The sequence below is a fragment of the Nuphar pumila genome, chromosome 15 (assembly GCF_984573655.1).
Source record: "Nuphar pumila chromosome 15, dmNupPumi1.hap1.1, whole genome shotgun sequence".
NCBI classification, from domain to species: domain Eukaryota; kingdom Viridiplantae; phylum Streptophyta; class Magnoliopsida; order Nymphaeales; family Nymphaeaceae; genus Nuphar; species Nuphar pumila.
In genome coordinates this window covers 81,494,228-81,638,406 of record NC_143263.1, presented here as the reverse complement: position 1 = coordinate 81,638,406, position 144,179 = coordinate 81,494,228, and the positions used below count along the sequence as shown (strand labels likewise).

General features: G+C 37.0%; 5 protein-coding genes, 1 long non-coding RNA gene and 4 other non-coding genes across 11 annotated transcripts; 8 read left to right on the top strand and 2 right to left on the bottom strand.

The window, feature by feature from the left end:
• The first annotated feature begins 4,708 nt into the window (after positions 1-4,708).
• On the top strand, positions 4,709-4,780 carry TRNAP-CGG (transfer RNA proline (anticodon CGG)). Its single transcript has one exon. It is a non-coding gene; the product is annotated as a tRNA-Pro (tRNA).
• Positions 4,781-8,651: 3,871 nt separating this feature from the next.
• Positions 8,652-14,616, bottom strand: LOC149815768 (DNA replication licensing factor MCM3 homolog 3-like). The gene is made up of 16 exons (XM_089990627.1): positions 14,551-14,616; positions 14,366-14,478; positions 14,075-14,283; positions 13,415-13,545; positions 12,858-13,096; positions 12,536-12,772; positions 12,299-12,453; positions 12,004-12,212; positions 11,411-11,579; positions 11,127-11,329; positions 10,875-10,934; positions 10,690-10,782; positions 10,288-10,478; positions 9,200-9,268; positions 8,888-9,029; positions 8,652-8,708 (listed from the first exon to the last, which is right to left on the bottom strand). Exons 1-16 carry the CDS (start codon positions 14,614-14,616, stop codon positions 8,652-8,654), a joined length of 2,343 nt encoding a protein of 780 aa, XP_089846753.1.
• A 12,570-nt stretch (positions 14,617-27,186) lies between these two features.
• On the top strand, positions 27,187-30,841 carry LOC149815764 (small ribosomal subunit protein RACK1-like). The gene is made up of 2 exons (XM_089988887.1): positions 27,187-28,160; positions 30,337-30,841. Exons 1-2 carry the CDS (start codon positions 27,315-27,317, stop codon positions 30,436-30,438), a joined length of 948 nt encoding a protein of 315 aa, XP_089845013.1. The 5' UTR covers positions 27,187-27,314; the 3' UTR covers positions 30,439-30,841.
• Positions 28,813-28,895, top strand: LOC149815767 (small nucleolar RNA SNORD24). Its single transcript, XR_016428174.1, has one exon. It is a non-coding gene; the product is annotated as a small nucleolar RNA SNORD24 (small nucleolar RNA).
• Positions 29,116-29,197, top strand: LOC149815766 (small nucleolar RNA SNORD24). Its single transcript, XR_016428173.1, has one exon. It is a non-coding gene; the product is annotated as a small nucleolar RNA SNORD24 (small nucleolar RNA).
• On the top strand, positions 29,311-29,394 carry LOC149815765 (small nucleolar RNA SNORD24). Its single transcript, XR_016428175.1, has one exon. It is a non-coding gene; the product is annotated as a small nucleolar RNA SNORD24 (small nucleolar RNA).
• Positions 30,842-33,421: 2,580 nt separating the features above from the next.
• On the top strand, positions 33,422-39,755 carry LOC149815763 (uncharacterized). The gene is made up of 2 exons (XR_016427889.1): positions 33,422-33,688; positions 38,984-39,755. It is a non-coding gene; the product is annotated as an uncharacterized LOC149815763 (long non-coding RNA).
• A 1,616-nt stretch (positions 39,756-41,371) lies between these two features.
• Positions 41,372-41,845, top strand: LOC149815762 (uncharacterized). The gene has a single exon (XM_089990626.1). It carries the CDS (start codon positions 41,372-41,374, stop codon positions 41,843-41,845), a length of 474 nt encoding a protein of 157 aa, XP_089846752.1.
• Positions 41,846-46,871: 5,026 nt separating this feature from the next.
• Positions 46,872-93,829, top strand: LOC149815761 (uncharacterized). The gene is made up of 5 exons (XM_089989465.1): positions 46,872-47,093; positions 52,084-52,240; positions 92,316-92,366; positions 93,199-93,291; positions 93,661-93,829. The coding sequence occupies exons 1-5, from the start codon at positions 46,924-46,926 to the stop codon at positions 93,730-93,732; spliced, it is 543 nt and encodes a 180-aa protein (XP_089845591.1). The 5' UTR covers positions 46,872-46,923; the 3' UTR covers positions 93,733-93,829.
• A 3,041-nt stretch (positions 93,830-96,870) lies between these two features.
• On the bottom strand, positions 96,871-130,218 carry LOC149815760 (glycosyltransferase BC10-like). 2 transcript variants are annotated; one of them, XM_089989463.1, is made up of 10 exons: positions 129,899-130,218; positions 129,711-129,827; positions 129,510-129,610; positions 129,047-129,118; positions 128,714-128,795; positions 128,499-128,579; positions 123,857-123,895; positions 115,263-115,328; positions 114,916-115,062; positions 96,871-97,280 (listed from the first exon to the last, which is right to left on the bottom strand). In XM_089989463.1, the coding sequence occupies exons 1-10, from the start codon at positions 130,133-130,135 to the stop codon at positions 97,107-97,109; spliced, it is 1,116 nt and encodes a 371-aa protein (XP_089845589.1). In that variant the 5' UTR covers positions 130,136-130,218; the 3' UTR covers positions 96,871-97,106. The 2 variants fall into 2 exon arrangements, with proteins under 2 accessions (XP_089845589.1, XP_089845590.1); XM_089989464.1 differs by lacking the exon at positions 115,263-115,328.
• Positions 130,219-144,179: the final 13,961 nt, after the last annotated feature.

Below are 144,179 nucleotides of genomic sequence, written 5' to 3'. Positions count from 1 at the left end.
ATCGGAAAAGAACAGATCGGCTGCTGGAAGAAGAAGAAGAAGAAGAAATAAAGAAGAAGAAGAAAAGGAGGACTCAGCACTCACCGCACTGTGAACCTGAGGGAAGAAGCTGTTGGCGACCTCCACCACCGGTGCCGTCGCCGGAAGGAAGCTCCACCACCGCCGGTTGGATTTGAACAGAGCAAGAGGGAGAAGGGGAAGAAAGAGGTCAGAAATGGCCCGGTGTTGGTGGAGGAGGGTGAGAAAAGAGGGAAAGAGAGGGAAAGAGGGAAAAGAGGGGAAAGAGGAGAGGTTTCAGGCGTAAATGGAGGACGCGCCCGATTGTTTTCTGTTTTTGGGGTTTTAAAAACAATATATCGGTTTGAACCGGTTTGTAACATATGCAAACCGGTTCAAGCCGGTTTACTATTATTATTATATATTTTTTTTCAGTTTTAAGTCAAAAACCGTGTAAACCGGTTTAGAAAAATTTTCAAAAAAACTTTATTTCATTTATAAGGAAAATAAAAACTATTCTAAAAAATTTTTTTCTTTTCTAAAAACAAATACTTAAAATGAATATAAAACTATTTACTCTATATATATTTTTTATTTTTATTAAAAAAACTAAAACTAACTACTATGATTATAACAAAAACTAAAATATGTATAAAATTGTAAAATAAAACTATTTTTCATGCATTTTCTATTTTTAAATCATTTTAACACATTTACTCGAAAACTAACATAAAGTTGGGTTTTTAAAACATTATTTCATAAAATCATGCATATTTAAATGTTAATGAACCCTGAATTATATGCATGATCACCTACCTTCTTACGTATCTTCTTGTTTCGAAACTTATCTTTTATTGTATTTTCATACATCCATCTAAGCATACACATCTCGGCTACACTCATTTTTTGAATACGATGTCTCTTGGAAGCCCAACAATTCGTACCATATAGTAAAGCGGGCTTAATTGTCGTCCTATAAAACTTTCCCTTCAACCGCAATGGCATTCTACGATCGCACAACACTCCAGTTGCACTTTTCCATTTCATCCACCCAACATTTATCCTATAATTTACATCTCCATCAATTTCTTAATACTTTTGAATGATAGATCCCAAATATTTGAAACAGTCATCCACCGGTATTTCTTGCTCACCAAGCTTCACTACACTTCCATCACTATTTCGTTGCTTACTAAATTGACATTTCATATATTATGTTTTACTCTTACTCAACTTAAAACCTCTTGCTTCCAATGTCTGTCTCCATAATTCTAACTTAACATTAACCCCAGCTCTAGACTCATCAATCAAAACAATATCATCAGCAAACAACATACACCACTTGATATTTTTTTGAATTGATCTCGTAAGCTCATTCGTCGCTATAGCAAATAGGAAAGGGCTTAATGCAGATCCTTGATGTAACCCAACCGTTATAGGAAAATTGGTTGTCACCCCTCCACAAGTGCAAACATTGGTTACTACTCCTTCGTACATATATTTAATTATACTAATGTACTTTAGAGAAACACCTTTCCTCATCATTGTCCACCAGAGAACATCTTTCATCTTTTGTGCAATTTCAAAGTACAAGGCACTTGTTTCATCTTTTGTTTGACCTCGCTCAGTAAAGACTTCTTGCTCATAATCATCTATTTCTAAGAAAACCTTCGTATGAAACAAGGTACTAGCTTAGTTTGCAGTCCAACCTCATCTAGACAAACCTCTTTACCTATATAGATAGTCATCACAGAGAAACCATCATGTTGAACTATGTACGCACCTTTAGTTGTCATCTTGCATTGTTATGTCGACTATGTCTTTGTCTTTTTCAATATTTTTTAAAAAAAATACTTTTTGAGAGCCAATTTTTCATTCTTTTCAAATTCAAGGTGTCTACTTCTTCGTTATCAATCGAGTTTTGCATACTCAACAACAAATAGGGACATCTGTATTTTTTACCAAAATATTTGTCATATCAAAAATCCATTTCTTTCAATCTACTCTAAAATAAGGTTAAATTTGTTTCAATTTGTGTCTTTTAAAGTCACCTCATTTAGGTTTTTACCAAACTAAGAATTAAAGAAAAGGTTTCTATCTTTCTAACAAGCCAAAAATCAGGTCAATTTGATATCAAAATCAAAAGTTACAAACAAAACAAGTTTTCAGCTATTAACGACAAACAAATTATCGTCGGCACTTGTTGTGGATGCTTCAGGCACACTCATATCTCCTTAATGACCTTATTTGTGTTATCGAGAAGGTCAGCTTGAGTTTGTATACTATCCTTCAACTTGTTGATTTCGTCTAGTGTAAACATCTTGTTAATCCCAAATCTCAAAACATCGTAAATATTTGACTAAGTTTGCATATATAATATAAAATTTGCATAAAAATATGTGAACCTCTTATTAAACCGAACCTCGTTAAATATCTTACTTAATCTACATATATCTCACAAAGTTCGCATAAAAATATATAAAAAATTAAATTGAACCATGTAACTTCGCGAATACTAGACTAAAGTCGCATATATGTAGCCATCAATGCATATACCTCATGAAGGTTGCACTCCTAAATGATTGAGTATACAAATCAAATGTCTGCATCCCAAGGCAAATTTTACATAAACTATGGTTATTTGTGGTCTCTAACCTGCTTCCTATCAATGACTTTTCTGGATGACTTTTACACTAGACGAAATATGCATGTTGAAAAATATTATAAAGACTCAAGCTGACCTTGTTGATAATGCAAATAAGGTCATCGAGGAGCATCCACAACAATGACTTTTGTTTTTTATTATTTTATAAATTTTAGTGTAACGAAGATTCATTGTAAATCAATGTAATTATAAATCATTGACTTGTCTTTGATTGAATCATGTATGCAATTCTAAATTTGAATTGTAAATCAAAATAGTGATTTATTGTAATTTGAAATGTAATTGTAAGTCATTTTAAATTTTATGAAATTATAATTGTAAATTTTATATTTGTAGATTGTAATTGTAAACAAGTGAATTGTGTAAGTGTTATGAATTTGAATATAACAGGTGATTTGTATATCTGTAGATTTTAATTGAAAAATTTGCCAATATTTGCTAGGATAAAAAAGTTTGCATAAAATAATAAATGAAAGATGACAAATATTTGTGAGGATAAGAAAGTTTGCATAAAATAATAAGCAAACAATGACCAGTATTTGAGAGGATGAGGAAGTTTGCAAAATAAATTTTTGAACTTCATATTATATATATGAACTCAGGTATTTGCAAAATTTTGAGGTTTGGGTTTAGCAGGATGTTCAAAGATATGATTATGCAAACTTTGTGATGTCTGCTAAAAAAACATTCGGACTTCCTTTTAAGTGAGAGTTTTCGATACCTGATGAGCAAAGCGATATATAGCACGAACTTCGTGAGTTTTTCACACGTGAAGGGTAAAAAAAGTCTTAATGAAGTTGGATATGTATGATTTTAGACATGGGACAGATTTCAAAAATTGTGAGGCATATAATAAAACATGTCATTTTTATCGTACAGTATTGTCATTTTCCAGATATTTTTTAAAGTATTTTGAAAACGAACAAAATTTGTTAGTTTATAACAGGATTTTACTGAGAACCAGATTTATGACAGTGATCAAAACATCTTCCAAGAGGCACGAAGATTATCCAACGTACACTTCTTTGAATGACCAGACATGGTAATTTTGGATATGTTGCTCTTTCTGTCTGATTAATTTTTAACAAGAAAAAGCTCTCTCTATCGTATGGATTAAATGCAGATGGAGTCTGTGGGGCCATGGTGTGCTGTCATGCAATTGGACTGTGTCACATAGGCAGGCACTTAAGCAAAGCCCAACTGACTAAAATTTAAGAAAATATATAAAAACATGAAAAATAAAGAACACAGTTAAAATGTAAAAACATTCTAATATCACTAATATTGTGATATTCCGAAAATATCACAATTTGTGGGGATTGTCATGTTTTTATGATATATTTTGTTATTTTCACATCGTTAGAGAACCAAGATGAAAACCTGTTTGGGTTCAGGTAGGTCCAGGCCCAGACGGATTAGAACATCCCAAAGTTTATAGCATGGTAAACACAACTGTGTAAATAAACTTGACCCTAATAGCATCTTTTGTACATGCAGGATAGGTTCACAATCACCCAAAAAACACGTTTGGGTCCCTTTAATACTTAGATCTTGCAAACCGTTCTGGTTAACTAGTTAGATAGACCTGTCTAATAGGACTGTCAATGGTCGAATAGCCTACTCGTCAGGGTTCACCCAAACCCACCCAAATAACCATCAGTCGGGTCTGGGTACCTGTCTAATAGGACTGTCAATGGTCTAGAAAATGAATCCCAAACACTACCCATGTAGTTCAAATGGTGCAAAACATATACTTGCACCTGAAGAAATAAAAAAAAAAAACTTGGGTCAGCCAGGCCTTAAGATATTTGGGCAAAATTATATCCTAAATCCAACCCCCATGTTACTCGGGTCGGGCTCGAGCTGACCCAAATAATATTTGCATTTGAAGTTCTCATGCCCATACCTAGCATTTGGGTTTTGGTCTGGTCGGAATCCAACAAAGACCTGACCTGTTCGGCCCTACGCCCATTCATTATGGAGGGTGCCTCGGGTAGAAAAACAATATTTATTAATAACATTTAGGGTCGACCTTCAACAACATCAGGGCGTTTGGTCTAGTGGTATGATTCTCGCTTCGGGTGCGAGAGGTCGCGAGTTCGATTCTCGCAACGCCCCTCTTTTTCCATCTTTTCTTCTTTTGTTTCCTTTTCTGCCAAGGTCAACCATTTCTCATGAGAATATGAAGCACTTCTGGTTTTCACTTTCATCCCAAACACGAAATTTCTGAGAAATGTATTTTAAGTAGCGCTCAGAGTAAGCCAAAAGAACATTAGTCTTAGAAAAACATTGTGCAAACCAAAAGGCTCTAATCTTATCATTTTATTGTACTTAAAAATTTATTTTATTGTATTTGTATCATAATCACATCTGGTTCTCGGTTTTTGTTGAAAGGGTTAAAAATATATAGTTTTTTTGGAGGATAATATCTAGAAAATCTCGGTGTGTATAATAATTGAAAATTCTAAAAAATAATTCTTTGGTGTGGTATTAAAATATAAAATTCGTTATAATATCACAATATATTGGAAACAGGATTTTTGAAAATCTGACGCTAATATCAGGATTTTGCCGGCTTGTGAATATCTATGTTTGATATGATGAGTTCTTCATAATCTCAGTGGTATTTGTGACTGATTTGTATCCATGCTTCCAATCATTGTAAAAAAAAAAGGTCTGAATAAAAAGTCTTTTACATGGTAAAACTGAAAACAGCTCGTCATATAGATCCAAGACCCAGCTAATGGAAATGGACCATACTATATATCATCTGGATCTACAAAACCCATGCCTGATTTGGGTCTCTCTCTCTCTCTCTCTCTCTCTCTCTCTCTCTCTCTCTCTCTCTCTCTCTCTCTCTCGTTTTTGGACGTAATATTGGCAACGTGTGAACACCAGTAGGTGAGTTAAGGGTAATAATGGATTGGATCCAATTGATCGTTTTTACTTTGGGCCTGACCCTTCAGTAGAGCGAGTCGAGGTCTGTTTTGGATATGGAAATATGTGCCGGAATGAGGGTCCAATGATATTGTCATGAAACAGAAGGATTTAGCGCAAAGTATCTACATGGGTAAAGGAAATTTTGATTGAATTATATCCGAATCCATAGAAATTCAACTCCAAAAGTCTGAGCTGAGACTGGATCCAGTGGAATCCAACCTAATAGAACCAAATCCCATCCAACAAGGAAATGGATCCTATTGTTTAGTCCTGACCCACAAAATTCATATCAGATTTTGGTCAGAGACCCAAACAGGTTGGATCTGCTTTAGCAATTAGTTAGGATTGGACTGTAGATGGTGTTGTGTGCATGAACAAATTCATTTGTTAACTTGTGTTCCAAAATTCTCTGTGAAATAGTAAAAGAACAAGGCACACGTGGGTGCGTGCGTATCTACGGGATTATCACAAAGATATGGGTAAGACTCGACATGTGAGTTAGAAAATTTTTTGAAAATACTATTTAAAAGTATAAAAACAATATTAAAAATATTGAAATATTATTTAAAAGTATAAAATTATTATTAAAATAACATCTATGCATGTCGGACTCATGTCAGCATGGTATAGTGTGTCCGATCATTTTTTTTCGACCTTCATGTCTCGTGCAAAAAAGGAGTTTGGCGAGTTGTTTAGGTCGTGTGGCACACTGCTTGCCTGGCAAGGAACTATGTAAGCTTGGCGAAAGCGGATTCGAGGCAGTGCATATCCTATCCATGTAACTGACTTCGGTTGGGAGCTGAAAGGTCTTCTCCATCGTGATGAGGGGTTCTTCATAGGGTGCATTATACATTTCGTAGGACACGCAAGTTTCAGAATACAATATGCCCCTTGTTCGGTGTGTCTTGGGAACTCTATGCTCATTTCAATGTTTGTAATACTTATTTGGACGCATAGCTAGCCCTACGACCTTCGATTGCTCGTGCACTCGTCAAAAAAATGTGACACACCCATCACTCATTGGCTTTGACGCTCATACACCAAAGACTTTGACATCGTCTCACGCTACCGATCTGTTTGACATTATTTTTTCAGACAATTTTATTGTGCTAAGCATGTATGGGATATGCACTACCTTAATCCTCTTTTGGTAGGCTTACGTAGTTCTTCGCCGTTAAGGCAAGTTGTGTATCACATGGCCCAAACAGCCCGCAGGTAACTTCAACCTCACAAAGTATCGCCAAAGTCTGAGTCTCTCCCTCTCTTCTTTAGTATGATGTAGTGAAATTCATTAGCCAAGAAAAATCATCATCGCTCAACATGCACTCGTTAAGTTCCTCACAAAAGTGAAAGGTTGAGGGACAAGGAAGGCGACAAGAGTGACTCGTGAGCATCTATGTGCACTCTGATGGGCTACTCACAAGATATAAGGGTTGTGCACCAATGCAAGTCAAAAGGAAGGTCTCCTATATAAGTGTCATAGGCGCCGACTCCACCAATATGAAGAACCCTGATACCACTTGAGAACACAACAATTTTGTCCTCAATGGTGTTCCTCAATGTAGATTTCGTATTTCGTTGAAATAACTGTACCAAGGTCTTTCCTACATATGAATGTGGGCAAGATTTCGATATTGACTCAAATATTCTCAACCTGCATAGAGATATGCAGCCCCAAAGCTCAGGCAAACCCACTTGAGCACCAACATGGTACCTTTGGAAGAAATAACTCATTTCTGTGTATTTCTCACATGTGATTGTATAAAAAATACTTGACCGCAACACATGAATTTCGCATAAAAGATCTCCATTTGCCGATACAAAGTTGAGACGGGCCGCGGGTGACACTGCCAAAGCATGACACATAGCAGCAGGTGGCCCAAGAAGACCCCATGGTATGGAGCTCATCAGATGCACTTGAAATGTAATGCTCACACTAATACTTATTTGTTGAGTTACTCACCAGCAATGTTGTCTTGCCTCGTGCTGCCACCGCATGCCATAAGTAAGACATGAGCTTTGCACTTAGCAATAGGCGGGGCACCATAGGCTCTGCCACAATGCACACGCATGACATTCGACCAGTGATGAATAAAGTTCTTCACATTACCTTTTAAATGATGCCTCTGTGAGATAGGAGAGGTGTTGTATGTACGTGTGAGTAGACGGGTGTTGAGGTGTTTCACTCAACTGTATCCTGCTCTATGGTAGAAAGCCACGGTTGTGAGCCTTGTTTGATCAATATGAAAGTGTATTAGGAGTTTTGCATCTGATCCAGTGCTTTCTACTCAAAATTGTGATTTTTTTTCAATCAAATCAATTTTTAAAGCTCTTGAAGATCTTGATTGCAAGACAACTTAGACGATCCAAACCAAGTTTTCCACTAAATAAACCATATAAATTATATTCGTATGGTGTTCAAGCTCCGCTTGTTCTTGCAGCAAGCTGAGGTTCAGCTGGCTCGTTTGAAAAAAAAAATAACACTTCCCGAAATTGAAAATAATAGAATTTAGACTTAAGACCTACTAAGAGAAGCTCAAACTGACTCATTTCCAAAATAAATACATTGTATCAAAGCTGTAAGCAATAGGATTTGAACTCTAAACTTGGTTTGCAAGCCAAACACTTCAACCATCTACACTGATATGAAATACATGTACAATACATTTATTACTAGTTAATGAGCCTACATGAGGCAAGCCAAACCAAACACTCATTCATCTTTGGCTTTCAGAGCCTATTTCACGAGTTAGAACAAGCTCTTTTTGAGCGTTGTTTCCCAGCCATAGTGTTAACCCACTTGGGGGTATGTGAACACACATTTGCATTATCAGAAACAATTAATCATAAACCCTTTGGGGAGAGTTACAACTCCAATGATGTAAACAAATACAGAAAAGGTTAGCATAACACTGCATTACATATTATGCGTGTACAGAATTGCTTGTGTCCAGTATTTGAATGCACCAACCTTCAAATGGATCATAAGAAGAATGAAATGACCATCTTTGTAGAGGAATTCATTCGCTACCACCCGTTCTGCATTCATTCAAACAAGATGCACGGTTTCTCCAACTATCATGACTCGATTGTCCGATTGAAGTTTCTGCCAAAAAGACCAAAAAACTTAAGTTGTTTGTAGCACTCCAATCCTTGGTGATTGGTAATGTATGACATCAGGGAGTTTGCCCAAGTAATCTAAGTGACACCAAAATCAGGAATAAATTAATCTATAAACAGCTTTGTAGGTAATTCCATACTCTTCTTGCTTACATCAAAACATACCTGTATCATGGCCGTTATTTCTGGCCTTGTGTAAGGTGGTACTGTCCCCAAGTTAACAATCTGTTCAATCTCTGCTATTGAGATGACCTCCAGATGGTTCACTCGCATATGTGAACTAAATTTAAGATTAAATCTATCTACTCTGCAAAACCCATGGCAATGATTGTTAATAGTATTTAACCTTCATTTATTTTGTTTTTCAACTCTTTACACTTAACCTTCAAATTTGAGAAAGAAATTACTGTTATAACCACAAACTCAACATTGCCTAGCTAAAGGCAACTTTGGGGAATGGAGGGAAAAGCAAGGTACCTTTCAATAGGAATATCCACATCAGGCACTTCAGCTGAGGCATCTATTTCCATAGGATCTGCTGTTCCACTGCATGCATCATGTGTTTTAAATAAGAACAATATAAATATACAAAATGCTGAAAATAAGAAACACCAATGCTAATGCCGGGCAGCAAGTTTCCTATGTGAAATTAATTCATGTAAATCTTACAGTGCATTAAGAACTCAATCATTATGCCATTTCTATACAAAAAGAAGCATTCTAATGGCAAAACAAAAGTAGCCCAATTAGCATTGATCAAACACAATTCTTTTGAATATCAAACATGGGTTGCATTACTATTAAAAGATAACTACTTATGATACTTAGTTTATGACTGAACCTTTTGCAAAGTTTATATTGTCATTCATTCCTTAACCTTATTACAAACTTAAACTGGATACCAATCAGTAACTGTAGCTTGAAGACCTGCTAATCTATTAATGAGGAAAATGTGAGTAAGCTTTCCATTTATGGAGTTTATTGTAGAAACTTCATCTAATTCTGTTTTGTGCTTTCATTTTCAATTGTTTGTTTATTCTAAACGTTTTAGACCTTCAATTGCAACTCCCAAACTCGTGTATCGGTCTTTGATATTGTGCTTTAAGACTGGAAAAATATAATTTTCCCATTTCAGGAAAGAAATCAATAAAAAATGTCATATGCACAATTTAAGAACACAGTATTTAATGATGGTTTCCAGTAATATTATTTATTTAAGTTTTAGAAGACTAAAAGGTTTAAAATTTAACCAATTATTTCAGGGTGTCTTTGAATCTGTCATTCAAACATTTGATCACATCAAACAAACTGAGATCGAGCATGAACAAATAGTTCAGACTCATTTAGAGATCAAACCTGCCAAGGCTCAGCTCCTTTGCAGACCTATGGATATGAGATGGAAATCATGATTTAATCCAAAATAAGATACTGGGACTACATATGTATAGACTCAAAGAGAGCATGAAGAGGTAAAATGTCTTCTCTTACCAAGTGATATGATTCAGGAATAAAAAAGACTAACAGTTTAGCACAGGAAGTAGGACCTTCACTAGGAGTTTACTCACTTTACACCATTTGATGGCCGAGCATGGTGGTGGTCTGAATCAACATTGCTGCCTTCATCACGATCTGCTCTAAGTTTCCTTTCTTGCTCCCTCCCTCTTTCTTGTTCACGTTCTTCCATGTCTGTTAGCTCTTGATGATAAATGGCAAAGTTCAGAACTTTAAGGGCAGCCTCAACGTCAACCTTTAGAACCTACAAGTAAAGCAGGATCAAAATAATCTAGCACCTCTCTTCCCAGAATGCCCCCATGTTTCTCTTTTCAAATTTTCACAAATGCCGCATACACAAATTAAGCCCACATGATATATAGCATATAAATTATAATCCTTGCATGTACGTTTGCATGAAATCTGTGATATAACCTATTTGAGAAGTAGATAGTTATATACATGGAAGACAGTACCTCACTTTTCAACTTCAATTTAGCATGTGCAGTTGAAAGACGGATGATAGTCTCTAAAGTCCTTGCAGTTATTGGAAGGGTTCCACCTCCAGACTGCAGGGCAACCATAACATCTCCATCAAACATATGAAACTTCTTGAGAAACATAGGAGGTTGATTGATATAGAATAAATGTCAGTGCCAACCTTTTCATTTGGATTTGCATTCCGAAGTTCAGCATATGCTGTTGAAATACAATCTGATGCCTACAGCATAGAATTAAACAAAGAGACTTAAGAATAAAGTTCAAAATGATGATGGCCAGCTTTGACAATGTAATACAACTTTGGTTCAAACAAGAATTCATAATCTTCTAGGCCAAAAACAAGTATGTGTTGTGATGCATGACCATGGCAGAAATACATATAAGAGCCTAAAAGGAAATAGTATCAAGTTACCTCATCGGTCAGCACAGGTTGATGCCTGCTTTTTGCATAATGTATATATTTTTTCAGAAATTTGATTGTGAGAGTTTCTTTTTTGAACCTTTTTGCTCTTTTTTCACCATGAAGCATTCTGTTGTACTTGACAAAAATGGATGCTGTGGCATCAGTCTCATCGTCTTCAACATATCTTGAATTCTCATCCAGTGATGTCATACCTATGAAAGTAAAAATGTATCATAAGCTTCTAGTTTGCATCATAAGGAAAAGCTGTAAGATGGCTTGACACATTCGTGTACCTCCATCTTCTGTTGCAGAACGATATCGATGCATTCGTAATACATGCTCTGAAATTTGACGATCAATCTCAGGATCCATTTGGTCGAGCACAATAAATAGCAAATCAAAACGAGATAGTAATGAGTCAGGGAGGCCAATGTTCTTCGTTGGAGTCAATGAACGATCATACTGCACAGTTATTCATGACATCATTGAACAGGAACTTAAGATAAACTCTTCCATTAGTTGATAAGGACCTAGTATAAACATACATACATCCAGGTCATTAGATCCAAAATTGATGATCTAGATTATCAGGACACACAATTTTGCAAGAATAATGAGCATATCCAATTGCATATCATGTTGACCACATTACATTCTTGGTTTCCAAAAAAAATGGGCTTAATACAAATTACAATTTGGTGACTCGATAGATAAGATTTACTGGACGTATAATTCAATTAAAAAAAGAAAACATACAGATAATTCCATATAAAGTATATACAATATACTGGAATAATAATTTAACTTTATAAACATATGATAAGAGGAAAATTCTCACAGATGATTCCATTAGAGACCAAAACAGCACCATAGAATGAGAACTTACAGATCCATATATAGGATTGGCAGCTGCAACTACACTGCACCTGGCATTTAAAGATGCATGGATACCAGCTTTGGCAATTGTCACAGTCTGTTGCTCCATGGCTTCATGTATGGCCACGCGATCTTGATCACTCATCTTGTCAAATTCATCAATGCATACAACACCTCGATCAGCAAGAACCATGGCACCAGCTTCCAGTCTTCTCTCTCCTGGAAAAAAAAAAGACCATGTTAGTCTCATTCTAACTGCCAACAATGTTCAAGCCTGTGTGTGCATCTATTGTCGCAACACTTACCTGTTTCTTGGTCTGAGGTAACAGCAGCTGTGAGACCAACACCAGAAGAGCCACGACCTGTTGTTGATATAGCCAGTGGTGCAATGTTCATGATAGCCCTTAGAAGCTGAGACTTTGCCACAGACGGATCACCAACCATCATCATATTTATGTCACTGTAAAATATGTTTCAACTTGCACCATGTAAGACTGCACATGACTGTAACGGAACTAATCATGAAGAAAATACCTACATACCCTCTCAAGTGTGTACCATTCGGAAGGTTCTTCTCCACTCCACCGAGCATCAGCAGAATTACGGCTTTTTTTATCCATGAATGCCCATATATAGATGGTGCAAGTGAATCTCCCAGTATATCAAATGCATCAGCTCTGTTTCCTATTCTTTTGATGTTCTTTATATCATCACTAGTGAAGACTGGCGCATTTACTTCTTTGTTGAGCAGATACACATTGTTTGCAATAAGAATAGTCCTATTGCAGCAGATTTTATATGAGCATCATGATGTATTATTGCCCAAAAGCAGCATAAGAAACTGAAGAAGGGTTGTTTAGAAACCTGAACACCCCGTTGACGCTCCCCTTGCTCTTTCCAGGCAAAGCTTTGTAGATTCCAACAATTGCAACACGATCTCCAGGCTTGCATGAATCTACCAGATCATCCTCTACAATGACATCCACTGATCTTGGAAGCTGACCAGGAGCAGAATTCTCGGGGACCTCTTGGATTGACAAAGTTTGGTGATCTTTATACTTGCACAACCCATACTCAGTAACCAACAGGTTTCCATTGTCATCCTGCATTATATTTCATAATGAATCACAGTAATTCAAATGGAATCACCCAGAGGTATATGATCCATGAAATGTTTTGCATTTATTTTGAGAATATCTACTTCATGCACCCTTTTCATGTGATGCACAACACAAGCAGATTGAATTGTCATCTGCACAAAAAACTGTCATTGACTGCTACATTTCAAAGACAATAACAGATAGAATAAAAACCAGCATGTCTAAAGTTTTTGTTTGATCCCATTACATCATTCTGTATAAAGAATAAAATTTTGCAATATAACTTGGATAAAAGTAAAGCAAAGATCTTTTAATTTTTACCCTGGTAGGATACACGGATCCAGTAGGTAAGCCCATATTGGATGTAATATCGCGATATTCGCGAGACATGAAGTCCCCTGTAGCTGGGCAGAAATGAACGCTTTTGACAACCTTAGGCCTTACCAATGAGCCTGCATAAAAAAATGAGCAAAAGAATAAACGGGATGATGTTCAAATGAAGCTGTTGAAAAGCCAATCTTTTTTTTTTCTAATAAGCAACTCCAGGCAGCTTAGTATCCCCGTTTGTCACTTAGAAGAACAATGACAAGTGAGATGAAAATAAAATTTACTTAATACTGTGAAAAATGGTTCAAATTGATGATGAACAATTTTAGGAATCAATCCGATTTTCCTGTAAAATCGGTCCATGTTAAACCAGATGGGTCCATAATTTTTTTTACTCCAAGATCTACAAATTATAAAAGAGAACAATAGTACGTAGCAATTCCACCCATTTAATAATTACAAAAGAGACTCCAATTCCCAATATTTCCGGAATCATTCCAAAATCGTATTAGCATTTCAAGTTCTATGTTTCCCAAACAGCATCTTGTATTTGTATTATATGCTGGTATATCTCTATCAAAGGGCATTTTTAAACAAGAAACACGAAAAACAAGTGCGCAAACATTAGCGGAAGTGGGGAACGAATCAACTGACATTTGGTAACGATGCCCTCGACACAGGCCATGGTGCCGAGAAAAGGGGATAGAAGCTCCCTCGGAGTAACCTTGTGGAACCCAAATTGGCCCTGAAACCCAACGAGCACCCTCTCATCTTCCTGCAGATACTTGGGATTCACGTTTCTCGTTACCTCCGTGAGAGCGTCCGAGAATGCTTGCATGTAATCCCCGGGATTTCTGATCAACCTAAATCAAACAACCAAAATCAAGAGAATCAGTAACACCCACAAAGAGAGAGAGAGAGAGAAAAAAAATGGGGGAAAGAGACCTGCGAGTGAGGTCGTGGTTGAAGTTTCGGAGATCAGAGAGGTCGACGAGCAGGCGGTGGCGGCCCTGGCTGATCATGCTCCTTATCTTCTCCATGTAGATTCCTCTTCCCGCCTACAATAGACAGTATACCCAAAAATCATTTGCTGCAGAGAGAGAGATTGTGGGAGTTAGGGATTTTTTTACATCTTCATCAAGGAACTCCATGAACGTTCGCTTGGATGCCAAGATCATCTCCTCGCTGATATCCATCTCTGCTTAGAGAGAGAGAGCAATGGCGTCTCGAGAGAGAGAGAGAGAGAGATCCAACAAGGTCTCGATGGTTTGCCTTATTTGAGTGGGGGGAGTGATCTTCGCCCAACCTGGGTGTTTTTGGCGGGAAAGCAAAAGGGATGGTGCCCTAGGTTTTGGCGGGGATAATGACATGGCGCCCTCTGAAATTACCAAAAACTTTGGGCTAGCATTGGTCGTGGACGGAACAGGTCTCTCGTTTTATGATTAGTAAAAAGTTAGGGCACGTTCCAAGCGTTCAAGTTGCATGATGGAACGAGTTCGATACACTAGGGTGCACATCCTTTGCCACAAGGCCAGGAAAGCAGACTCTTTGATTATGTCACGTGGACACGTGGACACGTGGACACGATGATGCTTAACATTGTTTTTAACTTTATTTAACTTCAAAATTTTGTTCGAAATTAGGACACAAAGATATAGAACTTTTAAAAAATTTAATCAACAAAAAACTATTTTTTAATGCTTAAAATATTAATAAATATTAACATAATATTGAAATCTTGACCGTACATGCCGGTGTCTATGTCCAAGTGTCCGAGCGTGTCTGCTTGTGTCATGAGGGACACCACTCAAATGATATGTCCCTGTAACATACTTGTTTGGTGGATGAGGGGGCGGCTTCAGGCTTTTATGTTATCGGGTGTGGCGTCCATGATTTTTCAACATGGCATGTCTCCTAACCTAACGTTTATTTTCTCATATAATAAATAGAACAACAACAAAAAAGCTAAAAGACATTTAACCCTTGTCAAAATCATTCTCTTACCCAATTCAAAGTGATTTTAAGTGGCCCCATTGTATATAAACATGAAAAAATGGAGCATGAGAGTCAAAATGACTTCCATTTGTAGTCCTCTTGAAATTATGATGTTAATATTTTGAATTATCTTACATAACTTTATTCGCCAAATATGGCATTTATTATGTTCACCAATTGTTGTTTTGGTATTGCCTACCATTATGACTTATGCAAGATCTTATCTTGGTTTTACTTGTTTTTGTTTAGGTTATCTAAATTTAGATACAAGAAAAAACCTCAGCCATAAAACTTTGGATGCACTGTCTTTGATGTTTCACACTTATGCAGTATGTTTTCTTTTGTTTTTTTTTTACTATTATAAAGATAAGGCCTTAGGAAGATAAACCTACTCATGATTCCAGTGTGAAGAAATCACTCAAACTCGAAGATCTGGCAAAAAAACGTGAATCATGAGACACAAGTGCTAGTAATATACATGATAATGTATATGTGATAGTAAGGCAATTTAATATATATGGTGTCAGATAATCCTATTAAGAGGTAGTGGTTGATGCCTTTGAGACACGATTGGCATTGAACATTGGTCATAGACAATGAGTGTGTCTTATATGGGCCCACAATTTGGAATTAGATCCTTATACTGCACCACACATTTAGTAGACCAATAAGGATTTTACTCCAATATGTACCTGAAAACCTGAAACATTCTTTTCAAACTAACCAAAGTCACTCAATATGCCTCTATTGTAAAATGAGTCAAAATGATCTAGAGCAAAATTTGAATCTACTTTGAAGGAACATCATTCATAGCCGCTTGTGGAAACCTATATTGTTTTGGTTTGAGAGGATCAAATGTGCAAAAAATATTAAATCTTTTAAAACATTACTATTAAAAAGTTTTTTTACATATGAATGCGAAGGTAGCAAATATTAATATACAGAGAGAGAGAAGGGGGATGGTCCACTCATTGTCCTTCCCTTCAAAATCAGTATGTTTTGGCATATGAATGTGATCTCCATGGTTGAAAATGTAAGAATAGATGTTTGGATCAAAGTTTTTGATGTAAAGGTAAGAATTTATAATATAAAATTTTCATAAATTTTAGAACCATTGATTGTTTGACCCCTTTGTAAATGTTACCTACGCATAAAAAAGTTTGATCCAATAGTCTAATCATATGCTTTCAACCACGGAGATCACATCCATATGATCAAATTAGCTAAAAAACATGTCTAGCACACTCACTTGAAGGGGATGACAAGGGGTGGTCCATCCCCCTTCTCTCTCTCTCTCTCTCTCTCTCTCTCTCTCTCTCTCTCTCTCTCTCTCTCTCTCTCTCTCTCTCTCTCTCTCTCTCTCTATATATATATATATATATATATATATATATATATATATATATATATATATATATGTGTGTGTGTGTGTGTGTGTGTGTGTGTATGTGTGTGTGTGTGAGTGCGCTAAAATCAATTGCACTTACACTCGAGTTGGGATCCCATGATACGAGTTGTTTTGATTCAATTTGACCTCATATATGTATTAACATGATTGATTTAGTATAAATTGACTCTTGGGACATGTTTTTTGATGAAAAAACTTGTTTTTTGAGTTAGGGAAATCTATGCATTCATAGCCATTGATAATTGGATCATCAAGAAAACCTATATACAAATCACATTTTGGCAATTCAAAAGTTGATTCTCCTTAAATAAAACATCTAGATCATAATTGTGGTGTTAGATGTGAGAAAAAAACACCCCCAAAAGGCATTGTGCACATTTGACAGGTAGATTGTATTTAAATCAATTGTAGTATATATATATATGGTTAAATATTTGGTATTAATGAAGGTACATTACTTGAGTATAAATTACCTTTGTTTTCATATTTTTAGATTTCTTTAGATCATACCTTATGGATGTATAATGTTTGTTTAGTGGAAAACGGGTCGTGAATCATGTGATTATGACATTTAAGTATGTTTTTTAAATGTTTCAAAAATCAACGGCTCATAATGTACTAAAGTGTAATGACCCCAAACTGACCCTCAAAAAAATGCGAAAACAAAGTTAAATAAATAAATGATTTTGAAATATTGTATAAAGATATCTCAATGATCTAAAGCACATTAAAGATTTCATATCCACAAACCAACATACATTCCCAACATAAATTTATTCAACCCACATATTTAAATTGAATGTAATTTAACTAAACAATAAAATTTTAAGTTCAACAAGTTCTAAAAAACATTAAACTCTATAACAGTCAAAATCTAGTCCACTAAATCATAAACAGTGACTCCTTCCAGCATGTCAGTTCTACTATCACTGAGCCTCAGTACCTAAAAAAAATTTAAGAAAACGAGTAAAAACTGAAGTTCTCGTACGAAAATCTCTCAAATTCAATAGTAAAGAAAAAAACATACATCAAATCAAACATAGGTTTAAGAGGGCCTTAACATACAATTCATACTTAAAACAAACTTGCAATATAAATCAATTTAATTAAAGTAACAAAAAATCATATGGTACATGAACAATTAGGAATGCTTGAATCAATGCAACTTTCATGAATGACTTTTTAATTTAATTATCAACCATTGCTTTTGAATGCATGCCCACACTTAATGCAATATTTTTAAGTTTCATATTGTATAAAACTCTCGTATACTAAAAACGAATACAAATTTTGAGGTCCAAGGTAGTTTTTAGTTGATATTTTATTATACAGTTGTATTCTATTAACTGGGTCCCACACAAAACCATCGACCAACGTCGAGAATCATTACCCTAAATAAGAACATTAAGAATCATTACCTAATGTCAGAACGACAAGGGCATCATTATCATTCGATGCCACTTTTCTTGGTATACCAATAGCTACAGTTGAGTCAGACAACAACACCTTCAAAAAAGTAGTGGAAGTTTCCTACAACTGTGTCTAAGAACATAAACCACTCATTGGGTTTTGGGGATAAACAAACATTTAGTATCCTCATGATCCCCCATGACCGTCATCTGAGGTTTTCACCATTTTAGAAGGCAATCCAGGAAGAACAATTAATTATACAGTTTGGTCCCTTATACCATTCTTAATTAATTAAAGGTTTTTCATGTATGAACATCATGTAAATCAACGTGCAATATCTAATTGGGCCTTTACTCTCATTAATTTTAACAATGTAATACTCGTGCTATCTTAAAACTAATTCAAAAGCATTATAAAATAATATATCAATACATTCGTAATTTATTACTTCAAGAACAATTCACAATCAACCGACCTCCAAAGGCCCACATGTGGTTCAACCATAACCACCATTCAAATCAATACACTTAAATAACAATATAAATTTAAGTGAACGGCAAACTCACATGAACATGAGAATACTAATTTGTATTCCCATTAATCTCACCTGAAATGCATACCTATGTTTATGGCTATAAGAAATCAGATGCATAATTAAATAAAAACCCATATTTAATCGAACTAGAAATTCAAACTTAATACACTTCAATCAACAATCGATTTATTAATTTTAAATCTCATATTCAAATTGTTTCACAATAAATTAGAATTTTTTAAGGAAAACCCATAATTAGCGCAACAAAAATACAAATTAAATCATGAATGAATCACATATTTAACTTCCATTGAAATATAGTACTTATCCTAATGTTCCACACCTAGCGATTTGGACAATATACTCCTACAAGATGGTTGGACTCCCTGTTGGTTAAAAAGCTTGTTCCTTTTGTGAACATTTTCATTTCAACACTATTCTTTACTCTTAATATTTCTCTTCTAAATTTGCTAAAAAAAATCAGTATGACAGATACATTAAGAAATAGTCTTTTGCCACGTGCAAGCCATAAACTATGATTGTTTATATTGTTATAGCCGCCCATACCATTGCCGCATATCTCATATACAAAATTTCCTATTTGAAATATCAAAGCTTTTTTTAACAAGACTATTATCTAAATAGCATTAGGTTACCAAGCATTTGCGGGTAAAGTCCTACAAACAACCATGTCAAGAGACATTAACAACAGCATATCAATGAGTTTTTCATTGCAGGAATCAATCAAATCTAAGTTCTTGTTTGAATTAAATATGAACGCACAGACTCACATATTATTCTATATGTGTACAGAAAAATAGTTTAAGCTTGGGTTGGGTATGGGTTAGAACATAAAGAGCCTGGTTGAGTCTAGAGGAGGGTTGCATGGTTCTTTGTCACTCTAGTCCTATAAGTTTCTCAAAAATATTAAACTCCTACAACGGTCAGAAGATGATCCACCAAAACATAAACAAGCGCTCCCTCCAACAAGTTGGTCTCACTATCATTAAGCCTCTGTACTTGAAAAAGGTTTTAACAAAATGGTATAAACTAAAGTTCTCATACGAGACCATCTCAAATCCAATAATAAGAAAAAATAACATACATTAAATCAAACATAAGTTTAAGAGGGCCTTAACATGCAATTCATACTTAAAACATGCTTGCAATATAAACTAGTTTAATTAAGGCAAAAAAAAATCATATGCTACATTAACCATTGGGGATGCATAAATCAGTGCAACTTTCATGAATGTCTTTTTAATTTAATTATCAACCATGGCTTTTGAATGCATGCCCATACTTAATGCAACACATTTAAGTTTTATCTTGCATAGAACCTATGGATACTAAAAACGAGTATAAATCTTGAGGTCTAAGGCAGTTCTCAGTTGGTATCTTATCACACAATTATATTTTATTAACTGTGTCACACACAAGTTCATAGAATGACGTCATGAATCATCACCCTAAATCGAAACATTATGAATCATCACCTAATGTGAGGATGACAAGGGTATCATCACCCTCGATGCCACTTTTCTTGGTATATCAATAACTGCAGCTGAGTCAAACAATACTACCCCCAAGCAAAGTAGTGAAAGTTTCCTACAATCATGGCTAGGAATATAAACCACCCATCAAGTTTTGGGGGTAAACATTGCACACAACGTTCATTGTCTACACGGTCTTCCATGACCACCATCCAAAGATCCCACTATTTTTGAGAGTAGACAAGGAAGAATAGTTAATTATACAGTTTGATCACTTATACCAATCTTGATTAATTAAAGGCTTTTCACACAATAACACATGCAAATCAACATGCAATATCTAATTGGGTATTTACCCTCGTTATTTTTAATAATATAATACTTGTGCTACCTCAAACCTAATTTAGAAGCGTTATAAAACAATATATCAATGCATTTACAATTTATTACTTCAAGAACAACGCACAAACAATTGACTTACAAAGGCTCACAAGTGGTGCAACCATAACCAAAATTCAAATTAATACATTTAAATAATAATACAAATTTAAGTGAACACCAAACTCACATGAACAAGAGAATAGCGTTTTGTATTTCCATTAATCTCACCTGAAATGCACACCTATGCTTATGGCTATAAGAAATCATATGCATAATAAAATAAAAACCCATATTTACTCGAACTAGAAATTTAGACTTGATATGTTTCAATCAAGACCCAATTTATTAATTTTAAATCTCATATTCAAATTGCTTTATGAGAAATCATTTTTTTCAAGGGGATCCCAGATTTAGCGCAACAAAAATACATAATAAATCATGAATGAATCTCATATTTAACGCACACTGAAATACAATATTTATCCTAATGTTCCACACCTAGCGATTTGCACAAACTGCTCCTAAGAGGTGGTTGGAGCCCCCATTGGTTAAAAAGCTTGTTCCCTTTGTAAACATTTTCATTTCAACAATATTTTTTACTTTTAATATTTATCTCTTCCAAATCTGCTAAAAAAATTAGTATGACATATACATTGAAGAATAGTCTTTTGCCACATGCAAACCATGAACTATGATTGTTTGTACTATTACAGATGTCTATACCTTTGCAACATATCTCATATGCAAAATTCCTTATTTGAAATATCAAAGTTTTTTTTTAACAAAACTATTATCTACAACATTAGGTTAACAACCATTTGCAGGTAAAGTCCTACAAAATGCCATGTTGTGAGACATTCACAACATCATATCAATGAGTCTTACATCACAAGAATCAATCAAATCTAAGTTCTTACCATAATTAGATGTGGACACACAGACACATACTATTCTGGATATGGTTACAGAAAGATAATTCGGGTTTGGGTTGGGTATGAGTCAGAACCTAAAAAGCTTGATTGAGTCTAGAGGAGGGTTTGAACTGACTAGACCTGCATTGTTCTTTGTCACTCTAGGCCTTAGTTGTCCATATGTGACATAGCAGGGCTGGAGTTGGGTCATGGTAGACTTTAATCTAAATGTGACCTATATACAAAACTAATAAGAACAAGCACGAATCAAAAGGAAAAACAGACTGACCTAACAGGATCAGAATATGCATGCATCCCAACAAATCGCCTTTTTTTTTTGCAAATATAACCTCTATCATAGGCATGTAATAAAATTATAGTTTCAGCACACAAACATTTAATACTAGCAGCTGAATAAAACAAATCATATTTTGGTTTAGTTAACAAATCTACAATGAACCCATAAAAATCTGAATATGCTGAATAAAAAATTTGGAAATTGTTAGAATAGAAACATGCTTGAATCACAAATCTGAAAATCATGATGCAACAAAAACCAGAGCATAACTAACCTATCATGCAATCAAGAACACCCAAAATAAAAAACAGGTTTTTCCTTTCTTTTTATCTACTTAAGCATGGAACAAAAAAAATGCACCTCCTAATAGAAAACCGAACCTGTTATTTCTTAAACCTACACTTGAATTGACCAATGCGATTTTCCTTACCTATAGAGTCATGAGAGAGAGAGTGCACATACCTTTTTGCTGGGATTTGAACTGCGAAGAATAAGAATAAGAAGAAGGTGAAAAAAGAGGCGCAACCTCTCTATTTCTCTCTGTCGTAGCCCTCTTTCACTCGTTATTGCCCTATCTCTTAAGGTTGATTTTTGAGAGAGAGAACTTCAAGCCCCTTTTTATATAAATAAGAGAATACCACTTTTAAGGAAGAAACACACCCTTCTAAACTCTTTTCCAAAATATATATTATACATATATTTTATTTCTTTATTATTTAGTTTTTTCTTTTATTATTTTGACTTACTTTTCTTAAAATAAGTGGACTGTGGACTTCAGCCCAAGAGTCCATGATCCACTTTGGGATCCAAAGCCTGAGCCCACCTTATTTTATATATTTAAATAATATCATATCGTTATTTTACACCAAAATTTGCATAAAATATTATTATTTGCATAAATAGGGCATTAATTAAATCTTAAGTCCTAAAAATCATGCAATATTACATAAAGTTTCATGACTTTAAAATTTATATTGTTACATTGAAAATGCACAATTCAAGACTTGTTTTTTAGAAGGCAAAAAATGTAAATGCATCTATCTAATCAAATTGAGTTGATACAACTCTCACTTATGATTTACAACTCAATAGTTTCATACCTTCATTAGTACTGAATATAACCTTTATACATACACATATGTGTGTGAGATAAATTTTACAATTTAACTTGGGATATCATTTTCGTAAAAAAGAAAGACAAATAGGGAAGTCTATTGGTGTATTTAAAAGGTAACACATGGTAGGCTTTTGTCACCACTCCATAGATTTATATATAATTTTATTTACGAAGTTTACTTACAGTTCAATTGATCTCTTATGAATTCATTATATTGTGAAATTGAAAGCACAAATGATTTCTATGTCCATATACATTCAATCATCAAGGGTGTGTTTGAATAACCGAACAAATGCTACCACATGCTCTTTAGACACAACATACACCATTTGTCCTAAACCCATGACTTGGTGAAAACAAACAGATGGGGGTGTTGTTTGCCTCATATGGGACGTGCCCGCACTGCATACCAAACATGGGACAACACTTAGGTAGGGACCAATCTATCCCATCTCAATGTGTTATACCATTCAAACATGCCCTAAGGGTATATTTGTCTTGCCAATCACCACAAAATTCTAAATCCAATGTGATCTCAATTCACATTAATCAAATGTTGAATACATGGTAGGTCAGGATACTAACAATAACCTATGAACTTTGTAATATTTTATTACTATAATTAAGTGTAGGGTTTCATTACTTTGTTTTGTGATAAACAATAACTTCTTTTATATTTATATCTTTATTTATTTAAAATAATCATACTTATGGGAGAAGTTATGCACTTGTATACACTATCTACATGACATCAATTTAAATATGCAAGTGAAATCTCTATAATCAAATCAATATTCTAAGTCAATATATGAGACCATTTATAATCAACTAAAATATTTAAGCATATATAGATAGATAAAATTTTAAACAATATATACTTGCAATTAAAAACAAGCATGTAATTGAAATCAATAATGATCGATATGATTTTGATTAAGATAAAAAATAAAATTAAGATAATTTAAACAAGCAACTAATTTTTCCAAAACAAAAATTGTTTCATTGTTCTGAAATTTCAGACATAAAAGAAGAGGTTTTTGCTTTTGACTAACAATAACATGATTTAAATAATTCAATAAACTTCCCAACACATAAAAAATCATGAAATTTTGACATACAATTGTGATGTTATGGCTTTTGCAAACTAACTATGTTAAGTTTTTTTTCTTAAATTTTACTTGGTTTTATAAGGACAAACTCTTGGATCATCCAATTACAATGTATAAGCAAGATCTTTTAAGGCTTGAACATCAACAACTCAAAATTTTAGTAAATATTCAAGCATCCAAAAATCATTTTTTTCATAAAAAATATACAATAAAAAAGGTATTGAAAATGCCTATTTCATACTCCAGCTCACATGTTTTCAAACAACTATATATATATATATATATATATATATATAGAGAGAGAGAGAGAGAGAGAGAGAGGTTCTTGCTGATGGTAGGAGTGTGTGGACAATCTCAAAATTTTTATTTTTTATTCTTCTTTTTGGGATCTGGGCCTATACGTATGGTCTGAGTGACTTGTTTGGTAGTAATTGGTTTTTCAATCATCCAATTACAACATATGAGCATGTTTTTATTAGGGTGCGAACTTTACGGAACTTTTCAACATATTATATTTGCGGATCACCCCATATTTGTGAATCTCTTTGAGGATCGGTTACAAAGGAAATCCGTACGATTCTATGCAAACTTTGGATTTTCTATGCAAATTTAGTAAAATATTTGTAAAGTTTCGATAGGTTGTAGTTACAAGAAGTTCATAAATTTGGTTATGTGAACTTCGTACCATATATGTGAATTTAGTAAAATATTTGTGAAGTTATGACAATTTTCAGTTACAAAATGTTTGCATATTCAGTTATAAATACTCCGTTATATATGTGAATTTAATTTCACATATTTGACTATGAGAACTTTGTGCTATATATTCGAATTTAGTAAAATATTTGTGAAGTTTTGACATGTTTCAATTACATAAAGTTTATATATTTGCTTATGTGAACTTCATACTATATATGCAAATTTAGTAAAATATTTATGAAGTTTTGACAACACAATTTCGGTTATGTGAACTTTGTGCCATGTATGCATATTTAATGGAGTATTTGTGAAGTTCCAACAGGTTTCAGTTATAAGAATTCCGCAGATTAGGTTATGCAAACTTCATGTTATATACGTGAATTGAGTACAATATTTATGAAGTTTCGACATGTTTAAGTTACAAAAAGTTTACATATTTGGTTATATGTTTAAATTACAACATATGAGCATGTTTTTATTAGGGTGAAAACTTCACAAAACTTTTCAACATATTATATTTGCAGATCACCCCATATTTGTGAATCTCTTTAAGGATCAGTTACAAAGGAAATCCGCACGATTCTATGCAAACTTTGCATTGTCTATGCAAATTTAGTAAAATATTTATAAAGTTTCGATAGGTTTTAGTTACAAGAAGTTCACAAATTTGGTTATGTGAACTTCGTACCATATATGCAAATTTAGTGAAATATTTATGAAGTTACGACAAATTTCAGTTACAAAAAGTTTGCATATTCAATTATAAATACTTCAATATATATATGTGAATTTAATTTCACATATTTGCCTATGAGAACTTTGTGCTATATATTCAGATTTAGTAAAATATTTATTAAGTTTTGACATGTTTCAATTACATAAAGTTTATATATTTGGTTATGCGAACTTCATAATATATATGCAAATTTAGTAAAATACTTGTGAAGTTTGACAACACAATTTTGGTTATGTGAACTTTGTGCCATGTATGCATATTTAATGGACTATTTGTGAAGTTTCAACATGTTTCAGTTATAGAAATTTCACATATTAGGTTATGCAAACTTCATGTTATATACGTGAATTTAGTACAATATTTATGAAGTTTCAACATGTTGAAGTTACAAAAAGTACATATTTGGTTATATGAACTTTACACTATATATGCAAATTTAATGTAATATTTGTGAAGTTTTGATAGGTTTTAATTACAAGAAGTTCTAATATACAATTATGTAAACTTCGTTCTATACTTACGGATTTAGTAAAATATTTGCGAAGTTTCGATAAGTTTGAGTTGTAAGTAGTCCGCAAAAAAAATGTATGAATCTACCATTTAGTAAGAGCTTATATTACCCAGAGAGCGTACTGATATATCGTGTGAACTTCAGGAGGTTCGCTCATGCTAAAGGTAAAATGGTCATAAAAAAGTCAAACATTTACAAATTTGAAGATAGGGAATTGTAGGGCATTACAAAAAATGTATCATTTTTTGCCATACAAGTCATTTTTTTATAAACATATGCATACCATAATTTTTATTACTTATGTGAAGCATATTTTATGAGTTCCAACAACCTGAGCTGAGCATAAGCTCAATCACGAGCCCGATCTCATTTTGCATTGCTCAGACCAGCAAAATAGTATCCTTTATGTTTTCTAAATTGACCGTTCATCGACATTAATCAAAACTTGGATCAGCCTCGAGTTTGATATGAAACTTCATAAACCATAGTTCATACCCGTCTTCATAAATCAATCAAACTCTATGGATTTGACCCAAATTCTTAACGACCTCCTTCTTTGCTAGCAAACTCGAATCCTATCCGATCTAGTATGGGTTCGAATCATATCATACTCCACTGCTGACACCCCTATCAATAAAACCAGTTCAAAGGACATGACTTTAGGGTGAAAACTGATCGGATATTCTAACTGAGTCAGCTATGCTATTTTCAGATATGTAACCTTGACTGTGCATTCTGATCAAATTCATACATATTAAATTGGATTACTTTTGGATTCTGGTCAGATCAGGATCTGCATTCTAAGTTGGATCTAGAGTTGATGGAATCAAAATCTCACCAATTTCAATTTTTACACGTAAATAGTTTGTTTTTGTTATATATATTTTTTGCCGGTTCCAGCACTCATAAGATTCAACTTACCTCCTCGGATCTGATTCAGATCCAGACCTAGATTCAGATCTGGATTTGGTAAGATCCGGGCCGAATCCAACCCGTTTGAATCCTAACTTTAAGTAAGAACCAAATATAGTCCGAATCCACGTCGCAAAATAGAGTACAGTGCCCGGATCCATAATGACCAGAGCCAAATCCGACCCGTTTGCATCATTGAGGCCCAAACCCTAACCCCTCTTCTCGTAGACACAAACCACCGCCCCCTCTCATCTCTCCCCCACACAGAGGTCAGAAAGAGAGAGTCTCTCTCTCTCTCTCTCTCTCTGTGTGTGTGTGTGTGTAGAGAGAGAGAGAGAGAGAGAGAGAGAGAGAGAGAGAGAGAGAGAGAGAGAGAAGAATGGAGGAGACGCTGGTATTGCGGGGGACGATCAAGGGTCACTCGGACGCCGTAACGGCGATCGCGACGCCGGTCGACAACTCGGACATGATCGTCTCGTCCTCGCGGGACAAGTCTGTCCTGCTGTGGAATCTGACGAAGGAGGAGGGCCCCAACTACGGCATCCCCCGGCGCCGCCTGACCGGCCACTCCCACTTCGTCGAGGACGTCGTCCTCTCCTCCGATGGCCAGTTCGCCCTCTCCGGCTCCTGGGACGCCGAGCTCGGCCTCTGGGACCTCGCCACCGGCGCCACCACACGCCGCTTCGTTGGTCACTCCAAGGACGTCCTCTCCGTTGCCTTCTCCGTCGACAACCGCCAGATCGTCTCTGCCTCCCGCGACCGCACCATCAAGCTCTGGAACACCCTCGGCGAGTGCAAATACACCATCCAGGACGCCGACAGCCACACCAACTGGGTTAGCTGCGTCCGGTTCTCCCCCAACACCTTCGCTCCCACCATCGTCTCGGGCTCCTGGGACAAGACCGTCAAGGTCTGGAACCTCACCAACTGCAAGCTCAGGTGCACCCTCACCGGACACACCGGCTACGTCAACACCGTCGCTGTCTCCCCCGACGGCTCGCTCTGCGCTAGCGGCGGCAAGGACGGCGCCACCCTCCTCTGGGACCTCGCTGAGGGAAAGCGGCTCTACTCCCTCGACGCCGGCGGCATCATCCACGCCCTCTGCTTCAGCCCCAACAGGTACTGGCTCTGTGCCGCGACGCAGGACAGCGTGAAGATCTGGGATCTCGAGAGCAAGAGCGTCGTTCAGGAGCTCAAGCCGGACATCACCGCCGGAAAGAACCAGGTGAACAGAGCCTCTACCTTTTTTCATGAAACTACCTTTTTCTTTCATAGCCACAGTTCTCCGATTCCATTTTCTTTTCCTCGTTCTTTTTATCTTCCTTTTGATCTATTTTTATGGGTATCTGTTTATTTTGGGGTTTATGGTGCATACTTGTGGGAATTTTTCTTTTCAATTGTATTTGAACCTTACATTGTTAGATTTGCTCGATTTATGACACTATTGGTGAAAAGAAATGCGTTGTGTTTGTTATGTTAAGTTTCAGGTTGATCTGCTTGATGGCCGGTTCCTGGAATTTCTTGATGTCCATGGATTTTAGCGTGTTTGATTTCTTTATCTTTTCCCTTTTAATTGAAGTGCATGCTTTTTGAAAGCAAGAACACAAGATTTGTTGGTCTACAACTCTAGATGCCTCTAATCCAACCTCCTGAATGTGGTTTTTGGGAGGGATAGCGAAGCAGTGCAGCCGATCTGCTCTTTCTTATTCAGTTCGTTCTTTTTGGCCTGGTGTTGCCAATCATTGGATTTTCATTTTTCTCTTTCTTGCTACCAATAATTAGAACGTGTATGCAATGGAAAGAAATCCAGTTTTCTTGTTTGTATTATGTCTGTATTTGTTATTTGATTTCTTTAAAGCTTCTTCATTTTTATTTTGGGCTGATGATGCATCGTTAATATTTGCTACTCTTGATGGTGAAGTCCAAATGACGAATATTATCCACCAAGATCTCTGAGGCCTGTTTATATTTCTAGTAAACTTAAAGAAATGAGAGGTCCTTGAAAATCTGCATTTGTGTAGTTCGGTAGATATTGATGCACACTTTTGACTCACAGCCTATTGCCAGCAATTGCAAATATAAAGTTTGTGTTCATAATCATTTGTGGCTTGATGTCCTATTGTTATTTTATACTACTATTTGTTCAAAAAAATCTTTGATCATGCTTGTTTTCTATTTTGGGCCCATGATGTGATGATGATATTTGCTACTCTTGATGGTAAGATCAAATGACGAATATTATCCACCAAGATCTCTGAGGCCTCTTTGTGTTTCTATTAATAGAAGGAGATGGAGGGTTCTTGAATATACTTTGTAGGTTCTTGAGTTACATCTTTGGTTCACACTGATTAAAAAAAAGTTTATTTTCTTTTTTGGGCCTATGATGTGATGTCAATATTTGCTACTCTTGATGGAGGGGACCCATTTGATGAATAGGATCCACCAAGATCTCCGAGGTCTTCTTTTGATTTTACTGATGAAAGGAAATATAAATACAAAATGATTTGGTATTGAGGCTTTGATGTTCATGGCATTATAAAAAATGATGAAAATAATTGTTTTGTTGAATGAACACCTTTTTCTGAATAACTCTATCTAAACTTAAACATCCTAATTTTTCCTTGCAATCTTGCATCAATAGGGAATAATTAATTGGCTTGTATAAGTTGATCAGTTGTCTTAAGAATTTCTTATTTGATTTTGTTATGGATTTGCACATACAACATGATTAGTAGCCAATCAAAACATACTTGTAGCTTTATACAGTTATCTTATAGAAATGTTTTGACATGTTGAATGACACGATCTTCCAGTAGGACGCTGTTTTCTATAGGTCTTTTCTTTGTGATTGAAATATAACCATGGGACGAAGATGTGATCAACAGAGAGTCACTAAGATACTTGTAGACTTGTAGTTTTAATAAAAAAATTAACGCAATAAAACATAAAAATATATATCTATATGAAAAAAGTAAAACTTAAAGGTACACTTACAAAAAAGATTTGAATACTAGGCGAACCAAAAACTGAGAGTGCTCAGAAAGTGTGTTGGTCTTGATCTCACCAGGTGTACGATACATGGACAAGTACTGGCTGGTGTCTGCTTCTGGGTAGCATTGACAATAATAAAGCAGTCACTGTGATCTAATGGACATGGCACCGATCAAACTTGATTTTTCCCGTTTTGTTGTAACAAATTTATCACGGACTTCGGATCACCACTTATGCATTAGTCTGAATTTCCTTTTTCTCCATATGGTGGATGCACTGTTTGATAGAATGACGTTTGTTTGCTGCATCTTCCTTTTTCCTGAATGTAGGACTGTCTTTACTTGACATGCATTAGGCTCTACATGTAAGTGAGTTTCATCTTAAAATGTGATGCCTGTTTGCTCTTTCAGATGCTGTACTGCACCAGTTTGAGTTGGAGTTCTGATGGAAGCACATTGTTTAGCGGATACACAGATGGTGCAATTAGAGTCTGGGGAGTAGGCCGCTATTAGATCAAACATTAGTGGCAGCAAGTATTGGACAATTTGTGGTCCTTGGAATGGTAAAGAACAAGGAATGCTTTTGGCATCAACATTTTGTTTGTTTCTTTCACTTGCCTATTTTCAAACTCATATCTCGAAAACTTCGGGGGTCTGTTTTATCCATCGATAGAGATAGACGAGTCTAGCGAGTTGGGTGGATACAATGCTGGGAGTATATCCAGTTTCAGCCTTTCAGGGAGTTGGGTGAATTCACATCCCTTCAGCTTGGTGACATTTAATCAAATTTGCAACCGCCTTGTACAATTTCAGAACAATGTGATTTGCATGACGACGAATATTTTGGTCACCATTTTGAATGACCAAAATAGCATCATATTTCTAAAAAATCATAATATTGTCACTTTAGTAGAAATATCATCATTTTATTGGTATATGTATGTCTTCAAAGACTTTTTTTTCTAAAATAATGTTTTATTTCTGCTAACAATAATGCTAGAAAATTTGCTGTGATTATTTCCTTTTTGAACTTTCGTCTCTTTGGTGAATGCAATTGCTACATATGTATTGATCATGAGCTTGTCAGCTTTGCTGCATTAAGCCGCAGAGTTCCCACCTGTTACTAACCAAACTTTTTGCATTTTTGTTTAGCCTTGTACAAACTAACCGTAAGCTCTGCATGGCTCACGTAGGTCTGTTGGCCTTGTTTTTTTTTTTCTGATGACGAGGGACTTTTGCTGAATCGAAGGAAACACTGGGTGGGCCATACGACCACCTTGCCTTAGGACAGACCCGTGCATTAGCGGGATTTGATCCAGTGCCTTTATCTGAGCACCCTCTAAACCACCGTGATGGCCATGCCAGCCACCGGTGGTGGTAAGTCTGTTGGCCTTGTAACGCTGCTTCTCAAGACAAGCTTTTGACACCACCAAGAATTCTATTAAGTAATTTGGGGCCTGTTTGGAATCTGTAGCTAGGATGGGCATTTATGGAGTTTATGCGTTTGAAAAAGTGGCAGCTGCCAAATCCGTGATTTAGTGTAAATACAAAGGAGAAAGGGTCTCACTTTTCATCCCAAATTCATAAACACTCATCTCAACGCCTAGATTCCAAACAGGTCCTTATTGGCGCTAGGAGTGCAAATGGATCGACTGTAGGTGAGATCAGGCCAGTACTGAATTCAAATATGATATTCAAACAATAGATCCGAATCAAAGCTCATTACATGTAAAAGTGCAATGTGATTGGATTTTGATATGAATCCGAATTAAATCCTGCTTAAAACCATTCATAAATTGATGAAGATGACTCCCTATAGTGGGACCATTTGTATGCTCAAGAAGACTTGTCACATCTTGTGTTGGTGCTTTACAGTAGCTGTGTGAAATTCTGTTCTACCGGTGTAGTACGATGCACTTTTCAGAATGATGTCCACACGGTTCACAGCATAATTAGGAATTAGTGCACATTATATGCAGCGTCGCTGCATGGTGGGCATGTAGTAATGTCTCGAGTTTGCACCCTCTGCCGCAGAGCCCTCTTTGTGATCACGCTCCCTTGGGAAAGGATACCATGAAAATTGGATAGTCTCTATGGAAAATGGGACTGGTGGGAACTGGGCCGGGCGGCCAAGCCCACCATGGGCCGGGCCTGGGCCAGTGCTCATCCCGAACCGGGCCTTTGGGTCGGCCCGGCCTGAAGCAGGCCAACACGGGCTAGCCCAGCCTGAATTGGGCTGACACGGGTTGGCCAGGTCGGCCCGCTATTATGTATATTATATATAACACAATATATAATACATCAGATATATAACATAATATATATAGTATACAATATAATAAATTATAGAAATAATATACATTATTTTATATACATAATATAATATATATTATATATTATATAATAGGCCCGGTCCAGACCGATTAGGCCCATGGGCTAACGGGCAGGTCATGGGCGAGGTTTTTCCCAATGGACCGGCCCGATGCCCACCCCTAAATGGGGCTCTCTTTCTGTGAGGAAATGAAAACCCCCGTTTGGGTTGCTGCAACAAGGCCTACAAAAATTCCTGAGTTTTCGTGTGTTTCTAGGAAAAGGCACAAGTTTGTCGTTATGCAAACACATTGTGGGCAAAAATTATTTTGTGATGAATTCAAATTCACTTTTGTTTTTTCAAAAAAAAATCTCGAGAAAGTATCACAAAATCTATAATACTTAAACAACATGAAAGAAAAAATATTAGAAACAAAAGTGGGTTTATCAGATAAATATCACGTTACAAATTACAATAAAATAATTTTTAAAGAAAACGTTATTTTGAAGATATCACGGTATTTTGAAGATTGTATATTAGCTCAAAATTTATGTTAAAAGTTGGTGATATTTTGAAAATATCCGATAGCCGTGTAGTCAGACACCGTCGTCCATCCTTCGCAAGAAGCTTCTAATTTTTGTTAGACGTCTCCTGCTATTTTTTCAGTAATGACATCACAAACGTCTCTCTCTCTCTCTCTCTCTCTCTCTCTCTCTATATATATATATATATATATATATATATATATATATATGAAAATTTAACATATTAGGCCTTATTTCTCGTTCTGCCCATAGATGTGTTTATCATACTTCGATTTAGTGGGAATCGACTTTTGAATCATATTTTTTTGACGAAAAAACATTTTTTGAGCTGAAAAAAACTGGTACCTTAGTGGCCATTGATTTTGGATCACAGAAAAAACCTGTATACAGGTCGGATTCAGGTGATCCAAAAACCGGTTCTCACTAAACAAAACATATACTTCGGTGTTAGTGAAAAAAAATAATTAAAGCTCTCTCTCTCTCTCTCTCTCTCTCTCTCTCTCTCTCTCTATATATATATATATATATATATATATATATATATATATATATATATATATATATACTTTGTGTTGTAACATACCACCTTCACGAAATCGAGCACACGCGTCTTCGGTGACTCCAAACCGAAGAAACAGAAGTTGGGGAGGGCTTCGATGAGATCTGAGCTCTGAATTCATTAAGCTATTTCTCTTATTTTGGTGTTGGAGAGAGAAGATGACAAGAGAACGAGCGTCTTGCGATCCTAACCTCTTGAAATCGTTGCTGTTGGGATTCTGGTTGATTGCTTACATTTTAGGTCTCCCTCTTTATTGGCATCTGGCAGGCCCTCATCGCTCTTTCCCGCTCTTCTTGTCCCCTTGCACCTGTGATTGTGCCCACGAGCCCATCCTTTCCTTGCCAGCAGGTTGGTGATTTCTTGGTAGTGTTATTTATCCTTGTTTGCCTCTCTCTCTTGTTCATTGTTGTGATGGTTTCTTTTGGATTTTGTGTTTGAGCTCTAAAGCACCCACATATTTCTTTTGATCCTTTTTGGTTTTGTTCAACTTAATTGGTTAATTGGTTTTCTAGATTATTGACTGTCTACTTTTTTTCTCTAGTTTTTCATGTCTATAGGCAATTCTGAGAAGTTGGTTCTGGGTGAAATTTGATTTTGGGAGCTGAAAAACGGTTTTCTGATGCTTGATACTGTCTTAATGGTTGCATGGTTTCTCCATTTCTGGTTTTGCTTCTTCAGTAAAGTGAAAATAAATTTCTGTTTGGGGATGAAGGTCCCTTCCATTATACAGGATGTATATTTAGTCGTGAAATTGAGATTTTGCTCTTTTCTCTCCTTTCCACTTAAAGAGAGTAACTTACCTATTCGAAGTCCGGGTCACCAGTAGTTGAACGAGGGCAAGTTTGGGGACATAAGCATTTGGCTCCTTATAGCATCGTAATCTTGGCCGAGATTGCCTAGCATTTTGAAGATCTTGTCTTCCTCAATCCTCCTCTTGATGACTTCATCATCATTAGTAACTGGCCTATACATGTGTAGTTCGTCCCACATCTAGGGATGGTAAACTAGCCGAACGAGCCATATAATGTTCGGACTCTGCTCGTATGGCCCCGAGCCAAATGAGCCGAGCCCGATCCGGATTGCCTAAAAAAAAGTTATTTTTTTGAAAAGGGTTCACAGTGAGAATGGAAATGCTGACATCAACCACCCACTTGAGCTAACATGCTTTTTGATGTTTATAGTGCAATCAATCAATCAATTCTATATAAGCTATCTAAACGAGCTGAGACAAACACCCCTTGTTTGTGCTCGACTCAGCTATGTATAATGAACAAGCTCATGTTTGTCTTGCTATCCAAATGAACCAAACATGAATGAGTTTGGGCTGAGCCGAACCGAGCTGAGCCACGAGTTGCTTGGTTCGTTTAGCAGCCTTACCTACATCCCACCTAAGGTTCCAAGGTAAGTATTGAAAGGTTTGTCACCTTCCTATATTTTGCGATTTCTTCCTGCAACTGATAGATTCTAGCCAAGTTGTTTTGTTCCCATATGCGTCTTTGAGAGAGTCCCATATTTCTTTGGCAGTTTTGAGAAATAGGAATCCCTCAGCTATGTTGGGTTCCATTGAGTTTAATAACCAAGACATGACAAGGTGATTCCTAGATCCCCATTCTTCATAGCCTGGATCATCAACTTTAGGGGCTTAAGTCTCCCCATTGATGAATCCTAGTTTGGCTTTTGCACTAAAAAATAAAGTGGCAGCCTTGGACCATGCAAGGTAATTTGATCCATTAAGGGGAACAACAATAATTTTAAGGGTAGGATTTTGTTCTTGCACAACCATCCTAGTGGTTGTCTATGCATTTATTGGTTTGATACTAGAGTCTTCTTCTTTGTCACCCATAAGGGCAGGGAGGGAGCAACTGACCTAAGATGAAGATGTGCACGATGACTAGATGCAGGGCAAGGGCTAAAGGTAATCACTATTGATGTTGGATAAGTAAAATCTATTGCAGTCATTGAGTTTGTTGGGCCGATGAACTTTGCTGCAGTCATCACACATATAATGGACTGAAAGGGGTTGAAGATGGCATATTCAAAGGGGAGCAATCCTACTCATACCATATTAGCAATGATGTCATACCATACTCAAGATCACAAATACGAGAGGAAAATGTGCAAGACATATACATGGTTTGGCGTATTGCCCACATCTATGGAGCAATAGAGTCATATATCTTCATTTATTTTTTGTTTTTTTGTGATGAGAAGAGATCATACATCAGTTATATATATAGTCTATAACGAGAGATAATGATGAACATCAACCCGAATGGAAAGAGTCAATGGCTTGCTTGTCAAGGTAGGTGGCTAAGGAGTCAAAATAACTGACTAAGGAAGAAAATGTGTCACATTGTGAATTATGTGGAGGTAGGTGGTTAAGGAGTAACTTAATACTCTTCCTCAAATTGGCATACGGATGTTTGATTGACCCTAACTTGCCAATGATACATTGGAATCTGTCATTCAATATAGCCTTAAAGAATATGTCCACTAATTGGTCTTCATTCCTAACATTGTGGATTGATGAGTTTGAATTGAATATTTTCTCTGATAAAATGACACTTAACCTCAATATGTTTGGTCCTCTCGTGAAAAACTAGGTTTGCCCCTATATGAACTTGGTTGTCACATCTCATCTCTATGAATCCATTTGTAGCAACACCCATGTCATTTAGGAAAGCTTTTATCAATAACAGTTTACATGCGGTAGTGGCTATGGTCTTGTATTCGGCCTTTGCATTGGATAAAGCAACGACACTCTATTTTTTACTTTTTCATGTCACAAGGTTGTCTCCAACATGGCTCTCACATGTTATTGGTCATATCACTATGGACATATCTAAAGAAGTTAAGCAGATTATTGAGACTCAAACTTGGGATCCTTCTAGAGAAGATGCTTTTACTTGGCATGGATAGAAATTAGTCACTATGAGGACGACTTGGGAGGATGTGAGAAAGAAGGGTGACTATTTGAGATGTAGCAAATTCATTTGGTTTTCCAAACACAAGCATAGAGCAGCCGTCATACTCAGATTCACAATAGGATGACTCCTTACTCAAGACTGACTTAGAAGGATGGGGGTGCAATGGGCTCCCATGTGTGTTTTATGCAAAAATGAAGGTGAAACTCATAGGCACTTGTTCTTTAATCGTCAAGTAAACAAGCAAGCATATGTGGAGGAAGGTTACTTGCCTATCTGGCAGATGGCAAATTTCTTGTGGAGAATTAGAGGAAGAACTATTTAGATGGGGAAGTTCAGGCTTCAAAGAGACGACTATTCAAAGGTGTTGGCTTGTTGCTTTCCAAGCTATCATTTGGGGAATTTGGAGTGTGAGGAATAAAATGAAGTTTGAGGAGGTAAGTCTATCCAAGCATTATATTATCTCAAATTATTTGAACGTGGTAAAAGAACTCGTTCTTCCTGTGGGTAGGAATGTTAATCACCCTGTTGTAAACTTATGGAGGAATGCAGACAGATGGAGACCACCTGATGTGCATTGGGTGAAGGTTACTTTTTCAGCATTTTTAACAGACAATGGCATATCGAGTTTATGATTCATGACTCTTCAGAAGCTTTTATTGCGGTAGGGTGGTTGAGGGAAGGTGATGATGTAAGGTAGCGTGAGTGGCAGTGGTGAAGGAGAATTCTTATATGATTGGGGATCATGATAAGATTATCATGGAGTTGCCCATAAGAGATGTAGTGGCCACTACTAATGCCCAGATGGAGGGAAGAGGCAGGCCGAGTTTAGTGGATAGAAGCCTACTTAATGATCTTTACAAATTTGTTCATGTCAAGATTGTTAGGATGCCTAAATCATTTAATGTCTTTGCTAAACTGTTGGCCACATTAGCTACTATGAATGAATCTGCTATTTGGAAAGATAAACCTTTGGGCTGGTGCCCAACCACAATGGAGATATGAGTTCTAATTGATTTTGAATCTTAAATCAATGAACGGGTAGGGGTGTGTCTAACCCAGTTTTATCATGAGAAAAAGAAGGTTGTCTGCAACACGGGTGCAATAGCCAATCATAGATTTGTCATTTTAATCTCCTGCCCAGTCAACATCTATGTAGCTTGTGATTATGGTGTGTCCATTTCTGTTCATGAGAATGTCCTTTCCCGGTGAGGACTTCAAGTATCTTAATATATTGTGAGTAACTTAGAGGTGTGACACCTTTGGACTTTTCATGATCCTGCTTATGAGATTGACCGCATAAATGATGTTAGGTCTAGTGATCGTAAGGTATATGAGATGTCCACAAAGCCTTTGAAAGCTGCATGTGTCCTTGACGGGTTCACCATAATCTTTGACGATTTTGCAATGATACTAAATTAAATAAAAAATAAAAAAGAAAAATATAAAAGACTGTTGTATCCCTAATGGGCACAACCTATTATAGGATTTGAAATGATCAAAATACCTCTTATGGGTATTTCCTATTACAACACTATAAAGAATGTAATATATATACATATATATGAATATATATGTACAATATAAAATATAAAATATATACATATATGTGAATACATATATATATATATATGTACAAATTAACATGATCTTCTCTCATCACAAAAAAATGAATGACGATATATTTCGTGGATGTAAGCAATACGCCAAACCTCGTAGTATATGTCTTGCACATTTTCCTTTCGTGTTTGTGATCTTGAGTATGTTATGACATCATTGTTAATAGCTATGTAGTCAAAAGTGATAGGCAGTGAGTCCCTAAAAAGACTAGTCGGGGACTAGGTGGACTAGGCAGTACCCCAATTAAAATAAATTAAAAAACACACAACATATGTAAGTGAACTGCTAAAATTAATAACAAACATGTATGCAACATAAAATCAATAGACAAAAAAAACATGTCAAACATTAAACCATTATATTACCTAACCTACTAAAAAAATTAATTAAGAACATCGTATAGCTTATGATAATTCCTAGGAAATATCATAAACTTCTCTTTTGGAACATCGTATAGCTTATGATAATTCCTCTTTTTCAAGAAAAATTGAAGGAACTAAATGATATTCAATTGAGGTTTCTTTAAGATCTTTGTAATAGTCAAAGTGCTTGTTGAACAATTATTGGCAAATCAAGTAATTAACTAATAAAGAATAGTTCATACTTTTCAAAAACATTTGGTCCCTTTTATCCTCAAAAATCAAGCTTTTAGGAGTTGTGGATTGGTTATTGTAGCTTTTCAATCACAAACAATTTTTGTTTAAGTTTATTAAAATATTTTTACATTGCATTTTTAGGATAACCTTTAGAAACACAATGAAACAAAAATGGAAAGAGAGAGATAATATGGTTCTACAATATGGAGTGCGAGTCAAGAGTTAGAGGTCCCAATGATAGGCTTTGACTCACTGTCACAAAATGCTAGCATTAACTTATTGTGAACATCTTGTGCAATTGCTCATGCATATATAGAAGATAATCTTGGTGCTTTCTTTTGTAACTTGGTAGGAATAATCAGACTGGTCATCCATTGATAAGGATAATATAGTATGTTTGGAGTTCATTTGTTATATTTTCTGCTTCTTGTGGCACTTTGTTAGCATTTACTTGTGGTTGTTAGCATCTTTTGACACCTCTTACTATGGTAAAATTCATGCAGACTGTGAAAAGCGAGATCCAGAAGTAAGTGAAGAAATGGGGAAGAGTTTTACTGATCTCTTATCAGAAAAATTTAAAGTTACAGGAAGCTGCAGCTTTGGAAAATCAACAGCGGGCAGACATTGCCTTGCTTGAAGCTAAGAAGCCGGCATCTCAATATAAAAAGAAGCAGATAAATGCAACTCAGGGATGGAGACATGTGAGGAAGCGAGGGAGAGATCTGAGGCTGCTCTACTAGCCCAGAGGAAACTAACAGAATTGTGGGAACAAAGAGCTTATCAAAAAGGGTGGAAAGAGGACATGGGTAAATCTTGAATGTGTCATGAAATTGTGCATCCTTAGAAGAATATGACTACAAGCATTACAAATATCCCTATACAATGGAAGCATAATCAGAACGTTCCTTTTACCAGAAGTTGGAAAGAGAAGCCAATGTTTTGAGAAAGGAGCAACGCGCTGAACTCATTACTTGCTTCATTTCAAAGAAGTCGGCAACCACATGGATCTATCACTTGGTTCCTGTTAGGTTTGTATCATTTGCTTCAGTAAGTCTCTTTTTCTCAAGTTATCTTCCAAGAGAGGTTTACTTGTGGATCAATTTTTATAGCTTGTTGACGGTGTGATTTATATCATATTTGAATGCAGAACCACAATATGTTAATGTACATTTAGGAGATTCCTTTTTCACAAGCAAAAGTGGTTTCATGTGAAAATAGCACAAAAAGTGATTCACATGAAAATATAAGATCACATTTGTTTTATAAACTGTAAAAGTGGGTGAAAAATCTCTAGCATACCTGAATTATTGAATTGTTCTTTTGTGATGCACTTCTCAAATTGTTAATTCAATCAAACGATAGTTTCATGAACATCATGCCCCCACTTGTGAATTTATTTGTCAACTACAGCCGCAGAACGTCTTCCTTGTTGAGGGTAGAAATTGATGGCTAATTTGATAATAGCCAAGAGATCTCTGGTTCATGTGAAATGCACAAAAATACTCATAAGTTAGCTATCAAAAAGGAACTAATTCTTATAGTTGTTCCCTTCCAATTGTTCTCTACCTTGGAAGAAACTCAACAGTACCTTGTTGGCTAACTCTACATACTCACTTCCTTGATATTTAAACTAAAGAGAACAGTGTCTTCCTTAATTGATGTTTGATCATACTAGTTGGAAATTTAAAAGTAATAGCTTTATTGCCAGGTTGGCAATTGAAATCTGTAAATTGCATAAAAGTTACTTGAAATAAATCCAATAGTTGGGTGCTTTGATATTAGAATCAATAAATTTCTGTTACCCTTTAAAAAAGGGATACACTTTCTAGGAAGAGAAAAAATAAAGCCACTAAAATAATTCAAAACTCAAGTAACTTCAAGTTTTGTTCAAAATTATTCAATAAAATGTAGCCAAACTGTCTGCAAATAACACTCAAATCACAAATTGAAATTATCAAGTTCAATCTAAAATTGCTTTCGAAGTTACGAATTTGGACTCTTGAAAGTCACATTTATTCTGGATGAAATTGTTTACAGAGGGCTAAAAAAATACTTCCAAGTAATTGGCCAAGACGGAGAACAAGTATGGTTCACCCAAAGCTCCAAATTTAGGGGAATCAAATTCACCTTGCTAACATAATAAAGAGGTGCATGGTATATGACGTTTAGAGATGCAAGGCAAAATATTATTAATTATCTGTTTTTTTCTTTGCTTATTATAGTTTCACACGCATTTGTAGCAACTTCAAAAAGTAATTATGTAACGTCATATATGGTAAAATCCCTTTAGGTTGTTTCCTTCCTTACTAGACACGCCAACTATCTATAATTGAATTTGTCAAGGAAATTACCGTGGAACTACTAATACGAGCATCAAACCTACTTTGAATGTATTTGAACACAAGCTAACATTATGATTGCAACTAAAAACTTGACATATAATTGATGTTTACATAACCTTAAATGGACAGTAATCAAAGATTAATTTAGTAAAACAAAAAATTCTGAATTCACCAATCTTGCGTATTTACTAAGTAGTCATTTACTAAGTAAAAATCATGTTCTACAGACTTGTAAATTCATATCCATCTTTAAATGACTATTTTAAATGCTCTTTAGAAAGAAGAAGATACTGCTTCCGTTAACTTTAAAGGTAAAACACGCCAAATTAATGTCCAAAAATGCTCCTAGAAGGTGGCTCTAGGGAGTAATGAAATTTACTTTAATGAGAAGAGTGTTTATGTCGGTTACAGTCGAATACCATAAATAGTGAATGCTTCTAGTATATATGGAAAAGTTTTCACATTTCATCTTAGAAAGGCTAAAATCCTCAATGTGCATGAGTCTGCTTCTCTCTAGGATTTTGTTGTTGTTGCCTTCTTTTCGTCAAGATGTCAACTAGTGGCAGCAATGGAAATGGAGAGCAATCGAGAAGGGGTAGCCCTAATGAGGATCAGGGCCAGCATGCTAGAAACCAGGTCATCAGAGAGGACGATGGGGGGCATTTTGGCCATGTCAATTTAGAGGTAAATTTTGTTGTTCGCCCTTTTGGCAGTGCTCCTCGTGAACATCCACTAGTTGTGATTGATGGGCCGGGTGAGTTTCAAACAGTTGTCCTCACTGTTGATGATATAGAGGATGAGGATTCACCAATTCATGATGGGAGCTCTGAAAATAGTCTGAGGTTCATGCTTGTCGATGAAAGTGAGATGAACAACTCATGCAGCATATGTTTGGAAACATATCTACCTGGTCGGCAGGTTCTTGAATTGAGCTGTGCTCATGTTTATCATGAAGCATGCATTCTCGCCTGGATGGCAAGGAACCCAACTTGCCCTATTTGCCGTCGACACATATCATTTTGATGTTTCTTTGCATTCTGTGGAAACTTGGTTCTTGTTTATTTGTTGTCCCCTAATTTTGTGTGTGCAAGTTCGAGGCTCAACCTTGATGGGTATGTTTTGTGTGAACTTTCTATCTTCAATATTAGAAGAGTGAACTTTTCTTTGTGCAAGACAAGTATGCAGGTCTCTCATGCTCTCCTTGAAACTGGAGAGGAAGAAATGGTATTGTTGAAGAAGCCATGTTTCTTTGCATGTGGGGGTGTGCATGGGTGCCTGTGTGTGTGCAGTGTGTTTCTTGCTTGATACAAGCACGCAGTTCTCTCATCCTCTTCCTGAGAGGAAGAAATGGTATAGTTGAAGAAGCCCCCCTCCCCTCTCTCTCTCTCTCTCTCTTCATGCGCACTTGCATGCACATATGTGTGTGCATGTGTGTGTTTCACACGGGAAATGAAAGAAAGAAAAGGCTGATTCCTTGTTCAATTTTTTTATTTATTTTGTGCATCTGGCAAAAACAAATTGGTGTGTGTTTCAGTTGCAAAATTACATGGTCTTCAACATTTTTTTTTAAAGGCAAACTGGGGTTAGGCAGACCCCTGCCAGATATCTCTTAAGCCCCATGTGGCAGAGGGATTCGAACCTGGGCCTTCAGCATGGCACAGGACCCCGCTTACCGCATGGGATACCACCTGGGTGGTACACGGTCTTTAACCTGGTGCTGTTGAAGATTCAGAATTTTATACTCTCTTTGTACGTCAAACTAAACCAAATTATGTGCTTTGTCTCTCAACCAAGTTTGAATATTGTCGATTTGTGAGCAGTTTGAATCAAATTAGGCATATCCTAGCCAAACAAAAGTGAAAGCATAAAGAAAAAAGATTTTTATTTTTGGCTGAGTCTGAGCAAAGGTAGTTAGTCCTAGATGGATATGATTAATAGATTATCATTTTGCTTTAAGAATTAAAATAAAAGGTAAAATATATACTTCCTTTTGCTTTATAGGCATAAAATTAAGCCTATATTGACCCATCTATAACATGGCAAACTGTAAATTTTCCTTCTTAATCTTCCATGCAGCACTTTAGACATTTTGACAATGGGAAGTTCTTTTATTTAGGTAAATAATTTTCCAAAAATAACCGTATGACAAAAACAATATGTTTCATCCTATTCTAATTTGTCATAATTTTTGAAATTTGCCTCATGTCCAAAATCTTAAATAACCAACTTTGGTAGGATTTTTTTTACTCTTCGTATTTGTGAAACTCATAAAGTTTGCGCAATACATCGCTTTACCCATCATGTATTGCAAACTCTCACTTAAAAGGAGGTTGAACACGAAGTTTATATAATAATATTTGTGAACATCATGTTAAACTTAAACCTTGAAACTTTGCAAATGTTTGACTAAAATTTGCACATATAAAAAATTTGTAGCTTTGATGTCTCGTAAAATTAGATGTGGCTGTTCTTCAAAATCAGATAGCCAACATGTATTGCTAGATCTCTTGGACAATGATGATATAAAATCTATATTATTTAGTTGTGATATTTACTTAGTTGCTTGCATAGTTGAAAATATTGTTGCTTTTGAAAGTTAAACAAGAAACAATTGATGAATGAAATAATAGAAATCTTGTGGAGAATGTTCATCTATCAGAGACACCATTTATCGAGCTCAGTCATTTGGCGATAATCCAATTATTTTAAACAGTAAATGATATTGACATTTTAAACATTAAGGGCATGCATTTGCCCGAACTAATTAGGGATATAGATGTTCGACGTTGAGGCAATGAAGAACAAACAATTGATGTTGTATATGATCAAAGGATCACTCCAGAGGATATGAAACCATGTGGGCAAACCATTGTCATTGATTTTCATCACCATTAACATCCAATCTTCTCGGGCAGATGACAAAGCTATGTAAAAGTTGTTGGACTTTATAATTTATGCTTGAGATGTATATGCAATGATATATGCGAAGTTTTATGGTTAATCTTAAATATTGGAAATACATACATGTTGAATGCATGGAAGCAAAAAAAGTGATAGATACAATAAATATTAATTTAGTTTGTACAATCGAACAATCAATTAGTAGTAGAAATGATCACGTTGATAGTGGATAATTGGCTGCTATTGATGATGATGACTATATAATATCGATGGGAGAAAATGAAGACAATGGTGACATGTGAAAAATAATAGCTGGTGAAAGCAATGCACAAATGACATTTGAGAAGTCGAACCCTTGATATGTTGTATATGCTGTATGAACATTTGTTGGGTAGTATAATTGTTTTTTATTATTACATTAATTAGACATGATTGAATATATTCTCGTTTAATGGATTCTCTTACAATCAATAGCAATTGAAAATCATTGAAGCAAACACATCTCGTTTGTATAACGAATTTCGTAACAAACATCTTAATAATTGTGAACAATTTTCACTGGCTAACAACAGACTTAAATGATCAATAAATTGCTTTCGGTAAAAGGTTTAATGATCTTCCGCATTGTCATGAGTTTTTGAAAGATCATGTAATCATGAATAATTATAAAGCAAAATTCATAAATGACTGCAATAATAATGTCATTGTCGTATACACGCGGAAGAACCCGCAATTTATGGTTGATTGCCCTTGGAAGATTCATTGCACAAAGGTGCGTAGAGCAATGTTCTTTTAAGTAAAAAAGTATCAAAGTGAGCATGCATGCGGTAGACCACTGGACAAACTTGTAGTAGAAAAATATCTTCCAAGTGGATTTCAGATATTATTCATAAACGTGTACACAACTCGAAGAGAATTCCAAGAGAATTCATAAATGATATCAATCAAGAGAAAGGTGTGGAGGTTACTTACAAACAAGCATGGCGTCAATGAAAATATATTAAGTAGGTACTATATGGTTCATTCGAAGAGTCCTTGAGAATGCTTTCCACCTATTTGGATCATTTGATGAAGGATAATCGATGATTATTAGGGTATATTCAGAACAATCAGAAAGATTGATTTTAGTACATGTTCTTATTCTTCCATTCAAGCATCAATGAGTTTTTGAAATGACGCCCTTTAGTTTTTATGGCAGCTAACACTTTCCTGAATGGAAGATACACAAGTATATTGTTGTCAGCTTATAATATTGATTCTTGTGGTAAGATATTTTTAGTCGCATTTATAATATTGATTCTTGTGGTAATAATGTACTTGCTTTTCACATATATTTGTTAACTCGCTTTTTTTAGCGATTCAATTTTTTCGGTATGGTTTGACTACAACTGTTACCACGATTGAGCAACTGAAACCATGGGGAGTATTTCTCAATAACCAAATAGGTAATTACTTTGCAAATGTATGTTAACTCAATTCGTGCATGTACATGTTCTTAACTTGGTATATGATGGTTACAGCTATGATTATAATATATTGATCCTACTATACATGTAGTACTTTGACAAAAATTGAGAATTAAACTTTACGTAGGTATGCGCTTATGTGTCATGTAATGTTTAATTATTTGAAATATAAGCTATAATTAGTTGTTTGTTAATAACTCTTTTTCAAAAATATAGAGTACATGAAGCGTATGATCAAATTCTATGAAAGCATGAAGAATGAGACTTTGGAGGGTGCCAAAAAGAAGATCGACAGAAAGACAGAATGAAAATGAGCTGCAGCAGAACATAGATGATACAAAGGCCAATGAAAATGTGAAGGTTGAGGAGACATTGGTCTCTGAGGTGTCGGGCGATGATGTCTCGATAGCTGAGACGTGGACAAGTATGAGGAGTTTAGTTTGAATAGTTAATATAAATTTGTATGAATTGGCAAACTTTAAGGATTTAAATTTTAGATGTTCTTTAAATATTCTATGATATGTAAATTATGTTTTGTAAGTGAAAGATGTTATTTAAACAGTTAATGAGGTTTTACAAATTTTGTATGTTTAACTTCATTTCATATATGAATTGTGTAAATACTATCAATTTGAATTGTGTAATTGTAAACACGTGAATTGTGTAATTATAAATAAGTGAAACTATAAACAAGTGAATTTTGTAAATACTGTAAACAAGTGATTTGTGTAAATATTATCAATTTGAATTAAATAGGTAAAACTGTAAATTTATGAGGATGACCAATATTTGCAAGAATGAAAAAGTTTGCATAAAATATAGGTAAAAAAACTCATTAAGAATGTACTTATCGAAAAACTTGTCAATGATGAATATAAAAAACTCAATGATGAAGTTATGCAAATGGTCGAAAAGTCACTGAATTTTTTTTATGAAAGATCAAGAAAGTTGAGGAGTGCAAAGAAACCCTAGAATATGCAAAAATAGCCTTCCTTCAACTCCAGGATATTGGATCCAGTAGTCATATAGAAATCAAATATGGATTCGACTCCAAGATATTGGAGCTATTGTGATTTTGAATTCCAGTTTAGCCTTGCTTCCTAGAATTCAAAGTTGAATTCAGTATACCATGATCTCCGATCCATTCGGACCCATATATAACCAGCCTTGAACCAAACCTGAGGCCACCCCACCCAACCCGTTCACCGCCGGCAGTCCTAGCGAGATGCCTGGTTGTGCCCTTAAGAACACCACGAGGGAATGCCCAACAAATAGGATTTGAGTCCGAATCCTATTATTCAGGTTTATATGAGAAAATGGTCTGATTACTATATTAGTAATCAGACTCGTATCCATAATCGAAGAGTTCTGACACCCAAATTCAAGGCAGAACCAAATCCAAATCTGATATCATGTAAAATAAATCCAGTTAGCTAGTCGGATCCAGATTTAAGTTTGCCTCGATCCGTATCCGATTAAGCAATGTCCGATTTGGTCAGGTTCAGTAATGCCTACCCGATAGCCAAAGGTGAGGATGGGCCCCACCTGTTAAGAAGGGAGCAAGCGAATTCGGATTGTCAGTCCCGGACCCACCAATTAGAATAAAATCAGAAGAGAGAGAAAATACGTGGGACCCACTCCGTGGATGCTATTTATCGGACAACAAAAACACGGAAGAATAAGAAGAGGAAGAAGAAGAAGGCGAGAGAGGGTGTGAGGGCAAAAAACGACCGAATGGACGAAGTGATCACGGCGGCCGACGGATCGTCGTCCGTCCATTACCACCGGCTGAGCGTCATCGCCTCCTCCCTCCGCCCGCTGCCTTCTCTTGCCACCAATCTCCCTCTCCTCTCCGCCCTTCTCGCCTTCTCCGTCGCCCAATTTCTCAAGCTCTTCACCACATGGTACTCTCTCCCTCCTCCTCCTCCTTTTCCTTTATCGATCCTCTAATTTGGGATCGTTTTCCGTAATGTTTACCGATCGCTCTCGTATTGTTTATCGAAAACTCCCTGAATTTCTAGACGCTGAATTATGGATGTGAATAGTTTCCCGTTTTATCTTATTTTCCTCGTTTTTTTTGCTGTTGAATTGTGGTTTCTTTGGTTCAGATCGAGTGATTTTTGTTGTCTTTTTTCCTTTTAGTTTCAGTGTGATTTCATGGCATGGTTGTGAAGGATGGCGGTAATTATCAAAGTTGATCGACTTATTCTGTTGTAGTTTATACTGTTATAATGGCGGACATGATTTTGCGATGTGGTTGGTGTTAGTTTCTCGCTTGTATTTCATCGAAAATTTTTGTGCCTCAGATTTTCTAGAGTGTTTGTCATTTTCGAAGTGCAGTGTGATGGCCGGATCGGTAAAGTTCTTGCTGTTTTAGCTCCTTTCGCAAGCACTCTGTAAATTTCAGCCCCAACTTTCATATTGAAACGGAAAATAGAAAGGGAAGAAGAAAAGTAGGGAATATGCTGCCTACTGTATTGCGCTGTCCGACAATTTTGCAAGTAATTGTTGAAATGTATTTGAAAATTTCTTGTTTGTAAGATAAATCATACATTTATAAGTGGTTTGATCAGAAAGTTAAGCAAAAACTTATGGGCTCTATGAGTTTGTTCGAATAAGTTCCACGTTCATTTCTGGATTCACCATGTTGATTTGGCATCTGCACAATTGTTATTGAGGTGCAAGAAGTGGTAGTGGACCTAAGGTTGCGAGGATAAAATGTCTGTAATATGGAAAACACTAACTGTTCTAATGATATCATATTGTAGAAGTAACTTATTGTGCAGTATTATGGAAGTTACGAACTATAAATTTGATGGTAAACACAATCTAAGGAGACTTGACGGAGAGTACTTCAAAGTATGCATTCAGTTGTGGGGTCTTTTGAATTATCCGAGAAGTTGGCAGAAACAGTACTGTTTATCGGTTCTTGATTCTTGCACAATGATGCTCCAGGTTCTGATGATAGGGAAGTTTTTTTTTCAAGTTTTTTCTACTTTTAGTTATTAGGGTGCTTTTGTTACACCCATGGTGGTGGGATATCGTCCACGCAAAAGGCACTCCCATGGGTGCGATGCAGCTTTCATAGGAAAGCCCTTGTTTTGTGTGCAAGCCTACGGGCCCCACTGTTGTTTTCTCACGGGGCATTTGTTTCAGCCCTTGTGGGAAGAGAGGCCCATTTCTTACGATTAGACCTCTTTCCCTTATTTGGGGCTGAAACAAACACTTAGAGGCATTAGTATTAAAGAGTTTAGTATAAGTATTGAATTTGACATTGAGTATTGGTAAATTATTAGCTTGTATCTCATATTCCCTTTTGCATTAGTATGATTGTTTCTGTTGTAATAAGAAGGCATTTTATGTGCTAAATCAGTCACTAAGACCAGTGCTTGACAAGGTTAGGTGGTTATTTTTCTGCTATGGTCCTTAGGTTGAGTGTTTTCAACCATTCTCTTAGGGATAACCAGATGAAGGTAGAGCCCACCCTTTTAGAAATTTGAGATAAAATGTATATTTAGAAAAATGGGAATGAGAATAGATGTGAAGGCTTTTCTCAATAAGGAATAGATGTTAGGTTCAGCTTGAGGCACATTATCATGGTTGTCAAGATAGTTTTACCCTCATACTTGAGTGCAAATAGGATCTATATCATTCTATATTCAGTTTACAACAAGGCCCATCCTGATAATTCTTCAAGTAGTCATCAAAACTGGTATGAAACTTGAATACCTCATTCATAATCATATCTATCATACACCTGATCTACTCTCCTTGGGTGTACATCTTTATGGGCTTCGTCGATTTCTGGTTCAGTCAAGTTGGCTTGGATCAGATTTGCGCAAATCCGCATGTATGTTATTGTCTTGTATGAGTGGTTGGTTCATGACATTCATTGTTGCTTGGTGGCAATTGACTCCATAAATGAGGAATATGAACCAAAGACACTAGATCTGGTTGCTATGGTACCACTTAAACTAGATAGAATTTTCCATTCTTCTAGCTGAAAACATTAGTTAGACTCAAAATCTTACCTAGATTCACTGTAGGAGAACATTTTTCTCTTGTGAAGGTGGACTGTGGTATCTAGGAAAGCATTTTGATGTTTATGGCAGTACTCATTAAGCATCCATTAGAATGAAAAGTGATTTGACCTTGTAAAATGCATAAACTACCAAAATTTTGGTCAATCTCTAGCTTTCTACATGGAAAAAACAGAAAGATTAGTTATAGATCCTGTTTGCATATGCATAACCCAAATATGAATCCAGAAATGAAAGACCTAAATTAGATCTAACCTTAACATAAAAGCTGTTCCTCTTTTGGGTTCATACTTCATAGTAGGATGTGAGGATAGTAGATTTATTGGATTGGGCTGGATTTGTGGTCCATTCTAACTTTTCAATCAACATTGGTGGTGAATGTAACCAGTGAGGTGAAGCAGTGGTGAAGTTGCTTGTGGAAAGGTGCACCAAAGTGTAAGCCTTAAAATTTGCCAAACAGGCTTATGCAAAAAAGACAATATTTAGAAGGATGCTTAGAATTGAGATTGGTTAACAACACAGAACAGAATTGGCATAAGGCAAAATTGGAGTCCAAATATCCAAAGAAGTCAAAAACACATTGACCTCCTCTAATCATGAAGTGCTTTTTCATCCAAAGCAATGCATTTTATCCTCAAAATGTCTCAATGCATATGCTTCAAGGTGTAGAGGTGTACACATCCTAAAACACTGGTGAGCAGCAGGCAGACCTGCATCAATAAGGTCCAATTCATCAGGTTTTTTGGGTTGACTCAGACCTGACAAGTTCCTGTCTGACAATTGTCAGGCTGAGTTCAGAATCAGGTGTTATTGTGCTTAGGCATAGATGTCTGGTCCATGGGCCTGTATGTTGAGTTGCTATGCTGGTAAATTGGGCTGCAACCCATGCTGTTCTGTTTAACATTTAGTTCATTTTTTAGGAACTTTCGAAAGTGGTATTGGGACATTAGGGTTGGCCAAAAGTATTGGCCCAAGCTGGACCAAAGTACCAAGACAACCTGGTGACCTGAAGGCCTAATGGACCTGTTGTCTACCCCTGATTAGCATCGCTGTTATTGTTGCAATATGTAATAGAGACGTAGTTTGACATATTGTTAGTAAACAGGTAGAAAGTTTATGCCAACCAAAAAGTATGTCAAGTATGAAACTTCAAAATTGAATGAGAGGGTTGTGGATGTTTTAGGTATGATTAAGGGTGTTGGGTGCATTGGAATTACTGTGGGAAGATGCAATTTGGCTTTAAATCTAAATATTTCAATGTTTTGAGGCTTTGTATGCGTTGTGTTTATTGTTATGGTTCTGTTAGGATCTGAACTTCCAATATTCAAATTCCATCCTTTATGTGCTTCTTTGCCATGAACTGTACAAGAATCCATGCCATGAAACACACATCATGCATCCAGTGCACATTCAAAGATGCTCCCAACAAAAACATGCATGCATCCATACGAGCACGTCTGCTATTTCTTCCCATCTATGTTATCAGAATCAGTTGGTTAACAAGATCTTACTTGATGCTGTCTATAGTTTTCTTTCAAATTCTGGAATCCCCATTGTCTATTTTCTCTCCAAGTTTCACAACATGGTTTTCTCTTGAACTCATTTTATAAGCTTTACATGGGACAAACCATAACATGTCAAATGTTAATCACTATTTATGCATCTAGGGTATATGCTGTTAAGTTGTAATATAAGTATATATATATATATTTAACTATATATATATATATATGTAAGGAAATAGGCGGAAATACAAATAACAAGTGATAACACTTAAAGATCCAATAATGGACACAAAATCACAAGCACATAAAGTGCAAAATACACAAACCCACTAAGGGAAAATCACAAGCACATAAAGCGCAATTACATAAACCCACAAAGGGGTAATGCCAAAAGACTAAAAAGAAATAATTTTATTAAGAGAGTGTAAAAACCTCTACAAAGAATGAGGAAAAAAGATACATTAAGAGGGGGGAACACCCCCTATATATACAACAAAAAGGAGAGAGGGAGGCCTTGGGACTCCCACATATGGAGACGTTGGGGAGCCCCAACGGTCATAAATATGATTGTTGGGGACCCCAACAACTCCAATAGTGGGCCCCCCAAGGTCTCCTTTATGAACAAAAAAAAAGGAAAAAATGTTGTTTTAATAAAAACAACTTTTACAAGATGTGAAAAGACCAAAATACCCCTATTGGGTATTTTGGAGTAAATAGAGGAATATATATATATATATATATTTAACAATATACTTATATATATGTATGTACGTATGTATATATATTTTGTATTGATGTAATAGGTAATATCCATTAGGAGTATTTTAGTCATTTCACTGTTATGTAATAGGCTGTGCACATTAGGGGCACATTTGTCTTTTTGTATTTTTTCTGTTTTATATTTTTTCATTTTTGTTAAAGGGAATTTTGGACAAATGTCGTAGAGAGTCGTTGGGAGCTCCCCGATGGCTATATTTATAGCCGTTGGGATTTTCGTAACTAATCTATGAGCCCTCATATGTGTATATAAAAGGGAGTTCCCCCCTTGGTTGTGTAATGTTTTCTCAAGCATTTTGGTTCCTAATATATTCTATATTTTTTACTTGTGTTCTTGGCCCCTAAGTGTCCCATGTGCTTGTGTTTTTGTATTGACCCATAAGAGGTCCTTGTTGAAGAGGCACCCACTTGCATTATTTTTCCTTTTTCATTACATATGCTTGCTGAAAATGGGAAGAACTCTTTGCAGTTCTCTGACTGTTGGACCGGAAATTCTTGTTTGATTATTTATTTACTGAATGCATTATATTTTTCCTGCTTAAGCATTCAAGGCTTTTATTCTAGAAATGCAGGTTTAAAGAGAAGCGATGGGATTCTAAGCGGCTGCTTAGTTCTGGCGGAATGCCATCATCACATTCAGCTTCTGTTACTGCTCTTGCTGTAGCTATTGGCTTTCGAGATGGGGCTGGAGGGTCATTATTTGCCCTTTCTGTTGTTCTTGCTGCTGTTGTATGTATTTCTTAATAATTTTTTATTTATTGTTTGTATTTCTGGATATGTTCTGTTATATGATTTTATTATGTCCATGAAAATTTATCTTTTTCAATGTTCAGACTCAGAAGATTTTGGATCATTATTCAGAAATTCATGATTGCCAGCAGTTTGTTGTTTGTGTTATTGTTGTTGGAATGCTACCTATAGTTTCAGTTCAGGTCAAGTAATGTTAGGTTTTATAAATTAAAAGATGTAGATGTTTTTTGTTGTGGAATGTCTAGAGTTAGTTATATAGCAATTCACATTTTTTAATATGCTAGATAAATTCTTTGACCTTTTACCGTGATTATGGATGATTTCAAACAGTCATAAATATCAACAATATTTTGAATTTATCATCATGTTAAATTCATTAACTAATATTTGTACAATTAAAACAAGATAATTGAACACATCACTATAACTTAATTTATTGCAGTATTATAATAAAATAATTGTGATTTTTTAAAATTGATTTTTTTTATCAGGCAATGTTGTCATGACTCATACTATTGCTTTTATTTTGGTTTTCAAAACATGGAGTTTGCAAAAGAAGGGGAGGCCCTTTTATAGCTAAGGGTGCATCCCTTCCTCTCATTGAAACAAGACTAATAATGAAAAAACACCAATTGCAAATACCGAATGCCAATAATCAAATAGTCAAAACCCAAACTGCAAATAAAACCTAAATGACCTTACCTATTAGAGATATCATTAGACTGATGATAGCTGTGTAACTATGTCACAGGGACTCGGCCAACTGGGTGCCGCACCCGCATCGATGCGACACGACGTGGGTGTGCGTGCGGGTGCGGCACCCGGTGTGGTCAACCTGACCCTGGGTGCTGTCAACGCACCCAGGGTCATTTATGTCCAACTTTTGGACTATATATATTTATATATTTATATTTTTGCCGCACCTCCGCACCCAAGTTTTTTGAAAGTGCCGCACCCGCACCCGCACCCATGTGACATAGCTGTGCAATATTCATCAGTGGCAGTTTTCAATGTATAGATGGGAACAGTAGCAACTTTCATACTAGAAGCCTTCCATGTCTTTAGAAGTGTGGGTTTCTTGCATGTGTATAACTTCAGAAAGTGAGGGTCTTGTAATATTTTACCATACAGGGGAAGTGGGTGCATTAGATTATTAACCCTTCAATGCTATTATTTTATAACAATATGTATTTTAATTTTTAAACATAAATACGTTAATTGACTAGTTATCACGTCAGATTGGTCAATCTATTTCTTTGACTGCCTATGCTGGTTTCTCTTTGCTAATAATGATTCTGGTGGATTTCTGTCATCATATCACAACAGAAGATTCATAGAGGCGAGTCCTTGTTTTCTCCCTTTCTTTCATCTTTTATCCTCGAGTTTCTGTTCTGTTCTTTGTTATTTTTTCCATCACTCTTTTCTTGGTTTCAACTCTTTCTTCTTCCCTTATCTCCTTTTTAAATCTAGTTTCTTGTCATTTGTTATTTCAACAAAACACATTGCCAATTGTCTCTACAGAGTACACATTGTTAAAATGTACCTATTATATATATATATAAATTCTGTATATTACAAAAATACCCGATAGGGGTATTTTTGTAATTTCACGGTTGTTTTAGAAAACAACTATTTTTTCTTTTTGAATAAATGTAATTTTTATTTTTTATTTTTTCATTTCTTTTTTATTCTTTTTGAGGACCTAAAGGGGCTCCAACATAGAAGTCGTTGGAGCCCCCAACGGTCACAAATGTGACCGTTGGGGGCTCCCAACGACTCTATGGGAGCCCCCTTTTGGCTCTCCTTTTGAGGCCCTTTGGCCCTCCTTTTTCCTCCTCTTCCTCTTGTATAAATAGGGGTGATCCTCTTGTGTATTCTCATCTTGGAGAGCTTCTCTCTCTTTTCAATAAGAGGCTTTATATATTGTTGCCTTCTTAAAGGCTTGTGCTTGTATTGTCCCTTCGTGGACTTGTGATATTTTCTCTTTTATTCATTGTTGTATGTGCTTGTATGCACTCTTTATATTTCCGCAATATCTCATTACATGGTATCAGAGCCACTCGATTCTTGAAGGAAATGTGTGGTTCGTGTATCTCTTATTTTAGTGAACATCTTCTCACTTCTTGGCAACATCATGGAGACAAAGATTGATCTTTCTTTCAAGCTCAATGGAAAGAACTATATGATGTGGGCATCGGCAACGGAGAATAATCTCAAAGGAAAGAAGCTTTGGGGTTATGTCATGGGGACCGTTCCGGAACCTAAGCTTATGCTCACGAAGATGGAAGAAGATCAAGAAAAAGCTCTTGAGGGAGATGCTCGTCTCAAGGCCATTGAAAATCATCAAAAGGAAGTGGAAGATTGGGAAAGCAATCACGCAAAAATCCTTGCGTGGTTTATGAACAATGTGGAGCTTAAGGTATGTGCTAATATAGCTAAATTTCGTAGAGCCAATGAGGCTTGGTCCTTTATGAGGGGTATGTATACCCAAAAGGATCTTGCAAGAGCATATTTCTTGCAAGAAAAGGTTAGAACCACCAAGCAAGGTGATTCTAGCATTCAAGACTACTATAGTGCCCTTAACCCACTATGGGATGAATTGGCTCTTTTAGAGCCAAAGTGGGTTTCTATGGAAGATGTTGATTTAAGACAAAAACAAATGGAACAAGAGCGATTGTTTCAATTTCTTTTTGGGCTATGTCCCGAATTTGAGCAAGTGAGATCCTCACTTCTCCATAGATCTATTTTTCCTCCTATTGAGGATGCTATTGCCGAAATCACTCAAGAGGAGACAAGGCTTGGCATGAGTAAGCATGTTGATGAAGTCCTTGCCGTATCCAAACCGGGTAACAATGTTAGAACATATAAGCCTCCTCATTTTGGGAAACAAGGGAACTACAATGGAGGAAGAAAAATGATTGTTTGTCATTATTGCAATGAGCCGGGTCACATTAGACCCGCTTGTCCAAAGCTTATGGGATCCTTCAAGCCTAAAGTAGCCTCTCTTGAAGAAACCACCACCAAAGAAGATGAAGGCAAAAACAATGACATTAAAGAAACTCTTGGACAAATATCTATGGCTCTCCAACAAATGCTAAAAGTTTCTTCCTCCACATCGGGTGCGGCCATTGCTTCAACATCATCACCCGGTACGTATTCTTGGATCCTTGATTCCGGAGCTTCTTTTGATATGACCCCTCATGAGAATGCACTTAGTGATGTTTGCATCAATTCAAAGGACTCTTGTGTCTCAACGGCCGATGGAACTTTTTTGAAAATTTCAAGTATTGGCTCTTTTAAAGATTCTCAAAATTTTTGTGTTCCAAAAGTAAGAGTTGTTCCCAAATTAAATTTAAACCTTTTTTCGGTTTCTCAAATTGCCGACCATGGATGTGAAATATCTTTCTCATCTAATGGTTGCTTTGTGCAGGATCTCCGGTCCGGGAAGCGGATTGGGCAAGGCCATAGAAAGGGAGACCTCTATTATATGGACCATCTTGATCTCCCTACAAATTTTTTTTGTTCTTATGTCCAAGAAAAAAATATGGAAACTTGGCATAAAAGACTTGGTCATCCAAGTTGTTCCAAAATGTATCTCTTTCCTTTTGGAAACAAATTTTGTAAGGAAAAAAAAATTAATTGCAAAGATTGCATTTTTGGAAAAATGAAGTCTATTCCTTTTCCAACTAGATTTTTTTTCTCATCAAGGCCTTTTGAATTGGTGCATTCGGATGTTTGGGGTCCTTCTCCGGTTATGTCTAAAGGGGGCTATTCATATTATGTTACGTTTATTGATGACTTTACTCGGTATGTTTGGATTTATTTCCTTAGTCATAAGTCGGAAGTATTTACTTTCTTTAAAGATTTTCATAAAAAGGTTCAAAATCAATTTCAAAGTAACATATCTATTTTAAGATCCGATTCCGGTGGTGAATACTTATCTCACGAATTCCAAAACTATTTAAACCAAAATGGCATTTGTCATCAAAAGTCATGTCCTAGGACTCCTCAACAAAATGGCCTAGCGGAAAGGAAACATAGGCACATTATAGAAACCGCTAGAACATTACTTGTGTCTAGAAATATTCCAAAATTTTTTTGGGCGGAAGCCGTTCTTACCTCAACCTATCTAATCAATAGAATGCCCTCTTCTAAGTTAAAAAATGCTTCTCCCTATGAGAAACTCTTTAAGTTTTCACCCGATTTTAATCGACTTCGTATTTTTGGTTGCAAATGTTTTGTCCTACTACATAAAAGGGATAAGTTATCTCCAAAAGCAATTGAATGTGTATTTTTTGGATATGGTGAAAATAAAAAAGGGTATAGATGTTATGATTTTAAGAATGATAAACTATATGTTTCAAAAGATGTAACATTTCTCGAAGAAGAAAACAATTTTGATAAAATAGAAGAGACAAATGAAATCGATTATATATTCTTATATGATCTTATTGATGACATACAAGAAGATTCTCTTGAAAACATAGATGACACTCACGAGGTATCCCCTCTTGACATAACACTCTCAAATGATAGTAATTCAAATACAAATGTTCATGATAGCGATGCCAATATAAATGTTTACTCAAGAAGAAATCAAGAAAAACCTATTAGTGCCCTCGAAAAATACTCTCAAATTTCCGAATCCATTGAGGAACCACAAGTTAGGCATTCTTCTAGAATATCAACACCCCCAAATAGGTTTGTCTCCTATGACTCTTTAACTCCCAACTATCGGGCATGTTTGATAACTCTACACTCTTATTTTGAACCAGCTCACTATAATCAAGCTAAATCTATACCTCATTGGGTTGAAGCAATGCAAGTTGAACTAAATGCTTTAAAAAAGGCCAATACCTGGGAAGTAGTTGATCTACCCTCACACAAGAAACCTATTGGTTGTCGTTGGGTCTTCAAAGTTAAAACTAAAAGCGATGGCTCTTTAGAACGATATAAAGCGAGATTGGTTGCTAAGGGATACTCCCAAGAATATGGTATTGATTACGAAGAAACATTCGCCCCCGTAGCTCGTATGACAAGTGTCAGAACCTTAATAGCTGTTGCATCAACCAAAAAATGACCTATTTATCAACTTGACGTAAAAAATGCCTTTTTAAATGGAAGTTTAAGTGAAGAAGTTTATATGGATCCAACACCCAGAATAAATATTAAGCAAGGTCAAACACTTCGGCTTTTAAAGGCATTATATGGTCTTAAACAAGCCCCTAAGGCTTGGTATGATCGTTTTAGTGATATCATGATAAAATTAGGATTTCATTCTTGTTATACTGACACTGCTCTTTTTGTTAAAAATGCAGGTTCTAGTATCGTAATTTTGTTGCTTTATGTTGATGATATGATTATCACTGAAAATGATCAAAGTAGTATTATTAATGTTAAAAATATGTTAAAAGATAATTTTGATATGTCTGATTTAGGTTTTCTCAGATATTTTCTTGGAATTGAGGTTGCATATTCTCCTAGAGGATATATTTTGTCACAGATGAAGCTTGCTGCAGATATATGTTCTAAGTCTGGGATTTCTGATGATAAGAAGGTAGAGACTCCCGAGGTTATTAATGCCAAATTGCGGTTAGAGGATGGGGTTCTTCTGGAAGATCCTACACCGTACAGACAACTCATTGGGTCTCTTACATATTTAACCATCACCAGACCAGATATCACTCATGCGGTTCACTCAGTCAGTCAATTTCAGCATGCTCCTACTATCGTGCATATGAGTGTGGTTCTCCGAATCATCCGCTACATTCGGAATACCATCAATAAAGGGCTATTTCTATCCTCCTCTTCCCCTTTGAATCTTCTTGCTTATACTGATGCAGATTGAGGAGGTAATCCCAATGATCGAGTCTCAACTACTGGTTTTTGTGTCTTTTTAGGGGACTCATTGATTGCCTGGCGATGCAAGAAGCAACAGAAAGTTTCACTATCATCCACTGAAGCTGAGTACCGGGCAATGGCAACCACAACAATGGAACTTGTATGGCTTCGCAGTTTGCTTAAAGATATGGGAGTTGATATTACTGAAGCCTCAAAACTGTGTTGCGACAATAAGAGTGCCATCTATATTGCGAGCAATCATACTTTTCATGAACGTACGAAACATATCGAAATGGATTGCCACTATGTTCGTGACGAATTTTTACGAGGAACTATTGCTCTGCCATATGTCACTTCAAAATATCAGTTGACAGACTTCTTCACTAAAGCTCTTCCGGCTCCTCGCTTCATGTTTCTTCTCGGCAAACTTTCCGTCATTCCCCCGTAAAGTTTGAGGGGGGGTGTTAAAATGTACCTATTATATATATATATATATATATATATATATATATATATATATATATATATATATATATATATATATATATATATATATATAAATTCTGTATATTACAAAAATACCCGATAGGGGTATTTTTGTAATTTCACAGTTGTTTTAGAAAACAACTATTTTTTCTTTTTGAATAAATGTAATTTTTATTTTTTATTTTTTTCATTTCTTTTTTATTCTTTTTGAGGACCTAAAGGGGCTCCAACATAGAAGTCGTTGGAGCCCCCAACGGTCACAAATGTGACCGTTGGGGGCTCCCAACGACTCTATGGGAGCCCCCTTTTGGCTCTCCTTTTGAGGCCCTTTGGCCCTCCTTTTTCCTCCTCTTCCTCTTGTATAAATAGGGGTGATCCCCTTGTGTATTCTCATCTTGGAGAGCTTCTCTCTCTTTTCAATAAGAGGCTTTGTATATTGTTGCCTTCTTAAAGGCTTGTGCTTGTATTGTCCCTTCGTGGACTTGTGATATTTTCTCTTTTATTCATTGTTGTATGTGCTTGTATGCACTCTTTATATTTCCGCAATATCTCATTACACACATCAGATCTTATATCAAATTTCATCACAGATCAATCATTTTTGGAGCCATTTTACATAATCTTTTTATTATTAAAAAAAAGGAAAGTATGAATTTCTGTTATGGATGCCATGTTCTGTCACGATGACACCAACTTTAGCGTGCTTAATCTGTCATTTAAGATGGTATTTTATCTTCCGTTTCGATCTCCAGTTTTAACCTTCATTTCTTGTCTTTTCTTCCTTGGTTCTTTCAGTACCTAATGGAAAAAAGCTTACTTTTGTGATAAATTTTATGTCCTTTCTTGGCATTGACTCCTCTTCCTTCCTCAATTTGAACTAGCTTGTTTTAGAAAAAGTTAGATTCATCCAGTTTCATTACTTGGAAGAAGCAGAACTTTCCCTTCTGTTTGGTCATGACTTGATGGTCAGCTTTACTTTTTCTCCACTAGAAATTAATTTGAAATTGTGGTTAGATATTAATTTAAGCTCACCTTTATAATGTATCCATTGGGAGAGTATCTCACCTTTTGAAGAATTGCACTCTGCTTTTTTTGTTATGAAGGCTTGCACATGATTTTGCAAAGAAACCAAGTAATCATTATAGGCATAACAGCTTCAAATGGATGTGGCAGTAGTAGGAATCCAGGAGCAAGAATAAAACATATGGTCATGGTATTATTCCTTCACCTCCTACTCCTGCAACCTGCATACCTAATGAGTCATCTGTCACTTGCTAAACATTTTGAAAATGATGACATTTTAGTCAATTGTGTTCACAGGTATATTTTTTGTCACCCACAATCACTTTCCCTGCAATTTTCATTACCCGTGCAATCATGATCTTCCTTTTATCAGTCATGATCACCTTTATCTGTTGTCTCACAGCTGCAACTCAGAATCCAAAGCCTTGGTTGCATCTTTCAGTCAATTAAGCACGTAGCAAAAGTTTTATGTTTCCCCATAGATGCAATAGCAGAAAACCTTCTCTTTATCAAATCCATGGTACTTGGACTTAAAAGCAGCATATCACGTATTTGCAGATGCAACTGTGATTTCTAATGCAATACCTTAACAAAAAAAGGAACACTCATTGGGCATGGATCACATCATCCGATCACTCATGTAGGTGAAGCAATTGTTCCTACTTCTATGGGCTAATTTTCTTATTTCTTTTTGTTTCCTAATAACCATTGTAATCTTCTTTCAGTTTTTCAATTTGTCGAGCTACTAACTTCTGCATTCTAGTTCACCTTCATTTGTTTCTATGAAGGATCTTTATGTGAAGATGACGTTTACTGAAGATGAGATATGTAATGACCTTTATATACTTTAGGAAGCTCCTCCTAAGTTGTCATGTCATTCCAATAAAATAGTATGTTTGTCCCAGGTCATTGTCATGTTTCAGTTCATCTAATTCGTGGTTCATGTTGAATGTAGAAGCTGACAAAGAAGATAATATTAAATTATGACACCAGAGATCAGCCCTATATTCAACTAATCGGATGTTGGCTAAATAGATTCGAATTCAGATGGTGAAAAACTCATACCAGATTTGTTTTTTCACATGTAAACGGATTCAAATATCCATCAAATTCAGATATTTTTTGGATTCGGCCATAAAATATCAAAATCATATCATCGGATATGGTTTTGGCTTACCAAATGCAACTAAACGGAATCAAATTTGTTCGGATATTGGATAAAATCTGATTCATTGACATCCCTATACTATTGTAGTTAGATTTTTTCTTGAAATATTAGCTAATGAAAAACTTGTACTTTCAAATATTTGTAATCCATAAGGACCATAACTTTTTGGGGAATAAGGTTTGTACATAAGGAAAGAATCAGTGTGAACTTTGAGGTAATATTTGCATATCAAAGTTGTTCCAAAATGAAAAGGCACTATGCTATTATTTTTTCTTCCCTGTTTATGATGCTCAAAGGGAAATTATCCACTGCACCAGTCTGATGATCAAGTTGTCTGAGGCTTGAGTGATGTCACAGTTGATGGTTTTTGCTAACTTTATTAGGGAGATGAAATCCAACACAAGGTAGAGAATCCTTGTCTGAAGTGTTAAATTGTATAGGTATGTACTTATGTATATACATATTTGTATACATATGTCACGAGCCTATTTCCTTCAATAGGCCAACGCGGCGTGACGGTCCTTCCTTACCGCCTCAAGCCTACTTATCGCTTGCTTGCCAGTCGCGAAAGCTTATAATCAGAGAGCAAGAGAAAATAGAGGGAGAAGAATTGCAATCACAAGAAGCAATCACGAGGGTGAATAAAAGAAAGCTCAACGCATTTGATTCATTTACAATTTAGACCATAGGCCTCTTACAGTTCAAGTATACGGGTTGCCCCTTCGGGGTATTGATTAACCTAAATTGGGCAGCTTACATCGGACTCAACGAAAGCAAAACCGACTCTAGACGCAACTTTACAATGTAAGTTAGAAGGAAACATGCTCTCCCTTTCAAATCATGCGTCGTCCTCGGCATCATCTGCTTCATGGTAAGCCCTGACTTCAACCAGGTAGCGACTGTTCATCCAGAAAGTTGACTCTCACATAGGTTTCGCTGTTTCCTCCCACTGCACTAGGTATTTCTTCGCTTCGCCCAAGTAGTTGACCTTGTGGCGAAGGATCTGACTGAGGTGCTTCTCGGCCCATTGTGTTGCCGGGGTCCTCTGCATGATGGGAGCGCGTTGTGGCACGCTACGTTTCGGATCTCTGTCATCTGTATGTAACTGTTTGAGGTTGCACACGTGGAATACCGGGTGCACCTTGAAATCTGGGGGTAACTCCAGCTTGTACGTCAGTTTGCCTACCTTCTTTGTGATGGTGAATGATCCTTCATACTTTCTGATCAGTCCACGGTGCCACCCGCAGAAGATGCCTGTGCGACCAGGATAAAGCTTCACCAACACTTGGTCCCCAATTTGGAACCCAACGGGCCGACGATATTCTTCATTCTCTTTGCCGACTTGTGTATGAATGCCTTCGCCAACTCATTTTGCTCGTGCTAGTCTCGAACAAACTGATAGGCCAATGATGACCTTCCCTTTTCTTGCGCGACAAGAGTGTGCAGAGTCAGCGGCGGCTGCCCCGTGACTATTTCAAACGGGCTGTGGCCTGAAGACTCACTCTTCTTTAAATTGTGCCACGTCAAGGAGCTTTACCCAATTTTTCTGATTGATACTAACAAAATGCCTAAGGTACTGCTCAAGTATCCTGTTGATGCGTTCTGTTTGCCCATCGGTCTGCGGATGGAAGCTTGTTGAAAACAACAAATCAGAGCCAAGTAGCCGAAATACTTCACGCCATAACTTGCCTGTGAAGCGAGCATCGCAATCACTCACAATGCTCTTTGGTATGTCCTAGTGCTTCACCATATGCTTTATAAACAACTCTGCAGTCTTCTTTGCAGGGCACTCCTTAGAAGCTGGGATGAAGGTGACATACTTTAAGAAATGATCAACCACCACTAGGATGGAACTGGTGCCATCCACCTTCGACAGACTAACAATGAAGTCCATGGAGATGCTTTCCCAAGGACGTTCTGGAATCGGAGGCTCAAGAAGACCGACTGTCTTCTGGTTGGCCTCAGGCAGACGAGACACGTTCTCACATACCCCTCCATGGCGTCTCTCATCTGCGGCCAATAGTAGTCGCGCTTAAGGACTGCTAAGGTTCGCTCCTAACTAGGATGGCCGGCTCATAATGTATCATGATTCATGACACTCTTTAAGCAATTCTCGACAGAGGCTTCCTCACCGCCGCACGAAGATGCGTCCCCCTTTTGTCACGAGGAGGTCGTCCTGTAGCCAAAATCATCGATTTTTCCCTGCCTGCTCCAGAGAAACAAGGTGTTGCGCCGTCGGATCCTACTGCGTACCCTCGGGGATGTGGCTCAGCAAAACGGCCTCCAAATGCACTTTGGAAGGCTCCGCACGTGCAACAGCCAGTTCAGCCCTGCGACTCAAGGTGTCCGCAACTACGTTGGTCTTCCCAACCTTGTACTCTAAGGCAAAGTCGAACTCTACCAAAAAATCTACCACTGAGCTTGCTTTGACGACAACTTCTTCTGTATCTGAAAATAGCTCATGGCAACATTGTTCGTCTTGACGACGAACTGGATACCCAAAAGATAATGTCGTCAGGTCCTAAGGCAATACACGATAGCTGTCATCTCACATTCATCCACCGTGTAACGCCTCTCTGCATCCTTTAGCTTACGACTCTCATATGCGATCAGATGACCGTTCTGCATAATAACTCCGCCGATGGCAAAATCTGAGGCGTCTGTGTGGACCTCAAATGGTCTCGAGTGATCAGGCAGTCGCAACACTGACTCCCTCACTAAAGCTTTCTTCAAGCCGTCGAAGGCATCTTGACATGCTCCTGTCCAGAGCCGTACCCGATTATTCTTTAACAAGTCAGTGAGGGGCACAATAATGAGGGAGTAACCTTCAATGAATCGCCGATAGTAATTCGCCAAACCAAGGAATGACCGTAACTCTGGCACTTTGCTTGGCGGAACCCATTCCTAGATGTCTCTTATCTTTTGCCCGTCTATGCGCAACACACCACGCCACGCCCCACAACGTGGTCGAGGGCAAGTGCCCAACATGTTCCTCCATGTTGTTGCTATAGATCACGATATCATCTAAGTAGACTACCACGAACTTGTCTAAGGGTAGAAAATCTGATTCATTAGGGTCGTGAACGTGGCTGGAGCATTCATCAACCCGAATGGCATTACTAAGAATTCGTAAGCACCATAGCGGGTGACGCAAGTGTAATGAAATATGCGGAAAAGCAAAGAGTGCACTAAGCACTTACCACATCTACTAATGAACAAACAAAGAAGGGCTAATACCCAAACCCACAAGAGACAACACAACATAAAAATATAAATGCCTCTTATTGAAAGAGAGAGAGCCCTCAAGAGTGAGAAATACAAGAGGGGTTCACCCCTATTTATACACAAGAGGAGGAGAGGGAGAGGGCCAAGAGGCCTTAAAAGGAGAGCCACCTAGGGGGCTCCCCATGTAGTCGTTGGGAGCCCCCAACGGTCACAAATGTGACCGTTGGGGGCCCCATCGACTACATGGTGGGGCCCCTTTTGTGTGAGCAAAAAATAAAAAATAGATTTTACAAAAAATAAAGAGAAAAATAAACTAAGAAAAACGAGTACCCCTATCAGGTACTTGTGAAATGACAAAAATACCCCTATCGGGTATTACATATATATATATATATATATATATATATGAATTACATATATTTTAACACCCTCCCTCAAGCTTTACGGGGATATAACCGAAAGCTTGTTAAGGAGAAACAAAAACCGAGGAGCCGCAAGAGCCTTAGTGAAGAAGTCCGCCAACTGGTACTCTGATGTGACGTAAGGTAGTGCTATAGTTCCTCTTAGGTATTCATCCCGAACGTAATGACAGTCCATCTCAATATGTTTAGTACACTCATGGAAGGTGTGATTGCTTGCAATATAGATTGCGCTTTTGTTGTCACAACACATCTTCGAAGGAGTAGAGATGACAATGCCCATATCACTGAGGAGGCTTCTTAGCCACACAAGTTCCATGGTTGTAGTGGCCATAGCACGATATTCTGCTTCCGTCGAGGACAATGATACTTTGTGTTGCTTCTTGCATCTCCACGAAATCATAAAGTCACCTAAGAAAACACAAAAACCGGTAGTTGAGACTCGGTCATTGGGATTTCCTCCCCAATCTGCATCAGTATAAGCAATTAAATCAAGTGACGAGGCAGAAGAAAGAAAAACTCCCTTAGTTATGGTATTTTTGATATATCTGATAATCCTTAAGACTGCACTCATGTGCACGGTTGTAGGTGCATGTTGAAACTGACTGACAGAGTGAACGGCATGAGCAATGTCTGGCCGTGTGATGGATAGGTAGGTTAGAGACCCAACAAGTTGCTGGTAGGGAGTAGGATCCTCGAGAGGTGTTCCATCTTCCAACCTTAATTTTGCATTGATGACTTCTGGGGTTTCTGTCTTCTTATGATCGGAGATACCCGATTTGGAACAGATGTCAGCAGCAAGTTTCATCTGAGAGAGAATGTACCCTCGAGGAGAGTACGCCACTTCAATTCCTAAAAAATATCTTAAAAAACCAAGGTCAGACATATCAAAATTTTCTTTCAAAACCTTTTTAATATCATTAATGCCTTGCTCATCACTTCATGTGATGATCATATCATCAACATAAAGTAGTAAAATAACTACTGAAGACCCTGCACTTTTCACAAACAAAGCAGTGTCAGTATAACATGAACGAGAATTTAAACTTGTCATTACATTATTAAATCTATCATGCCAAGCCTTTGGAGCTTGTTTTAAACCATATAATGCCTTTTTAAGTTTAAGAATTTTATTTTTACCAATACATACTCCTGGTGGGGGATCCATGTAAACTTCTTCATTTAATTCGTCATTTAGAAATGCATTCTTAACATCGAGTTGATAGATAGGCCATTTCTTCACAGAAGCAATAGCAATAAGAGTCCTAACACTAGTCATTCTAGCAACAGGTGCGAAGGTTTCTTCATAATCTATACCATATTCCTGAGCATATCCTTTAGCTACTAACCGTGCTTTATAACGTTCTAATGAACCATCACTCTTGGTTTTAATTTTGAAGACCCATCTACATCTTATTGATTTCTTTCCAGTGGGTAACAAAGTTATTTCCCAAGTTTTTGCTTTTTCAAGGGCACTAAGCTCTAAGTTCATGGCTTCAACCCATTGGGGAATATTTTTGGCCTCATTATAGTGTGAAGGTTCATGAAATGAATGCAATGCAATTAGACATGCTCTATATCTAGGAGTTAGGGACTCATAGGAAACAAACCTATTTGGAGGATTGGAGATTCGACTGGATCTCCTTAAAGATGTTTCTTCAATGTCGGATCCTTGAGAGTATTTTTCTAAGGCACTTATCTGAGTTTGTTGACCACGCCTAACATATGTTTGGATTGGTCTATTATTCTCATCTATAGCATTATCAAGAGGAATTTCCTCTAGGTCATTCAAAGACTCATTAGAGATTTCCTCTTCTTGAGGAGTCTTATCTTCTTGAGATAGAAGATCAAATAAGAAAGTATATTCACTTTCGTCAATATCTTTAGTTTTCACAAAACCATTTTCATTTTCCAAAAATGTTATATCTTTGGATACATAGAGTTTGTTATTTTTTAAGTCAAAACATCTAAAACCCTTTTGATTTTCTCCATAACCCAAGAAAACTCATTCAATAGCTTTAGGAGATAATTTGTCCCGTTTATGAGTAAGGACAAAACATTTACATCCAAAAACTCTTAATCTATTGAAGTCTGGTGTTCTTTCAAATAGTTTTTCGTATGGAGATGTATTTTGTAAGGATGAAGATATCATTCTATTTATTAAATAAGTTGAGGTTAAGGCCGCTTCGACCCAAAAATTCTTTGGAATTTCTTTGGAAATAAGGAGTGTCCTAGTGGTTTCCATGATATGTCTATGCTTTCTTTCGGCCAAGCCGTTTTGTTGGGGAGTCCTAGGACACGATCTTTGATGACAAATTCCATTTACTTCTAAATAGTTTTGAAATTCATTTGATAAATATTCTCCACCCGAATCGGATCTAAGAGTAGAGATATTACTTGAAAATTGATTTTTAACTATCATATGAAATTTTTTGAAAAAATCAAAGACTTCGGATTTTAAATTGAGAAGGTAGATCCATACATACCTAGTGTAGTCATCGATGAACGTGACATAATAGGAGTACCCTCCTTTAGACATAACGGGGGAAGGACCCCAAACATCCGAATGGACTAACTCAAAAGGTCTTTTGGACACAAAAGTTCGGTTTGGAAAAGGAGTAGATTTCATTTTGCCAAAAATACAATTCTTGCAAACAAAATGTTTCTCATTACAAAATTTCTTTCCAAATGGAAAGGAGTACATTTTTGAGAAACTTGGATGTCCAAGTCTTTGATGCCAAATATCAATATTTTTATCTTGGACATGGTTACAAAAAGAGTTAATGGGGAGTTTCAAGTTGCTCATGTAGTAGAGATCTCCCCTTCTATGGCCTTGCCCAATTAGCTTCCCGGACCGGAGATCCTGTATAGAGCAATCCTTAGTTGAGAAAGAGATTTTACATCCATGATCGCATATTTGAGCAACAGAGAGGAGATTTAAATTAAGTTGAGGTACAACTCTCACGTTTGGCACAAAGAAGTCTTTTGAAAAGTTTAATGTTCCAAAACTTTTTACTTGTAAAGATGTACCATCGGCAGTTGAAACATAGGAGTTTTTATAATTATTACATAAATCGGAAAGCTCATTTTCAAGGGGGGTCATATGAAAGGAAGCTCCAGAGTCAAGGATCCAAGACGACATACCTGGAGGAGAGGAGGAAGCTACGGCGGCACCCGAAGTTGATGGAATCTTGAGTAGAGTTTGTAGTGCCTCCGATAGTTGAGCAAGAGAAAAAGAGTCTGTTCCTTTGATTGCTTCCTCTTTCTTTTGAGTAGCTTCTTCAACGGAAGCAACTTTATTTTTTGGTGCTTCATTCAACTTAGGGCAATCTGGTCTTATATGACCCGGTTCTTGACAATGATGGCAAATGGCTTTTCTATAGTTGCCATTATAGTTATTTTGCCTTCCAAAATGTGGAGGTTTGTAGGTTTTCATATGGTTGCCGGGTTTTGATACGGCCAAGACATCATTTCCTCCTTTAATCATGCCTAGACGGGTTTCTTCTTGGCATATTTCGGCTATGGCATCTTCCAAGGGAAGAGGCTTTGATCTATGTAGGAGGGAGGATCTAACTTGTTCATATTCGGGCCTAAGCCCATGTAAAAATTGGAAAAAATGTTCTTTTTCCATTTGTTCTCTCCTTAATTCCACATCTATACTAGAGACCCATTTTGGTTCTAGTAAGGATAGCTCATCCCATAGAGGGCCAAGAGTGCTAAAGTAGTCCCTAACACTCATTTCTCCTTGCTTGATAGTCCGGATTTTTTCTTGAAGAAAGAATTGACGAGCAAGGTCTTTTTGTGTAAACATACCTTTCATGAAGAACCATGCTTCATTTGCCATCCGAAATTTGGCAATGTTGGCGCAAATCTTGAGCTCCACATTGTTCATGAACCAAGCAAGAATCTTGGCATGCTTACTTTCCCAATCTTCTATTTTAGATTAGTGATCTTCAATGGCCTTCATGCGGGCATCTCCTTCAAGAGTTTTTTCTTGATCGCCTTCCATCTTAGTTAGTTGGAGTTGTGGTTCCGGAATGGTGCCCATAACGTATCCCCAAAGCTTTTTCCCTTTGAGGTTGTTTTCCATGGCAGCGGCCCACATCATGTAGTTGGAACCATTGAGCTTGAAGGAGAGATCAATCTTTTGTTCTCCTTCCATAATAACCACTCACAAGAGGATACCAAGGAGAGAGAAACAAAAACAAATATAGCTAAGGCTCTGATACCATGTAATGAAATATGCGGAAAAGCAAAGAGTGCACTAAGCACTTACAACATCTACTAATGAACAAACAAAGAAGGGCTAATACCCAAACCCACAAGAGACAACACAACATAAAAATATAAATGCCTCTTATTGAAAGAGAGAGAGCCCTCAAGAGTGAGAAATACAAGAGGGGTTCACCCTGATTTATACACAAGAGGAGGAGAGGGAGAGGGCCAAGAGGCCTTAAAAGGAGAGTCACCTAGGGGGCTCCCCATGTAGTCGTTGGGAGCCCCCAACGGTCACAAATGTGACCGTTGGGGCCCCCATCGACTACATGGTGGGGCCCCTTTTGTGTGAGCAAAAAACAAAAAATAGATTTTACAAAAAATAAAGAGAAAAATAAACTAAGAAAAATGAGTACCCCTATCGGGTACTTGTGAAATGACAAAAATACCCCTATCGGGTATTACATATATATATATATAAATATATATATATATATATATATGAATTACATATATTTTAACAGCAAGTTGTCTTCAGCTCATCGCCATCTGCAATCCTCACCTGTCAGTAACCCGATCTCAAGTCTAGCTTTGAAAAGACCCGGGCACTGCCCAACTGATCGAATAAGTTCGCTATTAGTAGCAACGAGTACTTGTTCTTTATCGTGACCTTGTTTAGTGCACGGTAGTCCACACATAACCGTTTGGAGCCATCATGTTTCATCTGAAATAGGATTGGGGTGCCAAATGGTGCTTTTGATGGACGAACGATGCCTGTATCCAACATCTCGTCCAGCTGCCTACGTAGCTCTTTCTGCTCCGTTGGCCCCATGCGGTATAAAGCCATTACGGGAGGTTTCGCTCTCGGGGTCAACTCAATCTTGTGGTCGACCTCGTGTCTTTGTGGTAGACGCTTCGGCAATTCTGGAGGCATCACCCCCCGAAACTCCGCCAACAGTGAGGCTAGGGTCAGCAGTACTGCTGCTTGCACCTTCTCTTCTTTTGCGCGCACGACAACTAAGAATGTCTGCTCCCCACGTTTGACACCCTTCTTCAGTTGCATTGCCGATAACACTGAAGTCTTGCTTTTCTGAGTATAGCACTCAACTATGTGTGATAGGTTTGACCCCATAATCGTCAACGAGTTAAACTTTGGCAGCAACATCACATTCTGACTGCGCAGAAACTCTATACCCAAAATCATCTTAAAATCGTCAAGGGCACCACAAAGAAGTTAGCCTTGTCGGCCCAACTCTCAATTTGGATAGCCACATCTCTCGCTTCACCAAAGATGGGCTTGGCCTCAGAGTTTACCGTTTTGATGGTCCTCTGCTTTGGCCCGGGCTTCAAGCCCAACCACTCTGCCTCTTCTCGCGAGACAAAATTGTGTGTGGCCCCGGAGTCTATCATTGCTGAATTAGATTCTTTGTTCGTAATGATTTCCAGGTACATGAGTTTCTTACTGACCTGCATGTTTTCAGCTGCGCAACTTTTAGCTACGTTAATCGATCGCATGACCCCCATCCTTGGTTGCATGATCTGTATCACTGCATTCTGCCTGCGCCACATTGGCTTGTCTATCGTCCTTTACAAGATGCTTCAGACACTGCCTGGTGATATGCCTATTGCCACAGAACCAACAAGTAACAACTGCTCCCTTGTTGCTGTTGCTATACTTCTTGAAGTTTTGTTTCTTATCAAATTGGTGGGATGTCGACACCTCACCTTTGTTGTTGCGTCGCTCATCTTTCTTGCCTCCGTGGTCAGGTTTCTTCCTGACCTTGGTTGATGGGGTGAAGGGCTTGTGCTGAATGTCAGCTAAGCGCTCAGTTGTTACGTATGCATCTTCCAAAATACTGGGGTTGCTCTTTTCCACTTCAGACTGTGTCCATGGCTGAAGTCCCACAATGAACCAGTTGAGCTTGTCCTCATCTAGCATGTTAAGCACCTCAAGCATAAGCTTTTGGAATGTTCTGACATAGTCTTGCAACAAACCAATATGTTTAAGATTTGACACCATCCTTTTAGCCTGCCTTTGCACATTCCTTGTCATGAAGTAGTTGTGCAGTTTCATTTTGAAGTCGTCAAAGGTGTCTATCACGCATTGACCCTTCTCCGTGTCACTGCGCTTTCGCCTCCACCAAGCGATGCCATCTCTATCCAGTAGAGCTGCTGGAGCCTTAATCCTGAGATCTTCAACTGTCACATTCTGAATATCCAAGTGGTCTTCTACTTGAAACAAGAAGTTCTCAATGGCCTTGTTGTCGCGAGAACCATTGAATTTTGCTGGTCTTGACACATCAATTCTTAATGACCTCTCACAATTTTCCCCATTTAGGGTCACTGTCCGCTGCAATGTGCAGTTCTTCAACTGAAGCTTCTCTACTTCAGTTTGCAAGTCGGCCACTATTATCGTCAACGAAGTGACCTGTTCCATCAGTAAGATCACCTGCTCTTGCAGGCTCGCCACCACATCATTCAGTCCACCGAATGATTCAACTGTGCGTGAAATCGCTTCTTCGTGCGAAGTCACATCTTCCACCAGCTTGTTGACAGTTGCAGCTATCTGCTCTTGGCCCCGAAGTAAACCCATCTCCTCAGCTTCGGCAACTGCCTTGCCTTTGGTGTTACACAAGTTTTGATAGGGCGTCACGATGTCTTGCTCACAAATCGTAGTCTGTCGGCGCGTCTATCGACACCGACTATGGAGTCCTTTCCTCAGCATGAGAACAAGCTCTAGTACCATTTGTCACAAGCCTATTTCCTTTAATAGGCCAGCGCGGTGCGATTGTCCTTCCTTACCGCCGCAAGTCTACTTATCGCTCGCTTGCCAGTCGCAAAAGCTTATAATCAGAGTGCAAGAGAGAATAAAGGGACAAGAATTGCAATCACAAGAAGCAATCACAACGAAGGTGAACAAAAGAAAGCTTAATGCATTTGATTCATTCACAATTTAGCCCGTAGGCCTCTTACAATTCAAGTATACGGGCTGCCCCTTCGGGGTATTGATTAACCTGAACTGGGCATATTACATCAGACTCAACGAAAGCAAAACAGACTTTAGACTCAACTTTACAATGTAAGTTACAAGGGAACAACATATATATATATATATATATATATATATATATATATATATATATATGTGTGTGTGTGTGTGTGTGTGTGTGTGTGTGTGTGTATACTTATTTTTAGCTGATTTGTATATGTAATAGGTTATGCCCATTAGGGGTATTTTGGTTTTTTCACTGTTATGTAATAGTTGGTGCCCATTAGGGGCACTTTTGTACATTTATTTTTGTTCTAGCTATTGGGACTAGTCGAACGGCTAGTTGGCTAGCCCCTCTTGTGTTTCATATTCCCTATAAATCAGTGAATAAATTCATATTTTTATGTTTTGCTCTCTTTTGCCTGCCCATTAGTGGCTATTGTGAGTGCATTTGGAATTCTTGTATTTGCCCTTAAGTGGCTTGTGTATTGTCCCTTGGTGAACTTACGGGCATTATTTTGTTTCTTGATTGCCCTTAGTGGCCTTGGCATTGTACTCTTTCTTGTTTCATTACATGGTATGAGAGGCATAGGTTCTTGAGATCCTATTGTACTTTTCCAAAGCTCGTGGTTGTGGTAAAGAGGTTTTCTTCAAATACTAGCTCTCTCTAAAAATGGCCAAGAAGGAACTCATGACGGTGATCACCTTCAAACTCAATGATTCAAACTACCTTATGTGGGCCGCCACCATGGAGAATCACCCTAATTCAAATCTGGTCTGGGTCGGATCCAAGAATGATTCAATTATAACACTAAAAGTGTGCAATCGATCGTTTTTCCTTTATGGATGTGATTACAAAGGTTTATTTAATAGAAAACGGGTTTTGAATCACATGACTATGACATGTAAACCAGGTTTTTGTCAAAAGCACTATACATTAACCCATAAACAAATTCGGATCCGATATCAGTCCAAACCCGATCAACTTGAAAACCCTACCCTCTTAAAAAGCCTGATTTTTTTAGTCTCCTATTATTGGATCCAACATTACCATACACATATCAACCTTGCTTCATTGGATCTAATTTGGACTTTGATTCAGATCTATTGCACACACTTTCAATCAGATTTGGATCAAGCATGATCCAGCCTGGGGGTGTCAACTTGTCGGATCCCTGCTAAAATGGGTGGGTCTCATATCCTGATTCGAGTCTAACTGATTTTTTATAGGAAAAACCATACCCGAATCCAATAAGAATAATATAAACCAGTCCCGATTGGTCTATACCCGATATAATATTATTTTTTAAGTTTTTACATAGAAAATTTATGGATCTTAATCGAAACTCAGGTTGAACCCAGGTTTGGTATAAAATTTCATAAACCACACTCGACTCATCGGACCCCCTTCTTTGCAACCTAAGTCACATGGATTCGGCAAAGCAGGTGCCGCACCTGCGTCGACGCAACGCGGGTGCGCGTGCGACACCCGATGCAGTCAACACGACCCTAGGTGCGTTGACTGCACCCAGGGTTATTTTTGTCCAATTTTCGAACGTAAAAAAATGTTTTTGCTTGCCCTAATCCTCTTTCGCAGCTCTCCTCTCCCGCGCAGCTCTACTCTCTCGCTCGCCTCCTCTCCTCCCGATGTCTCTCAGGGGAGCCCGACGCCACCTCCTTTCCCTCACTGTAGACAATCAGCGATAGCCGACATCAACCCCACCCGCAACCCCGATGACGGGCTAGGTCACCGAGAAGGGGAGAGATGCGGGGGTCGTCGGGCGAGCTGTCGAAGAGGGAGGACGAGAGGGGGAGGGGAGCAAGCACAGAGAGAGGGAGAGATGGCAGCAGGGACAGGAGGTCGAGAGGTGCTTCGGCTAGGGTCGCCGACGGTGGTAGGTGGCCGAACGTGGGGTGAGGTCGCTTGCGGGGGGACTCCGACGGCTGCTGGCCGAAGGCTGGAGGTAGGACGGGAGAGGAGAGTGGGTGAAGAGGGACGAGGGTGGCAGCGACAAAGCGAAAGGGGGCGCGCAGTCGAAAGGGGGTTAGGGTTTTCTCGCATGAGAAAACCCTAACCCCGACGATCTTTAAATAGGCCCGCGGGGTGGGGCATGCTCGGTTCGGATCCGGGTTCGGACCCGACCCGGGTCCGACCAAAAAGCAATATTTTTTTCGAAAACCATGGGTTTTACACCCTCGAACTAGTTCTTCTTGGCCTCTAGTACAATGGGGTCTTGTTTTACCTATACTTTTTATTTAATAAGTAATCCTTTTAGCTACTAAATTTTCTACCATTGAACTTTTTTCTTCATTGGAAACAACCACAAGCATGGCCACTAGTATCGTTCTCTGTAATTTCTCAAGGGCTACTAAATATTTGATTGATATTTATGTTGATATATTGCATGCATGATGAATGATATTATGACAATGACAATGTTAACTGTTAAAACTTCAAAATATATATATATATATATATATATATATATATATATATATATATATATAGAGAGAGAGAGAGAGAGAGAGAGAGAGAGAGAGATTTGCCCTGCCTCACCCCCGCACCCAAGTTTTTTTAGAGTGCCGCACCCCCCGCACCCGCACCCGCACCCGCACCCGCACCGCACCCATGTGACATAGTTTGCAACCAAACCCTGACCCTATAGGATCCGGTATGGGTCGGGTCGGGTCATACATGATCCGTTGACAACCCCAATTCAGTCAATGTCTAAGAAATTGTCGAGGCAGGTGATTGAGCGATACTACTCAAGGATGATCCTTGACTTCCACACCAACAAGAAGATCCTGGAGGAGGTGGCCATCATCCCCTCCAAACGCCTCCGCAACAAGATCGCGGGGTTCTCCACCCATCTCATGAAGAGCATCCAGCGCAGCCCTGTTCGCGGCTGCTAAAGTTGTTGCCTCTCTCTCTCCTCATGGAAGAAGAGGAACGAGGAGGTACCCACTCTCTCTCTCTCTCTCTCTCTCTTGTTACTTCGTATTCTCCCCCGTTCTTGTTCTCCCGCTGGTTAGGGTGGAGATGGGAAAATAGCAAGAGAGAGAGAGAGAGAGAGAGAGAGAGAGAGAGAGAGAGAGAGAGAGAGAGAGAGAGAGAGAGAGAGAGAGAGAGAGTTGGGGTTCGGGTTGGGTTTTAATTGGACCCGACCTGACCTAGGCCCAACACACAACCCTCCCTCTCTCACGTGTTTGCTGCACCCACGTCACGTCGACTCGGGTGCGAGGGCCCTTTTGTCGAGTCCCTATTAAATAGGCCACAACTCATACTCATAAAGAAAGGTGAAGATCAATTTAGGGCTGTTGAGGATGATGAACGAGAGAAGGCTCTTAAAGAATATCACACCAAAATGGAGGATTGGGAAGCCGAGAACACTCAAATTTTATCTTGATTCCTAAATAGCATGGAACTCAAGATGGCTACACACATTGTCAAGTTTAAAAAGGCTTGTCATGCTTGGTTTTTTCTTAAAAGTATGTTTGTACAAAGAGACTTAGCACGACAATACTTTCTCCAATAGAAGATCCGGACCACGAAACAAGGAGATAAGAGTGTGAGGAACTGTTATGGAACCCTCTCCCCTCTTTTGGATGAATTGGCTTGCTTGAACCCAAGTGAGAAGGCTTGACCATCAAAATGATAAAAACAAAAGGAAAAATAACACCTTTTCACTTTTCTCTTTGGGTTGAGATATGAATTTGAGTAAGTTAGGTCTTCTATATTGCATAGGAGCATCACTACCTCTCTTAATGAGGCACTTGCCGAAGTATACCAAGCGAAAACACGACTTGCCATGTCCAAAGGAGGAGAGGAAGTTCTTGCCGTGTCTAGGCCCGACAACAACATTACAACATATAAGCTTCCTCACTTTGGAAGAAACAATAATGGTGGAGGTGAAGAAAAGTTGTCATTTTTGTAGTGGATTAGGGCATATCAACCTAGAATGTCCCAAATTCAAGAAGGCAACTGTTAAAGAATCATCCAAAAAAGGAGATGAGGCAAATAAGAAAGGAGATCTTAAGGATACCATTAACCAACTTATGGAGGTTCTTCAACAATTCCTTAAAGTTGTCTTCAACTCATACTTCTAGAGCTGCTGTGTCCATATCTTCTCAGTATTCTTGGATACTTGATTCCAGTTTCTCATTTCACATAACACCCTTGAAGTTTCTTCTATCCGAATACACTAAACCTTTTTATAACTCTTGCATTTCTACCGTGGATGAAACCAATTTAGAAATTAAATGCATTAGAACTTTTAAAAATATCTCAAAAGATTTTCAAGTTCCTAAATTGTTCACAAACTTAATTTAAACTTATTTTCCATTTCTCAACTTTCAGATTATGGGTATGAGACCGCCTTCTCATCTAAAAAGTGTTGAGTACAGGATTGTCAGTCAGAAGCTGATTGGGAAAGGCCATAAGAGGAGATTTCTACTACATGGATTTTCTTTATATTCTCAAAGAATCTTTTTGTAATTTTGTAAAGAAAAAAAGATATTTATTTACTTCACCAAAGATTTGACCATCCAAATGTATTTAAATTGTCTATTTTTCCTTTTTTGAAGGATTCTTGTATTGAAAAGGAATTTGTATGTAATGATTTTATTCTTGTTAAAATGGAATCCATTCTGTTTGGTTCTAGAACTTGTGCATTCAGATGTATGAGAATCGACTTTCGTCATATTAAAAGGAGGTTTCTTTTATTATGTTGTGTTTATTGATGACTACACTAGATATACTTGGATTTATTTTCTTAGGCTAAAATCCGAAGTGTTTTCATGTTTTAAAGAATTTCATAAGCTTGCGAAAAATCAATTTCAAACAAATATTGTCATTTTTGATCCGACTCAGGAGGAGAGTATTTATCCAATGTTTTAAAAAATTATTTGAAAGAAAATGATATTACCTATAAAAAATCTTGTCCAAACACTCTCCAACAAAATGGTTTGCCTGAAATAAAACATCGCCATATCATTGAAACCACAAGAACTTTGCTTATTTCAAAAAGCTTTTAGGCCGAAGGTGCACTAACTATGGTGTATCTTATAGACTATATGCCTTCATTTTCTTTACTAAGTTAATGTAGGCTTTCTCCTTCCCTCTGATTTTGTGTATATAAAAGGGATCTACCCCTCATTATTTTGTATGCATCTTGTGTGCATTTTGTGAAGTAAATAAAATAATATTTTTATATTTTGTGAGCTCTCTTGGTGTGTGCCCTTAGTGGCCTTTGTGATTGTTCCCATAACGGTTCTTTGTATGTGTCCATTTGAAATCTTTGGTGGACATTTGCTTTTGGTTGGTGGTTGCACTTTCTTTACAATTTGATTTTGGTTATTTGAGATATTTTTTAGGTGAAGTGACTTACCCTCTAAGAGGGTATATGTAATGAAGTGGATCAAATCCGATGAATATGCAAGAACCTATGTCACATGGGTGCGGGTGCGACACGGGTGCGGCACAATTTTAAAATTTTTGGACACGGGGACTCGGCTATATATATATATATATATTATTTTTAAAAAAAAGTGCACCCGAGGCAGATCTATATCCAGTTTCTTCCTATCCAAATGCACCCGTTAGACCGACCAAGTAGATCGTTTGTTAGTCTCCAGTTCCTTTTCGTTATTCAGGTGACCAGACCACGATGAGCCCGAAACCAGAAGTTTACCGAGCAGCGAAGGGGGATAAAGTAGCCACGGTTCCAGTGCCAGTTCGACCAGCAGCTGTACCAGTAGAAATTCAAAAGCTTGTTTCAGATCATTCAAAAGCTCCCCGGTTCTAGCTTATTTCCCCGCCGGCCAGTCTACCTGTTCCGACGCACATGCAAAGGTTGAATAAGGGTGACACACAACACAGTCCGTGACTGTGTGTGTGTCTGTGACTGTGCACAGTCACAATCTGTGACTGCAGCACAGTCCACTGTGACTGTGTCTCTTTTTTTATTTTTTTTTTAAATAAAAAATATAAAAAATTCATTTTTTAGGGACAAATGGACATTTTTGGACTCGGTCAAAGTTGACCGAGTCCAAAATGTGGATGGACTCGGCCTCGACTCGTTGACCGAGTCTGACTCGGCGTTGACCGAGTCCAGGCCGAGTCCGAAGCCGCACCCGTGTCGGGGCGTGTCGACTCGGGTGCGGCACCTCCCTAGCCGAGTCCGTGTGACTTAGGCAAGAACACACACCTCAATCAAGTGCACACCACCCACACAAGGGTCAAATGAGAAAGTATATTGCATACAAAACTCTCTTGAAAAAGAGATGAAAAATACAAAAGCCATGAGGCCTATTTATAATACAAGAGGCTAAAGGGGACAACCAATATGGTTCTTGGGCTGCTCTCAACGGTCATATTTATGACCGTTGGGAGCAGCTCCAACAACTATTATTGGAGTTGGCCCAACAGTCAAAAACAAAAAATTATAAAAAATAAAAAGGTGAAAATGGGTTGTCAGCCCCTAATGGACTAAGGCCGATTACAGTAAAAAGATTGAAATACCCTTGCTGGGTATTTTAGTTACAATACATGTATATATATATTGTACGGAATATAGTGAAGCGTAAGACAAAGGTTTTATATATATATATATATATATATATATATATATATATATATATATATATATATATATATATTGCAAGAGGTTTTAAGTTGAGTAAGAGTAAGACAGTATACATGGAATGTCGATTTAGTAAGCAACGAAGTAGTGATGGGAGTGTAGTGAAGCTTGGTGAGCACGAAATACCGGTGGATGATTCTTTCAAATATTTGGGATCTATCATTCAAAAGTATGGAGAAATTGATGGAGATGTAAATCATAGGATAAAGGTTGGGTGGATGAAATGAAAGTGCAACTGGAGTGTTGTGCGATCGTAGAATGCCATTGCGGTTGAAGGGAAAGTTTTATAGGACGACTATTAGGCCCGCTTTACTATATAGTACGAAATGTTGGGCTGCCAAGAGACATCATATTCAAAAAATGACTGTAGCTGAGATGCGTATGCTGAGATGGATGTGTGGAAATACAATAAAAGATAAGATTCAGAGCGAGGAGATACGTAAGAAGGTAGGCGTTGCACCCATTGAAAATAAGATGAGAGAGAATCGTTTACGGTGGTTTGGACATATTCGACGAAGGCCTAATGGTGCTCCAGTTAGAAGGATGGAGAAATGGGAAAATATATTAGTTAAAAGAGGTCGGGGTAGGCCTAGGAAGACATGGATGGAGGTGATAAGAAAGGATATGAATGCTTTGAACCTCACCGAGGACATGGCATTGGATAGAAATGAATGGAGAAGGATTCATGTGGAAGACCCATAATGATTTTCTTTGTTGGTTCATGTCGCCGACCCCAATTGTTTTGGGATGAAGGCGTAGTTGTTGTTGTTGTTGTTGTTGTTGTTGTATATATATATATATATATATATATATATATATATATATATATATTAACACCCCCCCTCAAACTCATGGTGGAACAATCGAGAGTTTGCCAAGAAGTGAAATCTTGAAGACAGAAGCGCTTTGGTGAAGAAGTCTGCTAATTGATATTCAGACGGAACATAGGGCAATGTGATGGTCTTTCTCAGAAATTCTTCACGAACGTAGTGGCAATCCATCTCAATGTGTTTCATCCTCTCATGAAATGTATGATTGCTTGCAATGTATACAACGCTCTTGTTGTCACAACATAATCTTGAAGGTTCTGCAATATGAACCCTCAAGTCTTCGAGAAGTTGTCTTGGCCATACTAACTTAGACGTAGTTGTCGCCATGACACGACACTCAGCTTCAGTGGAGGAGAGTGACATTTTCTGCTGCTTTTTGCATCGCCATGAAATTAGGGAGTCACCTACAAATACACATAAACCAGTGGTTGAGCGTCTATCATTGACATCCCCTCCCCAATCAGAATCAGAATATGCAATGACTTCTAGTGAGGAGGATAAAAACAAGACAAAATTAATAGATTTTTTAATATATCTAACAATTCTCATTACAACGCTCATATGCACTATAGTGGGAGCATGTTGAATTTGACTAGCAGAATGAATAACATGAGATATATCAGGATGGGTAATAAAAAGATAAGACAAAGCTCCGATCATTTGTCTGTAGGGTGTTGGATCTTGCAAGGGCTCTCCATCATCTTTCTTCATTTTGGCATTTATGACTTCCAGAGTATCGATCAATTTTTTATCTGAGAGTCCTGATCTTTCAATGATGTCAATTGCGTATTTAGTCTGTGACAAAAAATAATCACGATGTGAGTAAGCAAGTTCTATTCCAAGAAAGTATCGTAAAAAACCAAGATCTGTCATATCAAACTTTGATATGGTTAACTCTCTGCTTATCATCTCTTGTGATTATCATACCATCTACGTAAAGAAGTAGGATCACCATTCCTGCATTAGAAGACTTAACAAACAATGTAGTGTCAGTAAAGCAAGATTTAAAATGAAGTTGTATCATCACATTACTAAACCTATCATACCAAGCTTTAAGGGCTTGTTTCAAGCCATATAAGACCTTACGTAACCGAAGAGTTTTTTCATGTGCTAAAGCCAAGCCTGGTGGAGGATCCATGTGCATCTCTTCATTTAGATTACCATTTAAAAATGTATTTTTAACATCCATTTGAAATATAGGCCATTTCCTAATCAATGCTATAGCAATGAGAGTTCTAACAGTGGTCATTTGAGCGATTGGGGCAAATGTCTCATCACAGTCTATCCCATATTCTTGATTGTATCCTTTGACCACTAACTTAACTTTATATCTTTCTAGTGTTCCATCGTACTTGGTTTTTACCTTGTATACCCATTTGCATCCTATAACTTTTCTTCCTTTAGGAAGTATTTTTAACATTCATTTGAAATATAGGCCATTTCTTAATCGATGCTATAGCAATGAGAGTTCTAACAATGGTCATTCGAGCGACTGGGGCAAACGTCTCATCATAGTCTATCGCATATTCTTGATTGTATCTTTTGGCCACTAACCTAACTTTATATCTTTCTAGTGTTCCATCGTACTTGGTTTTTACCTTGTATACCCATCTGTATCCAGTTTTTCTTCTTTTAGGTAATGTTTGGATTTCCCAATTTTTTGCACCCATTGTTGATGATGATTAGCCTCATGATATGATTGCGGTTCAAAATACGAGTGAATGACCATTAGACACGATCTATACATTGGTTCAAAAGAATCATATGATATAAATTACTAGGAGCTTTTGAAATTCTTATAGATTTTTTAAGGTTAGAAGAATCTTCTTCTTGGTTTTGACTTTTGAGAGTATCTTTCTAGGGCATATGGTGGGTGACCTTCGGTACGTCGAGCATAGGTTTGTAAATTATTGTGAGATAGGTCTATATGATCAAGATTTCTTCTCACATTCTCATTTGCCTCATGCATATCTTTACTTTCATGAATATTTTCACACTTACCATTGACTAGGTCAAAGCGGAACGAATAATCACAACTCTCTTGGATTTTTTCTTTGCTAAAACCGTTTTCATTTTCAAGGAATGTAACATTTCGAGAAACATACAATTTGTTTATTTCAATGTCATAACACCTATATCCTTTTTGGTTTTCGACATAGCCTAAAAACACACAAGGAATTGCTTTAGGAGAGAGTTTATCATTCTTGTTGGTAAGAACAAAACACTTGCACCCGAAGACCCTCAACCTTTTGTAATCAAGATACATTTTACAAAGTTTTTCAATAGGGGAGACATTTTTAATATTTTTTGAAGGCATTCTATTTATCAAATAGACCGCCGTAAGGGCGGCTTCGGCCCAAAAATCTTTTGGAACATTTCTAGATACTAGAAGTGTTCTAGTGGTCTCAATAATGTGTCTGTGCTTTCTTTCGACAAGTTCATTTTGTTGAGGAGTGTATGAACACGATTTTTGATGAACAATCCCATTTAGGTCAAAATAATTTTCAAACTGTTTTGACACAAATTCTCCCCCGGAATCAGTTCTAAAGATCTGAATATTGGTTTTAAATTGATTCTTTATATAACTATGATTTTTTTTAAAACAATCAAATACTTCTGATTTGTGTTTTAAAAAGAATATCCAAGAGTGTCTACTATAATCGTCTACAAACACAACATAATAGGAAACACCTTCTTTGAACATGATCGGAGTCAGTCTCCATGCATCCGAATGCACTAATTCAAATGGATTCTTAGTTATAAGGTGTCTTGGTTCAAAAGGTAAAGACTTCATTTTGCCAAGAATGCAATCTTCACGTACAAAATTATTTTCTTTACAATTTGAAAGAAATGAAAACAATTGTAATTTGGTCACACTAGGGTGTCCTAGTCAGTCTTTTGTGCCAAATTTCTATATCTTTCTTTTCCACAAAATTACAAAAAAGTTATTTTGGTAATTCAAGATTGTCCATGACATAGAGATCTCCTCTTCTATGGCCTCGCCCAATCGGCTTCCCGGACTGGAGATCCTGTATTAGACAATCATTAGATGAAACAACTATTTTGTAACCATAATCCGCAATTTGAGAAACCGATAAAAGATTTAAATTTAATTTTGGTACTACTCTAATGTTTGGTACGTGAAAGATGTGTTTTTTTGATAAATAACAAAACTTTTAATTTTCAAAGATGTGCCATCGGCAGTTGAAACACAAGAATCGTTTGGATTAAACTTGCATTCGGTCAATATAGACTCATTAGGGGTCATATGAAATGAAACACCAGAGTCAATGATCCAAGAGGTCTTACCATGGTTGTCACTTGTAGATATGGCTGCTCCCGAATAAGAAGTAGCTTGAGCTTTAAGCATAGGTTGTAGTGCCTCTATTAGTTGAGCTAAAGAGAGCGAGCCGATGCATTTGGAGTCGTCCATTTCACTCCTTTCAATCGAAGCCACTCTTTTGTCTTCTTTATGATCCTCATTTCTTTTGGGACAAAAAGGTTTGATGTGTCCCGGTTCATAACAATGATAACAAATATTTTTTTTACTCCTTTTAAAATCATGATTACCTTTCTTTTCATAGTTGTTGGGATTTCTACCATTCTCATTTCTTAAAAAATGAGGTGGTTTATAGCTCTTGGTATGATTTCCGGGCTTTGACACAACAAACACGGATTCTTCATCTTTAGAAGTGGATGGCTTATTCAATCTATTTTCTTCCATCGTTAATTCTTCAAGAGTTTCAACTATGGAAGGGACCCTTTCTCTATGAAAAAGAACGGATTTAGTTCCTTCAAATTCGGGCCTAAGTCCATTTATGAATTGATAGAAATGTTCCGCTTTGATTTGATTTTCGCGGAGTTCAACATCTTGTGGGCAATGCCACTTTGGTTCAAGAAGAGCCAATTCATCCCAAAGGAGAGAGAGAGCATTGTAGTATTCTCTTATGCTCATCTCTTCTTGAGTTATGGTCCTTACTTTGTTTTGGCTGTTACATATATATGCGATATCCTTAAGACTATACATGTTTTTAAGGTATTTTCATGCATCACTAGCGAAGTCAAACTTCGCCAAACTAGAACACTTGTGGATGTCCATGTAAAATTGTCTATGAAGAGACAATACTCATATAAGCACAAAATACTCAAAAAGGAAGTGCACGAAAGCACTCTCACAACACTTGAACAAAATATGCAAAAAGCATATAAATAATAAACATGCAATAATGCATGTATTTCATAAATAAAAGCAAATGCTTGAGACTCTCAAGCTTAGGAATTTACAAGGGGGAACACCCCTATTTATACAAGAAATGGGAGGTGCTTGGGGGCTCCCCAAAGGAGTCGTTGGGGAGCTCTCAACGGTCACAATTGTGACCGTTGCTATTGGGGAGACCCCCAAGGCACCTTTTTGAATTTACAAAAAGGAAAAATAAAAAAATAAAAGAAATTAAAAAATAAAGAAAAAGTTACAACATATTCCAAATGGAATATGCGCAAAAGTGTAAAAGGACTAAAATACCCTTTTCGGGTAAAAAAGGGGAAAATGTATAAATATATATACTTATATATAGAGATACGTATACATATGTTATATGTATATGTATCTCTATGTATATAAGTATATATATTTATACTTACAATAATGTTTTTGAGTATACATTTTAACACCCCTCCTCAAACTTACGGTGTGATAACCGCAAGTTTGTCAAGAAGGAAATGAAATCTAGGCGAACAAAGTGCTTTTGTGAAGAAGTCCGCAAGTTGATACTCAGACGTCACGTATGGCAGATCAATGACCTTCTTCAAGTATTCTTCCCTGACATAATGACAGTCCATCTCTATATGCTTTGTTCGCTCGTGAAATGTGTGGTTCTTGGCAATGTAGATTGCACTTTTATTGTCACAGCAAAGCTTTGTTGGTTCTTTGACAACTACTCCCATATCTTCCAAAAGGCGTCTAATCCATACTATTTCCATGGTGGTAGATGCCATGGCTCTGTATTCGGCTTCAGTGGATGATAAGGAGACCTTCTGTTGCTTTTTACATCGCCATGAGATCAAAGATTCTCCTAGGAAAACACAAAAACCAGTGGTGGAGTGACGGTTACTCGGGTCACCTCCCCAATCTGAGTCAGTATAAGCAAGCAATTTTAATTCAGAAGAAGAGGATAGGAATACTCCCTTATTTACCGTTCCCTTCAAATATCTGATGATGCGAAGCACAGCACTCATATGAACAGTTGTAGGAGCATGCTGAAACTGGCTGGCTATGTGTATAGCATGTGACAAATCGGGTCGAGTAATGCTGAGATACATTAAAGATCCTACCAACTGTCTGTAAAGAGTAGGATCGATTAGAGGAACACCGTCATCAATCTTCATTTTTGCTCCCACGACTTCAGGGGTTTCGCATACTTTGTTATCAGAGATTCCTGATCTGTCAATGATCTCACAAGCAAGCTTAGACTGGGATAAAAAATAACCACGTTGCGAATAAGCAACCTCAATTCCAAGAAAATATGTCAGAAAACCCAAGTTTGACATCTCAAATTTTGAAGTCAAGACGGACTTAATACCCTTGACTCCTTGAACATCATCACCTGTAATTAACATGTCATCAACATATAGTAATAATATTACAATCCCTGCCCTAGATTTTCTAGTAAATAGAGCAGTGTCAGTATAACAGGAGGAGAAACCATTTTCTAGCATTACACTGGTAAATCTGTCATACCAGGCTTTGGGGGCCTGTTTCAAACCATAAAGGGCCTTTCGAAGACGGAGGACTTTACCTTTAGGGATCTCCATGCCTGGTGGAGCATCCATATACACTTCTTCATTAAGATCACCATTTAAAAAGGCATTTTTCACATCCATTTGAAAGATATTCAAATTTTTAATAGATGCAATAGTGATAAAACATCTAACTGTAACCATGCGTGCAACAGGAGCAAAAGTTTCTTCATAATCAATTCCATACTCTTGCCCATACCCTTTTGCAACCAAGCGAGCCTTATACCTTTCAAGGGATCCGTTGCTCGTAGTTTTAATCTTAAAAACCCATCGACAGCCTATAGTTTTCTTTCCTATGGGTAGAGTTTGGAAATCCCAAGTTTCAGCCTTTTTAAGAGCATAAAGTTCATTTTGCATAGCTTCTTGCCATTCTATACATTTCTTTGCTTCTTCAAAATTTCTTGGTTCAAAATAAGAGTGAATGGCACTAAGACAAGCCCTATATCGGGGTGAGAAGGAATCAAAGGAGACAAAACGAGTGGGAGGTCTCCTATTCCTCTCCGATCTTCGGTGATCAAGAATAGGAACAAGTTCACTATATTGATCTATAGCACTTCTAAAGGTGCCTTGGTTTCTACGAGAATATGTTATAGGATCACTTGAAATCCTGCCTTCTTGTTGGTTATGTTCTTCGACATTACTTTCAATGTTCTCATCATGGTTTGATGATACATCATCATCACTAGATGTATCATCATTACTAGATAACAAGTCAAAAAGGAAGGAATAATCAAAATTTTCTTGTTGAGAAACATTTTTTTCAAATCCACTTTCATTTTCCAAAAAAGTTACATTTCTAGAGACATATAACTTATCTTCTCGAAGATCATAGCATCGAAATCCCTTTTGAGTTTCAGAATATCCAAGAAAAGCGCAGGGAATAGCCTTGGGAGATAGTTTGTCATTCTTATCTGTAAGTATGAAACACTTACACCCGAAGACTCGTAACCTATTATAGTCCGGTTCGAGTTTATATAAAATCTCAAAAGGGGATATTTTTCCTAATATTCTAGAAGGCAAGCGATTTATCAGATAAACAGAAGCAAGAGCTGCTTCGGCCCAAAATTTTTTAGGGATGTTTTGGGAAATAAGAAGGGTTCTAGTGGTTTCAATGATATGCCTATGTTTTCTTTCGGTCAAACCATTCTGTTGAGGGGTTTTAGGACACGATCTTTGGTGAATGATTCCTTGATCTTCAAGATATATTTTAAATTGGTTGGAGAGATATTCTCCTCCAGAATCACTTCTAAAAATCTTTATATTACTATTAAATTGATTCTTGATCATTAAATGGAAGGTTCTAAAGCACGAAAAAACTTCGTGTTTGAATTTAAGAAAAAAGATCCATGAATATCTAGAGAAATCATCCACAAAAATAACATAATAAGAAAAGCCTCCTTTTGAGACTACAGGTGCGGGTCCCCAAACATCGGAATGAACAATTTCAAAGGGTTTTGACGAGAACATAGTTCTTTGCTCAAAAGGTAAACTTTGCATTTTTCCGAGAATACAATCATTACAAGAAAAAAAACTTTTACATAGATCCTTTGCAAAATGTAAATAAGATAACTTGGTGATATTAGGATGACCAAGTCTTTTGTGCCACACATTTATATCTTTGTTTCGGGCAACATTACAAAAAGATTTTGGAACTTGAAGAGATTCCATAAAGTATAAATCGCCTTTTCTAAAGCCTTCCCCAATCAATTTCCCGGACAGGTGATCCTGTATTAAACATTTATCACATGAAAATTTAATATCACAACCATGGTCCGAGAGTTGAGAAACAGAGAGAAGATTTAAGTTAAGTTTCAGTATAAATCTAATTTTAGGAATAAAAAAATCTTGATTTTCAAAATTGCCTATTCCTTTAATTTCAAGAGAGGTTCCATCCGCAGTGGAAACAAAGGATGGAGAAATATTTTTTGAATAATCGGAAAGTGAAAACATGTTTGGGGACATATGAAAAGATGCACCTGAGTCCAAAAGCCAAGAGACTTTACCTGGAATGGAAGAAGTAGATACGGCGGCACCGGATGTAGCTCCCTTGAGAAGAGGTTGAAGGGCTTCCATTATTTGGTTCAACGAGAGTGACCCACTTGATGATGCCTCTTCCTTTTGTGGTGCACCGGTGGTGGCCATAGCGAGAAGCTTCTTCCATTTGGGACATACGGGCTTGATATGCCCCGGTTCTTTACAAAAATGACATATAGTCTTGCTATAGTCCCTCTTTCCTCTTTGTCCACCATCTCCTCCTTGATTTTTGAATTTAAAATGAGGGGGACGATAAGTCTTTACATTATTTCCGGGTCTTGATACGGCATTAACCTCATTGTTTTCTTCATGATTACAAGGAACCATAAGAACACTTGGTCCTTGTTTGCATAAACTCATACGAGTCTCCTCACCACTTAATTTGGTGAGAACATCTTCAAGAGAGGGAGGAGAAAATGAGGATAGAAGTGATGACCTTATTTGCTCAAATTTCGGTCTCAACCCATTCAAAAAATTGAAGAAACGATCTTCTTCAAGTTGCTTGTGGCGAAGTTCAATTGCCTCTCCACTCCATTTTGGTTCGAGCATAGAGAGCTCATCCCAAATAAAGGAAAGATCGGCAAAATATTCCCTAATCGACATTTCACCTTGAGTAAGGGAGAGGGCCTTCTTTTGAAGGTAATACTTATGGGATAGATCTCTTGATGTATACATTTTCTCGAGATAATGCCAAGCTTCCGAAGCTCTTTTGAATTTGATAATGTTTGCATTAATCTTTGTTTCGACGGATGCGAAGAACCAAGAAAGAATCTTGAAGTTCTTCATTTCCCATTCGTCGTGTTTCTTGGACTATTCCTCAAGAGCTTTGATTCTTTCCTCTCCCTCAAGAATCTTGACTTCGCTTCCGTCCATTACGGTTATCTTGGGTTCCGGTTCCGGAATCGTTCCTTGCACATAACCCCACAATCCTTTTCCTTTTATGTGGGCCTCCATATTCCCGGCCCAAATATGATAGTTGGATCCATTCAACTTGAAGCCAAGGGCAAAGTGAGTCTCTTTCTCACCCATTAAGGCGTAAAGAGAAGGAGAAAAAAGATGTACCAATACAATGTTTCAACTTCTACTTTGCACAAGATCCTTCTAAAATATTTGAGAAGCAAGATCCACCACTTCAATCTTTAAAGATCCGAAGGCATGGTTTTCGAGGCACTCGAACGAAAGAGGATCCTACGATCTTCAATCACCAACCGAGCTCTGATACCATGTAAAATTGTCTATGAAGAGACAATACTCATATAAGCACAAAATACTCAAAAAGGAAGTGCACGAAAGCACTCTCACAACACTTGAACAAAATATGCAAAAAGCATATAAATAATAAACATGCAATAATGCATGTATTTCATAAATAAAAGCAAATGCTTGAGACTCTCAAGCTTAGGAATTTACAAGGGGGAACACCCCTATTTATACAAGAAATGGGAGGTGCTTGGGGGCTCCCCAAAGGAGTCGTTGGGGAGCTCCCAACGGTCACAATTGTGACCGTTGGGGGCTCCCCAACGACTCTATTGGGGAGACCCCCAAGGCACCTTTTTGAATTTACAAAAAGGAAAAATAAAAAAATAAAAGAAATTAAAAAATAAAGAAAAAGTTACAACATATTCCAAATGGAATATGCGCAAAAGTGTAAAAGGACTAAAATACCCTTTTCGGGTAAAAAAGGGGAAAATGTATAAATATATATACTTATATATAGAGATACGTATACATATAACATATGTATACGTATCTCTATGTATATAAGTATATATATTTATACTTACAATATTGTTTTTGAGTATACATTTTAACAGTCCACACTATTGATGAGCCATCCAATAATTTCGGAATAACCCATCCTCCCTTCCTTCCATCTTTTCTCATAGTCGGAAACGACTGTAGCCATTTCCTCTCCTTGAAGCGCAACTTATTTTCCATTCTCGATTTTTGTAAGAATGAGTTTAGGTTCCTTTTCGGTGCCGTCAACCAATCCCCAAAGTCCCTTTTCCCATATTTTATGTTTTACTATGGATGCCCACATCACATAGTTTGTGTTATTTAGGCGTATGGGAATGGGGACTATTACCTCCCTCTCATTCTCCATTTACAACAAGTGGATAGAGAGAGAAAGAAAAAGAAAGCGAGAACGAGGAAGAAAATACAAGACTTTTTTTCGAAGTGGTTTGCTTCCCGATGCAACAATTCGTGATTTGTTGTAATTTGCCAATCTCACGATCCTCCTCTTGATATTGTCACGATCTTTTCTAAAAGCGACTTTTGGAACACCCAAGCTCTGATACCATGTAATGAAGTGGATCGAATCCGATGAATATGCAAGAACACACACCTCAATCAAGTGGGAACAATTGATTGAATAATCACACCACCCACACAAGGGTCAAATGAGAAAGTATATTGCATACAAAACTCTCTTGAAAAAGAGATGAAAAATACAAAGCACATGAGGCCTATTTATAATACAAGAGGCTAAAGGGGGCCGCCAATATGGCTGTTGGGCTGCTCTCAACGGTCATATTTATGACTGTTGGGAGCAGCTCCAACAACTATATTGGAGCTGGCTCAACAGTCAAAAACAAAAAATTATAAAAAACAAAAAATAAAAAGGTGAAAATGGGTTGTCAGCCCTTAATGGGCTGACGCCTATTACATTAAAAAGATTGAAATACCCTTGCTGGGTATTTCAGTTACAATACATGTATATGTATATATTTTAACAGTATATTCTCTCTTAAATGAAGCTGGTTGCAAATATTATTACCAAATTAGGAATATCAGATGACAATAAAGTAAATACACCGGAGGTGTCAATGCGAAATTAAGACTGAAAGATGAAACTTTTCTTGAAGATCCAATATCATATTGACAACTAATTGGGTTTCTAGTTTGTCCATTACAAGACTGGACATTGCTCGTGTTGTTAATTCAGCAAGTCAGTTTCAGCATGCACCAACCATAGTGCATATGAGTGTCATTTTGAGGATAGTTAGATACATTCAAAATACTATATCCAAAAGGCTTTTTTTATCCTTTTTTTCTTTAGAGTTAATTGCTTATACAAATGCAGATTGTGGAGAAAATCTTAATGATAGAGTCTCAACATGCAGATTGGGGAAACTCTTTAATATCTTGGAGGTGCAAGAAGCAACAAAATATGTCATTATATCAACAGAAGGAAAAAGTCTTCTCAAATATATGAGTCATCTTTAGTCCTTCGAAGATGTACCCCAACTAGGGGTGGGCATTGGGCTGGCGCGGCCTGGGCCCATTTAGAGCTCGGTCTGCCGGACTTTAAGTGCGGCTTGACCTGGTTCTTAACGAGCTCGGGTTTGAAGAGCAACCCATGACCTGGCTCATTGGCCAATGTGAAGTAGGTCGGGCCTGACCCGTCCCAAACCCAATTAATTAGTGCAACTAATTAGGTAAATAATAAATAATTAACAAATTCTCATGTACCCAACTATTTATCTTTCTAGTTTCCATAAAATTAATGCAATTAATTTTGTAAATAATAATAGTTACCAAGTTACTATACATTTAATTATTTTTTTTTAAAAATTTTGTATTATTAAAAATTAATAAATAGCTCAGGCTCGTCTGGCTGGCCCGGTAGCCCGCGGGCTAACTCGGCCCACGTATATGACGGGCGAGGTTTTGGCCCAGACCTAAAACGTTGACCCAAACCTGGCATGCCCCCCCCCCCTAGCTGCAACAACAAGAGTGTTATCTACATTGTGAGCAACCACACCTTATACGAATGAACAAAGCATATAGAGATGGACTGCCAGTATGTTAGAGAATAATACTTGAGAGGAACAATTGAGTTTCCCTATATGACTTCTGAATGCTAGTTGGCAAACTTTTTCACTAAGGCCTTACCTTCACCTTGTTTTATTTCTTTTCTTGGCAAACTTTCGGTTATCACACTCTAAGTTTGAGGAGTGTTAAATTGTATAAGTATATACGTATGTATATAAATATTTATATACATATATTATATGTATACACACACATGTATGTGTGTGTATATTACTTATATTTTTGCTGATTTGTATATGTAATAGGTTATGCCCATTAGGGGCATTTTGGTCTTTTCACTGTTATGTAATAGGTGGTGCCCATTAGGGGCACTTTTGTACATTTATTTATTTATCTTTTATTTTACTTTTTTGCTCTAGCTGTTGAGACTCACCCAACTAGCTGTTAGGCTAGTTGACTAGCCCCTCTTGTGTTTTGTATTCCCTATAAATATGGGATCTCTCCCATATTGTTGTTATGCTTTTCTTAAACATTATTAGTGAATAAATTCACATTTTTTATGTTGTGCTTGCCCATTAGTGGCTATTGTGAGTGTTTGGAATTCTTGTACTTGCCCTTAAGTGGCTTGTGTATTGTCCCTTGGTGGACTAGTGCTTGTGCACATTATTTTGTTTCTTGATTGCCGTTAGTGGCCTTGTCATTATACTCTTTCTTGTTTCATTACATGAAGATGCAGAAAAACAATTATTGGTCAATTTTGGAGCACTTTCTTGTTATGGAAATAACTGAAAAGGATAGTTGAGTAGCAGAGTTGTATCCAACGGTCCTGGGATCAAACCTGCAGTTTTCCTAGTCAGGATGTAAATCCAAATAGTGCCCTCAGACGAGTTTTGGATAAATTTCTGTGGGCCATATGATGATGACTCTTACAGAGCATTTTGAATGAGCTTGAAGAGGTTTCTCTTAAATATCGGCACTTAATAGGTGTGACACTATTATCAAATAAGTCTATGTATTATCATACCTCTTATATGGAGACACACATGGAAAACTTCTTTAATGTGAAAGTAAAAAAGGTAATCTTTCGTGGAAAATAGAATGTGTTGATTTTGTTGTGACAATTGAAAAGGTGTTTCACATCTAGTGCAACAATCAAAATGCTAAACTGGAAGGAAAATACAAAAGCAACTATTTGCTTTCAGTTCTACCTGTGGCCAGATGCAACAGGGAGCTTCCCCAGCTGGGTGATGTTTGCGCAATTGCAAGTTCCCCCCTTTAAGCAGACAAGAGGTAGGAATTTATGTTCACTAACACATTGGCTGTGCTTATTCTACATGAGCATGCATATTAACCTGTTGGTGGATGAGAGTTTTCCTGTTATCACATCTTGTTTGCTTTGTACTTGAATGAGTTCAAGTTTCCTTTTCCTTTTAAGCTCTAAACATGCTCTGAGACTTGTCATCCATTGTTCCTTGTATCAGATTTGACTATTCTAATCTGCTTATTTTTCTTGCTGGTTTGACGTTTAGTTGGTATTTATTCATTGTTTGCTTGTGCTTTATTTATTCATTGTCTGCTTGGACTCTACATTCACTGATAAATCTGTTTAGGTAATGTATGATGCTTCGGGTGTTAGACTGCATGCTGGTCGGCAAGCCGAGGTATAATTCCTTTATTAACTTTAATTCTGAGCTATTTGTCTTTTCTAATGTATACTCATCTTTAAATTTTCCATGTGCTCCTTAGCATGCTTTACAATATGACAAGCTATTATTTTGGAACTTTCATGCAAATTATCGGAACCTTAAGTCTTTCACGGGGATCCACACGACGTTAGAGGCTTTGAACCTAAGTATACAATTTCTTAGGTTATTTTACCAATAAAGGATGAACTTATCAACTATGAGAGTACAAACGAATAATAAGTATCAGATAGAGATCAAGCTACCCTAAGATTTGTTACTGAAGATCTGAGTAATCATGCAAGAGAGTTATGATGTTAAAAGCCATAAAATATAATGACAAATAGAAAACAACTAAACAAGTTTCCATCAGCTTTCTAACTAGAGACAAGTTTTTTTTTCGATGAGAAATGCTGGGGTTAACTAGAGACAAGTTATTATGATACAAAAGGTCACAAAGTTAAAGTCATATAATATTAACGATCAAATTTGCTAACATTGCAATTCCCAAAACAAGAGAATCAATTATCACCTAGGTCTGAATTATGTCTTCACGTTGTCCTTTTTTTTTTGTCATTCTTTAAGTCTCACATTATCTTCTTCATTTGGCTGAATTTGTACTGCTTTCTTCAACATTTTGTTCGTCTGCTTGCAATTTGAAAAAGCAAATGACAAACTTATTGGCGAAACCTGCTCTAGCATGCTGACCAAGGACTGTTGCTCTTTTTGTTTTACATACTCCACAGGCTAGTTGCTCAATATTCATTTGTTACTTTTACATTGATTGGTTTGTTCTTAATTAACAATGCAGTTGCTTAATCAAATTGTATGTGAACTACCACCGGAGCATCCTCTATCTAATGTAAGGCCCTTACGAGAACCTCTTGGTCACACTCCACTTCAGGTTTGTTTCTATAAGTACCACCTAGATACCACTTTTGCTTTATGATATTTCCTCAATAATATGCTGCTTCATTTCTTGATATTCTGTGCTAGTAAAATTTATATATCATTTGATTGACTTCACGAAGCCTGGGCTGTGTATGTTTCCTGTAACAATAGTAGATGTTATTGATCAAACCTCTAAAAAAGCTTAACTCGTGGAGTGTACATAAAGTCTTGTCATCCTTAGAAAGCTACGTTAGTAATCAAACCAATTCAGAGCAAATTATTGCAATTACTAAATGCTTATTTTATTTATTTATGTCAATCATCTAAATGTTGAGGTCATTAAACATTAAAACATATTTGTTTGTTTCCTGATCTTTTGCAGGTTGCTGCTGGTGCAGTGCTGGGTTTTATCATATCCTTCCTTATGAGAGAATCTACACTCTCTGAGACTTGATTTGTTACAAAGTACTGTTATGTATCAATGAGAAAGTATTCAGAATGTAAGAAAAAAAATCCAAATCCGTTATTCCATACCTTTTGATGTGTGTCTACTTGTGCATGCATGATTCTGTGGATAGTTTCAATAGGTTTTTATCATTCTGGCTAGAATAATTGCTGGCCAGATTTAAAGCACACATTGAAAATGCAAAGATATCATGCAAGTTAATCATACAATGGTAGTAATAATCAATGTTGCCAGAATCGGTATCGGTCTTGAATTGATTTTCAAAACAATTCAGGGAATGGGATGATTCTGAACTCGAACTAGTGGGCCAATTTTTAACCAGCAGATGACGTGTCACAAAATATTAAAAATATTTTAAACCATTTTAAATTTAAAAATTAGGCCTAATCAGCTTGGTTTCATTTGATTTCTGGCCGGTACGACATGAATTGGCCGATTCAAGATGATTCGCAAAGATACTGACAACATTGGTAATAATCTTTCAGTCACAAACTAAAAAAAAAGAGGTAACAAAGTTTTCCCTAAAACATGTTTTGTGGACGTTGAATCCTTGAAATTGCACTCGAGTGCATTACAGAAATGTTCCTATTCGCTGTGGGTTTTGTCTGCTTGTAAATTCTTCTTCCTCCGTTTTGTAATAGGAGTCAATCCTCTATTGGCCATTGAATCTAAGGCTTCTTGGCCAAGTTAAGGTGGTTCTTCTGATCCATCTATCAAGTCTTGACTGATATATATTTGCTACAATCAATTGTACCTACAATCTAGTTGGAATCTCACAATGCCAGTCATTTTGATTCAATTTAGCATCGCTGGTGTGTTCACCATGGTCAATTTAGTGGGAATCGACCCTTGGATCATGTTTATATCTTTTTGACAACGGGGTTAGAAAAATCGGTGTATTTGTAGCCATTGATTTGTCAACAATTAGATTCGGTGCATCATTTATTCCTCACATGCGCAATATCAATTCAATTAGTATGTTTCATCAAAGATGATGATCTAGTTGAGGCTTTAAGATGGTGTTCCCGTTCCTTTACCCAGTCTTGGCTTCATGTCCACCTCTGGATGGTAAGAACTAAAGGACTCAGATAGGACTTAGGCCTGCTCTATAAAACCAGAACTGGGTTCCTGTATAGCTCGAATCTTATGGGCTTGACCTGATTTATCTAATTGAACCTACTTTAACAGGTCTGGACCTTAATACTGTTGGGTCAACATCCTGCTTGGTTGCCTGTGGTGACTCATTGGCACCGCTAGTGGTGATACAATCTATCAAACTTTTCTTTTTGGCTAAGCCACGTTTCTTCCAAATCCGACCCGGAGACAGGTTGGAGCTCCAAACCATAGGCATACGCCCTTGTGTATCCAAGCCAAGCAGGTTGGCCATTCAGGTACAAGTAGGGCTAAGTTTGTGTTGGATCCAAATTTGAGTATGTTATTGACATAGGTCTGACCATCTGAAATTCAGATCTAAGAAGGTTAATACACTGTAAGGCAGTCGGATTTGAACTCATTTGGATGGGACTTGAATTGGATACCCAATTTGGATGACCAATTCCACCTTATCCTTTCCTAGATGGGTATATGAACATATGTTTTATATATACCAGAGTGATTCGTATCTTATTAGGATAAGGTTCAGGCTGAATTGATCCATGTGTTCACAGCCAACTTTTAGTTGGTATGGGTTCAAGGTAAAATTGATCTGAATGATCAAATCTTTAGCAATCTTAATAAAATTTTAACAGAGATTTTCTTTTAGTAATGTTATAACAAGGAGAAACTACCGTTATGGTTTTAATTCTTTTAACATTCCGTTGCAGGCTGAGGGGTGCAACACGACGAACCTAACCCATTTCGATGTCCACTGTGTAAAACTCCACACAAGCACCCCTTCCCGAACCATCCGGGATAGTTTTCCATTTGTTTCGACCCTGCAGCAACAGATGCATACCCCGGGTCTCGAACTTTCTACAACCTCCAACTTGAATGCCTTAAGCTGACCCACATAGACAGGTGTCCGGAACCCTTGTGGGCATCTATAGGCCATAGTTAAATGCTTAATAATGAAAGTGCAACAGCAACAGCTAAGCCTACGATCAAATTGGCCATGCATGGCAACAGTGAAAAAGTATAAACATGTTCAAAATAAATGGCAAAAATCAATGAGTATAGAGATGCTGGACTAGTTGGTCCAATTGATAAAGGTCACATACAGTCAGAAACTACCTTGGACCAGTCTGGAAGCCCTCAAACGGCTAGTTGGCCTAATAGTATTACTAAGATGGTCAAAACTATCCAAATTGTTAAAAATAAAGATGGTCAATGACCGTCACATACATACACATGCATGCATAAGTACCCAGCAAACGTCAGGTTTAGGTCAAGTATGAATTTTAGTTCAGAACTGGAGCCAAAACCAAAACTAAAACTAGAATTAAAGCCAAAGGGAAACCTTCTGAAAATAAGAAACCAATTTACTTTCTCTTCCTTACCCCATCTCTCCCTCCCTCTCTCTGACTAACAAAATCCTTCACACTTCATAGTAATATGGAGACATGGTTTTGAACCTCACACTCACGCTGACAATCAGTGAGGACGATGTCATTGTTCAAAGATAAAATTAGGCTGCTAAAACTACAGAAGTAAACGAGGAAAGAACAATTCCATTTGACAATGGGGAAGGGAACATTGCTGATGCATTTGGAAATCGCAGAAGAGGTAAAATATAATAGTGCAATCAGCTGCTGCAAACAATTACTGCTACACAGAGCATTAAGGCCATCAGTGCATGTGTCTACTCTGAAATTTAACTACATTGGTGAGCACTTCTTGAAAAGAAAACCCAAAAAACCCGCTTCGCCAAGGCTTTTCTTTGATCATGATCAAGGAAACACGTTAACTCCCTCCCCTACTTAAATGGGCCAGGAAATGGATTATAACAAAAAACATTTGCCAAACACTTTTTGATAAGAACCCAATTTTGACATAAATATGAACATTGATTATTACCCGATATCTTGGAACCAATGTCTCTGTAAAAGAACATGAATTTTGTCTTATTGAATGAAAAATAATAATCCTCAGGCTCAAGAAATTAGAAACCAGAAACTTCACACGTGCTCTGTATAAATTTTTGTATTCACTATAAGAGAAATGGTCGAATGTCAGTCAGACATTTCGTGTAAGCAAGCAATCGACCACAAATTAGCTATACTTTCGGAGATGACACCTAGCTCCTTATCTTTTTCGATGTTACATGAAAGCATGTGCTATGAGAGGCACCAATGACAAAAATGCCTCAGTTCCCAAAGAGGATTGAGTGTAGCTCATGATAAAGATATAATTATGTATAGGGAAGGTCATGTGGCTAAAAGTGCACCTAGATCAAAGTCACCCACCACACCCTCATTTAAAAGGCGCATAGCAGCACCTCTTGAAAACTTCCTTGCAAATAGGAAGCATGGCACAAATGTGACATTGCTACGGCACCACTCTGTTCGATACTCAGTTTCATAGTACACGTGATTGATACCCTGCACATTATGTAGACAGAAAAAGCACATCAGTAATCCTCAAGCTTGTTTATGCTGGTCCCTTCTCTACTTTGTCGTTATAGTTTTGCCACAGTTTTAACTTCACTATAAGTATACAGAGATCTTGGGATATCTCTGAATGGATCCAAATAGACATGGTTTTCTTGTTAGTCACCTAGATACCAAAGTGAAAACTTTCCAGAGCATGAGTTTGAGTAGACAAGAATTCTCATCGACAGAATTGAATTACAATGGGAGTCTTTTTAGGCCCAGATATCAGATAAATATTTAGTTTTCATGAAGTGCTATTGGCTAACTTATAGCATGTTCAAAGTTCAAACCATATTGCAGATCGCAGTAAATAACTAAATTCTTTTTTCAAATAGAATCTCCATTCACTTGTAATCAAAGCAAACATAATCCACCAAAACTTGAAAAGCTAATCATGATTTTGGCTATGTTTTGTTAAAAAATATATATATATATATATATATATATATATATATATATATTTATTGATGTAATAGGTAATATCCATTAAGGGTATTTTAATCTTTTCACTTTATGTAATTAGTTGTGTTATTAGCAGGCTTTCTATTTTTATGTATTTTATTTATTTTATCAAGAGAATTATAGACTTTATAATGCCCTTGAAATAGAGTTGTTGGGAGTAATCCCAATGGCTCTTGATGTCCCTTTTGTGTATAAATAGAGGATAAATCCCCTCTTATATGTTATGCTTGTTCTCAAGCTCTCTTAATAAAGTCTATATTTTTTATGCTCTCTTGCTCATAAGTGGAATATCTAGACCCATAAGTGGTCTCCGTTTGTGTGTTGTACTTGCCCATAAGAGGCACTTGGTTGTGTTCTTCATATTTTATTACATGGTATTAGAGCCTTGGTGTTCTCGGATTGTAACTTTTACGTGAGAAGGAGGCTCGTGAGATCGGTGGAGCATTGGTTCATCGGTTTGTTGCTTCGAGAAGCGTACCGCCAACCCTCATCAACGAAGTTTTCATCATCTTCTCTTTCTTTCTCTCTCTCTTCTCTCTTATTCTCTCCTCTTGTTTCAATGGCTGAAAAAGAAGTGGTTAAAGTTGTTCCCGTCAAGTTTGATGAAAAAAACTATAATATGTGGGCCACCGGCACCGCTATGAAAAAAATACAGGTTGGCAAAGATTTGTGCGATTATGTTGATGGTTTCATATTGAAACCTCAACTTATTATCACTAAATCTATTTGTGGGAAAGATGAATTTACTAAAAAGGAATCTTTTAAAGAGAGAAAAAACTCTTTTAGACTACAAAAGGTCATTAAAGAATGAGATGTTAGACATACGAAGGTTTTATCCCTATTTATGAGAAGTATGCATGAAGAACCTTGTGAAATATATTAGAATTTGAGATGGTCGATGAAGCGTGGGTTTTTATCAAACAAGCTTACACCAAAAAGATACCGCCCATAAATGGGAATTACAAGATAAGATTCATAATTGTAAGCAAGGAGAAAAAAGCGTTAGAGAGTACTGTGGAACTCTCACAAAATTTTGAGACCAAATGGATAAAATGGAGCTTATTTGGGATACCCTTGATGATGCTCACCGTAGGAAAAATCAAATCCTTAGTGAGCAATTTTTCTAATTTATGAGAGGGCTTAGGCCCAAATTTGAACATGTTCAGGTTTCAATAATCCATTGAAATAAAAAACAAGAGGAGCTTCCCCATTTGCATGTGATTTTAGCCCAAGTATGCATGAAAGAAACAAAGCTAAAATCCATGATTGAATCTAAGGAGACCAAGGACAATGTATTGGCGGTATCTAGACCCAGTGTCAATACATATTCATATAAGCCTCCTCATTTCAACAAGAATAATTAGAGGCTTAAGAGCAATGATGGGAGATATGATGGGAGAAATGATAGTAGAAAATGAAAAATTATGTCATAACTATGGAGAAGAGGGGGCACATCAAACCATATTGACATGAATTAAAAAATGATGAGAAAAAAGTAGCTACCTTAGAAGCTCCTCAAGAAGACAAAGATACAACAACTCCGATTTCAAAAACATGTCTCTGTCCCAACTCGCAGAAGCTCTGCAACCGCTCCTCAAAGGCTCATCCTCGTCAATTGGTGTCATAATCTCCTCTTTCTCACCTCCCGGTAAGATTTATTGGCTACTAGATTCCGGTACTTCATTTCATATGAAACCTAATAATACTATACTCTCTGATTGTAGTGTTAATTTAAGTAGGTCTAATGTTTTTATTACAGATGGATCCTCTTGAAATTAAAAGAATTGAAACTTTTTCAAATTCTTCAAACCTTTTCATTCCAAAAGTCAGAATCGTTCCAAAACTTAATTTAAATATTCTTTCAGTTTCCCAAATTATTGACCATGGTTGTAGTATCTCTTTCACTTCTAACCGATGTTTAATATTGAATCTTGAATCTCTAGTTCGGCAAGCAGATTGGGAAAGGTCATAGAGAAGGAGACCTCTACTACATGGACCAGTTAATCATTCCTAAAGATACTTTTTGTTTCAATGTACAAAAATTAGATATTTTTTTGTGACATCAAAGTCTATGGCGTCTTAGCATTTCTAAGTTATCCAATGTATCTCATTTGAGAAAATTTTGTAATGAAAAGATCCAATGTGATGATTATATTCTTGAGAAAATGAAAATCATTCCTTATCAAGAAAGAACTTTTTTTTGCTTCCAAACCACTTGAATTAATACACTCAGATGTTCGGGGACCTGCTCTTGTTGTCTCTAAAGAAAAATTTACTTATTATATGATTTTTGTAGATGATTATTCTCGTTTTACTTAGATTTATTTTTTTATGCACAAATATGAAGTTTTTTAATCTTCAGAAACTTTTCATAGCCTTGTTAGAAATATCTTTAAAACCAATATTTCTATATTTCATTCTAATTCAAGGGGAGAATATATGTCAAATGACTTTAAAAATTATTTGAAAAATCATGACATTTTGCATCAAAGATCTTGTGCAATTTGTAAACACGTCTCAACAAAATGGTTTGAGAGAAAGGAAACACATGCATATAGTAGAATCCACCAAAACCTTTCTTATTTCTAAACATATTCCAAAACATTTTTGGGTTGAAGCTGCACTTATTTTAGTATACCTTATAAATAGACTTCCTTTAACCAAACTCCAAAATATTTCTCCGTATGAGAAACTTTATAAAACTACCCATGATTATTTTAGACTAAAAACCTTTGGATGTAAATGTTCTATTCTTACAAATAAAAATGACAAACTTTCTTTAAGAGTCATTCCTTGTGTATTTCTTGGTTACGGGGAAAGTAGAAAAGGATTTAGATGTTATGATTTTAAACATGATAAACTCTATATCTCAAAGAATGTTTACCTTTATAGAGCAAGAAAGTTTCTATGATTTAAATGTGCTTATTAAAGAAAATAATGATTACTCCTTTTAGGAAATATTTCCTAAATGCAATGATGAAGTATTTGTTGAAGACAGGTGGTTTTAAGTGACGTTAGTTTATATTTAATGCTATTTGTAATTTTACCTTCATTATGGACTTGGCTGTAATTTTTTCTTTAAGCCTCTCTCTATTTAACATAGAGAGATACCCTAATAAGATTATCGAGTCCTCTCTTCCTGTGCACCCGTCTCTCTCTCTCTCTCTCTCTCTCTATCTAGGGTTCAGTGCTTTTCTCTACATGGTATCAGAGCGTAGCCGATCGTGGGAGCGTGATCGATAGCCGATCGTGGGAGCATGATCGAGTGTGATCAAAGCACAGTCGATCGTGGAAGATTTCTTGATCGTGATCAAACTTCTATCTAATGAAAATATTTCTCCAATCAGGTCAGTGATTTAAAATTTTTTCTGGGTGTGCTGCTGGTCGTGGATGCTTGCTGTGGGGTTGGTAGCTTCTTCTACATTTTTTTTTTCGTGACTACCTGTTGCCGTGGTTATTTGTTGCCGAGTTTCTTCTTCGCTGTGAGTGCCTGCCGTGGTTCTTTGTTGCCGAGTCTTATTTCATTCCAGGTTGACTCTACTGTTGGTAAGAATTGACGAATGTTGGTTAGTGGTGATTCTGCTGTTGGTTATTTCATTCCCTGGTTGCATTGAACCACGTTAGCTCCTGTGTGTTAATCTATCAGTTTGTTTTCAGCCATGATACCCTGATATTTGGGCCCTGAGTTTTTTTTATCGTGAGTTCATGTTGCGACTTCCTGTTTTTTAAGAAACAATAATCAAACAAGTAGTGGTGTTGCTTGTGATTGAAAAATGACTAATTGACGAGCTGTATATGTCTGAGGAGCAGGCCCTGTTATGAACCAGATTCTGCGTATGCAGAGTTATGTTGGTCGTGATTCACTGACGTGCTGAAAGGAATTTTTTTTATGGTTGTGGGCTGCTGTCCCTTACTGTAGTGAGTTTTTTTTTGTGTGAACAGTTGCTGATTGTCATATCGTTTGGGGTGTGGGTGGTACACACGTGTTTCCTGAGTTGATTGGAGTTTGTCTAGCTTTTTCTGTTTACTTAACCAGAAGTATGGCTGAAACTTCGAAATGTGATTCAAAATTGGAAAATATTGGAGAATATAAGGCTTTTGCCAATCCATTTTCGTACGGCTCGTCTGTAAGGTTGAATGAAACTAACTATGCTAGGTGGTCCAGAACATTCATGATGTCGGTATCTGGACATCATAGAAAATATGTCTTGTTGGAAGACGAACCCGCTGAAAAGGTGGGCAAATATGTTACCTGGAATGAAGATAATGACATAGTTATGTCATGGATTATGAATAGTGTCGAACCTCATATTGCAGATGGTTTAATTTACTATAATACAGCCAGACAAATGTAGGACAATCTTCGAGATACGTACTCACAAGAGACTAATGTGAGTCGTATCCTGCAAGTTGAACAGGAAATATATAATTTACAGCAGGGAGATCAAACCTTGGCCCAGTACTATGCCTCCGTAAAAGCTGCTTTTGAAAGACTTAATGCTCACAGACCTCTCTGCTGTTCGAAACAAAAGGATCATAAAAAACAAACTATGGTTGCTCAGTTTCTTACAGGTTTATCTTCAGAATTCTCTGTTGCAAAAGTCCAAATGTTGACTGGTTCAGATGTACGTACTCTTGCTGAGGCGTATAATCGTCTGAGTAGACTTGCGATCTCTCTTCCACATTCTCAGCCTGTGACTCAGTCATCTGCTTTAGTTGTCTCATCTGGTTATGGGCGTGGAAATTTTCAGAACATCAGAGGACGAGGTGTGGGAGGCAGAGGAAAACTTCAATGTACATTTTGTGGAAAATCTGGACATTTAGAAGATCGTTGCTGGGATAAGCATGGCCGGCTAAACCCCTCTTCATCAAAGTCATATGCTCCTAAAGCAAATGTTACTACTCTCGAGGCAACAAAGGCACAGGAAATATCTCTGCACATGAAAGTAGTATCACCCTTAGTCGAGCGGAATATGATGAGCTGATAGCTCGTCGACCTTTGAGTTCCACCCCTCCTGTAGCTGGTGTTGCCTATTCAACCAGAACTCATCTTCATCCGACTGATAGTAAGTGGGTTATTGACTCTGGTGCATCCAGACATTTGTGTGGAAATTCACGTGTTTTTTCAGATCTAACGGATATTAAGGCTCAACTTGGAGTCTCATTAGCCGATGGGAGCTCCTCCCCGGTTGTTGGTCAGGGAAATATTTCTATATCCTCCTCATTACATTTGAAAAATGCTCTTCATGCTCCAAACTTTCCTCAAAGTTTACTCTCTGTTAGTTGCCTTATAAAAGAACAAAACTGTAGAGTAATATTTGATCCAATGGGTTGTCATTTTCAGGATTTGCTGACGGGGAAGAAGATTGGTGGAGGCTATGAAGAAAATAGAATTTACTACCTACATCATCCAATGGGTATTGTTCATGCTGCAGTGGAACATTCATTCAGTCCTGTTCAGTGGCATCGTCGTCTTGGTCATCCTTCATTGTCAAAGCTTCGGTCGGTCTTTCCTCAGATTCCTTCCACCACATCATTTCAGTGTGAAGCATGTCAGCTGGGCAAGCATCATAGAAGTTCATTCCCTTCGAGTCAGAGTCTGTCTAGTAATAAAGTCTTTGAACTGCTTCATGCAGATGTATGGGGTCCTAGTAAGATTCCTACTAGGACTCAGTGTCGATACTATCTAGTTATTGTTGATGATTTCTCTAAGTTGTCATGGGTGTTTTTAATAAAGGAACGGGTGTTTTTAATAAAGGAACGATCCGAAGTTCCAAGTATTCTCCAATCTTTAATTCTTGAAATAAAAACTCAGTTTGAATCTATTGTCAAGATTGTTCGCACTGATAATGCTCTCGAGTTTAAATCAAAAGGTCTGTTACAATTTCACCAAGATAATGGCATCCAACCCCAAACTTCCTATGCCTATTCATCTCAACAAAATGGGGTGACTGAGCGAAAACATCGTCACCTGCTTGATGTTGCCAGGACCATTATGATTCAATCCAATGTTCCTGCGTTATAGTGGGGTGATGCGATTACAACTGCTTGCTATCTGATCAACCGCATGCCTTCATCTTCTGTGGATGATCAAATTCCAATTCATATCCTAAAACCCAATACCCCCCTCTTCTCCCTCTCGCCCAAAGTATTTGGACGTGTTTGTTTTGTACACAAACTTGACCCTGACCGTGATAAATTAGCTGCTCAAGCTACAAAATGCATATTTATAGGTTATCCCAAAAATCAAAAGGGATATCGATGTTATGATCCTACTTCTCGCCGAGAGTATGTCACTGCGGATGTCTCTTTCTTGGAATCCACTCCATATTACTCTAGTACCGGTTCCCCGCTGTAGGTTGATCCAGTTGAGTCTTGTCCATTACCTATACCTCCTTTTCCTTTGGAATCCGTACCCTCCTTCCCGAACCAACCTTCATCCTCTTCCAGATTTCATAATCCTCCATTGGTATATGTGCGTAGAGATCCACCTCCGTAAGAGCCTTCATCTTCTTCTTCCCCTGAAGTAAGTTCTCCTAACAATCGTGATCTTCATGATGATGATAACAGACCTATTGCTTTACGAAAGGGGACACGACAATGTACCTTATATCCCATATCTCATTTTGTCTCTAATGCCAGAATTGAAAATCAGATGAAATCTTTTATTTCAGCCTTATCTGCTGAAACTATACCTCTGAACTATCAGTAGGCAGCGCTTGATACTCGCTGGAAGCTAGCTATGCAAGAAGAAATGGATGCTTTAATATCTCAGCATACATAGGATCTAGTTGATTCCCCAGTAGATGCCGACATTGTTGGATGTAAATGGGTATATACCATCAAGTACAAATCTGATGGTTCTATTGAAAGGTACAAGGCCAGATTAGTTGCAAAAGGGTATACTCAGACATATGGTATTGATTTCTTTGAAACTTTTTCTCATGTTGCACGAATGAGTACCATTCGTCTTGTTCTCTCAGTAGCTGTTCAGCATGGTTGGAACTTGTACCAATTAGATGTGAAAAATGCATTTTTCTATGGGGATTTATATGAGACCGTTTACATGCAACAACCTCTAGGATTCGCGGTTGAGGGGGAGTGTCAGAAGGTGTGTAGATTGAAAAAGGCGATTTATGGCTTGAAACAAAGTCCTCGTGCATGGTTTTAAAAGTTGTTTGAAGTGATGTCACGCTTTGGCTTTAATAGATCAGCAGCAGATCATACACTATTTATAAAGAAAACTAGCTCAGGCATAGTTGTTATGGTGGTATATGTGGATGACATCATTTTTACAGGAGATGATGTGAAAGCTATTGAAGCCACAAAGGCTCATCTTCAAAAACACTTTGTTACAAAAGACCTTGGTTTACTCAGGTATTTTCTGGGTATAGAAGTTGCCAGGAGTCGTGAAGGGATGGTTTTGTCTCAACGGAAGTATGTTCTTGACTTATTAAAGGAAACAAGAATGTTGGGAGCTAAACCAGCAAATATTCTCATGGACCATAAAGTTCAATTGTTTGAAGAAGGATCAAAACTGGTTGATAGCAAAAGCTATCGCTCCCTAGTAGGGAAGCTACTGTATGTAACTGTGACCAGGCCGGATATTGCTTTAGCAGTAAGCAAAGTTAGCCAGTTTATGGACAAGCCAACTGAAGTACACTGGAATGCAGCTACTATGATTCTCAGATATCTAAAATCTTCACCTGGAAAGGGGTTATTGTTCAGAAAAGGTGGAACTCTGAAGATAGTGGCCTATTCTGATGCTGACTATGCAGGATCTGTAGTGGATAAAAAATCTACCACAGGATTTCGTGTGTTTCTGGGAGACAACTTGGTCTCTTGAAAGAGTAAGAAACAAAATGTGGTTTCTAGGTCGAGTGCAGAATCAGAATATCGGGCTATGGCCCAAACAACTGCTGAACTGATGTCGGTTCGTACTGTTCTTCATGATCTTCAGGTGAAGGTTTCTTCTCCCATGACCATGATGTGCGATAACAAAGTTGCAACATATATAGCGAACAATCTTGTATTTCATGAGAGAACAAAGCACATTGAGGTTGATTGCCACTATGTAAGGGATATGGTTCAAGCTGGTCATATCACTACCAGATATCTAAAGTCGAAAGACCAAGTTGCAGATATGTTTACAAAACCTCTTGCTAGACCAAATTTCTCAAAATGTTGTGACAAGTGTTAAAATGTAAAACTGTACATATATGTATATATAATAATATTATATTATTATATATATATAAATACATTTTTCATTTCTTTCTTTTCTGTAATTTTTTTTCTTTATTTTTATTTTTTGTCTTTATGTCATCTAGTTTAGTTTGAACTAGAATGACTGTTGCTAGTCAAGTCCTGTCCAGACTTGACTAGCAATAAAGCTGTTGGACTGACACAGTCCAACAACTCTTAATAGAGCTGTTGGACTGTGCCCAACAACTCTATTGAGTCCTCTTTCAGCTGTGTATATAAAGGGGTGCAACCCCTCTTGTATTTTATTCCAATGCTTCTTAAGCAATTGGTTTTTCATATCAATAAAGAATACATTTTTATTTTTATTTTGTTTCCAGTTATACCCTTTTTAAGGGTTATGCTTTAGTGTCATTCTTGACACTTGCCCTTGTTAATCTAAGCTCGTGTTTCGAAGATCCCCATTTCATTTCATGGTATCAGAGCCGCGGAAGTACTAAATCTTGAGGAAAAGCTACCTCGGTTTCCGTGCCCGTTTGCAAAAGTGTTCGCCACTTGAAGAGAAGTGTTATCACTTCATTGGAGAAGATTTCACATCTTGTTGTATTGTTTTTTTTTCTTTCTTTTTCATTTTCCTTCTTGTTTCTTTTCTATCCCTATTCTTTCTCTCCTTTGTAATCGATGGATGACAATGATAAAGTCACCATCATGCCTATGAAACTAAGCGATACGAACTATGTAACATGGGCTTCAATCATGAAGCACCATATATGGGGAAAAGGCTTATGGGGGATTGTGGATGATTCCGATTCGGAACCTAAGCTATCTCTTACTAAAAAGGAGGAAGATAAAGAGGTCCCTCTATCGGAAGAAGAGAAAATCAAGGCTATTGCCTCATACGAGAAGAAATGGAAAGAATGGAGAATATCTCATGCGAAGATAATGTCATGGCTTATCAATAGCGTTGACATTAAAAAATGCTCAAGTCTTGCCAAATTTGATCATGCCGATAAGGCATGGGAATACCTTAAGAATATGTATTCCCTTAAAAGATATTGCACACGTGTGCAACCTCCAAGAAAAAGTTTGAATGATGACACAAGGAGACAAAACTATTCGTGAATATTACAATGGGTTGTCCGAACTTTGGGAAGAACTTTCCCTTTTAGAACCAAAGTGGCATTGTGCCGAAGACATCGAACTTCGTCAGAAACAACTCGATGCTGAACATTTTTACCAGTTTATCACTGGATTAAGGCCGGAATTTGAAACCACTAAATCGGCCCTACTTCACCGGAGAAAAATTCCTTCTATTGTTGAAACTATTGAAGAGTTAACAATGAAAGAAAATCGTCTCCGGAAAGGTTCTTTAAAAATTGAAGATGATTCCGTTTTAGCCGTGTCTAGACCAGAGAATCATGTTCGATCATATAGGCCTCCTCACTTTAACCGACAAAATGGTGACTATGATAAGAAGAAAGTTATTTGTCATCATTGTCATGAACCAGGACACTACAGGCCACAATGTCCCAAACTTAAGGAGATGAGAGAAAAAAGAGCTGCAATTGCTGGATCGGAGCCTAAAGATCAGGATGCACCAGTTTCCCTGGCCCAACTAATGAAGATTCTTCAGCCTCTCATCAAATGTGCCTCTTCCTCATCTGAAGCTTCAACCGGCGCAGCAGCCTCATTTTTTTCTGATCTAGGTAAAATTTCTTGGCTTCTTGACTCTGGTGCATCTTTTCATATGACCCCAAATAATCAAAGTCTATCCAAATGTGTTAAAAATAAAACAAGTGTGTCAAAGGTCTTTACTGCTGATGAGACTTCTCTTCAAATAGAAGGAATAGGAAATTTTGAAAAAATTTATAAAACAAAAAAAAAATTTATTCCAGAAATTAGACATGTTCCCAAATTAAATTTAAATCTTTTATCTGTATATCAAATTTCTGATTATGGGTGTAATATTTCTTTTTCTACTCATGGTTGTTGGGTACAGGATCGCCAGTCAGGCAAGCTGATTGGGGAAGGCCATAGAAAAGGAGGACTCTATTACATGGATTTTTTGGAAATGCCGAAAAAAGCTTTTTGTTATAATATTCAAAAAATAGAGTTGGAACTGTGGCATAAGAGACTTTGTCACCCACATATAGCCAAAATCCAACATTTTCCAAATCTAGGGAAATTTTGTAACTCTGAATCATTTGATTGTAAAGATTGTATTCTCGGCAAAATGAAAAGATTGCCATTTCAGAACAGAACCTTTTTCTCTTCAAGACCACTTGAATTAATACACTCGGATGTTTGGGGTCCTGCACCAGTAATTTCTAAAGGAGGATTTGTTTACTATGTTATTTTTGTCGATGATTTCTCCCGACATACGTGGATGTACTTTCTCAAACATAAGTCTGAAGTATTTTCATACTTTCAAACTTTTCATAATATGGTTAAAAACAAGTTTCAAAATGATATTACTATTTTTCGCATAGATTTAGGGGGAGAGTTTTTATCCACAGATTTTCAAAATTATCTTAAATTGCATGGCATCACACATCAAAGATCTTGTCCTTATACACCTCAACAAAATGGACTGGCAGAACGAAAACATCGCCATATTATAGAAACCACTAGGACTTTATTAATAGCAAATCAAGTCCCGAAAGACTTTTGGGCAGAAGCTGCCTTAAATGCCACCTATCTCATTAATAGGATGTCATCTTCTTCGTTACAAAATATCACTCCCATTGAAAAACTTATAAACATTTCTCCAGACTACTCTAGACTAAGAATATTTGGGTGCAAATGTTTCATATTTACTGACAAAAATGATAAACTTTCCCCTCGTGCGATTCCCTGTGCCTTTTTAGGATATGCTGAAAACCAGAAAGGTTATAGATGTTTTGACTTCAAAAATAATAAACTATGTGTCTAGAAATGTTTCCTTTCTTGAAAAGGAGAGCTTCTTTGATTTTAGAAAATTAAAAGACGTCACTGAGTACTCCTTTTTGCTAGATCTAACATCAACATCTGATGAATATGACCTTGACTGTAACTTTGATGATGATCAAAGAATTATTGATCTTAATATTGAAAATGAAGAAGTTCATAGAGATACTAGTATTCAATATTTCAGGCGACAAGAGTCTAATCCTCCATGTGCACTTGAGAAATATTCTAACATTCAAACTAGACAATCATCCCGAATCTCGAGGCCTCTAGGAAAGTTTGTATCATACGAGTCTTTCTCACCCACATATAGGGCAGTTATTACATTAATTCACTCATATAAAGAACCATCCATATATTTTCAAGCAAAAAATGATATCAAATGAATAGAAGCCATGAAAGCTGAATTAGATGCACTTGAAAAGGCTTCTACATGGAATATTCAAGATCTTCCTCCAGGGAAGAAAACTATAGGATGTCGATGGGTTTATAAAATTAAAACCAAGAGTGATGGTACTCTTGAAAGATATAAAGCCTGTTTAGTAGCCAAAAGTTATGCCCAAGAATATGGGATTGATTATGAAGAAACCTTTGCTCCGGTGGCTCGTATGACTACTGTCCGAACCTTAATTGCCTTAGCTTCTATAAAAAAATGGTCTATTTTTCAAATGGATGTCAAAAATGCTTTTTTAAATGGAAAGCTAGTTGAAGAAGTATATATGGAACTCCCTCCTGGTCTAAGTATTCCTAAGAGTAAAGTCCTTCGCTTAGAAAAAGCTCTTTATGGACTTAAACAAGCACCAAAAGCTTGGTATGATAGGTTTAGTCGTGTTATGATTGATATTGGTTTTCAATTCTGTTTAACTGACACTGCTTTGTTTATTAAGAATTCTGATGCAGGGATTATTGTGCTTCTTCTCTATGTGGATGATATGATCATCACCGGAAGCGATAAACAGGGAGTTGAAACAATCAAAACACTTCTTAAATCTCATTTTGAAATGACTGATTTGGGGTTGTTGAAATATTTTTTAGGCATTGAAGTTGCTTATTCTCCTAGAGGATATTTATTATCTCAGACTAAATTTGTTTTTGATATTGTTTTCAGGTCTGGTATTACTGATGATAAGAAAGTTGACACTCCAGAAGTTGTTAATGTTAAAATGAAGATTGATGATGGAGAACTTCTTGCAGACCCTACTCCTTACAGACAACTTGTCGGGGCACTTTCCTATCTATCCATTACCAGACTAGATATAGCACATGTTGTTCATACAACAAGTCAATTTCAACATGCTCCTACTTCTGTTCATATGGGAGCAGTCATGCGTATTATCAGATACATCAAGTCCTCTCTTTCACAAGGATTTTTCTTATCTTCCTCCTCTTCTCTTGATTTAATTGCATATACTGATGCTGATTGGGGAGGTGATCCCAATAACAGACACTCAACCACTGGCTTTTGTGTCTTTTTAGGGGAATCATTAATCTCATGGAGGTGTAAAAACATTAGAAGATATCTCTCTCATCCACCGAAGCTGAATACAGAGTCATGTCAACCACGACCATGAAAGTAGTTTGGCTCCGACGACTGCTTGCTGACATGGGAGCTGAAGCAACAAAGGCTTCACAAATGTGTTGTGACAACAAAAGTGCGATCTACATTGCCAGTAACAGAACATTCCACGAACGCACCAAACACATCAAAATGGATTGTCACTACGTCAGAGAGGAATATCTACACGGGATAATTGATCTGCCATATGTCACTTCAGAATATCAGTTAGCAGACTTCTTTACAAAGCCTCTCGCTGCTCCCCGATTTCACTTTCTCTTAGACAAACTTTCGCTCATTGTACCGTAAGTTTGAGGGGGATTGTTAAAATGTAAAACTGTACATATATGTATATATAATAATATTATATTATTATATATATATAAATACATTTTTCATTTCTTTCTTTTCTGTAATTTTTTTTCTTTATTTTTATTTTTTGTCTTTACGTCATCTAGTTCAGTTTGAACTAGAATGACTGTTGCTAGTCAAGTCCTGTCCAGACTTGACTAGCAATAGAGCTGTTGGACTGACACAGTCCAACAGCTCTTAATAGAGCTGTTGGACTGTGCCCAACAGCTCTATTGAGTCCTCTTTCAGCTGTGTATATAAAGGGGTGCAGCCCCTCTTGTATTTTATTCCAATGCTTCTTAAGCAATTGGTTTTTCATATCAATAAAGAATACATTTTTATTTTTATTTTGTTTCCAGTTATACCCTTTTTAAGGGTTATGCTTTAGTGTCATTCTTGACACTTGCCCTTGTTAATCTAAGCTCGTGTTTCGAAGATCCCCATTTCATTTCAACAAGCTGAGCATGATTGATATCTATGCTCCAGCTTGAGGGGGAGTGTTGAAGACAGGTGGTTTTAAGTGCCGTTAGTTTATATTTAATGCTATTTGTAATTTTACCTTCATTATGGACTTGGCTGTAATTTTTTCTTTAAGCCTCTCTCTATTTAACATAGAGAGAGACCCTAATAAGATTATCGAGTCCTCTCTTCCTGTGCAAGTCTTCTCTTTAAGCCTCTCTCTCTCTCTCTCTCTCTCTCTTCTCTCTCTCTATCTAGGGTTCAGTGCTTTTCTCTACAGTATAAAACAACAATGATGTTAACGATGAACTTCAAAACAATATCCTGTGTGGTGAGTCTCATGACATTGATGGTGGACCTTTAGTTACCCAATATAGAAGAACTGATGATAGACATCCTAATGCCTTAGAACAATATTCTAACATCAAAAATAAAAAACAAAGCACTCTTAGAAAATTAGAAAGAACACAAAGGCCTCCAGATAGATTTGTATCTTACGAAAATTTTACTCAATATAGAGATTGTTTGGCCAAGACATTTTTTACTTTAAACCCTCCTTATACAACCAGGCCTCTTGACATCCTGAAGGGGTAAGTATTATGAATGATGAAATACAAGCCTTAAAAAAATCTAAAACCTTACTCATAGAAAGAAGACGATAAGCTATAGATGGGTGTTTAAAATTAAAACCAAGAGTGATAAAACTTTAGAGAGACAAAAGGCTAGATTAGTGGTCAAGAGTTATTCTCAAGAGTATGAAATAGACTATGATGAAACATTTACTCCAGTAGCTAGGATGACTTGTGTCATAACCCTTATAGTTGTAGCCAACCATTAAAGGTTGGCCTATTTACATTGCTTTGTTTATCAAGAGATCTGATGCAGGTATTGTTATTTTTCTTCTCTAAATTGACAACATGATCATCACTGGAGGAGACAAACAAGAAGTTAGTTTTATTAAGAATGTTTTAAAACAAAGCTTTGAAATGACTGATTTAGGTTTTCTAGGATATTTCTTAGGGATTGAAGTTGCATATTCTGCTCGTGGCTATTTTTTTACTCAATCAAAGTTTGCATCTGACATAATACACATGTCTGAAATTACAAATAAGAAAATGACGAACACTCCTGAAGTGATAAATGCAAAAAATGAAGATAGATGATGACACACCTCTGGACGATCCTACTCTTTATTGCAAATGATTGGGGCTCTCACATATTTGACTATCACCAGACCTGATATCTCACATGTCGTCCATACAACTAGTCAATTCCAACAATCCCCTACCATTGTGCACATGAATGCCGTTATGTGTATTATTAGATATTTACAAAATTCTGGTTCTAAAGAGACTATTTTGTCTTCATCCTCCCCACTTAAATTAATTGTTTATACTCACTCTAACTGGGGAGGAGATCCTAATAATATACACTCAACTATAGGTTTTTGTGTCTTTGTAGGTGATTTTCTGGTATCTTGGAAATGCAACAAACAACAGAATGTGTCATTATCGTCAACCAAAGCTGAGTACTGGGTCATGACCATTAGAACATCTGAAATTGTGTGGTTGAGAAGATTATTGAAAGACATGGGGGTGCATGTGCAATCACCCTCAAGGTTATGCTGTGATAATAAAAATGCCATCTACATAGCTGACAATCATACATTTCATGAACGCACCAAAGATATTGAGAATTGTCAATATCTTTGTGAAAAGTACCTGAAGAAAACCATCATCTTACTATACGTAGCATCAGAATTTCAGTTGGCCGACTTCTTTACAAAAGCCCTTTCCTCTCTTCGGCTTCACTTTTAGCTTAACAAACTTTTAGTTATTACACTATATGTTTAAGGGAGAGTGTTGAAGTATATATATATGCATATATTAATATGTATATATATATATATATATTGATGTAATAGGTAATACCCATTAGGGGTATTTTAGTTTTTTAACTTTATGTAAATAGTTGTGTTCAATAGGAGCACTTTAGGGTTTTCTATTTTTATGTATTTTATTTCTTTTATCAAGGGCATTATAGACTTTATAATGCCCTTGAAATAGAGCTGTTGGGAGTGCTCCCAACGGCTATATTTCTAGCCATTGGGAGTACTCCCAATGACTCTTGATGTCCCTTTTGTTTATAAATAGGGGATGAATCTCCTCTTGTATATTATGCTTGTTCTCAAGCTCTTTCTCAATAAAGTCTATATATTTTTTATGCTTTCTCTCTTGCCCATGAGTGGCATTGTGTTTGTAATTGTATCTTGACTTATAAGTAGTCTCCATTTGTGTGTGTTGTACTTTCCCATAAGAGGCACTTGGTTGTGTTCTTCATATTTTATTACATGTTTTTGCATTAAAAAAAGTATGCTATATAAAGCATCAATAAGCGAATTTGACCCAAATCTTGTCTTTACAGATAATACAGAAAATACACAAGGTAGATATATGACAAACATGATAATTTCATGAAAGTACCAGCGAGGTGGTATCCCATGGGGTAAGCAAGGTCCTGTGTCAAGCTGAAGGCCCAGGATCGAATCCCTCTGCCACATGGAGCGGCTGTTGTTCTGGTAGGGGTCCGCCTAACCCCAGCTAGCCTTTCAAAAAAGATAATTTCATGAAAGTAGGCCCCATGGACATGTTTATATCCTAATGGCTTAGGCAATTAAATGCATACAATGAAAGAGGTTAAATTAAAAAGCCACCTGGTTTTCCATCTATTGAATACAACATCTAACTTATATATTTTTACCTTTCATTGATGAAATAGAAACAGAATGTCCTTTAGATAGCAAAATAAGCGTCAAACATATTTTAGCCAGCTTATTTGATTAAAGCATATTATGATTATAGGACCAAGTATGCATTTGATACACAGGCAAAAATTCCATGCTATACAATGTAATAACCAAAAGGCTATGTGGTTTCGTGCACAGAGATCATCTTTCAGGTGATTTGTTGCAATTTACTCTAAAAAGTGAAGCACAAACTACAAAGAAAACTCAACTTAGAAGTAATATGACACAATGACGAATGATAGAAGAAAAACAACTGACAAAAGAAAGACACAACATAATTTAAAAGAAAAATACGGTAAAAAGACATATATACAGTCAATATAATGACACTGACCATGCTTCAGAAATGTTGGATTAACTATGTTAACAATGCATGTCAAAGGCAAACTAAGTTTGCTACATGAACAATGAAAAGTCCACAATATAATGGAAAACTATGAAAAGGAGAAAATATGAAACATTTTAAAAATAGCATCAATTTAAAAATATTTTCACGTCAGAATATTTTCAAATTTCTCAGTTTCTCTATGTTTTAAATAAGATTTATTGTTAAATCTTCGTATCTTCATCTTTTATGTTTTCTTTTATTAATCTCAAAATTTTCTTGAGACTTTATAGAAAAATCCCACAATATCCCAAGAAATTGCCTCACAGAGGTATCCTCGAGACTTTGGTACACATGCATGCGCTCACATGCTATTTTATTGTCATGAAATGGTGACACTATAATGGAGGTATGCTTCATAACAAGACCCAAACAATGCATGCTTACTAACAGGATGATCTTGGAGCTTATGACACACCTTTATTTGCTGGACATGCTTGAGATCTACATCGGCATATTTGAATGTTATAGGATGCCAACCTTGCCTTTCCATCTCGGTTGCAGATTGATTCCACGATGTATATGTTAGAGTTCTTCTTTCAAGTTCATTCTCAAGATTCATCATCTAAATCCAAAGCAAGAAGTTAGCATAAGCACCAAAAACATCAATCAATGATCAATAACATGGAAAACAAGTAATACCTACCATATTACTATTTTAAATTCAGTAGTAACAGTGTACAAACAATATTTGTAAACCACATGATCAATGATGTATAAATTCCACAACATTTAAACATAATTGAAGGCAAATACAAAACTTACAGAAAGTAAGGTCTGCACATAATGCTCATCAGGAATACAATTGTGCTCCTTCTGAACAATTGGTCTCTACATTACACAAAAAAATTTAGTTACTTATTGTATGTGTGTGTACGTATACGTGTGTGCATGTGTAAATGGTAACGTGTGTACACAAAAAAAAGTTTATATATATATATATATGCATGCATGTACATGTGCCACACATGGGTGGAGAGAGAGAGAGAGAGAGAGAGAGAGAGAGAGAGAGAGAGAGAGAGAGAGAGAGAGAGAGAGAGAGATGTGCACAACTTTCCTGCAATGTGATAATAGTGCCCAAAGAATATATCAGGATATCAGTTTTAATATTTCTTTAATTCAGTCAATCAAGGCCCCCCTTCCATCGCGAGCCAAATCATCAGTCACATTTTTTCTTTATGTAGCTTTCGATGCACCCCCCCCTTCAAGAATCACAACTTATACCTAAATTGTACAGGCTTTGAGATAGTGGAATGGCAACTTTGAAAACTTATCACATCCTACCTTTTGTATTTGTCAAACTTATGAAGTCATGATGGACTCTTATAAGCTATGTTTTGATTATTGTGGTTATCAATTAAGGAGATTAATGGGTAGTGCAGCACTAGCAGCCCTTTGTGAAGATACATAATGTGCATGCAATCGAGCAAGGATCCGGGGAAACTCCTTGTTTGCATGTCTTCTGTATTCCTTTGAATAGCCTGAACACTTTGCATCGGTCGGATACATCCTACACTCCTAATTGAAAATATAATGCTAGAACCTCAAAAGTAAACATAGAGTTGTCCACATTCAACTTCACATTAGCTTTAACTTTTGCTCGGCTTAGAAGACTCAAGCATACAGTCCAATGGAAAACATGGCACAGATTGTCAATCACTTGACAGTCTTTGGAATCAATCACGAGTGAAACTTCATGGAAATCCAAGTCCTTTACAAGCCAATAGGTAGGCCAAGCTCATGTCTTCAAAAACACTTGACAACATAATGATTAATTAAGTTCAACAGCCCAGAGAATGAATGACTCAAATAAAATGGACAAACATGATTAGCACTCTGCAGATAACAGATCTGCAACACCTCCCTTGTTCATGTCCGTTACTTTGATTGGCTAATACTGGCGCTTTGCATCAACCTGTAGAGGATTGAGTGGCCAAATCCTCACAAAGTTCTGTTACAACATGACAAATGCTATGAGCAAAGTTCTAAATTACTCAGTGAAATGTGTAATGAAATATGCGGAAAGGCAAAGAGTGCATTAAGCACTTACAACATCAACTAAAGAACAAACAAAAAGGGCCAACACCCAAACCCACAAGAGACAACACAACATAAAAATATAAATGTCTCTTATTGAAAAGAGAGAGAGCTCTCAAGAGTGAAGAATACAAGAGGGGTTCACCCCTATTTATACACAAAAAGGAGGAGAGGAGAAGTGACCTTTTGGCCTTAAAAGAAGAGCCACCTAGGGGCTCCCATGGAGTCGTTGGGAGCCCCCAACGGTCACAAATGTGACCGTTGGGGGCCCCATCGACTCCATGGTGGGGCCCCTTTTAGGTGGACAAAAATGCAAAAAATAAAAAGTAAAAAATGAAAAAAAAAGAATTTACAAAAAATAAAGAAAAGAAACAAGTACCCCTGTCGGGTACTTGTGAAAAGACTAAAATACCTCTATCGGGTATTTTAGTTAATACATATATATATGTATATAAACATATATATATATATATATATGAATTACATGTATTTTAACACCCTCCCTCAACCTTTACGGAGATATAACCGAAAGCTTGTTAAGGAGAAACAAAAAACGAGGAGCAGCAAGGACCTTAGTGAAGAAGTCCGCCAACTGGTACTCAGATGTGACATAAAGTAGTGCTATGGTTCCTCTCAGGTATTCATCACGTAAATAATGGCAATCCATCTCAATATGCTTAGTACACTCATGGAAGGTGTGATTGCTTGCAATATAAATTGAACTTTTATTGTCACAACACATCTTTGAAGGAGTAGAGATGACAATGCCCATATCACCGAGGAGACTTCTTAGCCATACAAGTTCCATATTTGTAGTGGCCATAGCACGATATTCCGCTTCCGTTGAGGACAAGGATACTTTGTGCTGCTTCTTGCATCTCCAAGAAATCATAGAGTCACCTAAGAAAACACAAAATCCCGTAGTTGAGACTCGGTCATTGGAATTTCCTCCCCAATCAGCATCAGTATAAGCAATTAAATCAAGTGATGAGGAGGAGGAAAGAAAAACTCCCTTAGTTATGGTGTTTTTGATATATCTGACGATCCTTAAGACTGCACTCATGTGCACGGTTGTAGGTGCATGTTGAAACTGACTGACAGAGTGGACAACATGAGCTATGTCTGGCCGAGTAATGGATAAGTAGGTTAAAGACCCAACAAGTTGCCGGTAGGGAGTAGGATCCTCGAGTGGTGTTCCATCTTCCAACCTTAATTTTGCATTGATGACTTCAGGGGTTTCTGTCTTCTTATCATCAGAGATACCAGATTTGGAACAAATGTCAGCAGCCAGTTTCATCTGAGAGAGAATGTACCCTCGAGGAGAGTACGCCACTTCAATCCCTAAAAAGTATCTTAAGAAACCAAGATCAGACATGTCAAAATGTTCTTTTAAAACTTTCTTAATATCATAAATTCCTTGCTCATCACTTCCAGTGATGATCATATCATCAACATAAAGTAGTAAAATAGCTACTGAAGACCCTGCACTTTTCACAAACAAAGCAGTGTCAGTATAACATGAACGAAAATTCAAACTTGTCATTACATTACTAAATCTATCGTGCCAAGCTTTTGGGGTTTGTTTTAAACCATATAATGCCTTTTTAAGTTTGAGAATTTTATTTTTACCAATACATACTCCTGGTGGGGGATCCATGTAAACTTCTTCATTTAATTCGTCATTCAGAAATGCATTTTTAACATCTAGTTGATAGATAGGCCATTTTTTCACTGACGCAATGGCAATAATAGTCCTAACACTAGTCATTCTAGCAACAAGTGCGAAGGTTTCTTCATAATCTATACCATATTCTTGAGCATATCCTTTAGCTACTAATCGGGCTTTATAACGTTCTAATGAACCATCACTCTTAGTTTTAATTTTGAAGACCCATCTACATCCAATGGATTTCTTTCCAGTGGGTAACGAAGTTATTTCCCAAGTTTTTGCCTTTTCAAGGGCACTAAGCTCTAAGTTCATGGCTTCAACCCATTGGGGAATGCTTTTGGCCTCATTATAGTGTGAAGGTTCATGAAGTGAGTGCAACACAATTAGACACGCTCTATACCTTGGAGTTAGGGACTCATAGGAAACAAACCTATTAGGAGGATTGGAGATCCGACCGGATCTCCTTAAAGAGGTTTCTTCTATGTTGGATCCTTGAGAGTATTTTTCTAAGGCGCTCATTTGAGTTTGTTGACCACGCCTAACATAGGTTTGGATTGGTCTATTACTTTCATCCACAACATTGTCAAGAGGAATATCCTCTAGGTCATTTAAAGACTCATTAGAGATTTCCTTTTCGTGAGGAGTCTCATCTTCTTGAGATAAAAGATCAAATAAAAAAGCATATTCACTTTCGTTAATATCTTTAGTTTTCACAAAACCATTTTCATTTTCCAAAAATGTTACATCTTTGGATACATAGAGTTTGTTATTTTTTAAGTCAAAACATCTAAAACCCTTTTGATTTTCTCCATATCCCAAGAAAACACATTCCATAGCTTTAGGAGATAATTTGTCCCGTTTATGTGTAAGGACAAAACATTTACACCCAAAAATTCTTAATCTATTGAAATCGGGTGTTCTTTCAAATAGTTTTTCATATGGAGATGTATTTTGTAAGGATGAAGATATCATTCTATTTATTAAGCAAGTTGAGGTTAAGGCCGCTTCGGCCCAAAAACTCTTCGGAATTTCTTTTGAAATAAGGAGTGTCCTAGTGGTTTCCATGATGTGTCTATGCTTTCTTTCGGCCAAGCCGTTTTGTTGGGGAGTCCTATGACACGATCTTTGATGACAAATTCCATTTACTTCTAAATAGTTTTGAAATTCATTTGATAAATATTCTCCACCCGAATTGGATCTAAGAGTAGAGATATTACTTGAAAATTGATTTTTAACTATCATATGAAATTTTTTGAAGAAGTCAAAGACTTCGGATTTTAAATTGAGAAAGTAGATCCATACATACCTAGTGTAGTCATCAATGAAAGTAACGTAATAGGAGTACCCTCCTTTAGACATGACCGGGGAAGGACCCCAAACGTCCGAATGGACTAACTCAAAAGGTCTTTTAGACACAAAAGTTAGGTTTGGAAAAGGAGTGGATTTCATTTTGCCAAAAATACAATTATTGCAAACAAAATGTTTCTCATTACAAAATTTCTTTTCAAATGGAAATGAGTACATTTTTGAGAAACTTGGATGTCCAAGTCTTTGATGCCAAATTTCAATATTTTTATCTTGGACATGGTTACAAAAAGAGTTAGTGGGGAGTTTCAAGTTGCTCATGTAATAGAGATCTCCCCTCCTATGGCCTTGCCCAATCTGCTTCCCGGACCGGAGATCCTGTATAAAGCAATCCTTAATTGAGAAGGAGATTTCACATCCATGATCACATATTTGAGCAACAGAGAGAAGATTTAAATTAAGTTGAGGTACAACTCTCACGTTTGGCACAAAGAAATCTTTGGAAGAGTTTAAAGTTCCAAAACTTTTTACTTGTAAAGATGTACCATCGGCAGTTGAAACATATGAGTTTTTTATAGTTATTACACAAATCAGAAAGCTCATTTTCAAGCGGGGTCATATGAAAGGAAGGTCCAGAGTCAAGGATCCAAGAAGACATACCTAGAGGAGAGGAAGAAGCTATGGCGGCACCCGAGGTTGATGGTATCTTGAGTAGAGTTTGTAGTGCTTCCGATAGTTGAGCAAGAGAAAAAGATTCCTTCCCTTTGATGGTTTCCTCTTTCTTTTGAGTAGCTTCTTCAACAGAAGCAACCTTGTTTTTAGGTGCTTCATTCAACTTAGGGCAATTAGGTCTTATATGACCCGACTCTTGACAATGATGGCAAATGACTTTTCTATAGTTGCCATTATAATTATTTTGCCTTCCAAAATGTGGAGGTTTGTAAGCTTTTATATGGTTGTCGGGTTTTGATACGGCCAAAACATCATCTCCTCCTTTAATCATGCCAAGACGAGTTTCTTCTTGGCATATTTCGGCTATGGCATCTTCCAAGGGAAGAGGCTTAGATCTATGTAGGAGGGAAGATCTAACTTGTTCATATTCGGGCCTAAGCCCATGTAAAAATTGGAAAAAGTGCTCTTTTTCCATTTGTTCTCTCCTTAATTCCACATCCACACTAGAAACCCATTTTGGTTCTAGTAAAGATAGTTCATCCCATAGGGGTCCAAGAGTGCTAAAGTAATCCCTTACACTCATTTCTCCTTGCTTGATAATCTGGATTTTTTCTTGAAGAAAGAATTGACGAGCAAGGTCTTTTTGAGTAAACATACCTTTCATAAAGAACCATGCTTCATTAGCCATCCGAAACTTGGCAATGTTGGCGTAAATCTTGAGCTCCACATTGTTCATGAACCAAGCAAGAATCTTGGCATGCTTACTTTCCCAATCTTCCACTTTAGATTGGTGATCTTCAATGGCCTTCATGCGGGCATTTCCTTCAAGAGCTTTTTCTTTATCACCATCAATCTTAGTTAGTTGGAGTTGTGGTTCTGGAATGGTGCCCATAACGTATCCCCAAAGTTTTTTACCTTTGAGGTTGTTCTCCATGGCGGCGGCCCACATCATGTAGTTGGAGCCATTGAGCTTGAAGGAGAGATCAATCTTTTGTTCTCCTTCCATTTTAATCACTCACAAGAGGATAAATGAAGAGAGATACAATAAGAAAAAAATATAGCTACACAACTAGCTATATTAAGAAGAAGAGCATACACAAGGCTCTGATACCATGTAATGAAATATGCGGAAAAGCAAAGAGTGCATTAAGCACTTACAACATCAACTAAAGAACAAACAAAAAGGGCTAACACCCAAACCCACAAGAGACAACACAACATAAAAATATAAATGTCTCTTATTGAAAAGAGAGAGAGAGCTCTCAAGAGTGAAGAATACAAGAGGGGTTCACCCCTATTTATACACAAAAAGGAGGAGAGGAGGAGTGGCCTTTTGGCCTTAAAAGAAGAGCCACCTAGGGGCTCCCATGGAGTCGTTGGGAGCCCCCAACTGTCACAAATGTGACCGTTGGGGGCCCCATCGACTCCATGGTGGGGCCCCTTTTAGGTGGACAAAAATGCAAAAAATAAAAAGTAAAAAATGAAAAAAAAGAATTTACAAAAAATAAAGAAAAGAAACAAGTACCCCTATCGGGTATTTTAGTTAATACATATATATATATGTATATAAACATATATATATATATATATGAATTACATGTATTTTAACAAAATGATCTTGCGATCCAGTAAATCTTGACCAATTTGAAGGGCAGTCCAACACTACCATATCCCCATGTGATAAACGGTCCCATTGACCTAGTGAGACTTTGAACTACTAAGTTTGAAACCACCCAGGCCATTAAGTGTTTGATGCAACTCAACTGATTGATAAGTTGCATGTAAATCCCAAGCCCTATTAACAAACCTTGAAGATCCCCAGAGAGAGAAACTGGATGAAAAATATGGATACTTACTGCAAATATCCAACTACCTCTCTATGCAAAGACACATGATCCTCCTAGAAGAGATGAATGGAATACCACTCAAAAGAGTCTGCAAGAAAGTCATGGAAAAATTAGTAGTTCCAATAGGCTTTAGAATTTCACCTCCAAGAGTTGGAACAGGGAAAGAGAAAGCCCCCTAGGGACTGATCGTAGTCACAATTGTCAAAGCTATCATGATATTACTGAAAGTTTTCCACAAAACACCACCAAAGGTATTCCATCATTATATTATGAAAATGCCAGTAAATTGTTTTTTACATGTGGTAGCATTATCATAAAGAACTCCTAACTTATAAAATCTGTACTAATTCTCAAATTTCTAATATTTTGATGTTTTCCACTTTGCTTATATCATTACAAAAATATCAATGGTGTTTCTTCTCTTCTTTTTTTCTTTTTCTTCCAAAGCCTTTCTTATAAGGATGAGTAATTTAAATTAGCTTGACTGCCTTGTGGATATTTTTAACTTGATTCATTGTGAGAGGAATATTTAAGATTGAGTAGATGTACCGAACATAGGGGGAAGACATGATACCTTAATTGGAATCCTGGCTATTTACTATCACGGTAAATATGGAAAGAAGACTAGAATAAGGCTATCAACTATCCTTGCCTTCAGTCAGATGGAGATGAATGTTCAGGCTCCATTCAATGATGAGGGTGGAGTATTCATAGATTGACTCATGTAAAGCCAGGTGAGTTTATGCTAAGGGTGTCAATGGGTCGGGTTTGGTTTGGACCCAGGTGGAACCAGACTTGGACCCAGTTTTTGGGTATGGTATTGGGTCCGGACCTGGATCTAATTGGGTCCACTATAAGAAAAACCATATCTGGACCCGATAAGAACTACATGAACCAGACCCGGACCATACTCATTAAAATCATATTTTTTATCATTTTTACATTGAAAAATTGTGGGTCGGGTCCAGGTCTGGTATAAAATTCCACAAACTATACCCGGGTCCATGTATTAATTGGAGCTTCGGGTCCGGACCCAGGTCTTAATTGGGTCTTATTATTTATCACCATACCCAGACCCTATAGGGTTTGGTTCGGGTAAACCCGACCCGTTGACACCCCTACTTTATACCTTTGGAGGTAGCAAGCCTGTTCTTTTCTCTACTCCTTTCTACATGCTCCATTTTATGAACATACTGATGTGGCAACTTTGTAACACCTTAGATTTTTTCGGCTTTTAATCAAACTTTGCATTTTAAATATAAAGAGCAAAGGAAAAAAGAAAAATCTGAAGATCCTTCTTCCTTTAATTTGGAATTCACCTTTCAGAGGCTATGGACCAAACAGCTCAGTCATGCCTCCTCAGCATGCACCAATCACAAATATGAACAAATGAATAACTGAGAAATTCACCTGATGCACTTGTCAACTATATTCAGCGTTTAGATTTTCAGTTGAATACAGCCCTATGATGACGGATGTGCAGAATTTCCAGCAATAGCTGGGTGAGACCCAGATACACAGAAGGTCACTAACAAATAGAATCTTTCAACACACCAATGATTAAGGCAAACAAATCACATCACCTCTTTATAAGGTTGACTTAAATTAGTTTGATATTTTGATTTGCACAGACCATTGAATTAAAGAGATTACACAAGCAGATTAATCAAATTGATTAAATAATCAAGGAAAACATATTACTCCATAGCAAGTAAATTACAAAACCTTAAGCATCAATCAAAGGAAAAAGCAGCAAGCAGAATGGATGGAACAATGCAATTGAAAAAATTAAGTCACGTCAAGACAGCAGAAAAAAAGTGTGAACTCACCCTACTACGACCTGCTTCATGATCCAATTCCGGACGTCTCTGTAGAAAGATTTAAAATGTGAAAAGTCCTTACAAATCTGTTAATTTTATAGTGCTGATACTAATTGATGCTAACCAATCATAATTTATTCATGTAGATGTGTGGATTCATGATGGACCCAGGAAAAAAATGCATCCAAAACTGGTTAGCATATTTTTCAGATTTCTACATACTTTTAAACACTGACATTGAAGAGTTTTTATCTTTTAAAAAACCAACTAGTTAGGAAAGAGGAAAAAATAAAAGCTCGTTCATTGTTTCCTCACTTCCTAACTGTAACCATTCTCATTGTTATTGGTAAAAGAAAGAATCATGTAATGAAGAACATGATCATAAACTTCCAACACATCCACAGGCATGAACTCTTGACATATCCATGGGCATGAACTACTACAAATATCAAATTTAGAAGCAGTTTTTCTCAAGTTTCCATGAAGTTTCTGAGGATAAATCCTAACCAAAGGGATGTCAACTACATTGTTTTTTTTCTGTTCTCATCTTCGTTTTCATTGCTGAAATCTGTTGTTGAACATTTTTTGTAAGGAATTACATAAACATAAACAGGCAACTTGTCACAGCCTTTGGCAAAACTGACACTTGACCAAGTATTTTACCATGAATTTAAGTATATTTGTTCCTCGGTTGTGTATGAAGTCTATTTTCAACCTTAGATCCTTTTGAAGTCCAAACAACCGGTTCTAGGAGGCAACTCAAATATGTGCCCAAATTTATGTTTTCAAAGAGTGATGAATCTCGTCAATCCACAATGAAATAATTTGAAGGAAAACCTATCCATATTGGCCCAGCCCATGTTTTTTTAATAACATTATACTCTTATACTCCAACAACAGCTACACAACTTCTCCCTCCCTTTGGCCTCAGAAGCTCACATGCATTACAAGTGGAACTAGGGTTGTGCACACCCAAATCATGGTGGTTCAAACTAGGTTCCGTAGAAGACAATGTTCAAGCTCAACTCAATCAAGTTCAAGCATGTCTCATCTAAACTCAAGCCAACATGTTCAAGTTATCAAAAAGGAAAAAAATTATGAAATATCACAAAGTCTTAGAGAAAGCTTGTTGCCTTTAAGTGAGCCAAGCTTAAGCTTGAGTTCAGCTCATTTAACTAGAGAAAACTTGTTTTGTACTCACACTTAGCTCATTTGTTGAACAAGTGATCTCAAGCTAACCTCAAGCCTCTCCCAAGTGGTTCTGATCATTGCCAAACAAGTGGAATGAGAGAATACAACCCCTTTAAATGGGGACATGCTCTTAGTTACAACAAACTAAGGTAAAAATACAAGGATACCCCTATAAATAAAGATATGTACACAAATGTGGGGTAGCACAAAAGAATCATGAAAACTATATTACATTTCAACACTCCCCCCCTCCAAACATGAAATGATGCTAATGGAATCATTCCAAGTTTGAAAAGAAATGTTCTAAAGTGAGACGGAGAGAGACTCTTGGCGAACACATCAGCTATTTGCTCTTTGGTTCCCACATGTGAAAGCGAGATGATTTCATCCTCATAGGCATGTCTGGTAAAATGACAAATCAATTTCTATGTGCTTTGTCCTCTCATGAAATTCAAGATTTTTGGCAATGTGAATTGGAACTCATGTTGTCACAATAGAAAGGAGTCTTTTCACAAATGTCTACACCAACATCTTTCAATAGCCACCCGATCCATATAAGTTCTGTGGTTGCTTGTGTCATGGCCTTATACTCAGTTTCAGTTGTGGATAAGGATATTCTTTGTTGTTTCTTGCTCTTCCATGAAATCAATGAGCTTCCAAGAAACACAAAAAAACCAAAAAGTAGATAATCTATCTTTGGTGGATCCTCAAAAAACAGCATCACAATATGCGCTAAGGTCACATGAAGTAGATGAGGATAAAAACATATCATACTGCATGGTGTCTCTGACATATCTAACTATCCTTAGAACTGCTGCTAGATGTAGTGATCTTGGAGAGCTCATAAACTGACTAACATGTACAACATAGGAAATATTTGGCCTTGTAATGGTAAGATAAATCAAACTCCCAATCAATTGTCTATACATAGTAGAATCTTCCAATATCTCCCAATCTAAAGCTCTTAGTTTCGCATTTGCCTCTAATAAGAGAATCCACTCATTTTGTATCCTTAGCAAGTTTTGTTTTTGTTACCAATTCTATGGCATATTTATGTTGAGCCAAATAAATCCCACACCTTGAGTTACTTCAAGGCCAACAAAATACTTCAAAATTTTCAAATCCTCCATTTCAAATATTTTGACTAGCTTTTCTTTTGTCTCTGCAATCTTTTGAACATCATCACCTGTAACAATCATGTCATCCACATATAAGAGGAGCATTCATTTTACATGACATGATAATGAGATAAATAGAGCTGGATCATGATGACTTTGTTCAAAACCCAATGACCTCACAGTTGAGCTAAATTTCTCAAACCACCCTTTTGAATGAGAATATCCATGAGGAACTGCCATATAAACTTCTTTATCTAAATTACCATTCAAGAAGGCATTTTTTCACAACCAAATGCCACAAATTTCATCCCTTAAGAGCTGCTACCACAAGAAGAGTTCTAATGAAGGTCATATGTGATACTTGAACAAATGTTTTTGCATAGTCTATGTCATACTGTTGACTATAGCCTTTGACAACCAATCTAACTTTGTATCTTTCCATTGAGCCATCTGCCTTTGTTTTGATCTTGTAAACCCATTTGCACCCTACTACATTCCTTCCAGGTGATAGTTTCACAAGCTCCCAAGTTTGCATTCTTTTCAATGCATCCAACTCTTCAACCATTGCTCTCTGTCATTCCTCTTGAGAGGTTGCCTCTACATAAGAATCAAACTCAACATAGGAATGAATAAGAGCTAAGAATGCACGATGTTTTGAAGAAAAGAATTCATATGAAACAAATCTAGTGGGAAGAACAGAAACACGAGAATTATGGAGTACATGAGGGAGAGGAGAGGGACTAACTTGAACTGTATCATCAGAATCAATTGGAAGGGGACCAAGATTGGCCTCTAAAGATGTAAAACCCAGTTTAAAAAAAATAAATAAATAAAAGAGATCGGACCCAGGTCGGATCCAGACCCGACCCGGATCCAACCTGTGCCCAGCCCCTCGAAAACCCCTTTTCAGAGGGGCTGGCAGCCCACAGCAGGGGGAGGATCTCCGGCTTTAAAGGGGGACCAATGTCACATGGGTATGGGTACAAGTACGGAGGGTACGACACAGAAAATCCAAAAAATGTAGGTATGTGGACACGGCTATGTATACACACACACACACACACACACACACACACACACACACACACACACACACACACTAACAACAAACAAGATTATTTTATTCAAAATTCAATAATAAGTAACAATGAGGGGGGTAGGGTTTATCGGGGTTAAGGTGGGAACCAAAATGGCCCTGTCCTTTGACCCAGGTCAAAACACACACAAAAAAAACTGTTATTTGGGTCATGTTGGGTTGGACCTCACCCAACATGTACCCGTACCCGTACCCGTGTCGAGCAGCGTCGACACGGGTACGGCAGGTGCATCGACGTGTCTATGTTACATAGAGGGGGACATGCGCTTAGTTACAACTAACTAAGGTAAAGATACAAAGATACCCCTATAAATAAAGATATGTACACAAATGTAGGGTAGCACAAAAGAATCATGAAAACTATATTACATTTCAACATACTCATAATATATTCCATTTGTATTAGATTCAACTATCTATTCTCGAGCTATACAATATGCATTCTTAACTTCTATAACTTGCATAGAGATTTAAAATAAAAAAAGAAAATTAACCATATCTTGATGTACTCAGGAAGTCTATGTTACATATATATATACACACACACACTAACAACAAACAAGATTATTTTATTCAAAATTCAATAATAAGTAACAATGAGGGGGGTAGGGTTTATCGGGGTTAAGGTGGGAACCAAAATGGCCCTGTCCTTTGACCCAGGTCAAAACACACACAAAAAAAACTGTTATTTGGGTCATGTTGAGTTGGACCTCACCCAACATGTACCCGTACCCGTACCCGTGTCGAGCAGCGTCGACACGGGCACGGCAGGTGCATCGACGTGTCTATGTTACATAGAGGGGGACATGCGCTTAGTTACAACTAACTAAGGTAAAGATACAAAGATACCCCTATAAATAAAGATATGTACACAAATGTAGGGTAGCACAAAAGAATCATGAAAACTATATTACATTTCAACATACTCATAATATATTCCATTTGTATTAGATTCAACTATCTATTCTCGAGCTATACAATATGCATTCTTAACTTCTATAACTTGCATGGAGATTTAAAATAAAAAAAGAAAATTAACCATATCTTGATGTACTCAGGAAGTTTAAATTCAGCACGTATAGCTAAAATATATAATTCATCAAACAAACTCCAATAATTAAAATTGATAATTGATATCTTAGAGACCCAATCAGAGCCAGCCAAACCCAGCATATAATGACTAATAATCAATTCTAGGCTTTTAACACCAAATAAAGCTTAATGTGATTCATTAACCAGGTTGTACCATGCAATGATTCTTGAAAGTCTGAAAGACTTTGTCATCAGCAATGATGACCTCAGCATGTCTTCTGGTTACAGTAATCCACTGAAAAGCAACATGAAATAAACCCAAAGTTAGAAGAAAATATTAATAATGAGACATTATCTTTCAAACCCAAATTTCAATTTTCATAAAAGCAAAATAAGCACAAAGATGTCATGATCAGAGTGAAACAAAACCTGTGAGCCCTTCCTCCACTTATCTTTTGGTATCGTAGGTGACATCTTAGGGTTGTAGCGAGATTCTTTTAAATCAAGAAAGCTAGAAATAACAGGGAACGGAAAATGACATGAACAATCACAGAAACATGAGAAGAAAACATTGCAAGTTCACAACAAAATAATGCTTGAAATAGTCACAAAGTGAAAAGATGTATGAAGCACCTAATGTAGAAGTTATATTGTTATATTCCTTACACAAATAGGGGCAACTAAAGAACCAAAAAGAAACACACACACACACACACACACACATAATATATATCAGATCAGGAACTAAGTCCCTTCACCCACCTGTCCACAAAACTTCTTGGAGAAGACATCAAATAGTCATACACATAGCTGAAGTTGTACAAAGGAACACAACTGCACTAAAGATTGCCATCATTAGTTCTGAACCCGATAATTGAGATCACCATACAACACAGAATCAGTCGATCCTAGAAAGTTTAGAACGAAATTTGCAATGCAGAAGCTAGAAAGGCGCAACTGCAATGACGCCAACAAGAAAAAGATCGTGCGAAGAGAAAAACTCCATTATTGTTTTCTGCTATCAAAGAAATTGAACATTCATTCCCGAAATAGTCGCAATAGAACAATTCCAACTATCAAGCCAATCAACAAAAATTAACGAATGACAACTGCCTAACTATTGTATACAATAATTCAACAGAAATGAGGAAAACATGGGAACATTTGGCTAATATGATAAAATTATGGATGCAATTGGTAAGAAACTCATGGAAGACATGGCAACCTGTCAGAAACAAGAACAAAGCGTTGATTCGCTTGATCCTGAAGAGCTTCAGCAAACAACATACGCTCCGCTTGGATCATGCTCGCCTCTCCCCAAGCAACCTACATCCCCACCCCAATAGTCAGAAATTCAAACATCGAAAGCAACAATTGAACCAATTCAGCTACCGCCGATCAATAAAGGAAAAAAAAAAGCCCAAACCTGAATGCTATGATTCAACTGGCGCCCGTAGCAATAGGAGCACTCCGTCGTCGTGTGGTCGAAGACGAATCCGGGCCGCGAGTGCACGTAAATGGAGAACCTCTCCTCACCTGCACTCTGTGCCCTAGACTCTTCATACCGGAGCCCCGATCCAAAGAACCATCCATAAGGGGAGAACAATGGGATACCTTGAAGAAATGCTGCCAGAGGAAATCGAGAGGAAGGTGTCGCCGGGCGAGGAAGAGGAAGGCGATCTTCGGCGCGCCGCTAACTGGCGCATTGAAAATAGCCGGGATCGGCGGGCTGGGCGCGAATCGGGGGTCGTCGGCGACGCGGCGGATGGCGAAGATGCAGAGGACGACGCAGAGCGGGATCACCACCCTCAGGCCCAGCCAGAAGTACGGGGCCGACGGTCTCTTCTTCATCACAGCACCTGCAATTTTTTGCTCAGCACCACAGAAAGATAGAACACTGCAGCAACACCCTTTCTCTATTTTTGTTTCCTCTTTTTGTGAAAGAGTAGTCCCCGCACGCCTGACTTCAAAAGTGTTTTACGATGAATCACAAGTTAGAAGACACCGCCACTGATAACCCAAAGCGCCGCTAAACTTTTATCAGTGAAACCTTGAGTTAGCGCCAGCTGTATTTATTCACATCCTAATTCCAACCGATCAAAGCAAAATAAAATGAGAAGAAAAATGATGATCACATGAAATTGGATTCAAATTTTTGTTACTGCATCAAGTGAAAAAGCAGAAAGGAAGGACATTAAAAAGGTATAACAGAAAGTTAAATTTCAAAAGAATTGACTCTCTCTCTCTCTCTCTCTCTCTCTTTCTCTCTCATGAAGTGTGGTTAACCTACCCAAGAATGAAGGGGAGGGACAGAGCATCACTTGCCTTTCACAACCTCATCATCCATCATACACGTCAAAAGTTTTGACAAGCTTTCTTGTTTTTTTATTCTTTTGATCCTTCATCATAACTTATGAGGAAGGTGACAGAAGGAACAGTGTAAAAGGCATTAAATAAACAAAAAGTCGTGGATATGTGAAGTATGTGGTTAGGGAAGGAGCATGTTTTGAATTAAATATGTTATCTAGATCTCTCTATTATTATTAAACATATTTTTATATTATTTAATGTTTAAATAAAAAAGCAAGTGTCGTCACGTCTCTTTTTTTTTTTAATGGAAACCACCTGTTGGTGTTTCGGATCTCTCTCTCTCTCTCTCTCTCTCTCTCTCTCTATATATATATATATATATATATATATATATATATATATATATATAGCTAATAAAGAATTAGGCGATTTATGTATAGGTGCCTGATGTATGGCAAATTTAATTTAACCACCTTAATTGTCAAATATTCAAGATTAACACTTACCTTTTCAAGAATTTGGTCAATTGGTTGCTTATTTTACTTTTACCCTCTCAAACTATTTGGTTGTGCTTGATTATAACTACAAGAATGAGAAGCTACATAGTGTCATTTTAAAGAGCTAACAAGAGTGACATAAAAAGTAACTGAAGCAGTCATCAGAGAAATTGTTGAAAAGGTGAGTTCTTATCTTAAACATTAGAAAAGTAAGGTGGCTAAATGTAAATTCGTTCTCAGTTGGGCACCATATGTATGTTACTTATAAATTTACCTTTTTTTCAATAGGATTAAAATTTGTATTCTTTCTTTGTTGCATTGTTATACTTCCATTAAAATGCATTTGGTTTGGTTTAGCCCCAAGAGCCTTGTTGCAGTGGAAGGGGCCTTGGAAAGTAGACGGGTGGGTGGTCAGGGTTCCATTCCCATGAGTATCAGTCCCTTGTATTAATGAGGGAAAGGGATAAGCCCTTGCTCAGCCAAAGCTCGGCGACGCCGACGCCTCATCTGTTTACATTGTTGAGACAGCGGCCGACAGGCTTAGCCAACGCGACTAGGTCTCTGATTCCAAGGTTTGTTTCTTCGTCCTTCATTGAAAAAAAAGTCCATTTGGTTTCTCATTCGTCAATACCACCAAATTTGCCGGAAATATGGCTCCACCCATGTGCTAGGAGGACTCATTCACCAAGTTGAAGGGATGTTACAAATTTGAAATCCATGGTTACATACTTCTATGGATTCATCCCTTGCCACAAGGCCGAAGCTGAGTATACTCCTTGATAGACAAGACAAGAGGGACCTTGGGTTTTTATGTTAATACTAGGGATGGCAATGGACCGGGCGGGGGACAGGGTCTCCACCACCGCCCCATCTCAAGATTAGAACCTTCATCCCCGCATGGGGATGGATTTTAACCTCCACCCCCGCCTTCATCCCCGGTTCAAACGGGGATGAGGCGGGGCAGGGCCCCGTTTCCCAATAGTCTATTGCCATCCTTTAGAAGGACTGGGGATGGGATGGGACGGGATGGGGCGGGGCGTGGAAAAGTGTAAGTCCATCCCCGCCTCCATCTCCTAACGGGGATGGATTTTAACCTTCGTCCCCGCCTCCATCCCCGGTCCAAACGGGGAGAGGCGGGGCGGGGCCCACTTTCCCCGGGTCCACTGCCATCCCTAGTTAATACCCTTGTGAGTGAGTGAAGCGGCTTTAATTTGATATCAAAGAAGAAAAAAACACTAAATTTCACCCACACTCAATTGGTTCAATGAGTACCATCTGAATTGGTCTGCATTCCATCCATCTAAGGAGCTCAGTAGGAAGGTTAGATCTGGTTGATTCTCTAAACCAGATTGTTAAAACCCACCCTTGATTTGTCTCAGACCCGCTCCACGTCCAACTCTAATCAGCACTATTTTTCCATCACAGGCCTTCTAAGTTCTAATGTTGTAATAAATGTGAAGATCAGCTAAATAAATTGCAGAAAGTGCATGGTCAACTAATGTAAAAATAGGGCTGTCAACGATCCATCAGGGTACACCCAAATCCGCCCATATAACAAATTGTCGGGTTCAGGTCTGGGTTTGATTGGGTTTCCAAAATGGAATCTCAAACTTGGACTCGTATAATTTCATAAATTTACTTTTATTGAAAATACATATAAAATACTTGGGTCGGGTCTGGTACCAGCAAAAATCATAACCCAAACCCGGTTCACATATTGCTCAGGTAAAGTTTGGGTGGGTGGGCACTTTTCATGCTCATACCTGGGAATTCAGGTTTGGGTTGAGTCAGTTACCCAGTACAAGTCCAACCCATTGACAGCCCTAGGTAAAATCAGGTCAAAGCTCTGACCTAGGTCTGATTTGAATCTATTCATATTATTAGATCAAGATAAATCATATTTGAATCTAGTTTGAATTCAGAACAAGCAATGTGGATTTAGTTGAATCCAAACTGAAATTGGATAAATAAATAGGTTCATAGCTGGGTTTAATTTATCTATTTCACATGAAAGCCAACATACTTGAATCATTTTCTGTGGATCCAGTATCAGAAGCAGTCAAATTGTATATGGATTAAGAAGTCTACCATGTGTTCTAAGTCATGTTCAGATCCAAATCCGGACCCAAAAGTCTGGTAATGGATGTAGCACAAGAGAGATGGGTGAAACCGGGTTAGGAGATCAGTTAGGAAAAAGAGGGAAACCCACTTTGGGAGAGAGGAAGAAGGAGAGAGATGAGAGTTGTGAATTGTTTAAGGGTTGTGAAGGTTAGGGATAGTAGTAGGGAAAGGAGATTCTCTGACTACAATTAATTAAAGCTAATTCTCTAGCTAATGTGGCTTAAAGATCAATTCTGGTCCAGTGTCAAAGAGATTACAAATTTGGATGCTTAGGAATGAGTGAGGCTTGGGTACTTATAAACCCATTACCTCCTCAACCTCATTACAAAGACCAAAATACCCTTTACATGCTAGAATTTCCCAACCCATAACCTATGCTCATTTTCCCGGTAGCCGATCTCACAAACTAGGCTAGTTGGCCATGTGACTTGGGGGTTGGCTTGTATCAATTCCCTAGGCCTTCAAAACTTGCCTTGTCCTCAAGGCAATGCTAGGGCTTGCTTACACCATTGTGAGCTCCAAGGGGACTTACAACATTTATATCCTTGTCATTCTCCCATTCTCACTGCCCATTGTCGTATTGTGAGTGACATGGGCTCACTTGTTCATTTGCTGAATCAAAACTTGTAAAACTTTCAAGTTGAAACACAAATTGGAAGCGATTCGGCTTTCTCTTGCTTGATCTGATCATAAACAACTGTAGTAGTTTGTTGCTCCCCGAATGGTATAACAGCCACTTGAACTTGTTCGGCCTATGATGCTTACAACTGAAGGTTGACTCATTTAAATTTGTCCACTTCAAATCATAGCAATGATAGAACTGGATGAAGTATGTGTAACGACCCCAAATCATATTCATGAAAAAAAGTGACATTTTTTTTTTAAATAAGTGCAGAAACAATCTCAGAGACCCGGGGCCTTTACAGTTAAACACATCTACCACCACAAAGGGATCTTATACTCATCTTTCACACCAAACCAAAATAAACCAAACTTTATTTATTCAAATGTAAAGAGTCTGAGACATAATTAATTAAAGGTAAAGAAAGCAAAAAGAAAGACAAAAGGAAAAAGTCACGCTGTCCAAAGAATCTGCCATGTAGTTGCGTGGTTCCCTCGTGACTCTTCTCAGAAGTAGGTCACCCCACTAAGCATCTGAGGCTGTGAAAAACACAAAAAGTAGGGTGTCAGAATAAAAAAAATTATGCACACAGGTCCCTCTAATGATTCAAATAAGTTAAAAACATAAATAAGATTCATACAATATTTTAGAAGGACATAAATATAACACATTCATAATTCAATTAATCATTCATGCCATATGAACAATTACTATACATGAAGAAACAATTAAATAACAACAAAGATCACAATTTAAGCATTAAAGATATTTAATATGCATTAAGGAACAATATCATGCATTCATCAATATATCACAATTAAGGAAATAAGTAAATATACATGATCTAATGCATAACAAAAATATTCATGATTTCAATGCATATGTATGAACACATTATTATCTTTAGTCAAGTTTTTTTTATATGCATGCCCTATTAAATAACATAATTTAAGTTTATTTTTTTAATTATCGTTGCCCGCAAATACACCTAACGAGTAAAATTCTTGAGGTCAGGTTAGTTTCCCAAGGTAGCTTAGCACACAAATTGTATTTTATTACTGAATTCCAAACTTAGTCCTCGATCGATATCAGGAAACAACACCATTCATCAGAACATTAGAAAACAACATCTAATGTCGGGGACACCATGAAAATCAGTATCCATTGGCGCCACTTTTTTTGATATACCAAAACAACAGTTGTGTCTACACACCACTCTCAGACAAAGTGACAAACTCTTCATAAAACTGTGGCCAAGAGAAGAACCTCAATATCGGGTTTAATGGCAACAACAATGCACACAGATTTTTTGTATCTTCACGGTCCATAAACCACTAAGCCAAAGATTCTCACACTAAAGAAGGGACATCAAGGAAACATTAATTACACTGTTCTTTTTTTCTTATCCTGTTATTAAAATAAATTTCATAAACTTGCAAATCAACATGAAAACATAAGCTCGCAAATCAGCATGCATAACTCTTTACGGTCTACCACCTGTGGCAATAATAGAACAATGCAATTAAAACCACAATATCAAATATGTTCTTTGCAACACATAAACAAGTAAAGCAAGGAGCACACTAGCTCAAGGCATCCACAACCTACCATGATCCATCTTGATCATCTATGCATTTATATACAAAAATCTTAAAGAACATGCCAATGCATTCTTTCAATACTTCCCAATGCACATTCAGGTATAAAAATTTAAAAATGTGCATGAAATAATATTATACATATGCACATGCACGAGTTCCCATCTTCATATTTATCTCACGTTTTTTCTCAATACAGGTATTCATGTCAAATGCATGATTTCATTTTATGCATCTACTCATATCAAATACATATTTTAACATCACAGGTTCATGTCATATGCATGCTTTCAATTACGTGAACACTCATGCAATGTTTTACATACAAACACATTAATTCCATTCAAACTCATGCATAAGAAGCCAATCTTATATTAAAACTTTAACTTAACATGAAACATTCAGTTAAAGCATTGGAAACAACTTATACCATGGCAACAAAAAACAATTACATAACTAACTAAATCATGGCAGCACCCATAAACATTTCTGTTCCACTAATTACGTAGGGTATACCTAATAAGCTTTGCATGACCATATGTGTTTTATCACCTTATAAACAGGTGTGACGGGATGCCTAACATTAAGCAAATCTGTTGTAAAAAAAATTGATTGGGTGACTAAACATGAGTATATATACATAGGAGAACTTAAATCAGTAATGTCAAAAGCATCTTCTAAACCTAACAAGTTTTGGTATTCTTTCAAAAATCTCTTTAGAGAAAACTATTGATGCTTGCCTATGCAAATAACAGATATGTACCAGGTTAACTATATATATTCAATATATTTTTCTTTTACATAAGCTATAACACAAAAACATGTATAGTCTCTTAGTCAATTGTTCGAGTGGGCACAACCAGCTATCTCCTAAAACAAGATGTAAATGGCTTATAGCATGTTTTGCGTCATTATGCCTAAGAACGGATGGGTATAGATAAGAGAAAGAGCAGCGTATGCTTAAAGCTGACAGGGCTTTTGTCTGACCAGTTCTAACCATACGAATTCTGAGTTAAAGCAATACAAAATGTGGATTCTTTGAAATGCTTTCTGTTTCACTTCTTGTAAAGCCAGACTAAATATCTTATTTCTTTTGTCTTTCAGATTATTCTCTGTTTCAGGAATACATGCCTTGCTTTACTCAAAAATTTAGATCTTGACAAACAGCTAGCCTAGGTGGTAAAATGCTCAACTAAGATATTCAACGCCTCAAAAAGGTTATCCATGTTACAAATCCATACAACCCTCTAAAAGCTTTTAGTTCAAATTTCTTCTGCATATCATTTTCCTAAAAGCCCTTAGTACCCTATGAAGGCTATAAACATCTCATACAGATTTATGACCACCAAGCACTAGAATGTACAAGATTGTAATGACTAGCAGATCAAAATGTTGTCATTGACATTGATTTAGATTCCACTTCTTCTCCGCAGTTCTAAGTCATCAGTTCCAGAGTTGTGGCTATCAGATATGATAGGCTTTCTCCAAAACATCAAGCCTTTCTTGCTTCTTATGTTGTTGTAGGATCATATATTCTGATTCTATCCTTTTAAAAGCATTGAGTACCAAAAAGTTGGACTATCACACCAAATGCAAGTGCAGAGAACCACCATACACTATTCGCCATTGGCATGGATGAGAACTAAATGTAAGTTTTGGATAGTCATTTATCAATTCTAGAACTCTCCTCCATCCAGAATCACTATCTTGTCAGATATCATACTAGTACCACTTAAGGAAATTTATATATTGAAGCTATTAACCATTCAATTCCTCTCTTATAAAATCATGGAAGATTTCAGACTCCTGCTATCATGTGCCCCAGAATGTTTCAATTTTCAATACTTACATGATCATTGCTTGTTGTTGATGAAGTAACATACTGGGCTTTGTTTTGAAAGCTACCCATCATCCCTTAAATATTTTCATGCTTGCTTTCCTATGTTCAACATTTCGCGTATATTTTTTTTCTGAGAAGAACCAACTACACCCAGTCGACCTAGTCGGTTGGGGTTCGGTTCAGGCCCAGCTGAACCCAACCAGCTGGGTTCGATCTGGACAGACCTGGTAGGGGACTACCAGGTCTGCCAAGTCCAGCCGCAGGCTGGTCTGGGCCCGGCACGACCTGGCATGCCCAACCGAGCCACTCGACTGGGCTGTCAGGTGCCCAGCCAGTACCCTGCTGGGTCTGATTCAGCCCGACCAGACCCAGCCACACCTGGCAGAACTTGGCATGTCAGGCCAGAGTCGGTTGGCCTGACCGCAGCCCACCAAGGGTCTAAAAAAAAATACTTATATTATTTTCTTTTTTTTTGAAAACATAGAAACCTTTCTTTTCTATAATACCATGAACCAACAGGCCACCAACACAATTTTTTTTTTCATGAACACGCATGAAGATAAAATATTATAACATGGATTTTTGGTGTATCCAACGATCCAAAAACATGGATCATCCTTGGAGATCGATTATACCATAATATCAACCCTTAACAAATTATTTGTACCATCAAACCCATGCATTTTTGGCATAAAAATACACATGTACAAATTATTTTTTGTTGCTTCGTGTATAAAATCGAAAATACCTCCATAAAAGAGGATCTACAAAACCTCATCCATGTATTTTAGAGTAAATATCTAGATTTACTCTTTTTCCATGGATTTTCTAAAAAAAATCACATGGAAATCCAATCCATGTTCTTTCTCTCATCCAAAACATGAGAGAAAACCTGTACCTTTACATGAATCGAAGGAAAATAATGGTGGATCAAGGGTTGGATGACTGAAAAAGATCAAATATCCTCCTCTTTCTTCTCCCTTTTACCTCTTTTTTCCTTACTTTCTCTAGCCCCCTTCTTTTTTTTTTTCTTCTCTTTCTCTTTTCTCTCTTTTTTTGAAGTCTTTTTATAGGCCCCCATAGGGGAGGTCACCCCTCCTTCTCCAGCCCTCTCTAAGAGAGTTCCCAAAAAGATGGAAACTCTCTCTCCTCCCTCTAGTTTCCTAATTTTTTGAAATACTACCAAATGTTGACTTTTCCACATTTGGTAGTTTTTCTAACTCTTTAAAGCTTTTAAAACTCTCTTTGAACAAGTATGGATGCTCTCTTAAGGAGTCTCACTCAGCCCTAAACCAAAATTTTAAATTAATATTGATTAATTAATTAATTGAAAAAATCTAAAAACTCCCAAAAATAACCAAATTAACTCTAAAGGCTTCTTAACTATAATAAAACTCAAATTAAGGCTTTACACTGAATTTAAAGCTAAAAAAACGTTGGGCTTAGATTTGGATCCGGATCCGAATCCAAACCCATTCCCAAAACGAAAATGGATCAAGACCTGGATCCAATCCAGATTTAAGTAGGACCTAAATAGAACCCAAATCCATAAAAATTTGGATCCTAGGCCTTGGATCCAATCTAATCCAACTCCAGATCTATTTCAACAAACTGCTCAATTTTTAGAAAAACGTGGTTTTTGGGCCAACTAAGACTCAAATTCAGAAGCGTAAAATATTATTACGCTCAAAATTTTGAGACGCATCCTACATGAATACCAATTTCGGCATTTTGCCTAAAAATAACTCAAATTTTGCTCAAATTTTGTTTGAATTTAAAGGTCAAAATTAAAACTCTTTCTGACGCTTCGATTGGCTTGCCTCAACCTTGTCGATGAGACCTGGGTCAAGCCCAGACTCAAAGACTTCAGTCTAAAAATCAAGCCTCAAATGTTGTTTCTTTTAGACTTAGCCAAATTTTTGAAAATCTCATATTTAACTAAGTGTGAAAATACTCAATATTACAGTATGAATTTATAAGACTGGTGAGCGTGTCATTCTTCGGACCAAGCTTTCAAATGCGAGGTTTCAAAGATTCGACTTTTGGTAGACTCATCTATAATAGAATTACCTATCTCGTAACCTGTTTGAAGAACTTTACAAGATCAATGAGAGTATCGATGCGAGCTTACAGGGCCTTTTTCCTTTTTAGGTCGTCCATAGACTCATCAGAAATGTTGTTTCATAACAACAACAATTATTTTTTGAGAGTTAGATGTGTGCACAATGTGCTTATGTTGCAGCAAACAGGACATGATTGTGTCGTCTGCTATGTTACAACATATGTGTAGTGAATTCTGCTACTCAGGAATGAGGCTACGATCTGCAATTCGGGGGCAATAGTGGTTGGCAACACTCCTTTTGACAGTTCTTTTCATCTACAATTAACATCACCCTATTGCAGAAGGTGAAGCACGTATATGAAGATTAGGTTGCAGCAATCGTGGTTCATAGCAGACACAAGGTGCTTGTGTATTTGACGATGGTGGTAATGGCAATGACCAGTACTGTCTAGCATCACCACAGTAAGGATGGACAAGTTTGAACAAGTCTCTCCTATGACCAGAAAATAGACTTTCATTATATAATTTTTTATAAATTCTTCTGAAATGATTTTGAGGTTAGGTTTTTGCTTGTAGTTAGGTAAGACATATAGGAATACATTGATTTTTTAGGACCAATTTCATAGTGTACGAATGTTGGCAGGTTTTACAAAATATGTTAGAATTTTGTCTACACAATTCTGAGTCAGGAAAGTGTGTTTGATTTCTTGTTTGGGTACTAAAGTGGGTCACATGGATATAAAACGGTTTCAGAGGTGAGCCACATCTGATTTTGACTTGTTTATGTACAATATGTGAGTAATGTGTAGCATTAAACTATACTTTGACTTTTGTGCATGATTCATTTGTTATAATGCATGTATAACATGTTTTGTTACATAGCATGAATCTTGACTTGTGCATGATGCTTTGATGTATTGCATGATGTGATGATATGCAGTATGCTATGTGATATGCATCATGATGTGATTAAATGCTATGATTATGTTGTAAGTCATTAAAGATGCCCGCACATTGAAAGCTCAAAAGGAAGCTTATAATTTGTGTGTGATAACCATTGTTGTACCCTAAGCGAGGTGATGCTTGTGCTCAAGTGGAAGGCTATTGACTCTGTATATGGTTAAGTGTGTTAAAGGCATAAATTGATGAGAAAATTAATGAAATAAATATGAAATATGAAATATGAAATATGAAATATGAATTAATTCTCTTGTGTTTACACGAAGAGGGTAAGTGATACTTCATAGCTTTAGGGGTTACTTTATAGCCTGAAGGATGGCTTTTTCTCAGCCCTGGAGATAAGGGACATACTACCAATGAAGTCCATGGGGTGGTAGGTATAAGACTCCAAATTGGAGGTATAGACTTCAACTGAAGGTATTTTGATATATCATGTTAGAGGTTTGAGTCTCTCTCTTGATGTTGTAATCCCCCAAACCTGAGACTTGAGAGGTGTGCAAGGCCAGGCTAAGAAGGCACAAGTTGTTTGAATGTACATCTTGGGCCTTTGCCATTGAGTCCGGGTTGCCTATGTAATACCCACATATTTGGTAAAAAGAGAAACAATCTTGTGTTGTACATGTAGCTAAGGCATATGACATACATCATTTAAGTAAGAAAAGATAATATAGATAAGAAGCTATTCATGCATATGTGGATGGTTCAATGTTTCTGGTAAGCTCATGCATTGATTAATTGTTCATGCATTGATTAATTGTTCATACATTGATTATCTACTTATGCATAATTGATTATATGTACTTGATTATGTATGTATCTGCATGTGTATTGCAAATATACCCTGAATAATTGAATGTTAAACATGCATGCATATGTTCTGATTTGATACCCTATGCATGAATGTGTTTATAGTGTCTGTATGCTTAAAGTGTAGCATGATTGCTATTATGAAATGCATGTTTCATGTATGCTTAGTATGTATGTGCATGCATTTTTAGTATTTTCTTACCTAGGCTCGAAATGAGTCTGACCTCAATATTATAACCATAAAGATAATGTGTAGACATGTTGGAGAGATATTGCGGGGTGTGCCAAGAACCAATTGTTTAGATTCTAAAATTTTGTGTTTTGGCAATACTTTATGATTTATTTAAACGTTAAACTATTTAACATTTATTTATAAATTTATGGATGGACGAATTTAGATCGTTTGATGAATAACATGATTACTTTTGTTGATGTACCTGTAATTCATCTGATATTTTTAACCAAAAAATGTTTTTGTTGTTTAATAAAGTAATTCAATTTAATCTTTGGTGTTTTCATATTGAACCTGATACTTGGATGCTAAGACATGCTTGCGCTTGCACTCAGGTGGGTGGTCTAGTACTTGTTACAGTTGAAGCGTAGCCATTGGTAAAATTGATGTAAAAAAAAATCTAGTATTTTCAGGTTAAAATTTCAGGGCATTACAAATTTCTACGGTTGACAAAACTGCCAATGTTGGATAATTTTGTGAAGTTAAATTTCTTTGTTGCATAATAGTAGATGTGGTGCAGAGAATTTGGGCTATAATCTTTTGAGTTTTTGTTTGTAATCCTTGGAATTGAAGTTGATACTTGAGTCAACAAGCATAACTTAGACATGGTGAGAAAGTCGAGGGCGAAGCCACCTCCAAAGAAGAAAATGGGAAAGCTTGAAATGGTTTTTAGCTGTCCTTTTTGTAATTATGAAAGTAACATAGAGTGTCATATGTAAGTTAAATATTGCATTCATGCCTTTACATATTCTTTGTTCACTAGCAATGATGACATTTTAAACCAAGTCATTTTGCAAGCATCTAATTCTAAAGCTTACCTGTTGTTCTGAATATAGACTGGTTCTGTGTGGGACTTATTTTTCTTACTGATCTCTATGCATTGTCTAAATTATCTTGGGGATCAGGCTTATAGCCCATGACCATGAGTCCCATGTATATGGTGTAAAAAAGTTTCAGGTTGATCCTAGTAAGGCGGGTGCAACCTTAACCTAGATGGGTCTAGCCCAATTCTGCCCATCCAGAAATTGTACGTGCAATGCAAGATCTAATCTCTTCCACTTTGTGGAAGCTGCCCCTATTGGGCCTTTATTGTGAGCTTTTTCTTAACACAACTTATTTACATGCTTACCTAGTTCTGTCAGCAATATTCAGGCAGATTTTTCTAGTCTTTCTAAAGCCATGCTACTCTTAACATCATTGTTTTCTGAGTTGTTTTTATCTATTTGGTGCATTGTGGAAATTTTTGGGTATTATTTTTCAAATTTTCTCCGAGGCCATCTTTCTTCTTCCAGTGACATGAAGGATATGGTTGAAAAAGCTAAATGCAGGATTTGCCAAGAGACTTACATTAATGGTAAGATTCTAGATAACATGGTATGCTTTTCTTTTTGTATCCTCTTATTTATGAAGCATGAAAAATGATGACTTCAGCATGTAGCGTTGGTTTTGGGCTGAGTGTTGGAGCCTGAGCTTGATATCACTTTGCTTGTGTGTTGGTTGGACTGGGCTTGGTTCTCTAGTTTTCTTATTATTGTTCTTATTAATAGGCTTTGGTAGGAAATACATATAAATAGGTTGAGATTTGGAGCATGGACCTGATTAGAAGTGAGCCTGGTTATTTTTTAGGCCATTGTGCCTAGACATTTGAATCGTAAACCTGGTGTGCCTTGTACAACCCAATGTCAGCTCCTGTCTCCATGAATTATTACATCTAATACTCAATGTGTTTTATTTATAACTTGGTGTCGAGGGGGTTTTATTTGGTCCCTTGTCCTGGATAGTGTGGACCAATTATATGAAAAACGTTGAGGTATAGTGAAGTGCTCTATAAAAATGATGCAAGACGCATAAAACTCAAAAATATATTTTTGAAAACTTAAAATAAACTTTAAAAACTATCTAAAAATACAAATAAATAAATAAAAGAGACACTTTATTGATAAAACAACAACCAATAAAAAATAAAAAATCTTAAATAAATACCCAAAAATATGAGATTAACATGTAAAAATAACATTAATGCAACAACTTGATCTATGTAAGTATATAACTAATAAAATATGGGCATTCAGTACAAAAATTAAGTAACAAATTCACTGACAACTGAATTTCTCAACATCCATGTTATCACTATATAATGCATATTAGCATTAACAATCAAATATTAATGCATTTGTACAAAACTCTTCAAAATGAGAGTATTACAACATTCACAAGTGCAAATGAAGGATACAAAAAACATATAAATGTCCATAGTCTTATGATATAAATTATAGCCTAGACTCTTCTTGTGTCTCATTATCATCAATATCCAAGCCTTCAATGTCATCATCTAAAGAATTCATATAAACATGTTATCCTTCATCCTTATTGTCTATCTCATTATTGTCTGCACTTTCTTCCTCCACATCCTCAATCATTTTTTTTCTTTTCTTCTTTCTTTAATAAAAAATTATGCATTAAACACTTATTTCATATAGTTAAAAAATACATTTATATTCATAACAAGGTAAAAAAATATAGCTTTACCTAGAGCGCTTGATAACCTTAAAGTATTGTCTTACCTAGAACCACTTTGTGAATCATGATGCGAAGTGACCTCGTCAATAGACACATGCTCAATGACATTTATGTTAAAGGTTAGATCTAATCATGAATCTTCCAACCAACTAGGATCATTAGGAAATATTGGATCCTCTTTCTCAACAAACCATTCATCACCTGAGTCTATGTGATCTAGACATATTGGGTCTTTGGTAGCCTTATTTCTCATATTTCTCTCTCTTGACTTCATATTGTACATGACAAAAAACAATACGTTCATATTCACTTGTTCAAGTTTATTC

What these genes read in the sequence shown, in the direction of transcription:
- LOC149815768 (XM_089990627.1), bottom strand. Translation starts at nt 14,616, where the DNA reads ATGGATATCAGCGAGGAGATGATCTTGGCATCCAAGCGAACGTTCATG. An exon ending in AACCACGACCTCACTCGCAG is followed by an intron (nt 14,284 to 14,365) that starts GTCTCTTTCCCC and finishes TGTTTGATTTAG; the next exon opens with GTTGATCAGAAATCCCGGGG. An exon ending in AGCGTCAACGGGGTGTTCAG is followed by an intron (nt 12,773 to 12,857) that starts GTTTCTAAACAA and finishes CTGCTGCAATAG; the next exon opens with GACTATTCTTATTGCAAACA.
- LOC149815764 (XM_089988887.1), top strand. Translation starts at nt 27,315, where the DNA reads ATGGAGGAGACGCTGGTATTGCGGGGGACGATCAAGGGTCACTCGGAC. An exon ending in TCACCGCCGGAAAGAACCAG is followed by an intron (nt 28,161 to 30,336) that starts GTGAACAGAGCC and finishes TTGCTCTTTCAG; the next exon opens with ATGCTGTACTGCACCAGTTT.
- LOC149815762 (XM_089990626.1), top strand. Translation starts at nt 41,372, where the DNA reads ATGTCAACTAGTGGCAGCAATGGAAATGGAGAGCAATCGAGAAGGGGT.
- LOC149815761 (XM_089989465.1), top strand. Translation starts at nt 46,924, where the DNA reads ATGGACGAAGTGATCACGGCGGCCGACGGATCGTCGTCCGTCCATTAC. An exon ending in CTGTTGTTCTTGCTGCTGTT is followed by an intron (nt 52,241 to 92,315) that starts GTATGTATTTCT and finishes AAATCTGTTTAG; the next exon opens with GTAATGTATGATGCTTCGGG. An exon ending in ATGCTGGTCGGCAAGCCGAG is followed by an intron (nt 92,367 to 93,198) that starts GTATAATTCCTT and finishes TTAACAATGCAG; the next exon opens with TTGCTTAATCAAATTGTATG.
- LOC149815760 (XM_089989463.1), bottom strand. Translation starts at nt 130,135, where the DNA reads ATGAAGAAGAGACCGTCGGCCCCGTACTTCTGGCTGGGCCTGAGGGTG. An exon ending in TTTGTTCTTGTTTCTGACAG is followed by an intron (nt 129,119 to 129,509) that starts GTTGCCATGTCT and finishes TCTTTAGTGCAG; the next exon opens with TTGTGTTCCTTTGTACAACT. An exon ending in AGCATGTCCAGCAAATAAAG is followed by an intron (nt 97,281 to 114,915) that starts GTGTGTCATAAG and finishes CATAATGTGCAG; the next exon opens with GGTATCAATCACGTGTACTA.